The following is a 115,930-nucleotide window of genomic DNA, read 5'->3' on the forward strand; positions in this document are numbered from 1 at the left end:
AACCACCTAGGCCTAAGGACATAGAACACGCTTTCATTCTATGCCAATTGTCAGGTTCGAGGATTTCTACGAGGTGCAGGATGGTACAATGCTTTTCTTAGAAATATGCTATAGGGGTTTTCGAATGTGAATGCAGAAATGCATTTCAGTATAAAGCAATACATCTCAGTATACTGTCAAACAACGAATGATTTAAATTGCTTAGAAAATTGAACAGGCTCTCAAGGCGATATTTACTAAACAGTTAGCCTGAGCCAAACGAAAATGGTGTCCTTTTACCATACTTTATGCACACCGGCAAAAAGGTCATGCCATATTAGGGTGAGATGAATAACTCAGTGCGACTTCAATTTCATTTTCAATTTCGGGCAGTTTCAGCTCAGAAGGTTGTCCATTTAGAAAATATCCATTGTCCCTTACAGAATACGGAAGACATCGCTAGCGAGGCATATATGGGAACACATGGAGAACATTCGAGAAAAAAAATCATTATAATCCAGATGTTGTCATGTTTCCATGTTCCTGGAACTTCTAAAGGACACCTTTGAGATAACGTTTTTCTTTTCCAAGCGGTTGTGGGATATTTCTGTTTTACACTTATCTTGTTATATGGGTAGAGGGAAAAAGAGATGGTGTTTTACTTGTAAGGCTGCTGAACGCACATGAATCTGAGATCCTGGACTCCATTTTGGTTTATACTGTTTTTCACCTCAGGGGGAAATTGTCAAGTCAGCTCTGATGAGACTGGGCTCAGTCACCTGCTGGATCTCAACCCCCACTGAGCAAATGTGGCCTGCAGGCTCTTGAGCACCTTCTGCTCATAAATCCATATTTTCCTCTCACCCTTATCTCTTGGCCATATTTCTACTCGCTAAAATCACGCAAATTGCACACGGAAAGCTTATATGTGAGCAGGCACAGACTGGCCATCGGGAAGTTTCCCCAACCCCAGCATGATATAGCAGGGGGCCCAACCTGTCAGTCGATCTTGTGGGTGATTGCGATCAGCGTAATATACTGCCTAGCCCCCAGTCAGCAGCAAATTTCCAGCTTGCTTTTTGTTGCCAGACCACATCTTTACATGAGAAACATTGATTTACATGAACACAAATGGCGCACTTATGCGTATTGAGTCTTTTGAATGGTCTCAGGGGTAGAACAGTATCATTATAAAGATGTGGACTTTTTGGGAAATCTCACCCTGTTGGAAAGTTCTGCCCTCCTGTTGTACGAAGAAGAGGAACAACCACAACGTTAATATTCCTGCTGACCGTTATTCTTGGAATCTGTTCATTCCTCAAGGAAATAACACGTGCAGCATCTGGTCAGTAGTTGGTCTATTCAGTGGGAATACCAATCACCTGGACGGAGATTTTGGAAAAGGCCCACAAGTAAAATAATCATTACAAATTAGTATCAGGTATCTTGGTAAAAGATTCATATGATAAACCACGAACGGAGCAGGACCCTGATGCTAATTGTCAGGCTCTTATTGGGGCAGCGTGTGGCTCTATGTCCATGACCAGAATGTTGCAGGTGCAGATGCCAAGGTTCACACAGTTATTTCAGCGTCTGGCACTTGAGCAAAAACCCAAACCCCAGTTGCTCCAGAATGCTTTCTCAGTTGTACCTCACTTCAGATAAAAGCATTTGCTAAATGACAAAATAATAATAATAATAATAATAAAAATGATAGCTCACATGTACTGCTAAGTGGCATTCAGCATAATGTGACATTTTGTATTATCCATATATCTAATAGTGATTTAACTACTTAAACTCCATTCCATGCTGTGATTCCGTTATTATTTCTGCTTACTGTATGTACGTACGCTAGTGGTCAAAACTGTGGAAACACCTAGCCATTTTGTCATTACGGTTTAAAAATTACTACACGAACATTGGCAGTAGTGTTTCTAAACAATCAAAGAATGTTACAAATATCATACACTGGGGGGTTTTATAAGTAACTGGAGTAACAGGAATAAAGTTTTGCAGTCTCCAGAAATTGGAAGTGTTTCCACAATTTTGGCCACTGCTGTATATATTATTGCTAATAGCTTAAATGCTCAGATGTAAGAGGTCCAGCCCTGTGGCTGCTTGGGCCTGTAATCACGCTCTCGGCATCCTGCCCGGCCAAGCCGGTGCCAAAAATGTTAGCGACGAGGAAATGAAATGACCCGGTCGAGTCACCATGCTAGCAGACAGTGGCTGGGCCGTGTCACTTCCTGGCTATTCTACTGCCAGCCAATCAGAAATGCAGGCACAACAGGAAGAAAACAATGCACAGATAAGGGGACACCTGCCAACTATCCATCAGAAGAGCAGCCTAGCAAGCCGGCCCATAACCCCACATCACTGTTATCACCCGTCAGCACAATAACAATAGCATTTTGTTAATATAGAGAATCTTTTGATAAAATGCTGCAAAATATGATTTAATGTGATGCAGCACTGACATCATTCCAAACCCAAGGACAGCTGATCTGTAGCCTCCGATGTGCTTAGGTGGAATCAGAGAATTGGGATTCCATCAGAATCATGTCCAGGCTTACAGCTAAGTGTGTCATGGCCACGGCTGACTCATTCACTAACTGCAATATGGTGGCTGTCTAATTAAATGTGCCATCCTCACCTCCGGTCACTGCAACATCTGCTGTCCTCTCGATAGCATCACAGAATGCTAATACTTTAGTGATGGCACAGTGGCATTGTGGGTAACACCGAGGCTCACCTCTCGGTGGTTAGGGGTTTGAATCCCATCTCTAGTTCCACAGCACATGTGGAGGTTGCACGCCCCTCTTGTGTTTGCACGGTGTGTGTCCGTGTTCCAGCTTTTCTCTGCAATCCAAAGACGGCGCATCAGGGCATGATACATTTCCAATAGCGTGTACGTGATCTGCAACACACCACAAAGAAAACGGCATCCTTTCCAGAATGCTCCTGTAGCCTGTGATAGGCTCCATGCTTGGCACCACCCTGTAATGGATGACAGATTATGGAAGATTCATAGATAGTGACTGTGAAGTGTCCTGAGAAGGAGACTTCCAGGGTTTTACCCAAGGTACCAGAAGACAGAGCCAATAAAACACTCTGCACTATGGGCTATTGCACTCAGGCAGTACATTGCAGTACATTACAACAATGCATTTTCTTTTCTGTCAATATAGCTTATGCAGTGTAAAACATTTTAGATATTCAAACAAAGCTTCAAAGAGCTTCACAGAAAAGAGCTTCACAGGGTTATTAAGGTCGCTCAGAGGATAGTTGACTGTCCTCTCCCCTCACTTGAAGAACTTCACAGCTCCTGTTGTCTCAGGAACGCAAAGAAAATTCTTCAGGACCCATCACACCCAGGACATGTACTGTTTGAACGCCTGCCCTCAGGCAGACGTTTCAGATCCATAAAAACCAAAACAAACAGACTGAGAAACAGTTTTTACCCCTCAGTCATCACCATGCTGAACACTGCTAAGTGGTCAATTTGAGCCAGGGCACCGTTCATGTTTACATTACTACAGTGTTATTTTGTTTACATTACAGCCTTATGTTTCATGCCAAAACTGGCTAAGGAAACAAGTGCAATATGTAGTTTGTTTGTAACTGTTTGTTTGTAGGTACGAAAGAAAATAGTGTTCAGGCTCTTTCAGAGTGACTGTGTTTTTATTTTGCACTAAAGAATTGCACTTTAATTTCGTTGTACAATGTCTCATTGCTACAATGACAATAAAGATTCTATTCTATTCTATTCTATTCTATTCAAAGCTCTGTTCAACCTGACTGTTTGGATGCTACTCAGACATATCTAATGAGCGTAGCTCTGCAGAATCATATTTTCTTATCCTTTTTTTTAAATAGTGCTTTTATTTATTTTATATATGCTTTTTAATAGTGACAGAAGCAGGGTGATCTAGCTGCTTCACAAGAAGGGGCATTTTCAGCTAGTAATGCCCTGGGACTTGGAGTTCCACTTGAACCGAGAATCAGTTCATCTGACTCTCTTATGTAAACACACGTCAGCGTAATTAGATAAACAGTGTGAAATGGTAAGTCCGTCAACAACTTTGGGGATTAACGTTGCTGGACTGGCAAACATCTTTATCCAGAACAGCTGCGGTGTGTCATCAAAGGCTGTACTTCAGTAGTTCCCTGTAAATGTCGGTAATATTTACTCACAAATTTGCCAGCGCTTTCAGGACCCTGTAATTTGCGTTATGAGCGTATCAGTTAGAAATGGGGTTTTAACATGTTTTGTCTAAAACGTTTCATATATATATTTATAAACAGAATATCGTACTGGTGAAATAAAAGGGAGGGGCTGTGGGAGTATGCCTCTATTCGAAAATGGATAATTAATTAAAGGGGTGGGTTGTAATCATCCAAAAGGCAGTGAGTATAAATAGGATATTATTATAGTATTTAGAGTGCTGTTAAGGGAAGGTTCTCTAATTTAATTAACCACTATAGTTCACAGACTCCGGATACTTCTAAAGGATGCTAATTAGAAAGAAACAATCAGGTAAACTTAAATATTGTCAAGTGCCCTTTAAAGCCCAAATGGGGGAGCTGTGCGTAATGCTGTTAATTATTTCATATTCATTAGCAAAGGTGGACAGGAACGGCTGAATTTTAATGAGGCACAGACGTCTGATGTCACAAACTAGAGCGACCAGGGACAATGTCACAGCTGACTCATCAAACGGTAGAGAGAAAGCAAAATGACCACAGAAACAGCTTCCCTCCAGTGTATCAAATTATACACCTAACATAAAACAAGGAGTGGGTTAGCCTGTGTGACTGGATGCGTGGCAGGAAAATCCAGCCATTTACGTAAAAATAATTTGACAGATAATTTAATAATTAGATTATTTGCAGTTTGTTGACTTCCAAATGATAGAAATTAATGGAAAGATCCGGCATTTCAGATGTTATTGTCCTCAGAAGCAGGTAGAGGCATCACAACAGTGGGAACCATTTATCAAATGATTAATCAGAGTGACAGAATGTATTGCAGCACATCAGAGTATCTCAACAGGAACAGACAAACAAGAACCAATCAGCCGAGCGTCCATCCCCCACATCTTATCTATGAAGGCACACCTCTCTCTCCGAATTGTGAAGTCATCCCAAATTCTACACAAAATTAAACTAAGCAGCGAAATCAGAGTTCAAAGTATAACCAACCTACAGAAGAGGTGAGGAACCAGATCCCAGGCTTTATGAGAAAAGTCCAGCCGAGTAACCAGATTAGATTGTATCATTTCTAAAACACAAGAAAAAAAATGCATCTGCCCCCCATCGCATGTGACATAACTGGCAGGAATGCAATCTCTATTATTCTATCAAACAAGTCTCTCTGTTCAAGCTTTCAAAGCACAGGGTGGTAATTGACCCATTATTTCTGTCTTTTTGATGAGCCAAATTAACGTGTTGTTCACAGTCATTAGTGAACGTGCATAGCACAGTGCTTGATGTAAACACAGAGCTTATAGTTATATTTGAAATTTATATTGCAAATTTTGGTAACTGCATTTTGTAACTGATAAATGAATGAAAGTTACATGTATATAGAGCTTTTCTAGACACCCAAAGTGCTTTACAGAACCAATGAGGAGCCACTTTATCCACCATCACTGTGTAGCCCCCACCTGGATGATGCAGCGCCAGTATGCTCTTCACACAGTAGCTAAGGAGGTGAAGGGGCAGGAGAGAATTCACCAATTAGATACAGGCGATGATTAGGAGGCCAGATCTGATAGGCCTACAACAAAACTACAAATATCACTGAAATCCTAACATCAGGCAGCTGTGATCACCTGCTGTGGAATGTCAGTTATGTTTTATTGCAAATGTAATACTATACACATAATTTTATGCCCTCAGGGTGGAGGTCACCATCAGCTTTTCTCCAGCCAAATATTTTTTTATGTTCATCTCATTTCCAATCTCCTCTTTATGTCCATGATTCAGTCTTACTAGGTGTGTTTTTTTTTACCTTTTTGACCCTCTTCTCTTCCCTTACAGTGGCCCTCTGTTTTTGCAGGAGATACTATAGCTTAGTTCAGTCTCTTTGTTGGTTTTAATCATGCTCCCCTCCCCTTGTAGTTGTCATATTTAACTAGGGCACATGAGGATTCATCTAAACAAAAAGAAAAGTTTTTTCATTTCATGCTGGTTGTTTTTATTGATTTCCACGTCTGTGAACCATGCAGTAGTGACAATCTAAAGACTGTAATTTCAAATATGTAAAACGCTAGTTATGTTTCAGAGCTCTTTTGAATTACAAATGTTTTTCATGGATAGGAATTATTTCATGCCTGTTTTTGATTTAACATTTCTCTAACCTCCCTGTCTGTTGAGAATAAAACCCTTCCTCCAGGGGACTTCCAGTCATGTTGATTTATGTACAGGGTTCTGCACATATACTAGCCAAGACAACTGGCTATAATGCTTCCATAAATTCATATGAAAATTTCACATATCTAAATACTTAGTAAATATCTGTTCATCTATCTTTTAACCATTTATCCAAGAATACAGTAAATATTTAAGCAGAAATTAAGCTACAATTATATGTGCCAGTAAGATCTTGTCAACTAATTGCAAAATATCTGGGATTTTCTACTTAATCATTTATACATTATGTGGATCCATAAGAATATATGAATGAAAAATTATGCTGCTGGCAAGGTTAACATAGTAATGTGCTTTTTTTGTCAGACATAAACACTTTGGCAATTTCACTAAATAATAATAATAATAACAACAAATAACATATTTCAGGGTGACATGCAGACCATTGGGTAGCACTATGGACTTCCAGGGCAAGGAGTCTCGTTCCCACCCCTGCTGCTGGGGGTGGGGGTTTTCTTCAGGTACTCTGATTTCCTCCTGCAGTCCAAAGATAGGTGACTCTAATGGTGCATTTCCACTGGCATTCAGGAACCAGGCCATAACCGACCAGTATTGCAAAGAAACTCTAGTTAAGGCGCAATTTCAGCTTGTGGAAGTTTTCCGCTGCAGAAGGGTCTGTTAAAGGCGTCGCTGGATTTGGAAGGCGACAGTGACGTGAAACGGAAGAGATGCTCATTTACTGCTCACGCAGGGTTCATCATGATTTATTATGTGCTAATTTCAACTAGCATCTCTGTAAGAAGCACCGAGTTATGTTAGCTAGCCGAAATCGCTTACGTAAATGTGCATTACAAATCCATTCCATTCAGCTGTTCTATAGTACTTTCTAAAGTAGGACGTTGGAAATTTTCTGAGTTCTGAGTTATGGGGAATACATTAGTATATCGCGATGTGTGATACTAAATAATATATAGAATATGCCCTATTATCCTTCCGAATATCCAGACATATCAACGCAGATCACTGGTATCTCTGTGCATTTCAACCAGCTCGGTTTCCGGCCCTGCTAATAAGCAAAGCCATGTCACTGCGGGTATGGATCTGGTACAGCTGACATACTGTAATTTACAATGGAAACCATTTCTTCACAATATGGCTTGGGTACAGCTTGGTTCTTGGTGGCAGTGGAAAAGTGTCATGAGATATCTCTTCGTGTAAGAGCAGTCCCTCTAAAGATCCAATCCAGGGTATCTCCAGAATGCTAGCTGGGACGGACTCCAGGCTCTCTGAATCTCTGTACTGGATGTGTTTGTGGAAGGCGGATCGGTGGATACAGCGTCTCAGCTTTTTGACTTGAACTTATGACGGCGTGAACTAATCATGACAAAAAGTGTCTTTCAGAGAGGGGATTACATTGTATAAAACAAGCTTAATGTACGACACCTGAAAGCTTCACTCACTTCCTGGCCAGTCAGCTTAGATTGAGCAACAAGCTCCACTGTTCAAACATCAATATTCATTGAAACAATGAACTGTTGTGTAATGTGCAATGTAGCTTTGTTATGCACATTTAGCCGGCTGTTTGACCAGGTTACCGAATGTGGTCCCACTATGATGTTATGAAGAACGATTAGCTGTTAGGAGCCACAGGAGACCTGCAAGGCAGCCAATGAGGATCTCTGCCACAGAACACGAACAAAGCTAATTTTGCAACACTTTAATATCTCCCTTATGTAAAGTTGTTTTATAGGATATAAAGGAGCAGCGGGAACAACAATAATTTGCTTCCATTTTCATTCTTAGAATTTAAATTTCCAAGCACGTAGGACCAGCCCCTCAAATGCCTCGAGTGAGTTCAAATGAAGACGGCATTACAGACCCTGAAGAAAAGGCGAGAGATTTGAAAAGATGAAAGGACTGTGTGCTTTTCCGCACCTTCCCGGCACAGGAGAGTTTTCAGCAGCTTCTGAAGTCAAATTATGAGTAAACAGGAGGTCAGAACCAATTTAGGGCAGAAAGACAGAAAACCCAGCCAACTCAAATCCACAAACAGATGTTTGTAGAAGCCTTCCTTAGAGAAAACTTTCGAAAAGTATTCAAGAATTCCACCTAGATAAGAGAAATGTGCACAGATAAACAGTTAAAATCTGTTACATTAATTTTAATAAAGAATGTTCTGGAAAAGGAAAGACCTCATTTACAGAAAGAATGAAGTGAAAGGTAACCCTTTTCAGATGGCTGAAGAGGTTCAACAATCCAGCAAGTCTCAGGACGTACAATGAAGTGGTCAAAATGGGTTGAGTGGTCTTAGTACCGTGGCGCACAGAAGGCTCTCCCAGAGTGATTTGGTGAGCATCCCACTGGGCAGACACAAATGGCATACTCTGAAACTTCTGGGTGGATCAAATATTGACTAGCCTGCAAGTCTCTTGGCGTCTTTTAGAAAAAGCTGGAATACATCACTAAGGAAAAACAGAAAAATGGTATTTCCTTCTTAGCTGGTTCCCAGTGTGACCTTCAGCTGGATGAATCTAAATATGAATAAAATGTCAATAAGGACACAAACTAAAAACCAAAAAATTCTGGTCCTTTGGACTTATATTTTGAAACTTTTTTTTTTTTAATGTTTACTCTTTATCGTTGCTATTACCTCCTATATGATTTACAGGCCAGTATTTCTTTTGATATTTTACCTACTGTACACCTCTGTCAAGGAAATACATCACAACAAGTGACAACAAGTCAATTTAGAGACAACAAGTGCTGTCTCTAAATTGCCAATAGTTTATACGTGTATATGCCCTGTAATGGACTGGTATCCGTCCAGTGCACTCCAGCCTTGTGTCTTGCTCCGACTGGGATAGCCTTCTGTTGCACCAAACCCCCCCCAAGCAGTTGGAAGATGGATGGATCTAGTGAAAATAGTTATTCTGGTGGAGCCACGCACAAAATCCCATTATATATCGCACTGAACAGGTTACTGTAGCACCACAAATAAAATTATAGCAGTAGGAGTATAATAGGGCCGCAAAAGTGATTAAATAAAAGCCATGATACAAAACTGTTTCATGCAAAGCAGATTAGCCAACTATACATCCCCCACCCATGCAAGAGCTGGATAAAAGCCAGATAACTCAAAGAGCATGTACCACTTTGTCTAACTAATAATTACAAAAAGCACAACATTAAAGCAGGACTTTCCCAAGATTTTATTTCCAAAAAGTTATTTGATTGACTGCCTGCATGGCAGCGCCACGGTAAATTGACCTCATTGGTTTCGCTGGTGCTCCAGGCGGGTGTATGATTGCGACCCTGCTTTGCCGATATGTTCTGTATTTCTAAGGAGTGATCAAGCTACAAACCTGAATCTTCACTAAGCACTGAGATCCTCCATATCTGCGGCGCTTTTTACAGTATGGTTCAGCTGCCGCAGCCTCGTTATAAAAGCGGGCCGGCCCACTTACAGACTGGCTGTGATCGTGTTGCTAACGATTCACAGTGAGGGGGGGTCAAAGTTTGTTTACACGCGCATTTTAAAGTGCACAGCCTTCAGAAGTCCATCCAGTCTAAGACGTGAAATCCAGCCCAGCTAATTAATCATGGTACTACTGCAGATTACAATTTACTGAACAAATATGACTCTTTGTCTACAATTTTACACAAAAGGAGGATACTGCCTTAAAGGAAGTGCAAGACAGATGAAATTTATTTCTATTTGCTTTGGAGTTCTTATGAAGTCATTCATAGTCATAAACGCAAATTTACACTTCTGGGGAATATCAGACAGATGAACAATATTACTTCCAAAACTGTGATGAAGATATTGACTTTTTTCAAGATGATGTATTGTAAGTGTGACAGGATTTGAGCAATTTCATAAATATGCAAACAGAATTCTTCTCGCACCATGAGAAGGCGTTTATTAGCATGCGGATTTTGTCTGAAGATCGTCAGTTGCCGTGGATCTGGACACGTTGTTTGATTATGCCTCTCCGCTGACTCGCATGGATTCATTTACAATAGTCTAACTTCCACTGTTATTGCTGCAGATGACAGATTCACCCTGTACTACTGCACGTATGATCGTTTATTTCACAGGAGGACTTCCTTCATTTCTAGAGTATTAAAAACACCAGCCGTCCTTGGCTTCGCCCTGAGCCAAGCCTTTGCTGACCCACACGCAGAGACACAGACACAAGCTGTTTGCTTTGATGTTTTTACTGTTTGAGTGTTCACGGCTATTGCAATAATTTCATCTTGACAGTAATGAGCATATGCAAGGCATTTCGGCGGGTGGGACAGTGAATTCCAGCGTGGGAGCGCAGCTGGAGATTTATTAGCGGAAAATGGATTCCAACCACACATCCCAGACTGGACACGAGAGTCAGGGTTGCAGGTATCCAGAAAATTCTGCAAACTCGTGGGCCATCATAGATATGACAGTGGAAAGCAAAGAAATCAAATGAGAATAGGAACTGGCGTAATGTAAAACACAAACAAACAGGTCTGTAATTATATCTTTGTGGGGACTCTCCATTCATTTGTATGGGGAAAACTCTAATCCCATGATGACCTTAACCCCTACCCAGCCCTAACCTTAACTATAAGTAACCAAACAAGATATGAGCCTTTTGGCATTTTTAGGTTTTTGATTGCATGTACAGATTTTTATAAAATTGAAGTTATTCATGTGGGGGTTGAAAAAATGTTACAGGTTCTTAATTACATTGTGGGGAAATCAGGTCCTCACGCAGGCGCACACACACACACACACACACACACACACACACACACACACACAGGTTTGTAATTATATTTTGTGGGGATTCTCCATTCACTTTTATGGGGAAAACTCTAATTCCAACATGACGACCTTAACCATAAGTAACCAAACAAAATACGAGCCTTTTGCCATTTTACTTTTTTGATTGCATTCACAGATTTTTATGGGGACCCAAAAAAAACAGGTTTTTATCACATTGTGGGGGGCATTTGGTTCCTACCATGTAATATAAACCTAATATCCCCCCCCCCCCCCCCCCACACACACACACACACAGCTGGATACTAAATGCAGGGCATCAAGTAGGTTCACATAAAAGGGGGGGGGGGGGGGGGGATCCTTATTCCATAATTTGTTATATATCCTGCTTCACCCACTGTTTAACTACCAAGCCTGCTACTCATTCCTAAGCCATTATTTTAAATTTCAATCAAACCAAGGCCAGTTATTCCCACAGCAGTGAGTGTAATCGTAATGTGTTCTGTGGGGCCTTAAAACAGCCCATTACAGCTTGGGAACGAGTCCAGTACGGCCACCCATGCGATGGTTTGGAGGGGAGTCCAAGTGTGAGATGGTTTAGACACAGGAGCATTTCGAAGACCCCCATCCCCCAGTCAAGCTGGAACGTACACAGTGCAGTACAAAGTGTGCAGCAATGAGAAGAGGTCACATCACAAGCAAGGAAGTGAGACTGAAATGGTGACGGGTGATAAATGCAGCAAATCACACCCCTGACCAAGAGTTGTGTAAGGGGGGGGGGGGGCTTCAATTTTTGTTCCTCCTCACCCAGGTCTGTATTACGCCCCCCCCCCCCCCCCCAACCAACCCCATATCATGTGGCTGTCATGCCCAGAACAAGCCTTATGCCCTGATGGCAATGAGTCGACTTCCAGGAAGCGTTTCCTCATTTCCACATGGTACTCATTTATATGGTACTCATTTATACTCATGGTACCCATGGTACTCATTTATATGGTACTCATTTATACTCATGGTACCCATGGTACTCATTTATATGGTACTCATTTATACTCATGGTACCCATGGTACTCATTTATATTTCAGGTTAGTCGCTTTCTAGCCGAGAGGGTTGAACCAGGACAGATTCAGCACTGTGCTTCCCGTCAATGTCAGGCCAATAGAGCCTAGAAACTCTGGCCAAAACAAAGCCTCTGCACCGACACACGCAAAGACTCCAGATCTGTTCTGACATTTTGACAGTCTTGGGCACAGATGACAGGTGACTCAGCTTGGTCTGAGTTATAGAGTTGAGTTTTTTTTTATACTAACAAGTATACAAGAATATTGAATATTATACAAGAATATTGAATATTATTTTACAATATTTGTACCAGATTAGAATTACTATGTAAAACGTGTCCATTATAAAAGAAAAATGAATGTAAAATTATGCCTAAAATTGAAATATCAAAAAGGAATTGGTACAAACTACTTTATCAAGGCAAACTAATTCAATAATCTCAATCACAGCAGCACAATCAATTGAAGAGAATTCAATCTTCTCTTTCTGGGAGAAACTTACTGTTCTTATCAAACTGACCCAGTAAACCTTAATATTGTGACTAACATTATTATTATTATTATTATTACTATTATTATTATTGGGTTATTTTGAAAGCATCTTATGGATTTTTTTCTTTCCCAAATACACTTAAAGTTTTTTTAAATAGGTATGTGCTTGGAAAGTATAAAATACACACATAAAAAAATTTGTTCAGCTTTTCACAGAGAATGTTATACAGCCAGCACCATGAAATTAACTGAGAAATTACTTTTGTTTGTTTATTCCTACATAAATATTCAGAGCCCATTCACTTCATTAATACACACATCACTAGCCTGTTTGTAATGAAGGCATTAGATTCAATGCAGTCAACAGTGATTGTGGGAGACAGGACAGAGTCAGACTGTGCACATCCTCTACACCTGTAGTGTAAAACACTACATAAACAAAAACACAAAAAGTCCATTCATTGGCACAACTATAAAAAATTGGGATTTTAAAAATGACCAAAATTGATTTTTGAGAAGCAAACTAAAAACTATAATTTGGTAACACTTTACTTGAGGCAGTCATCTATAACAGAGTGGCATGGTGCTGCAGTGCTTAGCACTGTTGCCTCACACCTCTGGGACCTGGGTTCGAGTCTCCACCGTCACTCTATGTGTGGGGTTTCCGCTGGGTACTCCAGTTTCTTCCCACAATCCATAAACATGCAGAGGTTAATTGGGGTTGACAAATTCCCTACAGGTGTGCATGTGTGAGTGACTAGTGTGTGAATGTGCCCTACAATCAATCGGTACCCCATCCTGGGTTGTTCCCTGCCTTACACCCATAGGCTCCAGACCCCACATAATCCGGAATAGGACAAGTGGTTCCAGAAAATGGATGGATGGCCATCTATAATGCATTATAATGGCTGGAATAAGAACTAATAAAGCATTACAGGATTTTCTTCTGACAGTCATAAGGCATTATAGTGCTGGTTATAATGCTTCATAAGATCCTGAAGCTCTCATCTATGATGCACTATAGATACCTTCAAAATAGACAATTTAGCTTAACGTGTCCTTTATCACAAAGCTGTGCATCTATTGTCATCTATTGTGTCCCCTATGAAATCTGTATAAAAGCAACCCTCCAGAAACTAGTAGCAGCTCTGAATTCCCCCTCACTGGAAGCGGGATTTACCCTGGCTTCAGGCCCCCCCACAGCCCAGACTGTGCCCCTATCAGACCTGTGAGCTCTGGTCCCCTTGGCAGGTCACAGCAGGGAACTGTTAGCTGTAAAGATGCTGTCTTAACGTTATAATACCCTGATATGAGTCTAATTTCAGTCCTGGTAATTAGAAATACAGCAGTTAGGAACTGAATTTGTTTGCAGATTAATCTTTTTGGTTTGACAGCTAGAAGGCTATTAACCTGTAAAAACCATTAAAGCACAATAATCCGCTTCTGGCCTGCAAGTGATGGTCCAGAAAGCAAAGAAAAAAAAAAAAGACTAATACAGAATCCTATGCAAAGAGAGATGGCTGGTAACGGGAAATTATTGAAAATCCATTTTTAAAACTACTGGTGTATATGAACTGTGGACAAATTTCATCATCCAGAAACACATATTGAGTCAGGCCCAGGCTATGTAAAAATAAAAAGGTAAATGCAGCCAAACAAAACGTGCGGCAGTTGTGCCTTGGAACGAGCTGAAAGGCAGCGCTGAGGAATGTAAGCGCTTGATAAGCTGCTAGTCGGCCCGACAGCGAGACGACGTCCATATCGCTGCAAGCGAGCAGTAAAGGTTTATGTGTCAGAACCAGCCCTGTGATTGTCCAGCCCCTGTAAAACCATCACTTTTGCAAATGGCCTTTTCAAATTAGATTTTAGATTTGATTGTAGATCTGGAGATGGAGACAAAATATAATTGCATTTAATGGAGGTTTGTATTTAACATTAATTGAAAAACAAGAATCAATTTATATGGGCAATTACTTTTTCTCATTTCTCCCCTTATATCTCTTTTCCTAAATAATGATTATCAATATAACTTATGATTAATACAGTAAAATGACATATAATACATGCATTTTAACATGCTCCTCTGTCAAATGTTCCAGTTCCTCCCACACCAAGTCAATAACAGATACTAGCAATAACAGTTAATTAAAAAATGGAGAATCTATATCATGCATGACCAGTAAGGGGCGACGTGAAAGCTTGGCTGCTTCCAGCAGCTGCCAGGCTGCATTATGGTCTTTGCTCACCGCTTTGAGCTCACAGACAGCGAGGTATTCAGGCTTTATGCATATTTTTATGACGCATCACTTCAAAACCAGAAAGTCACTTAAGGACACGACTCGCGCAGCAGTTCAGGCATGATGAAGAACAGTAGACACGAGAAACAATATCTGGTAATAAACAAAGGATCAAACTCCAAAGAACACAGAAAATAATATGAATTTTCTTGAAGAAAGTCAGCTGTACAGACTTCATGTAGAGTGTGCCCACCTAAACTGAGAACCTCAGATTTAGATGTGCTGATCCGTATCCCGGTTGCTTTACATTTAGCTGCAAACCACTCCTGTGCATGCTGAATGTCAAAGCCTGGCGAAGAGGGCCACATCACCTGCAATAAGGAAAGATGTGATGCTGAGGTCACTGAACCAGAACCCTTCCTCCAATTGGTTGCGAAAAACAGGATCGGTGACAAACGGTGGCCCCGGTGGAGTCTGACCCCGCTGAGTGAATGAGTCTGACTTACTGCCAGAAATGCAAACCAAACTCTCACTCCAGTTAATGGCCTGTAACAATGCACTTTGGTACCCTTTTTTTTAAAGATTGGGACCACCACCTCAGTCTGCCACTCCAAAGGCACTGTCCCCAACGTCCACGCAATGTTGAAGAGGCGTGTCAGCCAAGGCAGCCAAACAACATCAAGAGTCATCAAGAACTTAGGGCGAATCTCATCCACCCTTGATGTTTTACCACCAAAGAGTTTTTGACTACTTCAGTGACCTCAGCCCTAGTGATGTTAAAATGAGTCTTTCAGCTCTACTTCCTCCAGGTAGGTTTGTCAGTGGGATTCAGGAGGTCCTTGAAATACTCCTTCCACTGCCCTAGTATATCCCCATTTGAGGTCAACAGCGCTCCATCCCTGCTGTAAACAGCATGGGTGAAGCCCTGTTTCCCTTGCCTAAGTTGCCAGAATATTTCTGAGGCCGACTGAAAGTAATTTTCCATGTCCTCACCAAACTTCTCCCACACCCGTGTTTTTTGTTTCTGCAACTGCCAAAGTCGTTTTCCGCTTAGCCTGCCAGTGTCTGTCAACTGCTTCAGGGGTCCCACAGGCTAACCAAGCTTGAAAGGTCTCCATCAATGCGACAGGCACCAACAACGTTAAAGCCACAGCTCTACACAGCCGCCTCATCAAAGGAGGCTCAGAACACTGCCCATTCAGGCTCAATGTCACCAGTCTCCCTGGGATGAAAGAGAAGTTCTGTTGGAGAAACGATTTAAAGATCTCTTGGACATTGTCAGGCACTCCCAGCACACCCTCAGGACACACTTACCATCAGGTGGTGATCAGTTGAAAGCCCACTTCCTCTCTTCACCCAAGTGTGCAAGACTTGAGGTCATAGATCCAACAATATAATTATAAAACGTATCACTGAGCTCTGGCCTAGGGTGCTCTGGTGCCAGGTGCACTTATGAGCAGCCTTATGCTCGACCAATCACACCCCTCAAGGTTTCACTATTTTTACCTACGAGAGTTGCCCAGCAGAACAATGGAGTCCCCAAAGGGAGTGCCTTCAAGCACCCCAGCCAAAGTCTCCAAGAAGGTCAGATACTCTAAACTAGTGCATATCAACAGACAACAGTCAGAGCCTGTCCCCCGACTCAAAGCCAAAGGGAGGCAACTCTCATTCACTGGGGTGAACTCCAACATACTGGCGCCTAACTGGGGGGCTATCAATAGACCCATGCCTGCCCAACGCGTCTCACCCAGGGCAACTCCAGAGTGGAACAGAGTCCAGTCCATCTCCAGGAGTTTGGTTCCAGAGCCTGAGCCATGCATTGAGGTGAGCCCGACACTGACTGGGCAGTATCTCTCTACTTCTCACACCAGCTACGGCTCCTTTCCCACAACAGAGGTTATGTTCCATGTTCTTAAAGCCAGTTTTGCTAGTCAATGATGGTTCCGTTGAGGTCCCCTTCTTGGACTGCCTATTGACCGCAGTAGGGCCTCCAGGTATATATGCACTTTTAAGAGGTAAGATATGGAATGAAGAAAGTATTACAAAATGAAAATGCACACAAATTAAAAAAAACTTAAAACATCTAAGCACCAACATATACTAGGACAACCATTCTCTCATTTTACTAGATGTTGTTTGTGCTTGTCAGATTGCATGTCATCAGGTTCTTGGCAGAGAGCTGCATTTATCTGGATTATATTTTCTGTATGAATGTGATAAATTTGGCAGCAGTACGGCGTCACACCGCACTGTAGGTGTAAATCCCACCCACTTGACATGCGTAGGGGATTGTAAGCTCTCCTGTGTCTCTATCTGTGTCCAGAGTGCAGAAACATGCGCTTTGGTGCAGTAACATCACTATACTGACCATTTCTATGAATGCCCCCTGTAATGGACTGGTGTCCCACCCAGGGTGTCATCCTGGGATATGCAACAAACTGACAATGACCCCATACTGGATACGCTGAATGGAAAAGTATGGATTTAAACTAACACGTCAGAATATTTCTATTTCACCTTTGTGAATCAGATGTGTGTGTGTGTCTCTGTCTATATATATATAGGTAAGAATGTATGTGTGTGTGTGTCTATATATATATATATGTGGAGGTGTAATGTATTTTTTGCCAGCCAGTCAAACAATGGAACGATAACAAGAAAACGCTAACAGGGGTGGATGATTATGATTTGCTGCATCTTTCATTCAGGAATGTGACAGCAGGACTGATTAGCACAGCAGCAGGTGGTCAGACACCAGGAAGACAGAGTCCATCGTGCTTAAAATATGATTACAGCTCAGGGAAAGTAACTGAGGGAAAAATTGTCAGGTTAAATGACAGTTGGGAAGCATGGGCACAGGTCACTAACGTCAGACTGGCTCTGTAATTAACTGGGAAGCTGGAGAAAGTGGCCAGTTAGCCATAGTAACGTCAAAGGGACAGAGAACCACAACAAAGCAAATACTCATGGGGCGGAAATTAGTCTTTTAGTTGCTGTTTTTTTCCCCATTGTATGCGGTGATCTGCATTAAGTTTGTGGAGAAAATCAGTAGTTTCGGTTTCAGGAAGAGCAGTTAGGATCTCGGTTCAGGTGAATTTTTGTTTTGCTGCTTATATTGAGGTCACATCCTCCGACTTTGTCTTGGTAATTGAATCTACTGCTTTGAGCACTTCGTGGTTAGGTATATTAGAGTCTCAAGCTCAGTCTTGAATAGGTGAACATTTGGACTGTCTTCATCTAAAAAGTTGAAAATTTAGCACGTTAATATTTTCTCTGTTTCAAATTCACATCGATAGCACATTCTCTTTTATCAGATAATTGCCCCAGCTGCAAAGCAACGGCATATAACTGCTCACTGCAAGTCTGCTCTTAGCGTTTCCGCATCCCAAATATCAGAACGCCGCTCGCATCAGTGGGTTCCCGCTGTCCTCGTCTTTCAGCCATCTGTCACTTCTAGTCAAAGAAAAGCACAGAAAAGAGCGGACAGAGAAATCTGAACGGAGTCCTGTCACATTTCTGCTGTAAAAACGGCCGACAGCCATATGACTCAGAACTGCACAAGAGGGCAGAGTGTGGCACTATAAATATTACACTTGGGAACCATGTGTTTGTACAGATTTAGTCTTTCCCTTTTCCTGTGTCTCAACTGAGTGTCTTCACAGACCACAGGGGCCTGTCACCCCAACACCTCCTGCCGAGTGCAGGGCATCCGGAACTATAAGCATCAGGTCCAGCTGAAAGAATAAGCCTGATCCTGGATCAGTGGATCATGACTGAACTACGTAAGGGGAACAATGTTTGAACTGATGGGGATTCCAGGACCCCCTATAAGAGCTCAGGGACCTCCCTCTCAAAAGAGAAAAAATACGTGCGGTGGGGGGGGGGGGGGGGCACCCTTAAAATGATCTTATAAGATGCAGTGTCATCTCCGGAAGGAGACCAAACATAAGCAAAGGCAAAAAGTGCCACAGAAGTGACAGATGGGACAGACCACTCTTTTCTGCTTGCCTGATTTGTTTAAGACCCAAACTGGATCCCCGTACCCTCCTGTCATCTGCGGTCGTGAATCTGTTCTCTCTTCCGACCCAAATCACATTATGAGTTATTTTAAACCACACAATAAAACAAAACGCTGCTCATGCGGAGAAAACCTGCTAGTGTGTTTTTTATTTCATTCTCTTATGTTTGCCCAGGTCTCTCAGGCAGCCCACGGACACTGTTTTTCTCTTCACATTGTACAGATGATTCCCATGTCATTTTCAATATTACAGGTGACGAGGGTACAGTATCGCAGGAGAGTGACATGAGCAGCTGGGGTACAGAGCATGTCACACGCCCCTCTGATATCACAAAGCCAAAGACACAGCTGCAGAAATTAATAACTAGACCACTAAATGCACCTGTTATGTTATTCTTGATCAAAATTAAAGCGTGGTTAGCATCCAGGGCCTGTCAGTATGATTACCTAATTAACAAGAAAACTGACCACAAATAAAACACAGTTATATATAGCCACTGTCAGCTACAGTCGACAGAGGGCAGTGCTGCGGTTGATGAGTGTGTCTATACTCAATTTGTACACAAACTCCAATTAGCTATACAGGAGCTGAGGCAGATTTGCCTGCATAAAAACAAGCAGACAAGGCAGAAGAAGGGAAACTTTAAAAAAAAAAAACCCACAAGATCCTATCTCCACCCAACGTCTCTCAACGCTAAAACAGTGTTGAATATATTACAGTCTTAATGGACAGCTGGCGGTTCCCACGAGGTGTAGATGGAAAGCAGAGGCCCTAAAGTCTCGAAACATACAGCATGCACGGTGGACGGGGTCCGGGGGCCCATGCCCAGGCTATCTTTTGGGCCTGTCGATGTCGTCGATGGCCGCCAGCAGCTTCTGTCTGGCCTTCTTGTTGATGTGAGACCCCAAGCAGACGTTCACCAAGTTGGTCAGCTGCTTCATGGAGTACTCCTGTCCAATAAAGACACGCGTGACGGCTCATCATCGAAGCCAGAGCGAGGAGCTAATTTCTGCCAGCCATGTGATCAACGGCATCCCTTTCTCCAACTTTCCCCACCAAATTTTCAGTATCTTTCCATTCAATGCAGGCGAGATGCAGGAATTTGTGAAATCTAAGACCTACAACCAGGATAATGTTTATAAAATTGCGGCCAATGGAAGAAACAGGCTTGTACGCAGCGTTTCCAGTAGGATTCCAGAAAAACTGAGAGAAGAAAAGGATTTAAATGCTGTACAGCCACCCAAGAGCCCAATTTATGGTGCTTTGACACACTGACTTTTTAAAGGATGCCTGTAATGTGCAAACACATGAGAAACACAATGGTGACAGTAATGGCTGGGCTGGCCAGTACAGCCATTGCATTAACTGATAAAACTTATAAATCAAAACAACATATTACATTACATGCAATTACTGTTACAGTGTGTGCAATGAGAGCAGTGTCAGAAACTCAAAGTGGGAGGGTGCTGGGAATTTTCTAGATTACCAAGTAAGAATTTTTTTGCACCCTTGAAATGATGAACACCACAGAAGCCTTGGTGTCAAACTCTCGATGTCCTGCTTCGCTCCATCACCCTCAGCACCACCCCCGAAATCTCGCAAGCGCTCTCCACATCGACAGCGAACCTGAACTGAAGCAACCCTCACCCTGTGGTTCTTGATGAACTGCTCCATGTCGTTCTCCGTCAGATAGTAGGCCTTGATGTAAGTCTCCACGAACTCCTTGTCGGGAATGGGCCGGATGTCGGTCAGCTTCTCCAGCTTCATGAGGAACTGCTGGAAGTCGAGCTGCATCAACGCCCGCCCTTCATTACTGCACTTCTTCACATTGGCGTAGCTGGCGGACACAAGAGCAGGGAACGCGGTCAGCAGAACCACAGGGCAACAGCACGGCGATAAATGGGTGGCATTGACATGACGGTCAAACACGCTCAGAACACGCATGACCGTGGGGGGCAGACATCGCAGGACGCTGAACCGAGCTCAGCATTCCAGTTCGGAGCAGATAAGTAGCGGCTTGATGATTCTGGTAAGAGATCTCTTACGATACCAAAAGGTGGATCTGCGGCGACCCTGGGGAGTTCCACAGATTGGGGGGCAAACCCTCTGAGGCCCACAGCCTACTGCACAAAAAGCTGAGGCTTGATAAGATGCAATCATCCAGGCGTACCGAGCACAGCGAACGCTATAGAGTGGAAATGGTGCTTCTCCGGAGAGGCGACTTCCGATAAATAGTATTTTTAACGCGTTGTCCATTTTCCCTCGATGCGATGACAGAATGCCTTTTCTCTCCTCCGCTGCCTTTTCATACACCATTAAAGACATCACCCCTCAACTAAACTATTCTACACTGCGTGCAAGATTATTAGACAAGTGCTATTCTTGATAATAATTTTCAGCATGACTTAAGCAGAGTGATAAGTTTTTTTTGCTCATTGCAAAATTCTTTAGAGAAAATGTTTAATTTTTGTTAGCTACAGACTAATTTAAGAAGACTTGATTATCAGTATAATTATTAGGCCTTCAGAAAACTAAGTGGATTTTTCTCACTTCAACAGAAATAATAATAAAAAACAATTTCAGTTATTCAATCTATACAAAGAATACCAAACTCTCGGCTGTTCTATACAGTCCACTTTACCAAGCTTAATGTCCTGCATAGCCACCTTTCTAGCCATTGACCATCATGAGCCTCTTATCCATTGCACCAGTCAAGGTTTTGATTCGATCCTGTCCTACATTAGCTGAGGCAGCTAGGACCTCCTCCCAGGCGCTCTGAGAAGGGTACTGCCTACTACTGCCTGCTAAATCTCACACTTCAGTAAGGCCCAGTAGTTCTCAATGGGGGTTAAGTTATGTGATGCGGTCAGGTCATCATTAGATCCCCGTTCAAGCCTTTCTTGGCTAATTTATGGAATGCTTTGATGCATGGAAAGGGGCATTGCCCTGCATGAATGAGTTAAATTTTACACCATCTGCAAGTCAGAAAGGTACTACAAGGTCATCACTCCTCCACAACCTTGTTGGTACTTGAAGGTGTCCATCCACATGCCCATCCATGTAGTCCATCAAGTCGCTCTCATCTCATATGTCCACAGAACCTTTGCAGAATCAGTTTCAGATGTGTCTGTGGCCATTCTTGACATTTGAGCTTGTATGTCTTGTTGAGTTGAGGTTGTGATTGAGTGTTTGGGATCTTGTGACATACTACATCCATTACTTCCAGACAATCCATTCACATTGCAGTTCTGAAAAATGATGGCACTTGATGCTAAAGTCTTCCCACTAAACACTTCTTTTGTCTTTTTGATTGTATGGTGATCACGTTTTAAAAGTTTTGCATCCCTCTGACAGGCACTTTACTGTTTTCATTTTTTTTTTGGCTCCTCCTAAGGTCCATTTTGATAGTAAAACTATTTTTCGTTGCATTAAATGAACAGGGTGGCCCTGTTGTTGCCTTACGCCCGTAGGACTAGGTGTTCGAAACCCACCTCTGCCGTGTGTGTGTGTGCGCCACTGAGTCTGTAAATTCACTCCATGTTGTGTGGGATTCTTCTGACTACTCTGGTTTCTGCCCACAGCCCAAAGACATGCAGCTGACATGGAAATTGCAGGGCAGTACTTGCACGATTGCTTGTACATGCACCTCGTGATGGAAAGGTGCCCCCTCCCCGCAACCCTGACCAAAATAAGCAAGAAGATGGATGGATGTAGTAAATTAAATAATGTCTCACCCCGACTGCCAGGGAAAATACACAAAGGCATGATGGGACAGTGGCAAAACAAACGGCGTGGTCATATGAAATGTCAGGATGTCCATCAGCGAGCAGGAGCCGCCGGCTGGACGCTCACACAGACGGCGGGAAGTCTGCCCGTGCGTACATTCGCCTCGCTCACGTTGTGGTGTTTATCATTCCGACGCGGCCAATGGCTTCGTCGAATACGATCTTCCGCCTCCAAATAAGCATGTATATTCCAGACTTTTTTCAGCAAGGTGTCGATGCGCGTGGCTCGCAGTCGTGGGTCTATCTGCAGACTAATCGCCGCTGGACCGAGAATCGTGGGCGGCAGTGGTGGCGGCGGTGGCGACCTCATAACAGTTAAGATCGCCGCGGCAAAGCAGCGGCCGGCTCACGTTTCAGTGCACACAAACATGTCACCAAGCCATCTGATGTCGTAACACACCCACACACCCCATTTCTGCATTAAAAACATTATTTATAATCCGACAAGATCCAAAGCTGCGCCACGGTTCTGACTGAAGGTGATTGATTTTCTCTTGGGGCCGCTGTGTAAATATTTGCCTCCCCGCTTGATGTTTCTCCAGAGACGGCCCCGCTCACCCCTCCACCAGGGTCCTGTTGGCCAGCCGGATGCACTGCTCCCACAGCACGTTGGACACGGGCAGGGGGATCCTCACCAGCCTGGAGACATCCCCCAGTCGCTTATGGAACTGCTCGAACTCCTGCAGGGGGGGGAGGGAGGAAAATCCACAGACTTTTTACAGCTGGTTGTGAATCGAACCTCGCAAGAACGTAGATTAACCCTTCACTCCCCCAGAGAGGTGTGGTGAAATATGACTGTTTAGACCTGAAATGAAGTTAAAGTCTGCCTCTGCCAGAGTGAGCTCCCAGCCCATCGTATTGCAGCAGCCTAAAATAAACCTGTAGGTCACGCATTTAGACGGCAACCATCCTGGCTCAAGCATGCGATCCAGCGGCCCAGTTGTGCTCTTGAACAGCCGCTGCTGTGTGTTGTTTCAGCTGCAACGGCACCGGTTCTATTTTCCTTTCGGCCATCGCATTCTATCTTGCGGATATTACGTCGCATTCTTCAGAATAAGCGTGGAGCCATTGTGCACGTTTTGACGGCCTCTGAGAGGCCCCGATGCTGTGCTTTGCACTAAGGTTACCCGAAATGGGGACAAAGTCACATGTCTCTGCGGTCACCAGTGGTCATTTAAACACACAAACGGGTAAGGAACGGAAAACAACAAACCAGCAAAAATGCAAAAATGAAAAACATGGTGCCTTTGGCTACGGCTAATCTATGGCTAATTACAATAACACGCACAGAATGTTCTTCAACAGCGGGAAGATACTAAAGTATCCGGGAAAAAAAACCAGGAAAATACAGGAAACATGCAAACTCCATACATAAATAATCCATCCATCTGTCTTCAAACCACATAATCTTCCCGGGGTTTATGGCTGGATGGCTAGCGTATCTATCGCAGGCAGCACAAGGCCGGGGAGCATGTCAGCAACGTAGCAACGCATATACTATACATAACAACATGCATTAGGATACAAATGAGAATCATCGATAATATCCATAATGAAGCAAGGAAACAGACATCAAAGGCGGTGATGGACCGAGAACGATCGCGATGGGAAGGAAAACGTAACAGCCATTGCGACTGGGCTGACAACAGAGTGATAAACCCTAAGCTGGAACAAAACTCAAGCTTCCCAAGTAGTTATTAAGAGTCTCTTACAGACATTATTCCCTTGGAAAGATGGCTATTATTATAATAATGCCAGCCATCATTACTGGAAGCCAGGGTTAGAAAGAATGTACTGCTTTAAGCAGTGAAATATGGAAGCGTATACAAAGAAATTACCATTCTTACTGGAGCATCAAAAATAATATTTCCATTTATGTTCTGTTATGAGATGAACACGTGATGATTTTCTCAGTTCGTTTCTGCCAGAAAAACAACCTGGTTGATAGATTTTTTTACACACACACACACACACACACACACACATATATATATATATATATATATAAATAAACAGATACAGACCATATAAACACAGAAAAAAAAAAAAATATCCGTATCTGCATAATAGTCCAAGTAAGTGCCTGAGATTAACAATGTAAATTACCACCATTATAATAATCATGTCATTAGGACAATCACTGTAACTGTTCATATTGTTATATAGCTATTTTTATATACATGCATTTATGTAATAGACACTCAATAATTATCTCAATTAATTTAGCAAAACTTACTATTCAAGGGAAAAGAGAGATCAATTAGGCATCATGAAGAAATTTTACTGGAAATATTACCTAATTTAATTTATTCAGAAGTGCCCAGGCAGAAGGCGAATGCGTACGTACCGACTGCCCGCAGTCACGCATCACTTAAGCGTGCTGAAATACCAGCATGCATTTCTGCTGGCCCCACGGTGCTGGCATGTGGCGATTTAATTTGCGGGGCAAAGGCAGGTACACGGATTTCTACCAAATTCCCAGGATAGGTGGGAAAACATTCCCTGTGAGACCAGGTGCGTACGAGCTGTCAAACGATAACCCATGTTTGGAATTGTTCTGACTTGCAGATCTGGCCTTTCCCATGCGTTCCTCAAACAAATGGCATGACAGACTAGGCTGAAGACACAAGTAGAGAAAACTCTGGTTACAATTCTGTGACACTAGCTGTTTTATCACAATACTTGGGAACATCATCATTTGATTCCTGTACCACTTATGAAATAACTGAGGGGGTGGGGGGGGGGGGACTGGAGTAGCTAGAGGAAACCCCAAGACAACACGGGCAGAACACGCAAATTCCACATACATGGTGCCATGGCCACCCAACCTCACACTCATAAAAAATAACTTTATACCATAATTAAAGCATATCAAACATTCAGTTTTAACTACACGCTCTGATTCTGATTCCTCTAACAGCATACGATCAGTGTTTATATTTGAGAAAAATACATTATTTAATATTGCTGTTAAAGTACCTATCATCCATATATGTCTGGTATATTATGGAATCATCATAGCCTGGTTTACGGCTGTAAACTCCACACATACAAGCCGTAACACGCAGCTGCTGATACTACTGAGTTTGAGCTACGGATCCTGTTCTACATTTGCTTTTGGAATTTGGCACCGACTCTAGGAAATATCTTGAAGAAAAAAATCATCAGGAAGGGCAGTAGAAAATGATGACTCAATCAAACCATGCAAGCATTTAGAGAAATCACCTTCAGATGGTGCCTGGGGGACTATCCCCAGAAAAAAGTCATTCCTGGATTTAATGCGCGGCGTATAGGACATGTAGCGAGACCTCGCTCACGGGACTATTCCCAGGAGTGGAGCTTCAGCTGGGAAAAGTATTTCTTGGGCCGCTTAAGTTCCAATCAGGACCACAGGTATGATCCGCCAGTGGGCAGTGAGGTCACGGCGGAGGCTTAGCGGTCACAGCGTGTGGTCAGAATGAGCTCTGCAAAAACCTCCTGAGAGACGGGGGATGCTGAAGTCGTCTCCTTCCCCAATTACAAACATCCTATTTGGCACATAGACACACACAAAGATATATATATATATACTTACACACACACACACACACAAACAATCCCTGACACACTCTTAAAGTGAGTTTTCCCTCTATATAGATATGCCATCAGCTCCGGCTGTAGTTAGTTAATGACTCACAGCCAGATCTCAAACACAAATCAAAGTTGAAAGATCAAGCAGCTTTTAGACTCTCTTAAAGCTGAATAAGATTAAATAAAAGTCCCTGTGGCTGTATCCCTCTGTTGACATCTTTGGTATATAGAATATATTTTGTCCGTACTGTTGTGTCCATTTGGGTTGTCAGTGTTCATATACCTTTCAAAACTGCAGATTCACTCAGGACTTCTCCAGCAAATGAAAAATGATTCATAGACTGTTTCATATTAATCTGACTCTAACAACATGTAGGAACGTCTAACGCTTACAGCACAACATGTTCATGTCTAGGGTTTTGGCTGAAAGTTTTACTCAAAGAGACTTGGTGTTTATTTTACAAGTACTTCAGCTTAAGCAGGGTGTATTGTGGGCCTGTAGAGAGAGGCCTGGGTCCTCACTGTGACAGCTTGCCATAACTCATGGTTACCTTAAGAAGGACGTCCACATAGACGTTGTGCTGGGACATGATCTCCTTGATGTCCCACTTGACGCCAGCCATGAGGAACAACATCTGCTCGTATTCGATCGCCTTGGCGGCTACAATCCAGTAGATGGGCTTGCGGAGCTCGCTGGCCGTAGACACCGTCTGCCGGAAGCAGGAAATAAACTGGTGGCCTTCAGGACACTAGGTTAGCTGGTGCTAATAGCACAAGCTAGCAGACACCTAATAGAGCCCCACACAAAGTAACACACTGTTCCCTGAAAATGGCTGCTGTCTTTTATTTATTTTTCGGTTATTTATGGCGAGGGTCAGACATGTTTTCACACGACAAAATTAATAGATAGCTCAGGTGGAGGGATAATGTTTGGGGGAGGGGTAGGTTGAAAAGTGAAGCAAAAAAAGGGGGCACTGACTGGCCGGCATATTGCAGGGTGGGGTTCATTTCAGTCAGCAAACCTTTTTATTAATAAATAACAACAAACTAAAAATAAAACAGTAATTTTGGAGACGAAATGAGGGTACAGGGGTCTAACCTGCGAGTAGAACTGCTGCAGGAAGGGCTTCTTTGCCGCAGGAATCACCGTGTCGAGGTGAGACTGCAGGAAGTCGAACTGCTCAGCCAGAAACACCCTGTGAGGCAGCGGGGAAGGAGAAGAGAGGAAAAGGGAGCAGGAGAGGAGGGGACAGGAGTACAAGAGGGGAGGTGAAGGAGGAGAGGGGAGAGGAGGGTGAGATGTCACACTTAGGCCTTAAAACTGGTTAATTTTTCTGCATAGAATCAACCCTGTCAGTATGCTGCAAGTACAGCATAGCCAGGTACCCTCCGCTGTGGCCTAGACCTTAGCCTGACTCACATCTCCTCTCTGTACATCGCGGCAACACGGACCACGCACACGTAGAAATGCTCAGGCTACTTGCGGAGGCTACAGAGGGAGCGCTGTGTAGGCCGGACACAGAAGTGTAAACCAGCCTTGAAGGGGGACGTCAGTGCAGCGCATGGGGGGGGGGGGGGGCGGGGGGGTATCACTGTCTTGGGGACGGCTATAGTCATACAGAGAAAATCTATCCATCCATTTTTTGTACGTGTTTGTCCTATGCAGGGTCGTAGGGGGCTGAAACCTATTCCAGAAGCTATGGGCACAAGGCAGGGAATAACCCAGGACGGGGCACCTACAGAGGCAATCTATGACATGTTTTTTAAAAAAAATAAATAAATGAAAACACCCGGCAGGTACATACATACGCACCCCCAAAAGACATTCGGTGCAATATAATATAATCATGGGAATATATAGTATTCCCAAAATTTGTATGCTTTATTTTCTTATACATTAAACATGTAGTACTGGGGGCTCTACTGCCATGGGGACGGCTGTAGACGGGTGGGTGGAATCAATGATGATGAAAAACTAAGGGCTGGGGAATTTTTATTCATTGTCACATTTCAGCTGTTTGATGTGTATAGATTACGTTTAACGCAGAAGCAGAGCCGTCGCTGCCGGTTTCGGGGGGAGCCAGTGGAGCGTCAAGCGGCCGCCAGCGCAATCTTAACGAGTAATTAGCTAGCAGTGCGTGTGCCTGAGAGCCGGGTGGTGACTCACGCTAACGGGCGTCTAAAGCGGGCTTGGGGGGGCGGAACACGGGGGCTTCTTAAAGGGCTAATCGGGGATACGTCCAAAAAGTTTACTGCCAAAATAATAAATGGATTCGCATGACTACTAATTAGACTCTGTTCCAAAATAACAAGACAAACGTGTGTGATGGTTAAAGTATCTTTTCCAAATATCGTACGGACAGTAATGTCATGCTGGTTCGAACAGTGCAAATTCTCTATAGATTACTGGGTGTAGCTTACGAGACGGGGCCGGTACCCGGGTCTCGTGTAAATCCACGTGATTCACGGCGACTCTGCAAATCGGATTATATGTCATTTGCGGGTGACGGCACACGTTTACGACGGGGACACGCTGCGGCAGGATTGAGCACGATGTACCGCTTATCCAGTTAGTGCTGTGTAAACAGACATCCAGCCAATAAAGGAAGACGGTTTTAGCAGCTCCCCTCCCCAGACCGTGATGTCGGTGTTTACACAAGCGCCGCTTCATTGATTATTCCATTAAAGCATACATAAATGAGGGTTACGCCAGGAGCAACCGTTAAAGATCCACTTAAACGCATAATGGCAGTGCTTAAAGCCAGGTGGATGCAGATCCACTGAGGTGTGGAGCTTGTCGCTGTCCTCACAGACCCTTCTGGACAATTAGACAATGAGCCAACTCCCTCCCCTCAGGGGTTTCCTTGTTGAGCTTTATTGAGAAAACTCTGTCCTGTTTTCCTAATCCGTCTCTATCCACCGACTTTCAATTATTAATTGAACCAGAAGTCACTGTATCGCCCCCTACAGGTTGGCCGGCAGAACATCCACAATGCAGCTCCAACGCTCCAAAGCAACGTGAGAGATACTAGTTTTGTCTCTCGTCTTGATTTGGTACAGGCAGTCCTGGTGGCCCCGCTTAATGAAAACATGGGGCAGCGGGTGACTCGGGGAAAGCTGCCACGCTGAGAGACGCAGGCAGGCAGGCAGGCAGGCAGTGTAACACGAGCTGGGTGATAAAAAGTATGATTTATGACAAGCTGCAGGTCTGAGACAGGAAACAGAGGCTGGGAAGGTGCTCACTGTTCCTGTGAGAAAAACTAAATGAAAACTGACAGTCCTGTTCATCTGACCCCCCCCCCCCCCCAGTTATTTGAGACCCTTTTGAAAATAAGGCAGCTCTTCGGAAGGTAAAACGGCAGCAGTGGTGAGGACGAGGGGGGAGATGCTTTACAGGGACTCTGTGGCCACCACACGCTCGGCGAGGCCGGGGGGGGGAGATGCCTTACAGGGACTCTGTGGCCACCACACGCTCGGCGAGGCCGGGGGGGGGGAGATGCCTTACAGGGACTCTGTGGCCACCACACGCTCGGCGAGGCCGGGGGGGGGGGAGATGCCTTACAGGGACTCTGTGGCCACCACGCGCTCTGCGAGGCCGGGGGGGGGAGATGCCTTACAGGGACTCTGTGGCCACCACGCGCTCTGCGAGGCCGGGGGGGGGAGATGCCTTACAGGGACTCTGTGGCCACCACGCGCTCTGCGAGGCCGTACAGCGTGCCGCCGTCCGTCAGCACCACCAGCTGGCTCAGGTGTGGACTGGGCACCTTCTCCTTGCGCTCCTCAGAGGCCCCGTGGCTGCTCCCCGTCTCCGCGGCGGCCTCCTGAAGGGGAGAGAAGCAAAGCCAGGCGCAGTCACTCCCCGCACCCGGTATCCTCCGAGGCCAGAGGGAGCAGCGGTGAGAGAGACAGACCACCCGCTACATACTTAATGTGCACATCTACAGACCACCCGCTACATACTTAATGTGCACATCTACATAAACACCACAGGTGAATGATTTTTATATGCCCCTCCCTGGAGCAACCCACCTATACAAGGACTTTTTAATCGCAGTTTTACTATTATTATTATTAATGGCAGGAGACATTACCTGCTGGTAGGCTAGTCCAGCGAAAATGTGCCATCATGCTTACTTTGGTAGAATTCTCTACACCACACTCCATCTAGACATAATTATAAACTATTTTTCTAATGAAAATTTCCAGCTGGCTGTGCTATGGCTTTTATGCAATGTAGAGCGTATAGAGGTGAAAAGATATAGCACATATGACAATTCATCCACCCACCCATCAATCCATCCATCCATCCACCCACTGCCTATAAGGGTCACAAGGCACATATATATATATATTTCCCACTTTATTTTTAGATACTCTAACTTCCAAGTCAATGGCAGGACTTCATCCCTGAACGTGTACAATAAATCTGTAATAACATTCAGACTTTCAGCCATCCTAAATAACCCATCACTGTGCATAGATTGGATTGCAGCAGGCATTTAATTTGTTTGGGAAAAACTGCCCTGAATGAACGACAATAAAGAAAATGATGGGTATTACTTCTCCGCCGTGACCGTCCGATGCCCCAACCCCATCCGGTGACCCAAACGCCTACCAAGGTCGCACTGAGGCCTGGGGCGTGGATATGCGTCTCCATTGCAATCCATCCAAGAACACAAGAAAGGAATGCAATCCTAAGGACACCTTCATTTTGCAAGTAATAAAGAAGAGGACACATCTACAGTAAAGGACAGGAGTATGCGTGCATTTTAACCATTATTCTAATTAGCATGCTCACCGCTACATAGATTATTACCTAGAATTTTTGTGCTGCCTGCGATAGGCTCCACCCCAAAGTATTTCCTCAGCAGGATAAGTGAAAATGGATCAAACTGTATAGTTTGTTATGTAACAGATTATATTATACAAGTTATGCAAAAGAAATCACAGAGAATAATTCAAATCGAAAAGCAGAACATGTCTCTTGGTATTCTATGGGAAAATGCATTAAGCGGGTTGATGAAGCGGATACCAGCACGGCATCTCTTGGCTTGTGCGTAAACACTGCAATATATCTGCATCAGCAGGCCCAGCGTCTACGGAGAAGACCTGAAAGCAAGACCCGTTCAAGGTCACCACCAGGTGGGCGTCAGTGTGAGGACAGTATGGATGTCACCCGGCTGCCTGCACAGAGAACTGCCATTGAAAAACAACACGCAGAGACAGTCCACTTCCTGTATGAATGTGGACAAATGTTCACGAACAATTCAGGGAATCAGACAAGTCACGGACTACATAGGCTGATTCTTCTTTATCTTTAAATAATTGAAATAACTTTTAAAAATGCACAATATTGTGGCAGACGTCGGAGCAAGTGTCAGAGCGGGTTGTAGCCTTCTGACCACACGCCGGAAGTCTGGACTGTGACTAGGACTTTCTCATATTTAAGACATAAATAATATATGTCCTGGTAACGTGCAGAATATAAAGCAGAGTGCCGTGACAGCTACCTACCGTCAATTGTGCGCAAGATGGTTTTGTAATTAGTCGAATGGCAAATTACATTTAAAAGCTGTTTTTTGCCCATGAAACAAATATTCAAGAAGAAATCTAATTACCCAGAAACCGAAATTACAAGTTTTAATATCTTTCTGAGAAAGATTAATTTCTCAATAACTATGTTTAAGCTTTTTACGGGTTGCACTGTAAAACAAAGAATGAATAGATCTATATAAATAACTGGCAACAAAAACAGCAAACTGCAAATTAAATTATGGTAACTATCGTACCGATCAACACAGCAGTACAGCGACTTAGCAGCAGAGCACAATCATATCTGAAAGCTTCATCCCATTACACAGCTTCTCTCTGAAGCTGATGTGCAATTCCAGATAAAAATCTGCACAGAAAGGACAAAACATTAAAATGCATGTATACCAATAGCTTTAAATTCAGAGGAAATACCAGCAGAAAGGGGCAAAGTTCGTGGCAGTTTTTATACAAACAGGAGCGTGTTGAAGTTTCGACAGCTTACTCTACCTACAGCGTGCTGTTGTGAACCGATTCTAAGTAACTTTCAAAAAGAATGGAGATGCACCAACAGAAACCAGAAGGCAAAATGCTAAACACCATGTGTACAGTTCACCAGCCCCCTTGGTGTGGTCTTCAATTTCAAGTCTATGTCGTAAATCATCAAACACCAAAAACTTCTGGAACTGGCACACAGTTTCCCAAGGAGTGATGCAATTATTCTTGAGCCTAATTACCCACCGCTACTCTCTCACCAATGATTGTCTGAAGACCACCATCTAAGCCAGAGCACTCTAAACATCATACAGTGTGAAGGAAACATTTCACCATGTTCTGCCGGTCAAGGTCAGTGGGCCACGACATTAATGGCTATCAAAACAGGGACTTCCGGAAGGTTCTCTAAGTGCCAGGCTGGTAAGGCAATTTTCCACATTTCATACCTTTCTGATCCAGATGCTTAGTGACAGACCTACTGTATTACATTCTGAGGTGTGTAGACTCATTCATCAGTTACAGCTGACCTCATGATGACATCAAAGGAGGTCAGTATGAACTGACAGGATTGGGGAATCCGGCTTTGACCTCCCGCCTCGACTCTACGTCCTTCCGAGTCAAATTTACTGTCACTCAGACTTAACTCCAAGGCTCAGAGTCCAAACTGTGATTCTTTGTCTGTCATTTGTCCAGGCAAACACTTCACTGATGTGTCAGGAAATAAATTGCTCTCTCTGTTATGGTCCAGAGGAGCGTAGACTGAGGAAAATTGATGGACATGAGAGCCGCCATTGTTTAGACTAAAGAAAAGAAGCGAATGACCCGAATGACATCAACTGCAATAAGCCTGATTACCTTAAAGCAAACAGACACATAACTTTCACCTCCATCTCTGGCCGAGGTCCAATAATCCCCCTTTTTTAAGATACCAGGAAATGCAGACAGGTAGCTCGAGGGGGCGGTATACGGCGCAGCAGGTTCGGCCTCTATTCCTGTGATTGGAAGGTCTCTGGTTCAAATTCCGTGCTTGGCAGAATAGCCACATTTCAACCGGGCCCTTGAGCAAGGTCCTCAACTCCCCAAAAATACTCCAGGGTGCTGGATGAATGCCTGACCTCATGCCCAGACCCCACGCTACACTTTCACCTCTATACGACTGTATGAAAAATTTAGCAAGAGGGAACACGTGAAAACTAACACATGCCACTTGTATAGATGACTTTTTTAAATGATATGATTCAATAATAACGACATGACCCTGCACACTGTCGCCCCCTGGAGAGCGTAACAGTCTAGCACATGTCCCCTCCCCAGTCCAAAGCTTGGAGCAGGTATGCAAACACATCTGAGGAAAAAGATCAGCACGCAGATCGCGTCCAATCGGTGACCCCACGGTTCCAAAGTCGCAAATCGACTTTAGGAGAAGAAAAGGGAATTAAACTAATGGTTTTCCGGGCTTGCGGGGGTGACTCATGCGAGCTGGGAAACGGAACAGTGCCAGAGTGGATGACAGGATGACTAATAATTAGTCACTTAACAGGAGAGAGTGTAACGCATTGGTGTGTCTACCGCGGCACCCCTTTGGCATAATGAGAATAAGAATGGCGTCGTAGGGTACAAAATGGCCTATCCAGAGCTACCGTCAAGTTCTACTCCATTTCGGTATATTACTGAAAACCAGTCAGGCGAAAAAGCTATACTGCCCCCCCAGAGACGGGGGCTCCAATCCGAATTCACTGGGCTACACCTCCCCTACCCAAAAAAGCGAAATCAACTCCAATCGCAAAGACCCACCCTAACCTTTTGAATTAAGTCATTATCCAAAATGTTGGAACATTTGACTTTTCCTATGCAAAAAACCAGCAGTAGCTACCTTTGTCATGAATTAACTAGGGTGAAGAGGACCTGTCGACGTTGCCCATGGCAACTGCTGACTTGTCGAGTAAATTCCAACCATCATTCCAGACTAGGGCAATGATGTATAAAGACGAGTGAATGAGGTATTAACCAAAGAGGCATAGATATGACTAAATTACAGTCAGCAGGCAAGTATCAGAGATTTATGCAATACCTATACATCTGGAGTAAAGGTACATAATTTTAGTAATAAGGGCAGAGCATGCAGACAAAACAATAAACTATGGTGCACAACTATGGCTGTTACTCCAGGTTTAAAAAGGAATAGTAGGGATAGTAATGGTACTTAATAATAGCCTACAAGAGTAACACAAATTCAGTATTAGGAGCCACTACAAACAGCAACAGGCTAACAGCCACGTTCCGTGATTTGTACTCAAGCAAAGGCAAGCACTCATAATATTTGGAAAGCTTTTGCCCCACAAATAAGACAAAATACATACAGACAATGAGATCTTTGTGTGCTCTCTTTGATGCGACGCGGCCAAGAATCGGCAACTGGACTCTTGGCCCGGGAGGAATCTGGCTGGGAAAGCAGCTTGTAAGTGGGACAGGGGGGGCCTGTGTGTGCTGGTGTGTTAACGGCGTGAAGTAAAGCCCCCCCCCCTCGGGGCTCCTCCAGTCAGAACCGGGCGCTGACGCAAAGTCGGGACCCCCGAAAAACACGCTTAGCAAAATGCCTTTAATTCAGAAAGAAATCCATCCATCGCTAATAAGCATTCTGTCTTAAGAAGAAAACGCAATGCATGCATTTACCACTGTTTACTTGGCCGATGCTCTCGTCCGAAGCGACGTCCTAGAGAGTCAAACCGTACATTACAAGCGTACAGCTGTCAAGCAGCCAACTGGATGGGAGTGCAGCAGGGCTGAGCTTCCAAAGGATGCCCAGTAATATGCGTCTCTATTCAAAGATATTGTTTGAATTTCAGCTGACATGTATTGAACGGGCCAGCTAGCTAAAAATAGCTGAAACACAGCAGAATGTTGAGAGAATGCTGCTGAATGTTATCATTACTAATGGTTCCGCTTCAAACAATGGCCAGAATTTTTATCATTAAACTTGTCTTATCGTAATTAGACAAGCAGCCCACCCCCCCCCCAGGCGAGTGGGGAGGGGGTACCTACAGTATATGCACTCTGGAGAGAAATATCCAAACCATTATATCCTTTGAGTAGGATTTAATTAGGCTTAATTAAGTATTTAATTAACTGAAGAATTATGTTCGTTCCAAAGCGTCAACATCAAGGATACAACAGTCATTGAGAAGTGAAGGATTAGTATTTAAGCTCAGGAGAGGAGTACAATAAAACTGAGCTGAAATGAACAGACATGAACAGCAAGAAATAGCACTTCATGAACAAAAAACACCGAAACTGACTTCTTAATATATTCCCAGACATCAAAGTTCTGAGAAACCCAGCAACTTATCCTAATTCTTATCTAAAACAATTTGAATAAGGGTAGTGAAAAGACAAACTACTGATAGATATATATATATATATAGATACACATATATTTTTATTTGCACTTTTCACCTGTTCCTTTTGCAAATGTTCCATTTTGAGAGCTTGTTTTGAATCACATGACCTTTTGAGATTAGAAGCGAGAGCAGTGGATTGCCATGTTCTACAGAGCAGTCCATTAAACCAGTGTTAACCCGGAGTCTCTATTCCTCAGTAATCTACTATCTATATATCTATGCATATTAATCTATTTATCTATATCTCTTTTGGCCTAAACAGAACCCTGTTTCTTGTGTTAAATCAATTCATTACATGTTTTACACCTACTAAAGCATATAATATACACAAATTCACAGATTTTTTTTTTCTCTAAATAAAGCATTTTAGTTCTATAATATCCAGCTGATCACTCCAAAACATCCAAGACAAATGTGCTAAACAATCAGATCATATCAAACGTTCAAATTTACTGTGTCCTGACGCATGTACTTGGACGTTCTGTAATCAGTGCCTGTTCCTTACCCTGACGCATCTGTCAATTTCAAAAGAGGCAGCTGTGCATCTTAAAATATAAAGGTTTTTAAGACGTCCATCCGTCCTTCCATCAATCAAATCAATCAATCAATCAATCAATGAGAGCAGGACAGCTGTGCCAAAAGGTAATTACTGCCAAGTGCACTACATCATCTGTTTTACCATCCATTCCCTAATACTGAAAATTCTTCCCATTAAAAAATGTCAAATGGAATTAGAAGCATAATCATTTTGGGCCTCTGATTTCTAGCATTTAATACAATTAGACAAATTAAGTGATGCTCATTGGAAAGGTTCTCTTCTTGGCTCGGCGACGGTTCCTCTCTGTTGAGCAGAGTCAGCAGAAATCGACTAACCGACCTTGAGAGCCATTAGGGAAGGAGGAGAACACAAGCCAATGGACAGGGAGTGAACAAAACAGCCAAGCAGTCTCCTTAAATGGGAGGGCAGGGAATACCATCAAACAGGTCCCAGAAACCACTCATACCTAAAGACCACGTTCTGATCTCTGAAAAGGTCGGTCTAAACTACCCACCTGACAAAGCTTAAATGCATGAACTCACCCTAGTAAAAAGCATCCTTTAATACCCCAAAATAATAAAAAAAAATCCTCAAACTGGCAAAGCCTAAGAAATTAATTGCTTTCCACTTCTACGGTGGACTGAAGTGCAGTGATTCGGCTCAGCACCTGATCTTCCCACTTAGAACGATTTCGCAGCCAACGCTGTCCCACAAGACCGGGGCGTCAAAACATAGCTGGAGAATGAAAGGCGGAGAGACATGAACGCGGCTTCAGCTGCCTTTTGTTTGGCCGTTTGAGAGGGATAGCCGGGGTTCCCACTGAAGGACGCGCCAGGCCTCTGTAGAGGAGTCTCATCGGTCAAGGCAGCCAGCCGATGACAGCTAGCCCAACCCGAAGGTGCCACTGGGGGGCCCCCAGGTGGCTGGTCGGCAGCACGCCAAACCGCGGCCCTTTTCTCATTCCGTGCTCCCCGGATCCCGCGAGAGAGCAGCGGCTACGATTATTCCACATGCATGTTACATGACGGACGGCAACAGTTACAAAAACTGTTAGGGATAAACCCCGTGAGGTTTCCTACCTGCATTCTGTGTGCCAGGGCGGCCTGCTGCCGGAATACTGCATGAAGATGCTCCCATTTTCCAAAACAGAAGGGAATATAAATGCAGCTAACTGCAGACCATTAGGAGATCACTGAGCACCCTTATCCGAAGGCGACCAGCCAATCACCTTTGCCTAGGTGCCCCTGGGCAACACATCCATACCTTTGAAGCTTAAATGTATCCAGATGACTATCCTAGATTGACCAAGAATCAGAAGTAACAAAAAAACCCTGCTTCTGCTTCGAGGTGCATTTTCCAGCTGTATTCCAGTTTCTCAAGAGTCCTGCAATGGTCCTTCACTATCCAGAAGAATCCTGCTTGTCGTCCGTGAGCGAACGCACGAGTGAGAATGCCCCGCGACACACTGGCATGCAGTCTACGACGCCCGCTCGTTATATTTTGCTGATGATCTGTGCCCGGTGACCACAAGGTCGACTGGATAATGAGAATGAAGGTGTATAGGTGCATTGTACACTTGCATCCTTTACGCATGTTTTAGCACAAACACACACGCACACCGTGACTTCACCTTTCACCCCAATTCATCTCTGCATCTGACTGCCAACAAATCTGGCAGATAACATTAGAGGAAGTGAATCATTTGCCTGCGGGACGATAGCAGGCCAGATAAATTGGATGCAAATGCTAATCGCCTCCCCGAAGTCAGGGTTTTGGCGAGCGGGACGCCCCTCGCTGCCGCCACGAGGTTGCTTGGGATTAAACAGGTCGCTGCTGCGTGCACATTTGCGGACGTGGGGTCCAATATCACCCCTCTGACAAACAGCAGCCTCGCTCGAGCCTCGCCTGTGGGCTACATTAGGCAAGAAAATGAAGATGAAGGCTGACATATTCTTTATTTCCCCAACAATGTTCCAGTTTCACATCCAAGTCAATGAACTAGCTTAAGACCAGAGCTGTGTCGCTGTCTCGCTGTCTCTTGCAACATAAAGATGTCAAACTTACAGCAGGTAAGGTTTTTCACTGAGGCGCTACGTCCCGAACGTCTCCACCTGCCCTGCCCATAACAGAAAATTCACAGGACAAATTTCCAGAGTGCAGCGGGACTGTCAAGTTCTGCCAGGGAAAAGACATCTGGGAAAATCATACTACATGATGGATAAATCATTTATCAAGCAGAATGAAATGGCTTATAGTATAAGGCGACTGTCGGAAAGCTTTTCTTATACTCTACGTTAATCGTGTTCTCAGAGTCATCGTAGGCTACTACTCAACGTTGCTTACAGTAGTTATTTTTAAAACATTTAAACCAGCTCTGGGATATCATATTCACAACACACTAAATACCCTGGTTATCCTTTGCTCAGTGGGTCCTATAAAATCATACTTCCATTCTGGCAAACCGTTTCCATTTTCATAACGTGAGTGCGTACGAGCAAGGCGGGAATTTGCTTACAAACCAGATACCGCTCAGAGTGTCAGTCAGTAGTCCTGCCTAAGCATGTATACGGGGACAGTCCATGCTTTAAAAAGATGCTGCAGAAGTAACTGCTTATAATGGCATTTCTTGGGTATATACGTCCCTCACAACACTGAGCAGCTTTGAGAAAAAGCAGTGACGAATTTTCCACTTAATGCAGGTCATAATTAACACTGGGTCATTAGGACTAGAGCGGTCAATTACTATTCAGCTTAATCACAGAGGAGGCGGGGAGGCATATGGGGAGCATAAAACACCCCCCCTCCCCCACCAGGCACCCAAAATGGGGGATCCAGTCACGCGGGGCACTAATGAATCCTGTGGGTGACACCACAGACCCCCTACCATTCCACAGACCCCCTACCATTCCACAGGCCCCTAATAGCTGCATTTAAGGGAGAGACATTATTTATCTAAACAGCACGGGCTGTGGTTGGAGCTGCAGGACAATTATGAGACCTTTAGGTGGCGCCGGGCACATTAAACAGTGACCCCAGAATGGGACGAGCGGAGTGGTCCTCCATTGATGGGTGGGGCGGAGGAGAGAGCATGATGAGTTTCTCACCATGTCAATGAGACTCTCCTGGATCCTGTTGAGTGTCGTCCGCAGTCGGCTGCTGATGAGGCCCAGTCCCGATGACTCGTACTGCGGGGAGAGACAGGAGCCGTGATAAACTTTCTTTTAATTATTTCTTTACCTTCAAATCTTTTAAAAGTGCAAATAGAAAAAAAAAAAACTTGCATACTTAGACCATCTGCCTGCCTGTATTGAAAATTGGGTACCGAAGTACAGTGACATTTCATTTTTTTTTTCCACTGTGAATCACTGGTTATGATTCACACATCAGGCATGGGACCTCCGGTCTGTACCCCTTCCCTCTCCGAGAGGCCACACGCGTACAATGGAAGCGGTTTGCGTGCATTGTGTTTTGTCACGTGGACGCTGCGTTAAATCATGCGAGTTCGGTAATTCCGGCTGCACCCTGCTACCGTGTCGCTCTCCGTGTCTCTCCGCCTGTGAAGAGTCTGATTTGGTGTGTCGTAATCATCTCTGTCCCTCTTTAAAAGCCAACTCCACTTACCAGCCAACAATGGAGTCTATTATGTACATAAATGGTTTCATACGGTCCTTTGGCGCTTTACTTATCTGTGTATTTTTTTTGGAAGCTGATGTATTTAAAGTGGGTCTTCAGGGTGCCTCGCGGCACCTTCAGGTTGTTGGTTTGAATCCTGCACAGGTTTCCTGCTGCAGCCAGATTGGGTGGATTTAGTTTGTTTTTAGTAAGTAATTCAGTTTTTGAGCACACCAGCATTCCCAAAAAGCTTCCTCACAGTCATACCACCTAACTTCCAAGCCTCAACAATGTCTGCCTGACAATCTGTTCTCATCGTTAACCAGTCGTCTGACTTTCTGGCCCTCTGCCAGAACCATCTGGCATCCACAGTGAGAGCCTGCCATCACCCATCATACTCCTCACCATCTTACCCCCCCAAAATCCTCAATCGGGGCTCCTGATTATAAAATCAATAACAAAATCAGATTGGTTCAGCCCTATCTGACAACTGTGATGTTTAGCCCACTACACATGAAGTGAGTTTAATAATCAAACCCACAAACAGAAGACTGGTAAGAATATATCAGGTGAGTCCTGAACAGCAGATTTCTAAAATACTGCCGATTTGCAGAACGCATAAATTTTACCCTTTGCTGAATTTCAATCAAAATCATGTCTTCTGGTGACAGTGAAATTTTTCATAAAAGCTGTCCGTACATCGATATTGAAGGTAGATTTCACAAAGCTGTCTTTCAAATGCTTACAGGCACAAAGCCTGTGTGTTTAATATTTTCCTGTTAACGTGTCTTCTTGTGCTTTCATAACAGGAATACGTCTCCATTTTCTGCCAAGGACACACAGCAACGTGGAGTTACACTGCCACTTTGTGCTTTTGTGATAAATACAGTCTGCATTCTACTGTAACTGCAAAGCAAAAGGCCACAATTCATTCTGATCATTTTAGATGTGCCTTCAAATTAGCAGCTAATAAAAGGTGATGAAAACATCCTAAATTCCTTGCAGAAGATAAAAGAGTCTGACACACCCCGGTGACGTGTAGCAGAGAAATCCGACAGCTGATTAGAGGTATATAGCTTACAAAACATCCAGTGAAGGAGAGAGCAAGGACTACGGGTTAGATTCCGGCAATTCGGATGTTAATTCTTCAGACCGCAATCTGTGGGCCTTGAAGTCAGCAGATGGGAACCAGCATGATGACAATGAACTCTTTGACTTGGATGGGCACAGGTGGACAGGGGACATGCTTAAGAACAAAGGAGGGAGACCGTGGAGTGAGCAGGCAGGCAGACAGAAGCCTATGGGAAGACCTGCACACTTACACACCCATAAAAGTCTTATGAGTGGTTCAGTCATAAAACCTTACAATCCCCCTACAGTTCTACGGCTCCCAAAACAAATGACAAGGTGACAGCGCCAATTAAACCTTAATTAGCTACTGCGGAGAAATACCTACGAGAAATACTGATCCAATTAGCATTGTCCTGCGCCTTATTTCTTGGGAAATTTGTGCCAGATTCAAGGATGTAATGTAGCTGGATTTCGAAGGGAAGTGTTTTTAATTCCCATGATGCAATGCACGACGTAAGTTTACCCCGTCTGAGACAGCCACTCGCTTCACGAATTGGAGGTCACGCGATGAAGTTCAGGAGATGAAGGGACGAGGCATACGCCAACGCCGGCAGCCAGGAAGCAATGAGACGCGGACCCGATAGGTCTCTAGGGGGCGTTGTTGTAAACTGTCACTTGGGGGCATATGCGACTTGTTTTCAGCCTAAGCGACCCACCTTCAAAGTTGCAGCTGTAAATGTCTCAACGACTTGAGAGCCCCAATTATTTTGTTTTATAGAACAGAAAAAAAAATGCTTTGCATATGGCATAAACTGTATCAGGCAATTTAAATGCAGCTAACAGATGTCTGCCCTGGGAACTATCAATTACGATTCTTTCGCAAATGTTAGCATTTTTGCTAAATTTCCAGCAGAGCCGTCCATTAATATAACATCTCAGGTCCTTTTTCTTCATGCAATGACCGCCGTAAAACACTCCGGAAAGTTCCGCCATGATAAACAGGTCTGTGATTTCCAAGAAAGTGTTAGCATGACGAGTCGGCTGGCGATTACCATTCCCTTTCAAGCGACAGATGACAGACGGAACCCTGATTTCAGCACATCTGACCAGCAATGAACACTGGCATTAGTGTGGCCATCACTGGATTTATTTGTCATAGCGCATCTATAAAAGTCTTAATAGCAGTCACTCATATAACAGATGCCTTCACTGTCCACAAATTTTAGCCCATATGCATCCAGTTAAAAAAAAAAAGTAAGGAAACACATAGATTTTATTTTCCCAAAAGTAAGGTAACATGCACATAATCCCCATCACAGCAAGAGGACAAAATCTCAAGGGAGTGCCTTGGGATTAATTTAATTAGCCCACTTATCGCAATAATGTGTGAATAGGGGAACTCGCCCTGCCTTGCGTCACACACACACACAACTCTCCACGTAAATTGACCTGCCAGCCTATTTCCCCATGAAGAACATATGTTGCTAAAAAAGTTCTGTTCGCTCGGTGCACAAACAAGCGTGACTCTTCGCTCAATGTGGCCGAGCGGCTTCCGCACCGGCGCTGAGTGATGGGGAGGGCGGCGGTTTTTCCAAAGGCTCCGCGGCATCTTTCAGGCCCCCGGGGATAATTAGGGAGAAAAGCGGCGATATTTCATCTCCTTTGTTATCGGAAGGAAAACGCCGCTCAGGTAATTACCAGATAACTCATTCTAAAGGGGAAATGGGGAGGGAGGGAGGGGGGGGCATTTCTATACACTATCTTAGAGAACTTCACCATGCAGTTACTGACATGCTAAACACCACTGGCAGGGAAAGGGGGCTGGGACATTAATCAAACCCACAAAGGAAGGCTGGTGTGTGCATCCCCACATCATCGGGCATCTTATCGCGCAGAATTTGAAGGCAGGTTCGGTAATCGTCTCGCAGGGAGAGGCCGTTCAACATACACCAGCACATAAAATAAATAATATGACAGGATATGACAATGGATAAGTCTCCAGAGTAACCCCCCCCCCCCCGAGCTTTACAGGCACAGTGCTCCGTCAGGCTTGAAAATTACACTGGTGTATCACACTGTTCAGTTAACGAGCCACAGTGAGATTACAGCTGAAGTAAGAATGGTAATTAACGGGCTGTGTTTATATTGCCGCCTGATATCGGCCTGCCCACCCACTCCCACCCCTCAAATTCGGGGGGGGGGTTTGCTGAGCTTTACTATCAGTTCCAAAAATGTTCTTTACAAGATAAAACATCCCCCCTCTGCCCACCGCCAACAACCAATGTCAGTCCCTTAGGCAGTCTAGTGTGTGACCTGAGCAGAACAGACCACATGTCTCCATGCGTCGAACCCCAAACGTGTGCAGGATGGGACTCACCATGTCATTCCGCCCAAAGAAGGTGTAAACGGCATACAAGTAATAGTCAAAGAGCTGGGACATGCAGTGGATGACGTCGAAGGCGATGGGCCGGAGGATGTTCATCATCTGCATGTACTTCCCTGCAAAGGAAGACACCCGTCATCAGTGTAGCCAGAGCTGGTACCTCAGCCACGTCCCGCAGTCCACAGGGATTATACACCTAATGAAGCCACAGAAGGGGTCTCACACCCAACAGGAACACAGCCAACAGCACTGCAGGGGCCTCCAGTGCTTTGACTGCACTGCACTGGAGCTACAGATGGTGAGAACTTCACACAAGAGACCATTAGAAGAATGAAAAACCAGCTGCATATGCTCATCTTTTACACTGATTAGTATGAAATCCATTATCGCTGTAAGGACACCGGAGAGAATTACCCCAAATCCAAAACATCCCTGCATGATGTAAATGTTTCAGAATAAAACTTAAATCAATAAAACAAAACTTGCCTAAAATAACAGAAGCACAGAGAATATCACATAGCGTACCAAATCTGCACCATAATGATACTAAAAATGTCAAAATCGCTCATCAGTGCGTGAAACTGTTTAGCAGGTGATTGCAACAATCATGGAGGGGGGCACAACTTAATAATTTATATACAAATATCCTCTTATAGAAGAGGATGAAAAAATCCAAATAAAATTTTGGGGGGCACATGTATCCTATCCCCTGCGTTTTTTTTGTAGTACCGTTAAAGACATTTATTCTTAAAGCCATTGTACCGAAGGATTTATTTTATTTTATACACTTTTCCATGTTATATTCGAGCCACGTAACAGCAAAAAAGTGTGAATGCGGTTGTCTAAGAAACGAACATCTAAATTACAGCTGGAGATGAGCGGTCATATGAACTAATGACCAGGAATAAAACGGTGTCACACATCATGTCATGAAAATAGACTCCCCCCCCCTTCCAATTTTAATCAACCATTAGTCCGCTAATTGTCAGAATCACAGTTCCAGCGCAAGGTCCAGTCCGTGACGGTTCCCTTGAAGTCAATGAGCGAATTACTCACCGACGAGTCTGATCACGTTCAGGGTGGTATTGGTCAGGATGGGCGCATTCAGTTTATTCAGGCTGTAGTCGGACTTCTTCCTGCTTCTCAAAGTGTCCCGAGACACGCTGGTTGAGAGAACAAAGCCACATCAACGGCCGCGTCGGGGTTCGAGAAGACGGGGACCTGAGCGGCCAAGCAGCTAAACCTTGGAACCCAGAAGATACGTGATTGAGGGCTATGTAGCCGAGCAGGACAAAACACGGTAAGCGGGATCAAAGTGAATAAAACATGGTACGCACTTATGCGAGTACGTATATAACAAAACAAGATGCTGCTGAATAAATAATGCAGCACGTTGCTCACACCCATAATTAAATGTCACAAGATCTAATTTACAGCTTCATGGAAAATATGCACTGCAATCACTTTTTTTTGCATTTTGCACAAAAAATACATTACTTTTTAATTATAATATCAAAACTACATTTTCCCACAGCGTGGTTGATGTGCATTAGAAGACATATGTAAAAATATAGGCAAGTTATTAAATTCATGATGAAGGCCAAGAACATAAACACTGAGTTCAGCACTAATTCAGTGCCTACTATTTTCACTTGATGAAAATAATTTTGTACCAAAAAAATAATAATTTCACCGACAAAGTTGCTTCTGTTCTGACATTTTAATGGTTGATGGTTGATTCTTTTACTCCTATAACTTATATTATTAATGTTATTCCATGTATGAAAACCTAAATGCAGTGCTGAATACAGGGTGCAGAATAAGGTCAAACTGAATGATCAGGCATAAAAACCGACTGATATTAAGGCTCCACAAATTTATTTGTAAACCTGCCGAAAAAGCACCAATAATGTCTGCTTAACCTATAAGTGTGCACAGAGTGAAACTATGCAAAAGAGGTTAGGACTGAAAGCAATTTTTTGTGCATAAACACAGTTCATTTGCAAGGTTTGTTAAGCAGAACAGACAATGTACAGTTGTACCTTGGTTTGCGAGCATAATTTGTTCCGGAAACGTGTTTGTAATCCAAAGCACTCGTATATCAAAGCAAATTTTCCCACTAGAAATAATGGAACCTCTGATGATTTGTTCCACAACCCAAAAATATTCATTAAAAAATGATTAATACAAAATATAAAGAAAAAATACATAAAACAAATTAACCTGCACTTTACCTTTGAAAGCAATCGTGGATGGTGTGAGTGAGACGAGAGAGAGGAGAAGAGGAGGGTTATTTTATAGGACGACTTTCACTGTAACTAAAGGAATCACTGCTATCTGTATCTGGAATCTTTTTCTTTTTGTGCGATTTTAACAAGGAATCTATCCAATGACAGCTGCTTTTGCCTACTTTTCGATTTCGTGGCAATGTGACATTGCATTGTCGTTAAACAGATTCATCGCTTGCACTGCTACACCCTTTTTCGGGTGGTGCTTTTCTACTAAATTTTGACTATATGAGTGAGGCTTAAAGGTTATATTTACGTTTAATGTTTTAAGACTAAGAGATTTAACTATGGGTATCTGTGTAATGTTTGACGAAATAAAATGATTTTGTCGAATATTATAATTTTTTTCCTTAAAATTTGTTTCGGAAACAGAACTTCCATATCAGTCGGCCCCTTCTACAGGGATCGGCTGGCACAGAGAAGGTGAGGCCCGTTCTTTAATGAGAGGCTTTCACAGCGCGATTAACCTTGCTGCACAAACAGAGCGTAATCCGTAGTGCCCTCTGACCTTTTCACTGGGATGTCGCCCGTCTGCTCGTCTACGTAGTCTCTCTTCAGCTCCTCTGGCACGTCGCTGTCGCTGTCGTAGTCCTGATAGACGCTCTTCTCCAGCTCGTCGGACTCATACTGCGGACACCAGGTGCCAGGCGTTAGGGAGCGGATCAAAGAGAGGTCCCCTAAATTTGGGGTTCTTAGCCTTTGATGACCGCGGACCGGTTTGGGGGTGCTAGACGTAACACTTGTCGACGAGGTTGGTCATAAAGAAAGAGGTGACTTAAAAGTATATATTGTTCCGTGGCCAAAAATACTCGCCCCGGACCAGCACTTGTGCCACAGCCACTGGACCTCTGTCTCATCTGTCCAGATTATTAGCACTGGCAGATTCCATGGTGTGCCCAAGCGTAAAAATGAAGTCGGACACCTCAGACATGCAGAAACTAAGGGAACAAATGCGGTTTCAGATCCAGAGCTTGCTGAGAATGGCGGCATTGTGGCGTTTAGCCTCACTAAGCCCAGCATGAGATGGAACGATACAAAAGGCCTTTTCCAAAAATCGCTTTCAGTATACAGCAGAGCTTTTGGTGGAACAAGGTGCTTCCTCAGGGTGAGTCAGACACGGATTACAGCGGCGGTACCCACACGGCGAGCTCAGACTGTTTCGTCACAGAGCACGATCTTATAAAAAGCTGGAAGAGCGAAAGGGAAAAGGGCCCAACAGAATTGAATCAGGTGTCGCTAACTGGAATGGGACATCCCTAGAGTAAGGTTGGCCTGTTAGCTGGTGGGTTCTCTAGACCACCAAGAGAAAATTTCACCTCATTGTGAATGTGCTGCTGCTGGGCATTCTGGGTGCAAAAAACCCCAACAAAAATCTGGGCGATCATCCCAGCAGCAGTGATATCGCAACAGTTAATGGTTTTAACCCAAGCACAGTAAACTGAGTGTCGACCTTTTGTTCCATCTATGAGGTGAATGTTCCCCCTTGATCTTTAAATGGAATCCTGTTAATTGGCACAATTAATACAGACCTATGTGGTCATTAATCTGCAAAGTATACGACTTTGACTTTTTTTTCCCGTTTTTAAAAGCCATCCAGTGAAGGGTGTTTCATCCTTGCACTGTGTGCGGGGTCTGGTAGCTGAAGTGAACACCTCACCCCAGTGGAAGGGATCAGTGCGTGATCACGGACGGAATCTCCACTAAAACGAACACCTCGCCCCGGGGGAAGGGATCTGCGAGGTCTCATGGACGGAATCTCTGCTAAAACGAACACCTCGCCCTGGGGGAAGGGATCTGCAAGTGCTCATGGACGGAATCTCTGCCAGATTTAAAATCAAATCTACCTGGAAGTTCACTGCTAATACTGTGCTGGACTGTGAGCGTTCCCATTTCATACCATTAGTCCTCCTGAGTAAAAATCTCTGAAGAAGGCAATGACGACAATGAGAGCCCCTGCTGTCTGAAGAATTCTGACGGTTGATGTGGAATTTTTGAAGAAACACACGAGTCACCCAGGAACCACAGAAATCCACGATGTGGCCGTGGTGTCACTCAATTTCTACGAATACGTCCTTCCTAAGCAAGATATTCCCCCTGACTGTATGACCACCCTTAGAAGTGGGCAAGTCAGGGATTTGACTGCTGGACAGCTTTCATACCAATTAAAAAAAAAATCTGACAGTTCATTAAAGCAGGCCAGGGCTCATAGAAATACTGTACTGAATCAGTTTTTCTAAACTTATTGAACAATGATAACTGACAAAAATTCAGAAATGTTTGCTTGTCAAAGAAGGCTATATATACACACACACATTTAAATGCATCCATGGGTCAACTGAGGCTATTTTTTCTATAGCCTATAATTAAACTATTCATTTGTAGAAAAAATTTCAAGCACATAAAACGCTTAGATAAAATTGATGAACAAGATTCAAACATTAAGGCCCTTAAACACCACACTGCAACAGTCAGTTGATGGTTATGTAGCTCATGAACCATTTAACGAGCGAGAAAGACCCTGCCTCACTTAATTAACGTGCATATTTGTTAATATCAAAAATAATTTACCCTGGCAGTAAATTAATGAATGGGAGGAATTATTGTCTGCTTAACTGTCCAGACTAAATAAAAAAAAACAAACGAAAAAAAAAAAAACATACTAATGAACAGGCTCTTTGCTTGCAGCAAGCGGCATATATAACGAGTTTATGTCCATCCATGAAAGTGATTTTTGACATGTCACATTTAATCTGACAGCTAATTTCGAGATGCTAATGAAGCAGTTAATTTACAACAAACATATTCCTGACTTGCGCATTATCCTTGACATATTTTACTAGATAAGCAGTCACCGCCCCGCTTCACCAAGAATAATTTCCCCACTGCTGTTTCAGAGCATGTCGCCATGTTTATACTGAAATATAAGGTGTCATTCATTAGGTTGGACATTCTGCTTAAATATTATCGGTTGTCGTTAAGTGGATGTCGATTCCTAGTTAATGTCAGCTGACAGGAAGGAAGGTATCTTCTAGGCTTCAGATGTCAGAGTGCTGGGCGTGCAGAAATGTTAGCCGCGGGTTTAGCATCACGCGCTAGCGGGCGGGATGGCCCGTACCCCGTTGGAGCCGAGCACGTCGTCCGTCTCGTCCTCCTTGCTGTCGATCTGCATCTCGAAGGGGTTCCCGCCCTGGAGGTACTGCTCAAAGAGGGTGGTGTCAGCCTGGACCAGGCTTGTCGCTTGTTTGCTGGGTGACACTGACGGCGAGCGTGACTGGCCCATGAATTTGAACTCCTGCAAGGCAGCAAATGGGGCAAATTCAGGCAGATTTGTGTGGGATCCCATGAACATTTAACCTCCTAAAACCAGATGGTGTGTGGCTCGGCGGGTGTGGAAGATGTGCTTGTGATCGGAAGGTCGCCGGTTCAAATCCTTGGGTTGACAGAGTGATTTCGCCATTTGGCCCTTGAGGAAGGCCCCTAACCTCCAATGGCCCCAGGCACTGGCTGACCCGGCATTCTCAATTCTCCATCACTTTAGACAAATGCATCAATTAAATTCGTAAAATATAAAAAAGAGGCATTACACCATTTGAGGCATCACATTGGTCCAGTTATTTGTTTATGCTGAAGTACCCATATCTGAGGTATGAAGAGGTCAGATGAAGATAAAACTGAAGTCACCCCCCCCCCCCCCCTTCACTGCAGCATACGATTCAGTGATCAAAAAGTTAGGATATGAGGGAGGGCTTAGCTCCTGTAAACACCTTCAGCTTGGAGATCACACTATGGGAGGTCCGGCTGGACCAGAAGCCCAGATGCCTTCAGCCTTTGAGAAATATGCACTTCGCTTTGAGCATAAAACATTTTTCAGATAATATCCGACTTCATCAGGGATCCGGCAACTGACCGAGAAACTGGACGAGAAAGAAGGAGATACCATGTGGAATATGGGGCCCATCAAACATTAAAGGGTATAATCGATTACGTCGGAGAGATAAGGTCCCACAGTGAGCCTACAGGCATATCTGGGCTCACAGCGCCTCGGGTCAGTTCCCCATACTATAGAACAATTATTCCGTACTGTGCGAGAACGCAGTACACTGTCAGGCAAATTTCAGGGCCTGTGATTTAGAAACCCTGGGCATCACTTTAAAAAACACCAGCCCACGGATCACTTTACTCTGTTAATAAAACGGATCCCACATTAACAAGGAAATGATTTCTCACGCATAAAAAAAACTTGCGATATACATGGAAATACCTTTACATACCTCTAGGGGCACACAGAGTATTTTCCTTAGCTTGTGTTCAAATTACAGGGCGCACCGGCACCCGATTGGCTGAGAGATCGCTGCGAAATCCTCCGGCTAAAGCTTCCAAATTGCAGACACCACTGTGGCGCTTCATTAAGATTGAACTTTACTTTGACATTTTGTCAAACAAACTTTTCATATAGTTTCCTGAACCTTTGGATCTCTTTATGAAAACAAAAAAAAACAGATGACCTGACCTGAGCCGGATTCACTAAAATGTGGAGCTCGACGGAAATCTACGACGTGAGTGGAGCTAAATCGACATGGTGGGGGGGCTTAAGGAGGCAGACACCCTCTGGTGTGCCGGTCAGGATCCTACTCACAATCCGTGGAATGACCTGGAACGTGCATGAAGCCAGGGTTTGAAGCTGGGAGAGACTTATCTGGAAACACATCATCGTTCTTACGCATAAATGCATCAGCCCGATTCGTCAGTATGCGTACTGACGCAACCAACCTTCCATTTTCATCTTTTATGTTTTAATAAATATCATCAAAGACTTTATCCCAACGTTAGAAATATTCAGCTGCATTATTCAGGCTCTGAGTATTACAATCGGTTCTGAAATAGCCTATCTGTATGGCTGGGCACGTCACATGGTACACGGCACCATCAATGAATAACACTGGCTTTGAGTCTCTGTCGTTTCCATAAAGAGTGTGGCAACAGAGACCCCGATCACCTGAAGACCTGCAGATCCCCTTCAGAATGCCGTGAATCCGGTCCATTCGGCATCGACAACATCCCAGGCCGCATCCCTGGGTCGTTTCCTACTTACATGAAGCTGAGCGATGCTGAAGTTAGATTTGACCGGACACAGCTCCCACGTCTCGTTCTCCAGGAACATCCTCAGCTCCTCCAGCCTGGTCCTGAAGTGAAACCGGCACAAATTAAACATTTCTGGCATATATTCGATGTACAATTACGATAACATGCTAGTTTAGGTCTGTCTTTTAGAGTCGGAATTGTTTTTCCCAAGACGTAAATAGAGAAACTAATTCAGCACAAACAAATCAGTTTAAAGTGATTTCCACATGTTGTTGTAATAGTTTTTGCTTAATAGCGAGACTATTACGATTTATTTCGGTACATTATTCAAGTTGTTTGCAAGCAGTCTCCAATAAGCGGCTGCATCCTTATTGCAGGTTGAACGTTGCCAGAGGCCCAACTGATAGCTACGTCTCATAAGGACTCGGCTTTTCATATTTCTTTTAATCCCGCCCACAGTACATCAGAGACATTTGCAGGGCCGATTACAAACAGCGCTCCAGCAATTTGTGCACCATATTAAATATTTATGTCTAATATCAAAACCGAAAATTAAAAGACTGCCCAATAAACTTAGTCCACATGGCAGAGGCTTGCCGATTGGAGATCCTCATTCGGGAAAATTCATTCTCTCCAAACACTTTTGGAAACACATTATCATTCAACAGGAGCCCCTGTCTGATATGCCTGGAATGATACTCGCAGGGGCTTGGAGGGAAAATTGACGGAAGCTTATCTGAGAGCGTATTTGTGTGACGTCTGACTGAAGCCATCTGTGGATGAGGCCGGATACCCGACCCAAGCACTACGGAAAACTCAGAAGGGTATCTAAACCTCTCCCACGCATTAAAACACAATCCCTTATGATGCAGCTAATCATCATTCATGACTGAAATTGAAAAACAATACATTTCATCCCTTAAGCGGGACAAACATAAAACGTCGAGATTCAGCCCAGTGATTTTAGCTTTAGGGCTAATGCTGAATTATTCTTAAAGCAAGTCGCCATAATCATGTCCTATTATCATCATTATAAAGAGAATAATAGCAACGTTAAAATCACAAGCCCTCAGAACCAGCATTTTGGGGCATGGTCTCGGTTTTGTATTAAGTGGCAGCCGCACCAAAGAACATAAAGAAGAACAGGATTTTTTTTTTTAAAATACGTTTTATCAGTTTGACTCCCCCATTATGAATGGCACACAAAATGAGATCTAAGCAGCCCTTCAGCACTGAATCATGACTCCATTCCTCCTTCAGTACTGCTGCTAATTTGCCGTGAATCCACCAAGCCTGATTTAATTCTCTGCCGCCCACGACATATACATGAAGATTTTTTCAGACGGTTGCTCATTTAAGTAAACAAAAGAGCCTTGGCATATGCTTAAGGATTGGGGTGAGGAGGGGTGGGGTTGTCCTTTGCATCTTAAGCAGGAGGGGTGTTCTGGGAGTCTGGAGGTCCACGCTCCCTCAGTCAGGCTTAGGTCTGCCTGGATGGAGGACATCTGTTAGTCTATTATCTCCGGAGAGAAAGCAATGGGTGAATCGCAATATGCGTAATTGACCTTACTTATGTTCTCGCATACTTCTTTTATGTCATCTTCCACTGTCGAAGGCTAGTTCCAATACTAAGATCACAAGTACAGAGGACGGGAAAGATTCCCAGATTTTGGTCTTGCTTCATCCCAAATATCAAGAACACATCAGTTGCATCATCGCTGAAGGAGACTAAACCTATGATTCATTGTGCCCGATTTTTGCGATCTTGGTATCGAGATTGACCCAATGACGTGGGAGTGGGTGTAAGAGTCCCTCTGGGGGGCCGTACAGACACAGTGTGACGGGGCAAGGGGTTATTCACCTGCTGGGGGTCTGGGAGTGGGCGGTGGGCGGACGGCGGACTGGGGGAGAAGGGGCTCACCTGTGGTAGTTCTTGAAGTAGTTGACGCTCTGCTTCTTGATGGACTCCTGAAGGACCTCGGAGCGGCTTCCACAGAACTCCTCTCCCACCTGCATTAACCTGGGGGGGAGGGGGGGGATGACATTAGGCTGCCATTCTAATCAACTCCTCAGAGTTATTTTTAAAAGGTACATTTAAAAAGAGCCCTGTGAGGGGGATTTTGCCGGTTCCACAGACATGGCAGACCTCCGAAGGAACGGCTGACGACAAACCGCTGAGCTTGGCATTCCTGCCACGGAAGTACCTGCTGATGATATCCAGCACGAAGATGAAGTCGTCGTATTTGAAGCTGGACATGTCGGTTCCCAGTAGGTAGGCCTTCACCTTCAGCTGGACATCCTGTTCAAAGCAGTAAAGGGGGAGGTAACGTCAATCAACAAGAATGCATAGCTCTGTCATGGGCAGGATCAGGCCAGTGGGGGGCGACGGTGGGGGCGATGGGGGGATGGGGGGGGGGTGTGCCCACCTGCCATATCCGCGTCAGCCCATGCTGCAACTTCTTCTTCACATAGCTGCGGTCGAAGATGGGCTCATCTGACCCCGACGTGCTGCTGCCGTCTGCAAAGGGACGAGCCTCGTTAACCGCGACACGAGCCGCCACGGAGAAAAATGTGAAGACACAGAGGCTGGGGAGAAGCAGCCGCTGAGATGGACACGGCCGCTCTGGGCTTCCCAGCCAGTGCAGGACGGAGGAAGTGGGCCCATCAGCCAACTGCCAGAAGAAGCCATTAAAAAAAAAAAAAACTATTACACTTGCTGTTGAAGGAAACTGCTTAGCCTCTGTAATCAGGACCCCAGCAGAAATTTAAAAGGTGCCCAAGATCTCCACGACCTTCAGATTGGCCAGGTTCCCCGGGATCTTGGTGGTAACAAGACAACGCCACAGCATTAAAGGGTGAACTCCATCCCTTCTCCGGTGACACACCTCAGAGTGCGGAAGGACGCCGGCTCAGGGCTAATGAGGGCTCTGGCCCGGCCTGGGCAATCCCCCAGCCTGCTGAAGCATGAAACCTTTCAGTACCACCTACTGTAGTGTGCTTATGACCATTCAATTTACAGAAAATCCTGAGACTCCTGCAAATTGCGTCAGACAGAAGCATTTCAGCGAATTTCAAAAGCGTGAACCATCAACCAGACAAATGCTGCTTCTTGCATAAAAAAAACGGGATTATTTCTCACACAACTCCTGGCTTTCGTATGTCATTACTGGCCTCAAAATGTGCTTTTACAGAGAAATCTTACTAAAAAGTTACACACACACATCAAGGAGACCCAATGAGCTCTTGCCAGGGTCTCAACAACATAAAATCGTCCCATAAAAAAATACCAGTACATAAAATACAGAGAAAAGAAACCGTGAAAATTGTTTAATGCTAAAATGCAGCTGGAAATGGCGCAAATCGTCCATTACAGTGATGACAGCATTGCACAGCTTTTAAAAGGACATAGATCATGCAGTGTTTGTAAAGACATCTACACACTGGCAAGACATGAGTTTCAAATTCCAGACTGGTCCATAAAAATGCTGTGGATTTATATTTTGGGTATACTGCAATATTTAAGGTACTGTATACCTCAGTATTTTGAAATCTTAGCGACAAAATTAGCCTTGTATATATATAAGGGCTGTCAAAATTAACAGTGTTTACGCGGATTAATCCATCATCGTGATTAATCCGATTAAAATTTTTAACGCAATTAACCCATCTGCAGCGCAGAATGATTCAAAATCCCTGAAATGTCTCTGTCAACGCATTTCGGGCAGTTTTAGTGCGTTCCATTTGCCCTCAGAATTCGTATTCCGAGTCGGATTACGGAGTTTTGAAGCCGGAAGTGACGACATGCGCTCTCGTTTCTCGGAGATTCGAGAAATATCTCGGAGCAGCACAGAGGATCCCGAGTTCTGAATCCTAGATGGCTGCGCCCATTATCAAAGGAAGGGAAAGTTTTAGTTTTATACTGTTTAAAGACTACTTCTCATTTGTGGCTCATTAAATCGGTCGCACACGCTATACCGTCCAACTTATTTGTGGATGTATTGCTACAGAGTTTTATACGTAAAGCACCGCACGTAATGTGTTATCAACTGATATTGCTAACAATGGCAATTAACCGGGCTAGAATTGGACTTCATGATTAGTTGGATTATTTGTCGGATTTACGGTAGTTCGTGCTAATTGTAAGCGAACGAAGATAAAGACCATTTAAACTGAGGTACCATAAATCCGACAAGTTGTCCGGCTAAGCAAAAAATCTTGCTTTTTGATATGGATCCATGGTATTGCACTTCTGTGGCAGATGGAATGCATCCAACTCGTGTTCAAGATGTTCAATAAACATGTTAAGTGCATATATATTCCCTTTTTTCTTGAGTCTGTTTGCTCATGCAAAATTAAATGTGATTAATATAGATTAAAAATTAATGATATTTAATCGTGATTAATCGAAATTAATCCACAGCAACCCTGTGATTAATCTGATTAAAAATTTTAATCGTTTGACAGCACTAATATTATATATATATATATATAATATAATATATATAATATATAATATATATTATATATAATATATTATATATATTATATATATATATTATATATATACATATATATATATTATATATATATATTATATATATACATATACATATATATACATATATATATATTATATATATATATATATATATATATATATATATATATATATATATATATATATATATATATATATATATATATATAAATACATACACACTACTTCTACATCCACGCTTTAAAAACATCAGCAATAATTCAACATAAACCTTGTCTCTACAGATGAACCCTGAGCAAAACATCATCTCTAATTTCACACTACAATGTTTCAGTTCCCTGGTTGTACATTGATAACATGTGTGGAGAACGTAAGAATCTTTCACTGTTCTCGCTAAACGTTTTTGTTTCTCTTTGCCAAATGAGGACTGAAATATTGGTCATCTCCAACGTGCAGCTGATTCGCACTTTTCACTTTAGCCAATCTGTGAAGGTCTCCTTCACGTGTAAATCACCAGGGCTAAAGGAACAGGCGTTCCTCCAGCTGCATCCCCCGAGAAGGCGGACAGAAAGCCTGAGAGACCATCAGCAGAGCTGGAGAAACCGGAGCCAGGTCAGGCTGACCGCGCACGATATCCTCAAAAGAAGAAAACAAACAAACCAACCAACCAGGAAAGGCCAGAAAATACGAGCAGTGACTTACAGCCAAAGGCTGAGTACACACCATTTTAAAACCCTAATCCATCCTAAACGAGGGAACTGATCTTCCGTGCCTGCATGGACAGGTTTAACCCCGGCACCCGCGTGCAAACAGACGCGAACCCCATACGCATCCGTCGTGCATTTCAGCGAACATTGAAAATCTTTCTGCCCCAGCAGTAGAATGAATCAAAAAGAACGGTACTGGAAAAAACACAAGTCTGCAGTATGATGGAGTTCCGCCACGCAGGGCTACATTATTCAACAAGCCCTCGAGCGCCATTCTCCACGGCTAAGAGCATCTGGCATTTTTAATATAAAATCATTTCGGGTGATTTCACTGCCGCACATGATAGCACGGCGTATCTGGCGAGGCGCGGCCCCAGGGCCCCGCAGAGCCGAGGGCCCTTGATTCGCCATCGTTCAGTGGCATGTGGCAACATGAGAGTCAAAGGACCACTTTATATTTCGATGCACCGCATCTGACGTGCATCCAAGAAAATGTACGGAAACATGCGACGCCACTCAACGGCCCAGTCTAAGGCTCCATGCGACAGATAATAAGGAACCAGCTTGGCCTCTGACCCCACCCCATGAAGAATGTGACCCTTCAGAAACGTATCGCCACCTCGGTCGTTGCCGGCAACCTCCCAGTGAAGCGATATCCTGAAATATTAATTACCTCCTGCAGCTGTGAGAAACTTTCAAAAGCTCTCCTGACAGGCAAGAGATTACCTCACAGAAACCATTCAGAGTTAACACACCAAACCATTTGATGCAGAAATGGCACACAATTTCAAAATATTATATATAACAACCTATAAAGCACTAAAAAATGAAATCTACAATAGAAGTGAGCACACCAAGCAATAAACAAACCTAAACTTCTACAATGAAGAGATTGGTTCTATCTAAGACTTCCTCAAATTGTATGTATTTATGTATCTTGACAAACTGTTCTTTCTGAGATCGTTCTCTTATTATGTCTATTTTCAGCATGTAAGTAGACTTGTTCTATAATTCCTTAAACAAAATCATAATAGGATAAGGCTTTAGAAGGGCTTTGATGTTAAACTACTGTACATACAAACTGTGGTAATACTTTCTGAATGCATACATACATACATACATACATACATCATATATACACATTCCTCATCATCATCTTCTCAGAGCACGGTGCAGGCCATGGTGTCTGGAACTCCCTTTGCGAGACCCTGGGCTCCAGCTTGAACACGATTCTAATTTTGCCTTTTCTAATGTGCATTCTCTTCATTTATGATTTGTTAGAAGGATATCGGGACACTGTTCAAGTGACCATTGCTAAACTATAGGTGATTAAATCCAGGGTAAGGAGGGGGCAGGGATGATATTTACTCCTCTAAAAAGTTAAATACTGTATATTAGTGGTAGTTTGTTGCATCATATGACTAGGCAACATGACCAGAGTAGAATTATTCGTACTTTTATACTTTTTTGGTCAGTCCATATAAGTTATTTCATATTTTAATGTCTTCATAATTATTGGAAAATGCAGAAAATAGTTCCAATAAACCTTTCTATGGGTAGGAGGTCCAGACTTTTTTTGACTGGTACTGTACATACAAGAATCTTTGCTGCCATTTTTGTTATCACCTCCAAAGTACTGGCAATTCGCAGAGCTAACAGGGCTATCTGAGCGAACTCACACGACCACAGGGTAAACGGAAAAACAAAGTCTTTCACAGCCTTCCGCCTCAAAGGCATACAGCTTTCATCCTGCTCACTCCTGGCCCTTCCCTTTGACAACAATCAACTGGAAATAAACAATTTCAGCAACGCAGTCATCAATCACATGACTGGAAAGACAAAGATGGTGGCCAGCATTCCTTCTGGACTTCCCGGCGCTTTGCTTTGCCCTCCTGTACCCTAGCAGCTGACGCGCTTTGAGGTATATCTCACACACGTACGTTTGGAGGGAGTCCGCCAACCCACATTCAAATAAACCTTGACAACATGGGCAAATCGGCAAGAAACAATATTCTAGTCCTTTCAAAAAGGGCCATTTAATTCTCAAGGGAAAAAAATGACAGTGAATCCGCAGTCTGGTTTCTAGTTAAAAGGATATTTATATATATATGGTGTTTTATTTATAGGGCTTTGCTCCGAGCACAATGTCAAACGGAACCACGTGGTATAGAGATATAGAGATGATGAAATAAGACATAGAGATGAAGTTATCAAAAGCCGCTGGAAAGACTGCAAGCAGAAGACAGTTCAAAGGGAGACGTTCAAGAACGCAAAGCAGGTATCGAGGCTACGCCCTGCTGTAGGGTTGAGCGTTGGGTCCGGGCGTTTACTGGGGCTGAGGGAACGCAGAACTTGCGCTTATATAACAGCTACAATCACAATCATCACCTGACTCATCCCTAAGGATTTTTTTAAGGTTCTTTTTCTGGCACAGCACGACCCGATTCTAGTATCTATTTCAGTTGCCATTACAGCACCACGAAATAAAACACCTTTCCTTTCTTCTACTGTGCAGAAGTCTACAGTTCGAGTTGAACAAAAAAAATTAACACAGAAGACACAAGGCGGGCCGGATACTCAACAAACAGTAATATGGATAATGAAGTAATTATCCTAACAGAATATGTGTGGTAATACGAAAAGACATTAACATTTACCAAAAGCCATCTCCAGTCTTAATGAAGAGCAGTTCAGTGGAAAATATATTAAGCTGGCACATGCACAGCAACACTTTCAAGTTCATAAAATTCCTCAAAATATTTCAAAATTGATAAAACATTTTTGCCATATATATTTTTTACACACTTTGGTTCATCCACAAATGCATGCGAGTTTTATATCCATGAGTGCCATGTAAATTAGGGGGAATTCATTTCCATAATTAATTCATCATAGTAATCATTAATTAGCTAGCTGGATTTTCCGTAGGCCCTGGATGAAGGCCTGAATGTTGTTTCGATATAAAACGGTTTGTATTATTTATGAGTAGCAATCAGAAAGACTCAATATCACAGACCACAGATAAAGTAGTAACTGAAATACACAGTAAATCAAGACACGTTTCCTCAGACTCAGAAACTCTCCCTCCTATTGCCTTATGCGTGCGTAACAATTTTAATCATAAAATATCACAGAGTTATACAAATAACCCAGTTCACAGAAAAGAAGATTCACCGATTCACAGGCAATTGTCAAATAAATAAGAAAAGAAAATCTATTTGCCATAAGACTAATAAAATTTACTGATATGTGACTCATAATAATTCATCTGCACGTGAAGGGTGAAGGGGCGGGGAGATTAAATAAAAATCAGCTCTGCATATCAATTACCATTTCTGATAAATGTTGGATCAACTTATTAAAAACCATCGACTTGCACTCCCTCAGTAAATCGAAATCCAAGTAATTAGTAATTAACTTCAATCAACCTTAAAACCTGTCTCATTAGCCAACAAAACACCAGTAAAAGAGCACAAGCACTACAAGGAAATAAACAAAAAGCAAAATTCACCATGAGGCCAACGCTAACCTCCGTGAGGCTAACGCTAACATGACAGGCGGCAGACACCGTTGCAAATCCTGCTAGGGGAGATAGAGTGAAATCTCTCCTCTAATATTCATTACAGCAACATCTCTCCACGAGCACTGACATCAATTACAGCTTCATCACCGCAAACCGGCGGGTTAACCGCACCGGCTTGCTAATAGTGACGGCTCGGAGCCGTCTCATTAAGCCCGTCGACAGCGACTTGGGACTCAGGAACGATCCCGAAAAACAGGACGAGGCTACAGCTCCTTACACAGCGCAAGCTACACTGGCAGCACAAGGGGGGTAATTTTGCCGGGCAGGAGCCGGTCTCCGAGGTGAAGGTGACCGCCGAGAGGCATAGAACCATTACAAGAGATGGGCATTCGTCTTCCAGTCACAGAGTTATTGCCTCCGGGGAGCGTAGAAGGGGCCAAGAGAAACACAACCACAGCACAAGAGGACAGATGCTGAAATATGACGGCGTCTTGTTTACATGGCAACATACGAAAGACAAGAAGGCGGCCATTTATAATCCTAAACTTCACATCGATTAAAAAACCAGACAAGGAAGAAATCACAAGAATCCCTTACATGAAGACAATCAAGCTTCTCTTGTTGGTCTTTCTTACACAGGTGCCGCTTTAGTTTTTGTTAGCAATGCACTTGAAAGTGGAAGCTAGGATTATAATTAGGGTGATTATGATCTCTGCTAAGAAACAGCATAAATATCAGAATGTATGGTTACTCGCTGGGTGCAGGGTAAATCCCACACAGAACACCGCGGGGAATACTCAGTCAGCCATGCAATCAAGTACAATTTAGACTCAGCAAATCAGTGAAACAGCATGACTAGACATACCCCGAGCGTTAGGACACAAAGGAAACACGATCTATGAGGGTCTGTCTATTTACTATCTGATCACAATACCGCACCAACAATTTCGACTTAATTACAGTGATAATAACGGGAATAATGCCATCTTATTAGGGCAGTAATTGGCAGCTCATCATTTATGGTAATACTGACACACTGAGGTTTGTTTTTCAATCATATAAGGAATTGATCCTTCAAAGGAATTGGCTATGAACATTGGATGGTGACTCATGTCCATATCACAGCTGATGTTGCGTGTATGAGAGGCGAGTCAAACTGAGCAGGTATCGCTGACCTGAACCCTAACACCAATCACAGCTGATGGTGAGTGTATGAGAGGCGAGTCAAACTGAGCAGGTATCGCTGACCCAAACGTTAACCTAGACAGGGTCAGATCAACACATTCGACACATGGCTAAGCCTGGACTCTAACATTGACCGGCTAGTCCAGGGACAGACTAACTGCTCTGCTGGCCGAAGGCTGGAGACAAGAGAAAATGAAAAACAATCGAACTTCAAAAATATGCTAAACAATATGTGGGGTGCCAGCATTACCAATCAGAAAGGGGGTGGGAGTGCTGTCAGTTAAATTGGCCAATCAGGGGGATGGGGTATTGCTCTGGAGGATCAACATCAAAGACACAGGAGATGTAATGTCAGTTTTGTATCTCTGCACCATTTTCTTCTTGTTAGGCTAGTATGCGCCAGTTTGCTTTGCAGTGAAACAACCACTAGCCTACCACTAGACTCCAGTGTGAAGCTGGGTAGCATGATGCCCCAAAGTGGGAATAGTCCATTACAGCTTGGACGGGGGCCACTTTGCCCATCCTGAAAACCGTTGCTAAAAAAAAATATATATATTAGACATGTTGCTATAATATAAATGATCATGTAATCTTATATCCATAAATGTAACTTTTAGAAATGGTCTCTTCACAGTGGCCTTTAGTTTTCAGGGGTCCCTGGCTGCTGCCTTCAATTGACTTACAGTAAGTCTGACCCTGGGCTGGACGCATAAAAATAGCTGAGACCAAACTAATCAGAGGATACCAACTTCATTTACATTTACTGTTGGGATGTAAATGCTACTACACACCATTACAGACTTTATTTTTACCCAAAGGAATATACTTTATTATTTTTTTTTCTTTAATGGACTTGAAGACATTTTGTTGGAGCAATATCCCTTCAATAACTGGTTAATGGGCACAAGATCTTCTGGGATCTGAAACACAACCACGACCTTAGCAGCAGACCCAGAGCACCGTGCTCAGGACACACCTACCCGTGTTTCTCTCTCTCCTTTGCACGCTGCCATTTTCTTCAGGTTATCCTACACGAGTTTTAATTTGAGAACTTCAACTGACTCGCGGAGATAAAGTGGGCGGAACTCAGTGGAGTTTCCATTCCGGCGCAGTAAGTTGAGGCCCAAAAGAAGGCCCCATCACACCGGGTCACAGTCACGGCCGTCCAAACGAGACACTAACACGGTGCTTATAAACTGACTGCAAGCTTCACGGTCAGCGCCGTGGTGAAACCAGAACCTCCCCCGGCCGTCCACAAATTATTTAGCACAGACGATGACGGGCTTGATGACGCGGGTCTCGCCTGCATCCCCTGAAGGAGAGAAAGTGCTGGGTCTGGACTTAAGGCATTAGATTAACATCCCTCACTCCCGTTACACTGGAAGCGGTCGATTTAATTGGTTTCCTGGTGACAGCCCTTTCTCGAACCCACCACATTAATCTGGGGAAGACTAAAAAGTGATGATCGTTTTTGGCTGGAACAGAAGTAACTCTCTGAAGATCTGCACCTCCACACAAACAGAACGATGGCAAACGATGTCCTCAAAACTGTCGCGCCATCTACTTAGAGCTACTACCTCTAGCATGTTCAAAGCGTGTCAGTCTTACCTCTAAAGTGTTGCAGGCATGCCAGTTTTACCCGTAGCATGTTTGAGGTATGTCGGTCTTACCTGTTGCAGGCTTAACTTCTTCTTTGTCATGCTCCTCGTGCCACTGCATAGTCCGGTGGTAGCTCAGCATAACCTCCCACAATGCCTTGCAGAGATCCGTCAGACATGGGATGTAGCTATCGGTGGTTATGTGCTGGGTTACAGGGACGAAACAAGCATTTTTCAGACTCAGAACTCAAAAGGCGCAAATCTTACAGTCCCAAAAGCTTCCAAAAAAAAAGATTTAATTCAGGGAAGGAATGCAGGAAACATTAATATGGGTATAAAATACGGTGATTTTCACAAGGAGAGATGTCAATTAATTATTTTTCATTCCAGTTCATATTTATTGCTCGTCTTCATTTGTTAATTCAACTTTTCCCGGTAGGTGCTCTGAGCCCCTAGGATAATCGGAGAAGCAGCCCCCATAATTTAAGTGTGACAGTGCAGCCTCAGTCCATCAGAACGCCAGACACAATACTACCTACAAGAAAAATAATGCAAGACCCAAGCTCCTGTAATTAAGCTGATAAGTCAAGCGCCACAAAAGTCATAGGACCATAACTGGATTCTGCAATGCATACGTGCCAATTTGGAGACCGCAGGGTTGCTAGCAGGCCGGGGGGGGGGGGGGGGGGGGGCGTGCTACAAAAATGTTGAGGACACAGACACCTTTTCAAGTGACTTTAGTTTCAGAAAGTCACCAGCCGGCAGGTGACGTGGGTCATCTCCCATCGCTCTGCGCCTCTCAAGCTGCTTGCGACTCCAGCAATTGACACTGACCCAAATCGCACACATTTGACGGTATTTTTGAAAAAACCCATCAACTCCATCCCATTCACAGCAAGTAGCACCTATTTCAGGCTGAAACAGGGGGAGGGAAAAAACCTGAGCTGGAACTCAGTAAATTACCAAAGTCCGTGGAGAATTCCACGCCTTTGGATTTTGGAGGGAAGACCGGCGCGCGGTAACGCGTCTGCCCCGATGGAAAAAGTGAATGATCTGTGAGCAATTTATGCATGGGGGCTCTCTCCCTCTCAGACCCGTGGGCTTCAGCCTCTCACAAGCTTGACACTCCCCTGTAAATCACCACTGCAGCTTGCAGACGGCGTCCTGGGATGCCAGACTTTAACTTCCCGCTGCTTTTTATCCAGTCCTAGTAAAACCCCCCAAAAATCAAGGATAAATTTTAATACAAGTTGTGGTATTATTTCTGTCATTCGCAGACATTAAAGAGACAGAAAAAGGTCACTATGGTAAAGCAGCTATGACTCCAGACACTTAACATGCTCCCAATTGACTGCTCCTTTAAAATAAAACATTTTAAACAGTTTAAGAGCAGTTTTACGATGATTACAGCCCATCCGCCGCACTCACACTCCTGCCGTTTACCGTTATAGGCGTTTCGCTACAATCGGGTGACGTCACATCATTTGGCATTAATTCACATCCCACCTCAGCTATACTGGGACATAAAATGAACGTCAAATCAGTTCACAAAGAAGGGGGGCCATCCACCGAGTTCGACGCAGCGTCCAAACACCGCGAAATTAATAGCACATCGGAGGATCGGCTGGCATTTTTACAGACATTTCTAGGCCTGCTAGACCAATTCCACTGCGGAACAGGCCCAAGACAGGAAGCCATCCAGCAGAAGGTACGTGAGAAAAATCCAGAAATGGGGGAACCGGCCGGGTGAGCGTACAATAATGAAACAGTGTTTCCTGTGAAACCGTCTGATTGAAGAAAAAAAGTTGGGGGGGGGGGGGGGGGGGGTCATCATTGCGAGATCCCAACAAAATGAGGTCACCGAAATCACTATTTTCGCACGTCATCTCACCTCTCCGATCCCTCAGATCTGTTTAGAGTTCTCCGTAAGGAGTGCTCACCTTCCTGTCCTTACAGATTCCAATCTGCCTATAAATTATTAAAAATTATTGAATGGCTTGTAATATTTCATAACCCGCTGTTTGGTCTGCTGATCAGTTGAATCGAAACTGTAATAATATTTTTGAATTTCTGCTCATAAAACGAACAGCGTTTCACCTTAAGGATATGAAAAATGTAAAAGTAAACTCAGGATTGTCTATCACACGTATTCCGTAACTACTTATGCAGTATAGGGACAGGATGTGCCAGGATTGGAAACCACGATCCTAAAGAAGTGAGGCATCGACAACCCCCCCCCCCCCCCCGCACCCCCCGCTGGGAAATGGTGCCATCCAGAGTTAGAACAATGGCTTTCTAATTTCAGCATTAGTACAATTTTCTATCCAGTGGATGTGCATTAGAACACTGCCTTAAGTAAAAAATAAACAAATAAAAACAAATTAGAAAAAGCTTTCTCTGAGACGTGTACCCTAGGATTTTATTAAAATAAAAAATCACTACTGAATTTTCTCATCGCCCATTTGGAGCTAATGTTCTTGACCACTTCAATTTGAGCAGCTGAAGAAATTAGGCGACGTCAACACCGGCAATTGTTCCGAATCTTAGCCACTCATACCCACAAAAAGCGTGATCATTGGAGGTTGCCAGGCAACGGAGACCGGCGGAAGGGCCCGAGAGGTGACCGGTCGTCGGAAAGCCAGATCACGGGCGCGCACTGCCATGGACGGACAGCGACGGAACAGGGAGTCCTATGAGAACCCCAGGTCGCACTTTGCAAAAGACAGGGTTAAGCAACATGTCTGAGCTTAAGCTGCTTGGCCTGGCTGAATCCCCGAATGCCCTTAGAATCATTCTTTTACTGCAGATCAGAATATTTGTCACTTGGATCTAACTGTTTGGATGCAGTTGTGTAGCTCTTGCTCCAGTTCTGCTTACACTTGTTCCTAGGCATTCATCGGAAGCTCAGCCTAGCTACAATTACGCCTAGCCGGCTCCTCGGACGCAAATGTTTGTAATATACTACCGCCCTGATTTGTAAGTTGGTTTGGACGTTTGCTTTTGATGCCACAAGAGGGAACTTTCTTCCACTAAGTCTCCAGGATAAAACTTGAGACATCATTTCATTTAAAAAAAAAAAGAACCCGCACTGTGACATAAACAATGAGCTAAAGTTAAAACTCGGCTGGGAAACTTTGGCAAACCTCGGAGACTGGTGGCTGACTCGAGCTGCTTCACTTCATCCCCTCAGCCGCGGACAAGAGCGCCCCCTAGGTCTGTAGTGCAGCCACGTTCTCGGCACCGGCATCTATTACATTTTCCCATCATGCCACAGTGAGTGGAAAAGTCCAATCATCTCTCCCCCTTGTCCGCAAACACCGGATGCTATAATCCTGACTTCCAAAACACTTGTAATGGGGACTTTCTGCTAGCGGATCTGAGCGCTCGCTTTGTGGTCTCTCGGGCACTTGTCTAGAATACTAACGATACAGACCGTCTTGGCCAGTATTTTATTTCTTATCAACAAATGCCAATATGGCGGGAGAGTGAGCAAATGGCAAGAATTAATCAAACTCCCCCATCCCTTTGAGGACCGCTATCCTCCGATGCGCCCAGCCGTGTAATCGACAGTCGGCGCTGGCTTCCAAACTCCGGATCAGACGTGGGCGGGTCCGCGGCTCCAGAATTCCGTTTTATTATAGTAGCGGCTCAAATGCTTTTATAGTAACATAGGGGGGAGGGCTCCTTCCGCGGCAGCTTTTAGCGGCGAGGAGCCGCTGGGAAGGTTCGACTCATCATTACGCAATCGCGCGGCTCTGAATATACCCTGGAATCACACCCAGAGAACCTCTGGCGTGCTGCAGACCCGCGCAGCTGATCGAGTTATCAGGTAAGCAGGCTCACCAGAACTGAGGCCTGTACTCACCGACTGCCGATGAGTCAAAAGGTGTGGGGAGACTTAACCCAGATTAAGCAGACTAACCCAGTACAAAGGAATGTTCAGATACGGTATGTGTCCAACACAGTGCTGGTTCAAAGCCCATGTAGAACCCCAGGCAAGCTCCTCCACTGGAGACCCCGCCCGCTAGCAACTTTCACTTTGTCTAATTTCCTCGGCTGACTTGACTTTGTCCCGGGCAGCGCGTATTTCGTGGGCGCGACATCCTCCGTGCACCAGGGGGCAGCGGCTGTTTGGTCTAGTGGAGCCGATTTAACTAACATGGTGACCAACACCGGTCCAGCAAGCAATCAGTACTTGTTAGCAGCAGCCTACACTAGAGTCAGAGCAGTCTGATTATCCGGATCATGGTTAGCCCCGGGCAGCGGGGGAAAACAAACACCAAAAATGCTGCTTATTAAGTCGCGGTCTGGGGCCGACACACTTCATGGCTCTACAGGGGACTGGAAGCAGCTCGCGACGTTAGCAAAGAGCACCGAGTCTGACATTTGGACCAGAACCAGGTGGTTCTCAGGACAATAATGAAGGAGAAGCGTTTTACAGAACTACGCAGAAAACCATAGGACAGGTGAATACCAGCTGCACCCTTTACTGTCAGCTCCTGAGGTAGCCAGAGGACACACAGAGGATCTGAGGCTCAAAGGATCCATGTCCCAAAAAGTACCAATGGCCCAAAAGATCAGAGGCTTAAAGGGATCTGTGGCCCACAGGGATCCATGGCTCAAAGGAGCGACCCAAAAAGAAACACAGCCCAAAGGATCTGCAACACAAAGGATCCACAGCCGCTCCAGCATGACCATTCAGACAGGCAGCCCGGCTCATTGATCGGGTCGATAGGTAGCTTTAACATTCACAGCAAGTAGCGTATTATTATATGACCTTTTGTTTCCTTGAATCTAAACTGCGTCACAGAGCGCAGGGCGCCATAGCAATGAGAATCTGTACACCAAACCATACGCTGACTAAGAGTTTAATTAAACCTACAGAAACTGACGGCACAATTAACCCAGGAATTAAGAAGCGAAAAAAGGAAAATGACTAGACAGCCCTCCTACAACTAGACTTCAGTCCAAAGATGCAAGGATCAAATTAAGTCAGAGTTAATGCACGACAAGCTGCGCATTACACACCAGTGAACAAACGGCAGCTTGTCATGCATTAACCGGCTTATGCTGTGGTTACTATACCTTTGACTTGCACATTTGCACATTATTTTCACATATGTGAGCTAAAAATGCATGTAACAGTAGACCTACTTTATTCCTCCAATGATTAAATATTTTCCATTGTGTTCTACATCTGGAATCTTAAGTAACATGTTAGAATTAAACACACGCATACATACGTACAGGCGCTTGCGCACACACACACACACACACACACACACACACATACAACCTATAGATTCTGCTGACTTTCTAGGCCCCAGAATTGGAGGACACCAGGAACAGCCCTGCCTGACATCTTGCACATCTCCCATGTGCCGAAACTCACGATCGCCTGTCACGCCGCTAAAAAACTAAATTAGCCGTCCGCTGACGGGTATAATCAGGGCCGAGCAGGAGGCTTCAGGGAACGACGCAAAATAACACATCTCAGAGATGCGCTGGAATTCAGGGCACGTCCGGCAGCATCTCCAAACACTGAACGCCCACATCTGCCTGATGATTCGCTCACTTTGTGTCACTCTGTACCAGGATTGAGTGATTGGGATTTTATTTAAATAGGATTCCTTTGTTTCTCTTCCTTTCATCCTGCCTAATCTACAATAATCCCCTGTTCCTAGTGCTACCGACTTCAGAATCGACAATTAGCTCTCGGAAAGGACCCCCTCGCAGTTCGATTGCTGTTTTCCGCTCAACCCGTCCTTGACCTCGCCTTACTGGCCGAAGCTCCACCTATTGGCAATTGCAGGTATGACACGTCCGACGCAGCAAATGGCACGGGGAGGCCGTTCAATTAAAAGAGCAGAAGGTTTTCGGGGCCACACGTGGACGCGCTGGACAGTAGTTAAGTGATTCCGGAAGATAGATGAGCACACTATTCTTATCCAAGAAGCACCATACGCCAGGCGTGTTCAGTGTGGCCGTCCGCTGGAACCGATTCCAATAGTTAAATCAACCTAACGACTGCTATAAATTACTCTCCGGACACTCGGCCTGATGTCCGCCCCTTCTCAGCCCTACTCAAGGCTTTTATATGAAAGCATATAAATAAATAATAAGATCAGAATTATAGATGAAAGGGACAATAGAGGAGGCCCTGGTTGGGTAACGACACTGCACAGCCGTCTGTAGGGGTGGCGAGGAGGCCGCAGGCGTGCTCCAGCCATGATGTGGCACAGACATATATAACAGAGGCCCCCTCACTAGATCCCTGGGAGAAAGGGGGGGGGGGGGTTACCGTGCAGAGGTCTTTGTACTGCATCTTCTGGAACTTAGTGTCGGCGTTGCCGGCGCAGAGCTCCACGTAGCCCAGCACCACCTGGAACACTGTGTTGTGGATGGCCTGTGTAAAGTGCATGTGCAGCTGGTCCATGGCCGTCTGGGGGGGGGGGGGGGGGAGAGGGAGAGAGGGAGAGAGAGGGCTTCTCAGAGACCATGGTGTCCACTGGGCGAGCACAGCCAGCGATTCCCAGTAAGAAGCACGTTGTGATCAGCTTTCTTTCTCCAGAACTAATGAATGAAGGGTGGGCCCTTTATGGGGAGGGGGGGGGTATTCAGGCTGTCTGACCCACATGACGCAGCCCCCCCACTTCACACATCTTATTTATTTATTTCCACCCAGGCTCTGTAGGGAGACTCTCCGTCCAGTGGAAGGGAGACGAGTGGGTTTTATCTCCCGGAGGCAGCAGGAAAGCGGCTGACTAGGGCCCGGCGGTGCGGCGAGTGGTGTTACCCAGACACGAGAACCACACCATAGGCAACGAGAGCGCTGCGCCTGAAGGGGCAGCCCCCACAGTCATAACTCCAGCCTCAAAATTTAAGAGAACAACCGCAACACCATAAAGAGGACCCCCGCACCCAAACCTGAGAAGGGAACGAGAGAAGCGGGGGACCGGCCCGTGAACGTCACCCAATGTGGCCGCATCGCGAGAAAAGCTGGCCTTCAGAGACGAACTCGCAAATAATGGCCCCATCGTTCTTGGGGAGGGGGGAGTGAAAGCAAATTTCCAAGTAATCGCAAAATGAGATCAAATCGTTAGCAGAGGCCGGCGAGGCCCTCGTTCGATGGGAGATGGGGGCTGTAATGCACGGCTTCGCTAATAGTCTATCATGGGCTTTAAAGACCAAGCTGAAAAACTGGATTTGTGAAGAATCTATTTTAAAAGACACAAACGACCGCGGGGGCAGCAGAGAGCACCGCTCTCTGTCGATAATGAAGCTGTCGATAATGAAGCAGACGTTTCCATGGAAGGAGACGCTGTTATGATACATGGATTAGACAGCGATGTATTACTATGCTTTTAGGTCTAGGCCACTTTATGCCTCTGGCTTTCTGCCGTGACTTCTGAGGCAGCGGACGACTTGAACAAACGACATGAACGGTATCCGCATCTCACAAGAGCAAGATAATTTCGGCAGGTGGTGAGACGTCCGAATGTTTTGGACGGGCCCGGACGGGCGATCAAGTCGCGCCTGATCCAAGATTCGTCACGATCGGGTGTCTCGTGCTCCGAGACAGTCGGAGATGCTACCCATCACCTCCTAACTACTCAATTAAAAACATCAATCAAAGGATAAGGCACCTACAAGGATTCCAAACCTCTACGCCCTGCAGTTAATAAACGCCGTGCTCCTCGTGAAGGAAGCCCTGGCTGCACGCAGCACATGTAATTAACCAGTAATTGAATCAATCAAGTCAGGACAAAAGAGCAAGATTGAAAACTACACGCACCACACACCCAACGCACCAGAGCCACACGCATGGGACGAGCGCAGCGAGAATGCCGCAAATGCAGGAGCGTCATCGGCGGGGAACGTGACGGACGGAGATCCCCATTAGACCGATACGGCACGTTCCGGGGCCCCCGCGAAACCGGCGCGGTGCCTCGCCGAGCCTTCTGAAAGCTGCTTATTAAAACCCGCGTCAATGATGCTGCCCGGAATCAGATTCCCAGAGGGAAAAAGAGGATTTTCACAGCTTGCGAAGAAGCTATTGTGGATATCTGAGGGATAAGAGTGAAAAAGGAGCCCTTTTCCCTTTCATCTCATACATAACAATGAACCCCCCCTCCCCTCCCCTCCCCTCCCCACCCACCCCCGCGTCTCCCCGACGGATGCAAACCAGCGTTGACTCACTCACTTGCGTCTTCCCTAGGAGAGCGTACGCCAGCTGAACTTTGTTGTAGTGAGTGACATCAAAGTGCTTGCAGGTCTTTGACAGGGCGACATCCAGCTGCTCCTGGATGGAAGAAAGTGTTCAATCGGTAAGAGGGTGATAGATGTGCAAGATTACCCCCCCCCCCACCCAAAAATATGGTCTCAATTCCCACCCTCAGCCTAGCTGTAGGCCCCTAAGAATGGATTTTGTCCGCTTTCCTCGGGTAAAATAAGCAGCTGTACAGATGGGTGAAATGACAATGTGATCCACATATGCTGTATCTCACAGGAGTCTCACATGGAAAAGTTACACGGATGAGTCATAACTGGCCTATGTGTGGATCAGCCTCCCATCGGACCCACAAGTCCCACAAAAACAAGATGCAGGCCTGGATCGGGCCCTCTGCAGTCCTCACTAACCCGAGGGGTGTTAGAACTCTACAGGTGATGCAATAGTGAGCGTGATTCGTAAATGAACGCAGAGAGGTTTGAATCCTGCCCTGGGTGGTGTGTGTGAAGCAGGCATGTCCTCCTCATGTCTGGTGGTTTGGGCTTAAAAGAAAGATCCGAATCACCGAGGAATGGAGCGGCGAGAGGGAAAGGAAGGTTACAGGCAGGAGAAGCCGTACCTCTATCTGCTCCAGGGTGTCCTGAAGCTTGGAGTTCAGTTCACTGTGGAAACAGAGAGAAATCAAACCCAGTAGTGGGAATACATGAAACTCACATCAAATGGAAAGCTGATACGTTTTCAGTGGGACCTCAGAAGATGGATTGGTCTTAAAGGGCCAGAAGGAGGGAGAGGAGGGGAGGAGGAGAAACAGGGAGAGGAGGGAAGAGAAGAGGAGGAGGGGAGAGGAGGAAAGTAGTGGGAAAGGGCAGGAGTGCACAGTAGAAGAGGAGTGAGAGGAAATGAGGAGATGAGGGAAGAGCAGGTGAGAAGGAGAGGGGGAAAGAGGAATGGAGAGGAGGAGGGGAAGGGAGGAGTAGAGAAAGGAAGAAGAGGGGAGGGGAGGATAGGAGGAGAGGATGGGAGAAGGAGAGTAGAGGTGGGGGAGAGGGGCAGAGGGGAGGAAAGTGGAATAGAAGAGAGGTAAGGAAAGAGGGAGTAGGAGAAAAGAAGAGAGGTGGAGAGAAGAGGGATGTGTCCGTGAATTGAAACGATCCAGTGAGCTGGGACTGGTTTCTGATGATGGGAGAACTGGGACCGCAGAAGCACCAGGGAAACCTGATGTTTCTGAGCAGCCTGGCCACTAACAGCGGGGGTGGGAATCGGCGCCTTGCTGGATTTACCCAAATCTCCTCCCATCTCGTGCCACCCGTCAAAAAGGCAGGCAAGCTCCATGCTACACACAGAACTCTCACCCCGTAACCCTTTAACAATCCCCAACACCCCCCCAAATGTCGTCTTCCCAAAAATCATCAAGAGGGGCAATGCACCAAGGCACGCCACAGGTGTTCATTACCCACAAGCCCCTGCTGCAAACGGCGGCAGGCCCTGCGGAGCACGACGGCATCTGGAAGAGTGCGATATTCTTTGTTCATTGTTTTTTTAAATACGCGTTAACAGGTTTGTGGTGCGTTTCCGGCTCTCAACTACAATTGGGTGCAGATCCCAGTCACTGTCTGGTGAGTTTTCCAGAGACCCTCCAGAAAGTGGAAATTTTCCCAAGGAATTCCCAGCATCCTTCAAAGAACCACCCCAGTGACTATAACAAGACTACATTTGTGATCACAGGTGCTAAACTGACCACCAAGCAAAAATACCACTCAGGAAAGTCACCAAAAATGTATCAAGACCATAAAGACCTAAAGTGTGCAGGATGCAGGGACCTCTGGCAGGTAATTTATGTCACATCTTTATCAGAGACAATGTCATGAGATATTCATTTCTCCCAGTGACAGCTGCCCACCTCTTACAAGAGCAGGGAGCGTTTTCCGCACCTTGCAAAAAACAGTCCCACGCAAAATCTCCCCACGTCTCGCTTGACCCACTTCAGATGCATTTAATCTCGTTTAACAGGCAGACACCAACATATAATCCCACAGGAAGCGACAGGCACCTGGACCAGCTATTGCTAACGCCTCCTGGGGCTTGTGCACTTTGTTCAATCTTTTGACAGCAGAAAGCCCTTCTTAATGCCGACTGTCAGAATGGGAGCAGTGACTCGAAGGGACACCAGCTAGTATCTGCTCTGTGGCTCCTCCCAGAGGCCAGCTGGAAGAAGACCAAGCTTTTTCACTGGTAACCAGTAAGCAGCAGACAGACAAGCGACAGCATGTGACCAGGACATGTCTGCACACAGTGGGCAGGTTTTACCCCAAATACATTCACGATCAAATACGTCTCCATCCAAAAGATGCTGAGCTGCCTTCCAAATGCAGAGGAGCCTAGAATTTCCAGCACAGACAGTCCGGCGGCCCACAATTCGAATGCGCAGAGGCGCTGGTCGCTGACAGTCGACACGGCGTGGAAACCGCAAGGAAGGCGAGCGGAGGTGTCTCGAGACGATCCCACGGCCGCCATTCAGCCCCGGCTCAGGGACCCGCACCGCAGGTCCAGGGAATAACGCAGGTCAATAGTTTGGAAGCTAAGGCCCTTGAAAGTGTCGTTTCCCCTCAATAAACCCCCCTGCCCCCCTGCAGCATTGACTAATAACTCCCAACTGTGAATCGATAGAGAGGGACAGGTCCTGCCCACACTCAGGGGGGGGCGGAGGCATCCGCGGAATTGAGGGAGCAGGGGCCACACCGTGTGTCAGGAGGCACCCACACACCCCGACACGAAAGCAGCGAGGAGCGGACAGCAAGCGGACTGACATGACAGTCTAATTTAAAAGCTCAGCGATTGTTCTGTGGCCCGTGACACTGAAGGCGGCATCACGCTTTTACTCTGCCATCCAGACACAAAACAAAATGCCCATTTCTTTCCCAGCATCTTCTCCACTTCAATCGAAGGCCTCTTATTTGCAAAAAAGGTAAATCCACCCCCCACCGAATTCTTGAATCCGCACACCATGTATGTGTGGATCGAAACACAAAACACACCCTCCACATACACATATGCACGTTGTGGCTGAGGGGAAATAATGCATTTTATACAGGTTCAGAGACAAGAATCCACGCCAAGTCTGTTTCCACAGGGCTGCAGCCAAATCCTACAGTCGAAGCGTTTAATGCGTGACGAAAAAGGGGGGCTGCACGTCTCCAATTCACGGAACTCCTCAAAGGATCGCGCCAGAAAAAGAAAGGAGGGGGTGGAGGACAAACAAGTCTTCTGCAGACACGGTCATGAGCGGCAGCAGATTTTTTTTTTTTTTTGGGGTGGGGAGGAGGGACTGGGTCAGAACAGATTCAGAGCCAGTGAATCTTCCGGGGCAAGGCACTTCAGAGGGTTTCCACTGACCCCACCCCCTGTCCTGATAGGATAAAGGCCGGCCAATAAGGGCCCTCCGTAATCAGGGAGCCCTAACAGGATAATGGAAAAGAATTGAGCAGATTTGGGCAAAAGCCTCAAGAGCATTTAAACCTGCATGGAAGCCAGGAGGATCCAAGGACCAGCAGGACGTCCTAAGAAGGGACCATTGGACATGGTGACATTGGAGCCCAGTCTGGGAACAAGCTGGGTACTGAAATTCACAGACAGCCAGAAGCAAGTCGCAATGGTGCTCAGCATCAGGATGCAGGCGGCCACGTCGTGGTTCTGTTCTGGTTCTGGAGGATGCCTTGGCCACCTTGCTGGTCCTTACCTGATGCAGCTGTAGTGTTTAAAGGTGCTGGCTGCTTTCTGGCACTCCAGGCACAGCTGGATGGCACCTGGGTAGTCTTCCTCCTGCAGGAAACATGTGAAGGGCACCGGCTCATTCTGCAATCCCACGGCACCATGAGCGAGGCTGCACCGCTTGCTGACACGACGAAACCCAACGCATGACCCCTCCCCTGATCCCCGAATACCTTCAAGCATAATGAACAGGATTAAGGCACCCAGCAGACTGCTCAATACAACACTGACTGTGTCCTTCTGCGTCACGTCAAAGCAGCTGCAAGATCATAAGCCACCTGATCACATTACTGTTAGTAACAAACTCTTATTCCCACCCCCACTGAGTTGAGATCAAGACCTGCCCCAGTCTGCCCTAAAGATAAGGAATCTTGTCATAGGGATGAAGAGGGCACCCCCCCCCCCGCCCCATCCAGCTTACCTCCAACATCTCACTCAGCCTCACGTCTGTTCTTTGCTGCAAGATAAACACAAAGTATGTATTCAGTTTGCAGGAGAGAGACCGCGTGATACCGGGGGATAAATCAACAGAGAAAGAGGGGGGAGCCTGCTTTTGTTAATGTTTTTTTTTTCCAGTTAGGGACTACATAGATGAGAGAACGCAATGTGGATAAGTACCAGGGTCTTTATGGTCCTCAGTGACTTCAACAGTCCTGTAAGTAGCTGCCGCCTCCTCTGATTGGCCAGCAGCCCCAGACTGGCCTCTGTGAAACCTTCCTTGGCAAAACTCAGCTGTCTGGGTAGCAGGAATGATGTACCGTGTTAAAGGGCCACATAACAGCAGGAAGCAGACAACCGCTTTCTAAAAAAGAGCATTTACGTAAAAGCCATCAGCTGAGAAACTCCAGCACAGAGACCGTAGTCATGCATGTCCCACAGACACACTTGTCAAGAAAAGGCCCCACGACGGGGAACGAAAGTGCCTCCGGCCATGGACAGCGACCCACCTCCTTGCATTGGTGCAGATCACGGCAGCCAACTGGAGGTTGGTCTGCAGGGAGGTCACCCTTTCCAGCTCCTGCAAGAAGCCCGAGAGCGGGAATGATGTCACGGTGTGTGGGTAATGGGTATGGTCGCTTTATACCCCAAAAGTCACACGAGGTCTACAAAACGCCAATCTGCTCCTGTGGTTGCTAAAATGGGAGGATAATATGAGTAAAACCTTAAATCATGCTGCCTTTTATGCCATTTCATCCATCCATTTATCTTCATGTTGTTACAGCGCACTCCTTTTTCAGGCAGCTTGGTTAGACAATCGGTTTTGTTTTGGAAGCACCACTTTTTTACAAAATCTACGCTGATACGAGTGAACAAATATAGAAGAAAGTGTCTAAGGCGTACAATTGTGAAATTTCAGGTGCAGAACTGAAAAGCAAAATTTAGCAAAATACTCTAGAGCAGGGGTCTCCAGCTCCGGTCCTGGAGAGCTACTATCCAGTAGGTTTTCTGTCCCACTTGGCTTCTGATGAGCCACACCTGCTCCTGGTATTTACCTGAGAACAGGTGTGGCTGATCAGAAACCGGGTATGACAGAAAACCTACTGGACGGTAGCTCTCCTGGACCGGAGTTGGAGACCCCTACTCCAAAGTCTAAAGATTCTAAAGAATACTCAAAAGATTTTGAATAGTCTTTAACCCTATTTGGTCCATAAGCCCGGTTAGTTTTACTGTGAGATTCTGCATGACGCGAGGAATGTGCTGGTCACCAGATTAGAAAACTATTATATATGCTGCAGGGCCCTGAAGACACCCCAGATAAAAGGGAAATTAATGTAAAATGAAATAAACCATATTTACATCATCGAACCAGCCAATGACAATGGGGGTACGGAATTTAGCACAGAAAGACAAACAAGGCATATAGAACATTTAAACTATCCAACGTAAAGGTGAACACTTCCACAAAGATACATTCCCAAGTCATCCTCATAAAAACTGGACAGAAAGTCGGTCGAAGTTGTTCCTGACACTGTTGTCCATTTTCTAGGCTTTGTTAGAAACCAGCTGTCACAGCCTGAGGTAACGACACACTCTAAAAGGCACAAACACATTATATAAATGCGTATAAAGGAGTAGCATTCATTGAGGTCCAATCACAACCCTGTCACATTAAGAAAATTATTTGGAGAAAAAATACCAGCCGGAGAAATTGGAACAAATTTCATAGACACTATCTGGCTGCTTACAAGGCGAGTCATTGAGAGGCAGGAACAGAGGTGACATTTGGAGGCCATTTCCACGGAGGGCAGGAACAGCACTGCTTATTATCTGAGGCACAGGGCCAGCCAGAAAGGCACTGCTATATCTCTCCTATAGAATTTCACACTCGCTTTCATGGGGGGCACATGGCCCCGCTTGATGAATATGATGAAAAACAGCACCTGCGTTTGGGCAAAATCAACCCGACATAAGGAGGACGTGAAGGTGTGAGATATGCGAGGAGTATCATCGTTTCAGACGGAGGGGGAACAGTCAAGCATCGTAGAGTAATATCTGTCCGTCTGCGATGGTGTGCATTCGCTCAGAGGTCAGCCTATCAAGCGGTGCCTCTCTTCCATCACACTTCACGAGAACTCCCACGGCTCATCAAAAACTGGATTCTTATGCTGGTCATCTTCATAACCACGAGTCATCCGGTATGGGTCAGTGGAAGGACAGGAAGCACCGGAAAGGACAGAGGCAAAGAAGCCTTCGGCACATTCCCACCAACCGTGAGCTTACTGGTCAAATTTATACGCAACTGCTGTCTTTTTGCAAAGGAGACACCCTCCTCATGATGCTACAATTCTTGCACAAATCCTACCACATCAACCCCTGCAGAAAAACCTGGACCCCAATACTTCATTTGAAATCTGTTTACGTCCCACTTACTCGTTATTCATCATCTGCTTGGATGCAAAGGTAGCCAAACAAACACACGCTTGCAAATCCTTTATTGAAGGTCTATTCGCAAAAAATGCTTTTAAAGCATGTTTGACTCATTCACCAATATATTACTCCTGAATTATCTGATCGGGTCGTTACCAGCACTACAAGCAGACGAACGGGTAACAGGTCTTTAGCTATATTTTTTCCCCATTTATTGCTAGCTCAATAATTATCCATCCATCCATATTCTAACCACTTATCCCAGGCAGTATAAGGGACACAGCTGGCGTACACTGAAGATGGGGAGGTAATCTAATAATAGTGCTTTTGCTTAAATCTATACTTGAGTCTTCTGTAACGATTGGTCATAAAAAAAAATCCTGTCAAAGTTTGTGCCACTAAACAATCTTAATGATGGTATGAGAAACCGCCAGATGAAGAAAACAACAGATCGTGAGCATTCCGATGTGATTTGATGTGTGCAGAACGCTATGCTGCGTTTTACCCCCATGTGCCTCAGAAGCCTTCCTGCTGGAGGACGGCCCCATTTCCAGGTGCCACAGCCACCATGGGGCAAGGAGCATGGGTGAAAAGTGGGCACTTAGTGCAGACAGCCAGGGCATTGGCTACCAAATGTCACTGCATGTAGTGGAGGGAGCAAAGGCGAAACCGGCAAAAGGCGTGAAACCAATTAAACTGGAAAGACTGGGAGGGAAATGAATCAGCTGGGGTGCCATTCAAGGCAACAGGCAACCAAGCAAATCGCAAGGGACCAGGATTTTAACACTGCTTGACTGGCATGCCCTCCCAGATGGCCTGAATCCTGATTTCCAGATCAAAGCTTCTCTCTTAAGACCACAAATTCTCAAAGTCACCCCACCAGAGGCAAAGGCTTTCCTTCAGGCTTCCATCCAGAAAGTTCCATCAGAATTCAGGGGAGATCAAGGGGGGGATGAGCTCCCGTCAATCAGCGGTGAACCAGCTACGATGACACATATCGGAAATCTGCCAGAAGCAGGTGCACAAGCCACACACAAACGAGTATGCTGAAGCCCTAACCCAGTCTGAAGTATAAAAAAAGGCAATTTGAACAAACACAGCCTGATTGGTGTGAAAGAGACAGTTAACGGGGACACATAAAATGAGCTGCGGGTCAATTTACCGCAACATCCATCATCATTCTCATACAGTTAGGAAATGGAACTGAGAAGGAGGCTTACCTTCACGTAGGAGGGCTGCTTTTCCAGGATGAGGTCAGCTACCTTTTTAGAGACCTGTAGAGAGAAGGTTATGGTTAGGCTCATATACACAAAGAACTAGAGTTGAGGAGAAGGGGGTAAAGGAAAAAAATAGAAGTTAATAAACATAGGTCCTCCAACTCACTGGGGGCACTATACAAGATGTCACTACCTCAGTTACGCACCGCTGAATAACCATCTAATAGCCATAATAAATGCAAGCTTGAAAGGCTTGCCAAGAATTGGTCACTGGTCGGGGCAGGTACTGTCAGAATTTAAGAGTTTAAAGGGGACTTTTACAGTTTGTCTTTCCAGTCCAACACCAAGAGAAGGGACGTTGATCGATGCGTAGGGGGAAATTTGGAGGCTCGCCAAATCACACACCACAGCTTTAACGTGGCAAGGCAGACACCCACTAGCAAGCATCCCCCACCGTGGGTGACGTGTTGGAGCAAGCTCCTCCGTGCCACTGCCGTGCTCCATTCCGGCCTCTCAAACAGCCACGGATTGTGTTTCCTGAATGGGCTCGTAGGCGTTCGTAGGAAATTTAAAAGCCACTCAGCAGGAAGGTTGAGACATGAGTGTCATGTTCTCCTGCGATGAAATAATTCACCAGTTAAGCTCTTGGGCTAAGAGAGGAACCACGAGGGACCAGTAGCCAGGCCCACTAACTGATGGACAGTTATACAGAATTGGGGAAAATTTGCTGCCGGAATGACGGGCAGGGTGTCCTGGGAATGGATGAAGCTCAATTCCATATCAGACGACGTAATTCACAGCAGCTGAGTATGAGAGGGCAGGGAAAGGTTGTGGTCATGTGACTGCTGACTGAATAACAGCCATCCAGAGGGAACCAAACATCAGCATTTTCCAAGCAAAACAGAAATGTAGCTGGGGTCCATTTCTTGACAACTCATCCAGAAACCCGAGTGACAGGTACCACAGAAAAATTTCTCCAGTAGCAACTACACCCTCCCACTATATATTGTTAAGAGAACAAGAATTAAATTAACAGAGTGAAAGTATGCCCTGGTTCCTGGTGGATAGGACAGGGCCCATGCAGTGAAAGTACATCTCCTGGTGATACCAAACGTTACAGTCGTCCAAACCATCGGCAACTTATCCCCATCACACGCCAGAACTGTATTGTCCTACGGGGTGCACAGCTTTGGGGAAATCATTGAGCCTCCGGACTCTGCGGAAGCATGAATCAAGGCAGAGGATAAACCCCATGTGGGCTGAGGCTGACTTGCAGGTGATGCATTATGTAAAAAGCCCAGATCACTGGATCAGATGACCACAATCTACTCGCCTTGGCTTTCACTATCACGTTCAGCAGTGATACTGCTGGGATCTCGGGACAGACACCTGAGGAACACCTCCACTGCCCAGCACTGCATAGCTACTCTCCCAAGCTGAATGCGGGTTACCCAGGAAACGGGAGACTGATACCTCCAGTTCCCTCTCCAGTCCTTCTCAAGAAACACTAACAACGCCCCCTGAAACAGTTAATCCTGAAGAGAATATCATGGGGGTAGGGAGAATGGGGGAGGCAAACATTTGTAATTCCCAACAAGCCTCCCTAAATGGAAAAACATCCAATATTCCTTGAATTGGAAAAGTACTCCACAGGATATACAGTAAAAACACCTGGAATAAAGCTAACACACATAAACAAACAGGAACATGAACAATGCAGCGTGGTAATTAGCCATGCATGGATATAGACTCGTTAGCGTGGCTTTCTGCAATTGAGTACGCCCCCCTTTCCTAATCCTGAAACAATAGGGCCGACTTCCAGTCCGTTTGCCCAGCTGCCTTACAGGCTGAGCGGAACTAACCGGCAGCACAGAACATGTCTATAGCATCCAAGAGCATGAGCCCTTAGTAGTGTCGGATGCCGACAGCAAAGTCACAGGGGCCTGCAGTGTTCAGGATGGCCCCCGAGGGCCCTCATAGGGTACCCTGACATCACAACACTGAGATAAGCTAACCTCGTCAAGCTCAGAGGCACCGCCCATAGCACAGGGAAGGCCTCTCACGGCCCAGATTTTTACAGTCGCCCCACCGTGGTCAAGCAATTAGCGCGATGCTGAGGGGGAGGGGGGGTGCAGGAGGGCACGGATTTGTCAAAGGTACAAATGAAGTCACCAGAGGTTGGGGGGAGAGGGAATTGCAAAGGCTGAACCCCCGGCAAACGGGGCGGCGTCATTTACAGATTCAAGCCTGAAGGGACAGAGGAGAAAGAGACTGAATATGAATCCAAACAGAGGCAGGATATGAAGCTACAGTAACAACCAGCCATTTACACCATTTCAGGGAAGCTAATAACGCTGCATCTCGTGAGTGAGGTACATTATATGTGGTATAGGTGCGCTACTTTATATACCATTTGTTTTTTAAAGTTAGAGCAAAGATGACATTGAAGAGTTAGACAGAAGGCTTAGCGTAAGACTTTAGAAGGGTGGGAGGGGTTTAAACAGACCCCACTCTCCCCAAGCAAAGCCACTTAGGATACACACCATGACAGGACTGGCAGGCAAGGCAGCAGGGCGGCGACTCCCACACATCTGCCGTGACACTCACTCTTTCGGACTCTCAAGCAAGACATCTTATGGCAAATCTATATTATTCCACTATAAACCTAAAATTAGCCACATGAAAAGCGTTGGGATAGTTTGCAAACCCTACAGACTATTTACAAGGTAATAAAACTGTTACATGCATGTAAATGAGCGTGCAGACTGGACTCCAATTTAAAATGTTACACCAGCCAGCTGACCACAGTAAGCAGCCCTAGCCGAAGAGGTGGCCGTGAGAGAGAGAGAGAGAGAGAGAAGTGAGAGAGAAAGAGGGAATGTGAGAGAGCAAGAGAGAGAGAGAGAGAATGCTCAGCAGGCAAGGTGGGCTGCTTGGGGCGCTCATACCATGTTCCAGCAATGATCCAACAGTGTTCTTCTGCAACAGACCTACCCATTCCAGCAAAAAAGCTGTGACTGCAATCGAAAAACTCAAAATGGCAGAAGTCTCATATTTTGTTTGGTTACTTATGGTTAAGGTTAAGGCTGGGTAGGGGTTAAGGTCGTCATGTTGGGATTAGGGTTTTTCCAAAGGATATGAATGGATGGTCGCCACAAAGATATGAATACAAGTATGTGTGTGTGTGTGTGTGTGTGTGTGTGTGTATGAGAGAGAGAGAGAGAGAGAGACGCCCTTTCACATAGGCCGCTGTTCTGTGCCCACTACATGCACCTCCCACGCTCCTGTTAGCCCATTAGCCTCCAGCTACTTACTGCTGCTTGTTGCTTTTTCAGTTTATCTCTGTATTCTTCTAGTTCTTGAAGGTCGAGCTCAGGTGGAAGTTTCTGGGGAAAAAAAAATGCCACAACGGCTAGGCACTATTCGATTACGGAGAGCGGGCCGGCAATTTCTGACAGGAATCACGCATGTGGGCGCTGGCTTTAATCCGCAGGATCGCGGCGCCCCCAAGGGGCTGTTGGCGCACAGTGCCAGGACCCCCTTTCGGGACACATCCCCGCCACAGGTGGGCCTTACCTCCAGTTCGTGCTGCACCATGTCGAATGAGTCACCAGAGAAGTAGATTTCCTCGATGCTGTTAATGATGTCCTGCTCCTCTTGGGGGTCCGCGGGCTGCTCCCTCATCTCCCTCAGCTCCTCCTGCGGGGGGTGAGGGGAAACTGCCATTAATCAGTATGATCTCCATCAGGAGCAGGGCCCCGGTGGAACACTCTTAAATAAAAGGGTGCTAGCTGTCTAGCCTTAACTCAACAGCCAAACAGCTCCGGTATTCAGGAACATGCAGGTAAAGTACGAGTTAAAGAAATGAAGGGAATGTAAGTGGCAAAGTTTGTGTGTGGGTGTGTGTGTGTGTGTGTGTGTGAGAGATGCCCCTGGCCTGCACACGTCAGCCACACACCCCTCACACTCCACTCACACATATGCACCACTCACACACCCTGCTCACACACACTGCTTGCTCACACTCACCTCTAAAATGTACATATTACCTACATGTGCCGCTGACACGCCATCTTACTCTCACACCTTGCTCACACTTGCCACACTAGTCACACTCACATACCACATACACACACACACACACCCCACTCACACTGGGGCTGGCCGATATCACACTGATATTATATCACGCATACACCACAATCACCAGGGCTCCGGAAGATGGGCAAAACATTTGGCCGGCTGCCAGCTTTTTTGGTATTTTGGTTTATTTACACCCACAAGCAGATTAGTAGTGCACCTAAAATATTAATCAGGTGTTTTATGATGCCCAAAAGTTAGTGATCAGTATCAGCATATCCATATGTTTAATGAACATGTCAGACTTTAAACTGCAAAAAGCACCACTACACCACACACACATTTTTACCTTGTTTATCCACAAGTTCTCTTTTAAAAGATGTTGTGGCTGCTGAGCTGTTCCTTTCTTCACTGCCACTTCAGTGCATATCGTATATCGCACTGAAGTATACCAAACCAGTATTATGTGGTGTGCTCCGCTAACCGAATTTGATAAAGAAAGACACACAAGTTTATACAGATTATTAACTTTTGGGACTCACAAAATATACCTTATTAATATTTTAGCTATACTACTAATCTTCTTATCAAATCGTGGACAAGTGTCTTGTAACGCACTGCTTACATGCTCTGTTCACACGCATGCCCCACTAACACACACACGCAGACATACACGCACCGCTCACAAGCCGTGCTAACACACTCACACGCACCACTCGCACACCCTGCTCACACACATGGACCAATCACTTACACGTCCTCCTCTCATGCAATGCTCTCTCACACACACCATTCACATGCACTGCTGGCTCACGTGCCCTGCTCGTTCACGCTGCTTACACGCCCTGTTAACACACCTCGCTCACACACATGCACCGTTTACACGCCCTGCTCGCACGCAAGTCCCACATACGAGCACGAGTATGAGGACTGTGAGGAAGGCTCTCGCTCAGGCTCCCTCTATTCCTGCCGTCTCGTGCCGGATTAGAAAGTAGCGTTGAGCATCGGGGGGCTGTGGGGGGGCTGTGGGGGGTGCAGGGAGGGAGACAGCGAGGGGTGCGGGCAGAAAGAGAACAGGCATGCGTGGGAGTGGATAGGAGGGGGACGGGTGAGTCATTGCTCGCTGGCAGGAGCCGCACGTAGGAAAAAGGCAGCAGACGAGAGCTGAACCTGACGAAGCTGCCCCCCCATTATAACCCAGCCCCCCCCACCCTTCCATTTCCACACCAGTCCAAGGGCGCAAAATGGAGGCAATCAAGCAAGCCGCGGGCACAGCCAGCGGGCACAGCCAGCGGGCACAGCCAGCGGGCACAGCCAGCAGGAAAACCGGGACAGAGAAAGGCCGCACTCACCATACAGAGGCACGGGTGCACTGAGCACCGCGTTCAGGGCTTGTACCAACACTGAGGACGGACACGCAATACACGTGTGCTTATAATCAGCTCGGGGCTGTGAGGCTGACTGCTCAGACACATCTGACTTCTGGGACTGTCTAGAAGGGGGACACAGGGATGGGGGCAGCCTCACACCTGTAGGGATGGTGATGGTGGGGGGGGGGGGGATGTTCCGTCCCCTGTGTGCCACGCTGCATGTTCTCCCCCTGGTTGTGCAGGTGCCCCCCCGCAGCCTGCCGACGGGGGTCTCCATAAGGCCTGTACTGTGCATGAGCATGTGTGCGCCCCCCAGTGGACAGACAGGTACACCCCTGCCGTATATCCTGAGGTAGACCCCAGGCAAACGCGACCCTGCGCCGGATTATGAACGGATGCAGGATCCGAACTGACTGACTATTACTCAGGCAGGCAGTTACCCACCTCCCACATTCCAAAGCCCTTTCACGGTGATTTGGATAAAGCTCAGGACACGTAACGCACCTTAAAACCTCCTGAAGGATTTCCGTCTCATTAGCAGCCGCATGGAGTCGTCATAAAACGGCAGAATGTATCGCTGCCGAACTGCCCCTCAAATGCGAGTTAGCAGATTTATTTTGATAAACTCAATTGACTGAATAAAACCCTTGGCTGCACTATTCCCCTTTACAGAACAGACCTAATGAAAATGACAGTAAAGATAAGAGGTATTTTTGAAATGATCTGAAAAGAAAATGGGATTTGCAAGTCTTGCGTACACATTCCTCCAAAATTACCACTTTCGCATCTATAGCTGCTGGTCAGGTGATGGTTAGGTCAGTGGGGAATTCAGTAATAAAAGTTGATCATCCGGACAATGGGGAACACTGCTGAAAAACTAATAGCATGGCACCACCGTGTGGTTTGGAGCGGTACTGCACCAGAAAAAAGCATCCAATAAGAACATGACATTAAGGTAACCCCTGAGCAGCCCCACTGTAAGGCATATCTTCTCAAACGCAAATGTCTGGCCAATCAGATTCAAAAAGATAAACCAACAGGTTTTAATACATAGCAGTTGTTCATTCAGTACTCTCCATCAAGCAGAAAGTATAACTCCTCCTTTTGAAGGCGGAAGAGGATGTTTATTTGCCATCTGTCTGAAGACCAGCTCTGAATAAGTCGCACCCAGCCAGCCTTTGATCCGCCGCTCTTTCCGAGAGCCGTTTCGACAGCGATCTGACATCCAGACCAGCGTCTGTCCTGGCGGTATCAACGCGGCGATCCAGCCAATGGGTGTGCAGCAAGCCGACATGGGAAGATATGCCGTCTACTGACCCACACAACTCACATGAATGTAAACCTCCATCAGAGAGCACGGACCCCACACGCATGTACGGGATGCCACCATGTCAGGTGCATACTGCCTGGCATAATAGAATGCAATTTTTTCATCTTTATATATTTATTTTTTACACAGACAAAAGAACATGAACAGTAAACATCCATCCCTCTTTTGGCACAGAGAAAGGCATCCCGCCAAAAAAATGTTATGGCGAGGGACCCCCTCAGCAAATTTTATCGTGAGGGGACCCCCACCCACCAACGAATTTTATCATGGGATCCCCCTCTCTCAACAAATTTTACCATAAGGAACCCCCTCTCAAAACAAATTTTAAAGCGAGGGACCCCTTCCCCCCCCCAGCAAATTTTATCGTGAGGGACTGCCACCCGTTTTACCATGTGCTCCCCCACCCGACTGGCTAATTCTATCTAAGATTTCAAAATACCGGAATAGCATTACTATTGAAAAAAACGCTGCATAATGTCTGACAGCACGACACTATCTAATTCTTCATATCTCCCAAGCCTCAGTGCCTCAGGACGTCACTTAATGTTCATTTCTACGGACTGAAACCATAAAGCCAGCTTCCTCCTAGTTCTGCGCCTTACGTCGTGAAGGATTCGCCCCGCGTCAAGCGTGAAGGGGGTAGGGAAATACGAGCCAATAAGATGCAGAGAGATAAGAGGGCAGGCCATGTCTGTACAGCGGGATCGTTACGCCTGCGGCGTTTCAGCGTGGAGCCGCGCACAGGGCCACAAAAAACTCACTGGAAACCGTTATCGTTTCGAAATCACAGACGTGGCACAAATCCTACATGAAGCCATAAGACGCAAGCCACTTTAATCTGGAAGATGAGGCAATGAGACAAGATTACACAGCCACGTCCAGAGGGTTGGCTATAACTACCCTGCCCCACCCCCCCCCACCCCCTGTCAGGGCTGTGTCCAAGAATGTGCCTCCTGACCCCCAAATCGCTGCACCAGCCATCCATCACACCCTGACATTTCGGCACGGGGACGGTGACTGCGTTCACCAGTCTGCCGTGGGGTCCAGGCCGTGGGGTTTATGCAGAGTCTGCGACAGACGCCGGGGTTTATTAGCCCCTGGGTATAATGCGCTGCCAAACTGTCCAGGCTGGGGGTGCGGGGGGTGTGGGGGGGGGGAGGATCAGGACTGGAGAGCAGAGCAGACCTGCCAGCATTTTCACGCAGGGTCACGACCTTGGTGGTCATCACCCTGCATGCGCAGCTCAGCCATGTAGCGACAGACTGAGCTTCATTCACATTACAGTTCAGGGATAAACTGAATTCAGCTCCACGACCAGAAAGTCCTGAGCGACAAGCCCAGACACACAGCAGACCCCCATGGAAGACGAAGAGCTTGGAGAGACACACACTAATACTATACTGGTTGTGTCAGAGCAGATGTGACCAGAGGGGGCACCATATGATCATTTCCCCTCCTCGCTGGGCTCCTAAGCCACACATGGTCGTGATTATGCCCAGAAGGAAATGTACTTACTGAGTACACAGCACTATACTGAGGCGGCAGGACTGAAGAGGAGACAAAGAAGCTAAACATTCTCTTGACTGAATGAGTTTTTCTAGGTCCCCTATATTTGTCCTTTCAGTAATCAATGAAGGTATAACCTACTTAAACATTTAAAACTGTTGTTGTTTAAAACTTTTTTTGAAAAGTCATGTGTGGAGTATATAAGGTCATCGATTCATTGAGTTTTTTTGCAATCGATGCTCAAACTGAAAAATCGACACGAGTGTTTGATTACCGATGGACTGGAACTCAGAACAGAATCAGACCGTTTATCAAGGTCAGGCCTCACGCAGATAGGGGGGGGTGGGGGTCCATTTTCCTCACCCTGAGACACACCACCCCTCTCACTCTGCACCTAAGGAAGCTGGTTCAGCTCTCTTTCCTTTTAGCTTGGGCTGTTAATTTTCAGAAATGCTCCCGATCCCTAAGGACCACAAAACATCTGCTGAAACTCCGGAAAAAGGGCAAACGGGCCCCCAGGGAAATACGGCCCCCCTCTCAGACAGCGGGGGGGACATGTGTGCTGTGCTGCTCTCACCACGGAGGGGCTCGTAGGGTGTCAAAGCACCTAACGGTGCTGCCACAGAAAGCGGGCCCCCGAAACGGGTCTGACAAGTCCGACGGGCCCCCTTGGCCTCCAGCCAAGTTTCAGGAGGAAGTTTCTGTGACCAAGAGAAGGAAGTGACACAGGAAACAACCTTGCCGCCATGGAAGGCACCAGCGGTGAACAGAGACGGCCCCCTATTCATGAGCCGAGGCCCCAGAAAGACGACACAAAGCCCAGGGGCGTGGAGGAAACATTCCTGCCTTTTTCTGCCAGTTTTGCATAAACACCAGGGGCCCCTTTGGATATACTTGGACACCCAGGAGATCAGCTCCATCTTTGTCACTCCTCAAATCAAATTATATAATCAAAACATGATTAGCGGTATAATGAAGGATTCACAAAATCTAGTAACATTTCTAGCAAACAAAATCTGCTGCTGATCTGAGTTGCGGTAATGTGGCCGTTATTCTGTGCAGGTTGCACAGTTAATCAGCACTAAACAGTGATGAATAAGGGAAACACATGAATAGGTAATATCCTGTCTGCAACCACTATTCTCATTTCTGCACCTCTGTGTGCACATCTCTGCACCTCTGTGTGCACATCTCTGCACCTCTGTGTGCACATCTCTGCACCTCTGTGTGCACATCTCCACAAACTCACCATCAGAGCATGCTTTACATCAGCCAGCTTTCACACATCACTGATCCCCCGACTACGATTATAAATGCACCGCTCTATCTCCAGTCCCATCAGCTATTCATTAATTTCATGCATTCTTAGTTGCCCTCACAAGCTGTTGTATTTTTCAGCATAGTGTCTGACAGCATTGTAGTGCGCCCCAAGTGGAAAAACCAAGAATTGCAGTATTTTTCTCAGGCAAAATCATAACGTGGGCCTTCAGTTTGATACATGGAAGATTTTAAACACCTGAGTAACTGAAGAGGGACACAGAAAACATTAACATTCTTGGTAGATCGCTTGTGTTTCTAAAACATGCTCACTCTCCCCATCATGCAGCGAACAAGGCTGTGTTCCTCTATAAAAGGAGTGCCAATCTTATCCGCAAAGGGCCGGTGTATATGCAGGTTTTTGGGATAACCTTTAGGTCAGCTGTTCAAACCCAAGTGTGAGGACTCTTCAGCCAATCAGTCCTTTAATTAGTAATCTAATTAGGGAGCTGCAGCAAAAACCCACATACCCACCGGCAATTTCTGGATAAGATTGCCCACCCCTGCTCCATAACCATCCTTTCCAGGTTAGCCAATAAAAAGCAGCATCACACATGCTATATTTTTTGAAAGAGAAACACTGTTGCATTACACCTACTTCAGCAATTAAAATGCACCACCTCATACAACAGCATTGCCCCAGAGAATCAGTCTGCCCCCTAACCCCAAATGATGTCCAGCCCGACACCTTGACACCTTTCACCTACATCCAAGAGTGGAAAGTCGCCTGTAACTGATTTAAAAATGCATGAGTATGAAGTATGCAAGCAAAGAAGATATATTTAAAAATCCATTTGTTTCAAAAGATCTACAGCACCAAAAATATCTCAAAAACAATGAGCGCCGGCATCAGAAGTAAAATCAGCAAGAAGGAACACCTACTAAAGTCAGCAGGCACAAATAAGTAAATGAATTAAGTGCAGATGACCCAACCACACCCATGCAAAGTCAGACAGAGCTGAGCTGTGGTCAGCTGATCAGGCCCATTATCGGTTACGCTGCCCTCTTCAGAACATCAGCTACAACTCACAGTGTCACTTACCTATAAAAATGATTTTACATTTCGTTTGTGAATCAACCAATCAAGTTTTATTTACTTTTACATATTTTATAAAACATTTTAAACGAACTATTCTATTTTTACAGTGTTTTAGACTTCAGTACAATTATTATCGTAATTGTCAATCCGGTTGTATTTCATTCCCCGGGAAGCAGGACGGTGGCAGCTTGTTTGTTATGTTCCCCAACAAATTAGTCCTGGCAAATGTATGTTATCAGGGTTTACTTCTAATTGTTTTGATGAATCTAAGGTATATGAATGGACAGCAGTAGGAGCAGTGAAATCGCAACAGCAGACAACATGACAGTACTGTACCTTGCTGGGGATCCTAGCACTCTCCACGGGGCTGAGGTCCGTCATGCTCTCCTGGGGACTCTTCAGACCCTCCGAAAAAGAAGCCAGCATCACGACATCGAACCAACAGATTTCAGTGTTGTTTAAAAGTGCAAATTAATTATGACTGCCAATCCACTCATTTTATATTTGTCGGAATCTGAAAGTCAGACACTGAAAATAAATTAGATTCTACGTAAAATAAACAATTAAACATAATGTCTCCTCAGTTACCAATACCGAATACAATCAGCATAGCGATAACAATGAATCTTTAAAAAAAATCACTGACATGCATTGCTCCGTGTATTCTTGAAGGCCACCAGACCACAGGTAACTCTCGTTAAGGCACCAGTGACAGCATGTAATCCAAAACGATGACTATGCCCGCGTATCACATTACAAACTGTCTAAATAATTAGTCATTTATAACAGAGACATTACGCTTGCCTTCCTTGCAGTCATGTTAGACACCTAAAAACTGAGATCGCATGGGGTTTACCCGCCGGCCACCTGCACAGAAGTAGACTGTATAGACTTCCCTATCCGCCCACACAGCCCAGTGAAAACAAGTGTCACACTGCTCATGCCAGCCAAACATTAATCCGGCACCCTGAATTACAACCATCAGTGATCACTTGGTTCATTTGCAAGTTTTCTGCGAACGATTACAGTGAAAATACCAGCTGTCAGCTAGCTAACTACCGCCATATAAAGTTAAACAGGAATGATCGACATACAAAAAAATGGGCTTACCTGTCGGGTCATCAAAGACTTTATCTTTTGCATTTTCGATTTTGGTAATTATGACAAGTGGAGAATTGAGGGGTGAAATTAATATTACATGTATATTTTTCTCTCTACACCCTGGCACAGAGCGAACTAGGCGATGAGGCCATGTTCGTTTGTAATCACGTGGTTTTCGTTTTGGTTGCAATGTATCTTGGGACATGTAGTTCACTATAAATGCACCTAGTGAAAAACTATGCGTGGATTACGATATAAAACTACAATACCCATTTTCAAATATGCAAAACATACAGGGTAAAAGGTGTTACACCTTAAAGGTTTTTTTTTACTTCGCTGATTGAATTAAGCATCTAGCAAATAAAATATTCCTTTAATATAACATTTCACCTAATATATGAATGAAGTTTGTGATTTTCACATTCTACGTTGCTTTGATTAAATAAAAAGTTCATGTTATCAAACTTAACTGTTAACCCGATTCAGTAAAATAAAAGCTGTTGTGTTTCCTTACTTAGCCATGGTCTTACTCTTTAGTGCTTGACATTTTCATCCAAAACTAGAAATTTAGGTTAAGTACCTCAAGAGCAGAACAGCAGAACACTCCACATACAGATTCGAAGTTCACTGTCCTTAATGCTGTGCTATCTTCTTTTTAAAATTAAATTGAATTTTGTGCATAGGACTAACTTAGGCTAAAAAAAAACAACATGACTAGTTTATGACGTTTAATTCCTTGGTTTATTGGTGAGTTTATATATGCTGGAGTTTGCAAGTTGATGATCCTGAAGATGGTGCTCTAATGGTTAGGGAAGTGCACTTGTGGTTGCTGGTTTGAATCCCCGACCAGCAGCGTACTTCTGAGGTACCCTGAGCAAGGTACCACCCCCAAGCACTGCTCGCTGGGTGCTGAATTAGCTGCTCCCTGCTTTGTTACATAGGAAAAACTCCCAAGTACAGAGAAAAAATACCTCTGGGGGTCAAAGGTCAACTGGCTGCCCAATCCCCCCTGGGCATGCTAACATTACTGAAAACAGAAAAGAGTGGACATGCTTGCTAAAGGCTAGGTGTAAGCTGTGATTAAGGATCAAGACAAAGACCATCAATGACTCCATTATCCACGTTGTCCTATGTAGGTCACACTGAAGGCTAAACCTTCGATGATAAGGTTCATAGGTCCCATTCGCAATGTCACCCCTCCATGGGACCGAACCCAGACTCCAGCTCAGATGGTGCTCAGATGGATATGTGAGAAGGCAGAGAGCATGGATGGTCAGAACATGTGTTGACACATACATGGACAAGCATAGTGGATAAAAATGTCATGTGCAGCAGCACCAACAGGTTGTGGGTAAGCTAAACTGAAGTAATACGTCTTCAATCGAGATTTAAAGACTGAGATCGAATCGGCATCCTGAACATAGACTGGCAATTCATTCCACAATATAGGGGCCCTGTAGCAGAATGATTTACCGCCCACTCTCACTTTATTTATATGTGGAATGACAAGGAAACCTGCATTCTGTGATCTGACTGGACGGTGCGACTTGGAAACTTGAAGTAATTCAAGTTAATTGCAGAGGACACGTTTCGATGTTATGCACTGTGGTGTGTCGACAGTTTTTCACTTCACTTAACCTTTCATGGATGTAACATCTAGTTCCCTCCACCTGTTTGTTTTGGAGAAGCTTGTGGCCAAAGCAGCATACAAGTGAGGATCAGAGAGCTGGATCAGTCAGTATCACTGGAGAAGCTGGGTTACAGTGCCTCGCTCTGGGGCCCAGTGGTGATGTGGTGACTGTGCTGGCCATGGGATTTGAAAGGACCACCATTACGCGATGGCACACATCCCAAGTCCTGTTTCTCCCCATTGGCCTTTTGAAAGCACTTCCAGTCTAACTCTGCTGCTAGTCTTGTGTTTTTCGCTGCGCTGGTCTGGACACACCTACTTCTCTGTTTGGTACATCACAATGATTCACTGACATCCCAAATCTTACTCATGATCCTTGTCAGAATGTGCCAGAACCCAAGTTCAATTCAGGAACCTTGTAACATTCAGCGGTGGAAAATTCAGGTCCAGAAAGTACAAATCCAGACCAAGGTTTTCTTTCAACCAACCAGTATAAAAAGTCACAGTCACAGAGTACTCATCCGGTTGGTTGAAACAAAATCCCGGTCTCTGGACCTGAATTACCCAACTCTGCCCACCTCACAGTCCAAAGACCACCTGCTTGGGTGGATGGGTGTCTCCAAATTGCCCATATGCTGTATTATCCTGTGTGAACACTAGATGGCAGTGCGGGTTCAGTGTTAGGTGTGCTCACTATTGTAAAATCCGGGTTGGGAAGGGCATATGGTGCTCAAAAAAAAAAAAAAAAGAAAAATGTGAAAATGCACGTTTTGCAGTTTGCCGTTCTCCTGTGTAACAACGCTGTGCAAGCTTCCTGTTTTGAGCTACGCTAAGTGCCAGATTCGCCAGGCCAAAATTTTTGGTTTCTTGGTGAGTTCACATATGCTGCAGTGTGCAAGTTGAAAGATGAACCTTTTATGGATGTAACAGAGGGAGGAGTCCTTGCAAGTATGACACCATATGTGTTATATAACACATTTTCCTTAAATTGTATAAGGCAGTACTTGATTGTGCACATATGTAATACATTTAATTGGTCGACTGTCGACTAATTTATTCCGCAGTTGCATTTTTTATCCATCTTCTAACCATCTATCCTGGTCAAGGTCATGGAGGGTTGGGGGCTAGCTGGAGTCTGTCCCAGGCAGCACAGGGCATGAGGCTGGGGTACACCATGGGTGGGGTGCCAGTCCGTCACAGGGCACGAGGCTTGGGTACACTCTGGATGAGATGGCAATTTGCAGACCACACGCTACAGGCAATTCACAGATGCCAAGTAGCCTGATCGCGTGTTTTCAGGCTGAAGGAGAAAGCACACGTGACAGAGGGAGAACAAGCAAAATCCACACCCACAGAGCACAGTCAGTGCTCCACTATCCGCGGAGGTGTGAGGTAACAGTGCCAGCCTCCTTGGTCTAATGATGTAACGAAACATATATTTCCACCTACTTAATGGATTTCATCAGTGATGAAAATTAAAGGAACATAGTTGATGTATAAATGTAAAGTAGCAAACAGAGAAGAGGAAGACTGTGCATGGTTCCATAGTGGGTGATTTCCCAGGCAAATGAAGGCTTGTTTTGGCTCTAGGGCGCCAGAGTTATTTGTTGTGCAAAGGCCGTCGCTCAGTCCCTCCCGTAAAGCATATAGAGAGGATGAACAGATGGTCTAATGACACGTCGATACGCGGCTGGCTCACGCAGGCCCGCCACGCCCGGGAAGCGAGCCCTCAGCTCCTCTCCCAGGCTGTCTCTCCGCTCATCTGTCAAGGTTGCCATAAAAACACTGGCAGGTAAACAGGCGAGTTTCGATGCGTCGACTCTCACGACTCGCCTGCTCGTTGTCTAAAGGCGCAGATAAAGACTGAGCGACTGTGCAAATAAATGGTGTGCAGTGAAGATGTCATTTTGATCCTTGTCTGGGGATTGTGGTCACACTTTGACCTTCTGCAAAAAGCCACAGATTTTTTTTTTACCGGCAAGTTTATTGTCCTGTTACCGTAAGCCTGCTTTCTCCCAGCATTAACAGGCCTCACAGACGTTTGATAGCTGGTCACCAGGGCTACATGCAGAACTTTATAGGCTTATATCTGTAAGTTACAAAGCAGGCTAGATATAGCAAAGTTACTTTAGCTGTGAAAGCAAAATATGTAAATGCTAAACATTGCATGTAACAATAAATTTAAAAAGGTGGAAATAAAATGTCAATGAGTAATTTAGTTCACTAATTAAGAAAGAAAATTGCCTATATGATAAAATGTAAAAATTATAACATACAATATCTCAAATTTAATTCTCCAGAAAAACACAGCAATCCTCGCGTCAGAAAATTCAACAATATTACAAAAAAAAAAAAAACTAGTTAAAAGCTTGGTTGGGGATTCCTTCACTTCATTGGTTGGATTCCTCTATGCGATTCTTCCAGAAAGTTCCCCACTATCCCTTGAAAGAGGTTCCTGGTGTAGACACGAGCTCCATAGCTCTCCATAAGTCACATGACAAATAAGTAACAAATAAGTCACATGACAATTCAGTAAAGACAGCATAACACAGGTTTGCAGGTTGCATTTTGCCCAGATTCATAATAAACTGTGAATAAATCTTTATTAAGATACAAAATGTACACATCTTAGATAGCCCATAAATTGTTCAATCATTCATAAAACTTTGAAAACCAGCTTCAAAATCATGTCCAGAGAAAATGTCATTACTATTTTTAGGATGAGATAAACACTCAAGATCTTATGTACCCTCTTGCAGTTGGCATGGAAAAAAATGAAGGGAACAGTAAAAGAGGACAGAGGAATACACTGACATTACTCAGCGTTAACACACTCCCAGTCTGGTATCTTGTCACACAAAACATACCATACAGAACAAGCTTTACACAATATTAGCAAAGCATTTAAATAAATAAACTTACCAGGAGTCCCTTTTGCAGTATGTGGTTACTGACACTAAAATAATATTACATATTACATAATGGGATTGGCAATAATGAGATGCTACATTGGGCAATGCCCAGCTGTGGAAAATAGGACCAGTGCAGGAGAGAGTCCGTACTTTCTCCTGGAAAGCACATGAAACTCATTGAGAACAGTCAGAGCTAGAAAGGGGCATTGGCACCCAAAGTTCTCAAGTTCAGGAAAAAGACTCCTAACGTGATCGTAGGACAAGCACTCCCAATGTCTACTTCAGCAGACCCTGCGTTGGCGTTTCAGGAATATGTCTGATGACATCATAGATGGTGGAATGCAAATCCTGGACAGAATTTAGGCCCGAGAGAGACTTGCTGGATGCCTGGACAAGCAAACCCAAAGATACAGGGAATTTTAGTCACCATAGGCTGCGTCCCATGCTCTCTGAATATCATGCAGGACAATTCACGATAGTGCATCAGGGAACATACCTGTGTGGAATCTGATCTACCCGGAATTGTGACAAACTCATAAATGCCAAAATCTTCGGTTGCATCCTCATGACCTTCCGGGGTAGTGAAAAAATAAACAAATAACAAAATAAAGCGCAACATGCACATGCGTGACCTCAAAGTAATGAAGAGAAAAGTAAACGTTTGGTTTTGAATAATCAGAATTAAATAGATTAAGTGTAGGGTGACCAGATAATCCATGTCAGGGAGGGGACTTTGAGCTGGGACAGGGTTTGTAAACTACCATTTCAATTATGAGGACCTGGATTTCACTTAAGCACTGAGTTCTTGCTGTGTGCTGATTGGTCAGTCTCCTATAATCATGCATGTTTCACTAATGTTAATGTGAAAGAGCTGGATGAGTCTTTCAATCAAGAAAACACACCAGTCAAAGCACAAGAACTGAACTATTTAGCCAAGCACAGGAGCCTATTGGTTTTAAAGTAGTTTGTAAAACCTGAAGTAGCTCAGTATCCTCCCTGACATGGATTTTCTGATCGCTGTAATTAATTGGCAGCACCTCTAAGTGCAGGGAAATGCCTATGCAGCGAGACTGATGAACGTATATTAACAGCATGTTTCGGAGAAGCAGAGTGTGCTCTCTCACCTGAGAGGTGTGCCCGCTTCTGGTCTGTCAGCGGCTTGTGGTTTCTGTGGAGAACCAAATCATTCTAGTTCATGATTTTCATTAGACTGTTCATCAAAGACATCAGAACCTTACTCAAGAGATCTCTGAACTACTGAAGGAATCACTGCATACCTGCTATACATGTCCATGATAACTAAAAAGAAGAAGAAAAAAAGAAAAGGTGAGTTATAAAAAAAAAAAAGTTTAAGACAGTATTTCCCAACCCGGTCCTCACCAACCCACAGACAGTCCGTGTTTTTGAGGTAGCAAGAATGTGGCCTGTCTGGCAGGGAGCTGGGAGGGAGCAAAAACGTGGACTGTGTGTGGGTCCCTGAGCACCGGATTAGGAAACACTGGTTTAAGGTCTGCAAAGAAACAGTGAGACAGAGGGCAGATGGCAGTATCTCCACTTAGATCCCATGTGTGTCTCCTGTCACAGTGACATCCCAAGTCCACTGGCCTAAGTGCAACAGAAAGTTTCATCTGCTGTGTGCTGGATTCGACTCCGATGAGACACATCACCCAGGTGTGAGCTGCTAATTGGACACTTTCCCACCTCGATGAGGCCGGCAGCTTCTCCTGAAGAGCACCAGCAGCATGCAGGCGATGATGATCAGGCACGAAACGGTGATGACTGCCAGCGGAGGCACAGAACTTTCTGTCTGCAAATGCTTCGCTTTTCCTAGAAAGGGAATCGCAGACAAATGTTATACATTGTATTATTAAGTATATATGTATATCTTAATCAGGGTCAGGCGTGTCCGACTTTTTACAGTGAGAGCTACTTTTTATGAATAAAACACTTTGACGAGCTATGGAATCGCAACGGTATATTTTGTTGCTGACTGGAGTGGGGCAGGGGGATTCCATTGGTACATTTTGCCGACCAGGACAGTGTTCCCGCTTGGGATATTTTGCCAATCGTGATCAACCTGTTGGCCACCAATGAAATGAAGCATTATCCATGAATCATCTCGTGATCATCCTGGAAACACGCCACGAACGACGGGTTGGGCACAACAGATTTAAATAATGGATAGAGCGGAGACTATAATTGGGTTTCGGTTCAATAGGATGGTGAAGAGAAACAAAAACTAAAGGAAGGACACAGGAAATGATGCCACCATAGATGTCGGCTCTTGGAAAGGAGGCTGAATGGGAAGGACCAAGTAGATTCGGGTGGAGGCTTGGGCCAAGGCACAGGTCAGTCTTATACTGTCAGTAATTACAGGTGAACAAATAGGCTCGCTGTCTGACTTCACTCCAACACGGGGCATCTGCAGCCCGGTCAGATCAGTCTTTTATTCCTTCCAGTAAGTGGCACAGCAGTTGACGAGCAGGACAGGAAGGTCGCAGGTAACCATGGCTGGCACTGCTCTGTTTATTTAGAGAAGTAACATCAGTGAACCCTGGACTCTGTGGGATGCATTATTTTGGTCTTTTCTAGTGCATCCCTGAGCACACCCTGTCACTTCTCTGGTTCCTCTAGTGCAGCGTTCCTCAACCCGGTCCTCAGGAACCCTCAGACGACCCACGACCCACATTTTGCTCCCTCCCAGCTCCTTGCCAGACATTCCACCTACACCGGTGTTTCGCAATCTGGTCTAGAGTAAAGACCGTGGACTGTCAGGAGGTCTCCGAGGACCGGATTGAGGAACACTGCCCTAGTGCACCGTGCCCCTGGTGTAAGTCCTGCTCACGCAAAGATCATAGGGACAGCTCTCTATCCCCATATTCCGCTGAGCTTTCCAGGGACTTCACTTCCCTGTAGGTCTTGCTCTTTTCTAAGACCACCACTGAAGCGTACTATCACTCATGCTGCAGTTCATCATTATCTGCCTCAAAGAACCCTTTGCCCACGTTCTTGCACCAAAAGTGATTTCAACTCACCAAAATGATCATTGCTCCTTTTGCAGCAGAGTTGTTGCAAACATGGCAGTTTTTTTCCCTATATGTAGAGCCAGAATGCAGTTGAAGACTGTAAACACTGAGCACCTGCTGTGTGCTATTTGCTTTCCAATACAGCCGTAAGACTTCGGTACAGGTGGCAATGACGTGTAGCCATAGCACAATATTGACTCTGCTCAAATGCGGCCGATGAATTAGATAAATTTCGTGTTTGCCTGATTCACTCGTTACCATGAGCTTTTGTAAATAATTACATTGCCAATCTACATTTGACATCAGTTTCAGCATTGTGTGTCATGTTTTATTAAATATCATGTTTTTATTAAATATGAAATGCATTTAATTTATAAAAAATGGTAATTCCGGAAGATTGACTGCATTGTGTTTTGTGTTTTAGAACAATGTTGCCTAACTTGGTCCTCGGGGATCCACAGACAATCTATGTTTTTGCTCCCTCCCAACTCCCTGCTAGACAGTCCACATTTTTGCTCCCAGTAGAGAGCTGGGTGGAAATAAAAACAAGGGCTGTCTGAGGGTCGCTGAGGACCGGGTTGGGAAACACTGCTTTAGAATAATGTGTCTGAAAATCTGAAAGGTTGTTTCCCATTACAAGTAACGTTTCCCACGTCCAAGAACTGGCAACGCTCCTGAAGAGGTACTTACCATGGCGTTTAAGAAAAGCCTTATGTCTTTTTTTTCATGAAGTATGATTATCAAAATTATGGATTTCGGAAGACGGATTGAATGTATCACATTTTGTGCTTTAGAATAACAAGTTTGATAATCTGACAGGTTACATTTACCACATCAAAGAAAAACTGGCACTACACCAGAAGTTTAACAAGGAGACACTCACCAGTGCCCAGACTTGCCACCACCAGGGTAAATTGGGTCTCATCTTGCTTTTGCGTGACGTTGTTGAAGGCACGGCATACATACTCCTCGGCTTGGGCCAGCCTTTCGGACATCACCTCCAAGCGGGGGCCCTTCATCACCACCTTAGTTGAGTTGCGGCTCTTGGAGATCCACACACAGGTGTTGGGTGGGTTGGAATCAGCGTGGCAGTCAAATAACACCAGCTCCCCGGGGTTGATGGTGAACACCTCGCCTGTCTTCAGGCCCTGCTGGGCACTCACCTCCAGGTTATATGGCCCATCTGCAAAGACGACCTTATATTTACAGATCATTTGAAAGAACGTTTGAATTTATCCAAAGGGTAGTACTAGAATCATCACCCTCATCACCATCATCACCCTCAACCACCCAACAATCACATCCATGGTAAAATGTTTTGATTGAGGGGAAAAAAAACAATGTAGGCTACATTTTGATCAAAATATGTATCAGAATTGGGCATAGCGTTAACCTCTGGGTGGCACTAAAATCCTCCTCTGCACTGTAAAACCTTTAAATACAAAAGTGTTTTATTTCGCGTACCATTAATTACTCTGTGGATCCTTTTAAAATGTGCATTTGCACGCATCAACCTTAAAGGCACCTTATAATTCTCCACCAGTTGAACGACATTTAATTACTATTCAATTACCATTACCTTATACACAAAGGATACATTTAAAGAAAAGCACAGTGGCCACGATTCAATATATATACTTGTTCTGGTTCAGCTCCTGTTGGGCATTGCTCACAGCAGGTGCCAAAGACTTATTCCCAGTCCTACACACACGCCTGAATCCCTGGCAAACGTTTTCTCATCAACATGACTGTATTTGCATCGCAGCTAAGGATCTCGCTCTGAAAGAGAAGGGGCCTGTCTCTATACATGAAAACACAACCTACCCAGAGGCGATCACGTTTGAAAAGTGCTTCCTACAAAAGTTCTCTCTTGATCGATCAGAAAGTACTATAATTCCACTATACTGTATATTCTATATTACTATTGTTACCACCTGTAATACGTTGTCTAAATTTAAAAATTAAAAAGCAACTTTAACTAACAAAACCACTTTCTGGTACAAGATATTAATCATAGCGTTGCAGGCAAGTTTGACTAAAAATGATATCATCTGTCATCTGTCATCATTCGGACAAAGGGACTACTGTTCAAATAAGCACAACTTCTGCTTATCCACATAGAACAGTTTGTGGACACTGAGAGCATGAATTAATTATTTCCTAGGTGTAGTTATTTTTATGTGAAATGGTGTTTTGTATCTGTCTGGAAAAGGATCTGTCTTGTATGGGAATATTTAAGAGCTGCAAGCAGCTGACGGTTTACTTACAGAATACACTTAGGGGGACTGGTCTGCTCCACTCCTCACTAACGTGGTTGCTGACTTGACAGACGTAGTCTCCAATGTCCTCTTTCCTAACGGGACTGATGGCAAACTTGCCGTTATCCCCTGAGAAGCTGTACCGGTCACCAGTACCGACAGGAACGCCGTCCCGGAACCAGCGGTACTGCACATGGGAGCCATTGTCCACTGAGCACGTCCACGTCACGTTGTCCTTGTCTTCAACGACCGGAGAGCCGGGGCTCATGTGGACGTTTGGCTTGGACACTGGCACTGGGGGACACAGATCGCGTCTGATCACAGCTTAATTCATTACCTGTTCATGTCCCAATTTTTAACTTTAACCGGTCAAGCGATTACTGTCAAAACATGAGGAAATGAACAAGGTGGCGATAAGGCCTCCCATGGATTTCTCATGGATTTCTCACATCTGCTCACCGTTGACTGTGACTCGGACCACTCTGCTCTCCTCGATGATATCAGGCTTGTCGGCGAACTTGAGCCGGATGTCCACCTTGTACGGTCCCTCCGCCTTCTCCTCCAACACGTTGATCAGCAGCGATGCGTTTGGGGGCAGGAAGGTATGCTGGTGCTCCATGCTCAGGTGGGAGATGACATTGCGGTTCCTGAAAGCCACCAGCATGGTGTCGTGGAGCTTCCAATCACCCTGGATTTCCACGTTTGCAGTAGTAAAGTTGTACTTCACTGGCAGGAGCAGGGGTCTGCCCCTGACCCCATGCAGGATGGAGGGCACGCTTATGAATGTGGAATGGATTCCTGGAGAGATCATGGGATTGGTCAGGAAGGAGATCCAATCAGTGGGAGCAACCACATGGAGACCTTGGTAGCCTTTGCTGAGTTTCATTGGTTTCCATAATGACATGCAGGTCAGCATGGAGGACTGCAATGTTTTTCATTATTGAAAGGAAATACCTTACTTTTAATTGCTTTGTGATCTTTTACTGATCTTCAGTTGTACAAACAAGTTTAAAATTTCATGACAAATTGAGTCGTACTGTCTAATTAACTCCACATGTGTCATCAATTTTGTAGTCATTTTTTTCATTGAGAATGTGAGAAAGATTGAGAAGTGACCACCTGGAAAATCCACTGTAAAATCTAAAATCTAAATGAGGAACTTCAATTACCATTTGTAGTGTGAATGTCTTATCGAAAGTTTTATTTGAATTTAATTTTTTTAAAAGTTTACAGTTTTGTCTTTCACTTGCTCAAGTCTTAATCTTTAACTTGGAATGAAGCCATTCTTTAATATTTGTCTAGCACCTGAAGGATTTAAACAATTAATGAGGCCAAACAGGTCTTAAAGCAAACACTCGCTTTGCAAACTGACTGTTGAGCACTGTGCTTAACCTGGGTTTTCCTTTAATCATGAGTTTGAACTCCTTCAAACTCGGGATGGGTGTGTCAGTCACCCAGCGGACATGTACGCAATGGTGAGAAAGATGGTGTTCGACACGTTGGAGAGTCATCAATTTCATTCCGGTGGCAGCAAGGACCCCCAGCCTTTGTTCTGCATGGAGTTCAGTGGTGATTTTGAGAAGGACTGCAAGGAGCCATTGTGTCATTGTCTGCTGTCAGACTGGGTGGGGGGGGGGGGCATGCGGGGTGGAGATCGTGACAGTCGGCGTCTGTGCTGCCAGGTGGACCGTGGATCATTCGGCAGCAGGTAGGCTGCCTTCACATAAACACCCCCGCTCCCCCCCCCCCCCCCCCCCCACACACACGCACACACACCCACACCCACCAGAGTTGCCCTGGAGACAGGCAGCTTCACCAGAGCTGCTGACTGGCAATATTATTCATCACAATAGATTACTGTGCGCCTGTTGTTATATCATAAATAATAAATACAGCCACCCCCATGACACGTGCCTCGACATCTTGGGTGGGGGAGATGAGGATGGGGAGATGGGAGTGTAGACACACTCAGAGAAGCGTGCCCACTGTTTACACGCGTGCAAGAATGTCATGAATAGGCTGGCGTGTGGCCTCACTGTTATTCCCAAACAACTTGGGGGGTGTTTGGGTATACTGATAGAGGGGATGGGGGTAGACTGACATGCTTTTACGAATTGGACCCCCCCCCACGACCAGCATCGGCCTCATGCCCGTTCTGTTTGGACCAAAAATACAGGCAGCCTGCAAAAATATACCTTTCACTCTTTTTCATAGTGTTTGTTACACAGAGCAACCGGTTATTTTCTGGAAGCCATCCAAGGGTCCCCATAAGGCTACAGGCATTGCTTTTAATGTGCAGAGTAAGATACACATCACATGCTCAGGACGGAAAATCTTCGAAAGTCATTAAAAGTCAGATAACAGAAATACATCCTTTGAGTCACAAAGCAAAAAATGGTAACAAGAGTGGAATCGTTAGGGGGGGGAATTACATGCAGCGAGACAGATACCAGATACTCAGATACCATTTGAAAGTGATCTGGTCTCCCTGGAAACTCCAGGAAAGTACAGTTCAGCAAAAGCAAAGTGCTGCTGTTAATATTTAAAAATTTAAAACGCTTGCTATTGTTATTGACAGATACTAACATACACTTGGGTAAAATACCAGCACATTGAAAGTAATGCATTATGGATGTTGCTAGCAATTTATGAACAATATTTCCTGCTTCGTTTTGAGTTCTGGCTCGTTCTGGCTTCTGTGGATCCCGCGTCCATCCACAGCACGGCTCACGGTGAGACCTTTAGGAGGTCTCCGTGGCTACGGCAAACGAGGGTTTGGGCGGCTTACCTGTGAGGAGTAGCAGCCCCCCGAGGGAGAATGGCAGAGCAGCTCTGCTGAGGGACTCCATCTGAGCATCCTAGTCTCCGAGGAGCAGCCGGACTGTGGCCAGGGTGAGGGCAACAGGGAACTGCTGACAGCATTTGCAAGGGAAATGAGAGTGTGCCTGGCCCCACCCCCACAGCCCCCCCGTCCACGTGATACACCAAAGGAGACCTACACCTGGCAGGGCTTCCGTGCTGACCAGCTTCTCCCCAGCTCCCCCTCTGTCCCTCTCCTCTCAAACCTTTATCACTTCTTGGGATACCTCCACTTCAGCCTCCTCATGTGAGGGGGGGCGGGGGTGGGGCGTAGCACTAGAGCATAACAGGGCCAGAACCCCTCATGTTGCCCCCATGCTGCCGTTTTTAAGCAGCCCCAACCATTTAGTAAAAGTTCCCATTGGGGGTAGCAGTTTCTTATAAACCCTCCAGTTTTTCCTGTCATCCAGTCTCCTCATTTTCTTTAGACATATTTTGATCTTGTATCTTGTGGTTCTACTTTGTCATCCTTGTATCACACTGTAACTCACCATCACGCTCTTATCACAAGGATCATGAATAAGCTCATTACTGTTGCAGTTCCCATTCTGCATTAAAGACATTAAGGGAATTTGTGCCTACTGCCTTCTCATCTAGGTGCTGGTTAATTTCTTTTTCCTTTTCTGCATCTCCCTCCCTATATGAAGGAAGTGACTGTCGTCTTCGATCTGTCCTCTTGGTGGCAGTATTGTGTTGGATATTCAGCTCTGTACAATCCACTTTGGCAGGGGGGGGGATCAGATAATTACAAACAGTTCTTATCTGACCAAACTGTGGGAAAAGGCCTTTTCAAATTTTTATGAAAAATGCTGGCCATATACAGATGTACAGCTGCATTATCCGCGCAACATTCCGATGCATTTTGGCCTGTTTGTTTTTAACACATGCTTATTTGTAGCCTTGTATTTTGACGGTGAAACGGAGCTTGAAAAAAACATGGGCCTTTTGACCTGTAGTTACCTCAGGCTGGTGGCCAATCGTGGCACTCTGGCGCCCCCTGGCTGTTCGGAGGTCACCAGCTGCCTTGTCCCACAGCCGGGCTTGGACTCGGTGACCCCACTGCCATGACGCGTCCTCGGCGGCTCTGGGGCGCCGACGTCGGCAGTCTGACATAGACCAGAGTGGAAACCGCGGGCAGGTGCCAAGAAGTGGTGGTGTGTGTGTGTGGGGGGGGGGTGTTTCGGAGTACTTGCGGCCTCACAGGAGCTGTGCTGTGTATGTTTTGCAAACCCCTTCCCCTCTCAGCCATGTCAGTGTGCGAGTGCAGGTGAGGCAGCCTATGCAGTGGCGTGTTTGAGCGTGTGTTAGCGTGTCAGTCTAGGTGTGAGTGTCCACGCGTGTGTGTGTGTGTGTGTTTGGCCTGGAAACAGCACGGGTGCACAGCAGCAGGAAGTGCATGGGTGCCAGGCATGGCGGGGCGATCCGGGCCGTCCCCCTGTGCCGGGCGTTACGTTTTCCACCTCTCAGTTCCCCCTGGCTGCGAGGTGGGGGGTGGCAGGGGGGACTTTTGGATCCCAGCCACCTATTCTCAGAGCGGCTCCTCACCCTGTTGCAGCCAACACCATCTTTGCTCACGTCCGCATGGCAAAGGGAGACCTTTCTCCCTCGGTGCTCCCTCCACCCAGATCAGGAGACATTACTGTGCACACAAGTGTTTCCTTCTATAGTCTACAGCACTGTGCAGATGGCACAACTCTGCAGACAGAACAGCTCTGCGGATGGCATAACTGCGCAGGTGACATACTACTAAAGACAGAATAACTCTGCCGACAGAACTACTGTACAGATGACATAACTGCGCAGGTGACATAACACTACAGACAGCATAATGCTGCAAAGACCATATCTGAGCAGATAGCATGAAGTTCTCAGACCAATAAGGCATTGGGATGTGTTGCATGCTGTAGTTCATAATTAAAGGAAAGGCAGCACTGAACTCTAAACGCATCTTTTCCTGAAACGTTTACGCATTTTCAAACCTATAAGAGCTTTCTGGCCTTGTCCCTATTGGCTCTTGGTGTTTTTCCCTGAAGCCTTTTCCACGTCTCTAGCATCACCGGCCTCGTGATATCGCTGAGGCCCACCGCTTCTGTGCGACGAGACAAAGACAGAGCCCTCCATGACGCACTTCGGGGGTGAAAGCCCCACATTTGCCAGCCGCTGAACAAAGGCAGTTTCCATAGATTCCTTACGATCTTCCCCAAAATGAGGCACGCGTTCAGTCGCGCTCCCCATCTCAGGTTTTGGGCCAATGCTTCGTCCGTAGAGCAAATGGAAGGTGTGAGTCATCGCACGCTCTTCCTGCCGAAAGGGGAAGTCGTTCACTCGTTCCTGCAGTCGTGGGGGTATGGCTTTTGGAGAAAAGGCCATGAAATGCAGAAGCGGAAGGCCGACTCTGGTGCAGAGCTTCTACACAGGGCTGCACTCAGAGGGCGCCGGGAGGAAGCGTCTGTTTCTATGCCAGACTGGCAGGGGGCGGAGTCAGGGGCCTCGTAGTGTGCTCATTGGTTGAGCTGTTTTCATTCATCCTGTGAATGATTTATAGTGTCGGGAGGCCATAAACAGGCAGGATACAGGGCAAGCTCCACTCACCTTTCACAAAACCCAGAATGTCGAAACATGGTGCCTGTCCCATTCTGGTTTTTCTGCCCTCGCCTCGCTACAGGAATGTCCAGGTGCCACACAAGAATAACCAAAACCATAATCAATATCCCATAATCCTCAACTTCCTCTCATTGCTTGGAATTTTTTAAATAATTGTTTACTCTATTCTTCCTTAGGAAAATGATCCCGCTTTTGCTGAAAAAAATCATAATTAAAATAGTTGTATAATAACAAATCTCTACTTGATGATGTTGTGTTGCAGAGTATTAAAAAGATATCTGCAAAAATGTTCTTAAAAAGACGTTTTATTGGCCATGTGTGTTGCAACGTTTACTCATTAAGCCACATCCAGTACAAAGAACAACTAATAGAGCACAAATTAATTAATAAGAAACAGATAATAGCCATAAAAAATATATCAGGGGTCCGTTTCAAATCTGACGTATGAACCGATCCAACTCACACATGTTAAACCTACAATGACTACAGAGCGATTGGTTTGTATTTTACATTAATGAGTCGAGATACTAAAGGACACAAGTAGCTACCTTTGATGCATCTTGATGAAATGATATTGCACCTTATTTATTGCCACTTACAGATGGTCACAAGTTGTCACCTAGGGGGACATAATGAAACCCGACACTGGACAGCATCATGGCGTAAACGCTGCACGTGAACCGTGAAATGCAGATCTCCACGCCTTTCCTTCCACAGACGGCCACCCTAGTATCCTCTGATGCTCTTACGGCTGACAGTTGTGCTTGATTTGCGAAAAAAAACGCTGTTCTAGTGAAACAGCCGACACAGCCGCTCGTCCGGCATGGCAGTTTCGGATGAGTAAGAACCTTCCAGGTGAGTCGGAGGACAGGATGTGATGCGGAGAGAGGGGGCGTGTTACATCACGGCGGCGAGCCTCACTGTACGATGAAGATCAGGCTACAGAACACTGGGCGATATCTGCTAGGAGAATCTCCACTGCGGGGCCAGAAATCAAATAACCAGGACATGACGCTATGCAAAGTTCAGGAACAGAGGAAAAATTATTAGAATTATTATTAGTATTATTATTGCTACTACTAGTAGTAATATATTATTATAATATTGGACAGGACATTATCTCCACCAGGATTATATCCTATCCTCCACTAGGATATCCATATATATAGTATATCCATCCACTATCTCCTGAGGCTCGGAATCACATGACACTAAATATGATCTTTAATCTGGCCTACTGAGTTCTCTTCAGTAGCGTCATGTCCAGGCCAGGAGGTTATGTGATTTCCAGCCCTACAGTGGACTCCTCCTAGAGGAGGTCGCCCAGTAGTCAGATCCTTCTCGACCTGTGTGTTAGGGTGACGTGAACGACAAGGCAACTTCCTGTACAACGACTTGGAGGGACACTGAGATGTCCCTTCCTGATTCAGCTCCCCATCAGAAGCCCAGCATGTGAGCCGATGACACAAACAGTACACAGAGCACCTCTAACAGACTTTGGGGGCGCCTTTTTAAAACTATACGAAATTGTCGCCGGCCACTGGCCGAGGAATGGATCTCATCCAAACCATCCAAAGATGTTTGGAAGGACGTTTTGCCGCGAGAGACAAACTGTTTATACTTATTCTGCTTAGTTATGCCGTCCGCTATAGAGCAGACATACACGCACACACACACACACACACACACACACACACTCTCATGGGATTTAGAAAGCATGCTTAGTAGACAGGGAGTCTCACTCTGGGTGGGGCTCTTCCCATTCCAGCCCCCCACCCTGGACGGGCTCACCAGCTCTAAGTTAATCCACTTTGGAAGTAGATCTTGAGTTTCAGAGCCACCTATGTTCCCCGGCTTGATGAGTCATTTTCCGCGCCGTCTGTCACCGCTTGTGAGCCCAGGTAGCGACGTTCCTACCCCTTGGCACGACAGCAGCTACCAGCTCAGGCTCCGGTGTCAATTCTGGCGTCATCCCGTCTGGGGACTAGACCAGCGTTTCAGTCGCTGGATGCATTTGATGAACAAGCGCAACGCTGCATAAAAATGAACTGGAATCCAAACTGTGACGCAATACTTCTGTCTCCTGACCTCAGTTAGGGAGGCAGTTGTACAGAGGAAGTCTGGTGTGACCAGGGTACCTGCGCAGATTCCTTCAGCCCTCCTTCTCCGACAGAAACGCTGGGTGATGTCACGCAAGCGAGGTGTGAAGCAAAACAGCCAAGTCATGTCTACTGGTAGTCCAGATGTTTAGAGGCACCCTCAAAAGGCCCCCCAGGGAGCCCCTCATTGAGATCCTCTCCTGGGAACACTGACCCCTACTGGCTTGCCAGCAGATGTTCGCTGGGGCCAGCGAAGCAGGTAGGACCAAATCGCCATCTGATTCTTATTACATAACCTGGAAGAACATTTTTCCAAAGAGGCAGGAGTAAGGCGGGAGTGAGCTCCAGGCAGAAATAGCCAGTCTGCCATGGCTCCCCATTCCCCCAGAACTCAGTCGATGGGTAAAATAGACACATGCAGAGATGCACACGTGTGCGTGTCCTGACAGCACTGAGTGACTCTCTACAGGCCTGAGTCTTACAGGCGGACTGCCCCATGTGACAGTCCTGTCATCACCGTGAGGTCTAACGTTTCACATTTCCACACCTCTCCTTCTCAAGCATGCTCTCGTTTTCTTCCTGAGCATGCCATATGTCTGCCAGGTCTTTGATTGGTGGCTGTGAAGGTGAGGGGCTACACATCTGCTGCAGTATAATGAAGGGTGTTGATGTTGTGCCATTGTGCCATTGTTCCAGAATACCCCATTGTCACCCACATACAATAAAACATCTGTGCGGAATACCAGCAAAGAAAAATTTACAGCCTATGATCTGGAGAAAAGAAAACCATGTACGTACATTGTTCCCTCTGAGCATTTATTGTCTGGTCTCTTGTTCCTGGCCACGTGTCAGTCGGCCAAGAAAGCACCATGAAAATAGGCGTGTGTTTCTGCGGGCAGAGCCGGGCGTGGGAATTTCAGACTGGGTCTATCTTACCTGTAACGAGCCATGGGTGAAAGGAAATCGCTGTTTTATGAACAAGCAAGCATACTAAGGGCGTGGTGGGGGGGCACCTTTGAAATTGCAATCGCAGCTACCTTCCGACAAAAGATAACCTAACCTTTATTATTTTTACAGCGAAAATAAAACAGCACGCCTACGTTCTTTATGACTTTTTAAAATTTCCTGATGCCCAGAGTTGAACAATGCGCTTATTGATTGAGAGATACCATTTATTGTATGTGGCCGGGATGTATAAAACCAGTGGCATGTCATACAGGTACTGTAAAACGAGGTGAGCAAATTCATCCAGGCACTGCGTTTCACTGCCTTTTTGCAGTTATTGTCACAATTTCATTTGATGCATAATTAAAATATGACTGGTTTGAGTTTTTTTGTCCATCCATCCACCCATCTGCCTTCTGCCCACTAACCCAGTACTGGGTTATTGTAACACCTGAAATGTATCCACATTTACGCTACATTTGCATTTATTTATTAAGCAGATAGTTTTATTCAGAGCCACATACAAGCAAGGCAGCTAATACATTATGGGTCAAATATTCATAAGTGCAGCTAAGCTGAGCTTCCAGTGGATTCCCATTGAGTAGCTGTGGAGCAGGAGCTGCACAATGCATACAAATATCACAAGAACCTGATAAGGCAGCTATTCAGATCAAGCACAAAGTGCAAAACCCAAGAGCTCAGCTGAGGGATCACGCAGCAGGTCAGTGGCTGGAGGGATAGTTGAGGTTTTCCCAGAATGTCTTGAGATGTTTCTTGAAGGTTTGGCTATTCCAGAAACCCCAGAGCATAGAACAGCCTTAATGACCAGTGATGCAGCCTTAAATATCAATCATGCAGTCTTAGTTATCGTCACAACATGGAAATGAGCGACTTGGGGGCAGGCATAAGGCCAACTAAATGAGGGCTTTTATTGAGCAAAAAGAACGGATACAAGAAAATAGAATTAGACCATGATGAGTCAAAATGGGACGAGTAGGACAGGGAGGGCACAGGCAACGGGAGGAATGACGTCAATGACCGGACAGGGCTGATGAGACACACAGGTACATTCATAGAAAGACTAATGAGTGATGGGCGTGACTCATTAGAGCCATGTCAGTGAGGAGACAGGAGGGTCAGGTAGATGTGTCAGGCAGCACATGACAGTTAGTGATGCAGCCTTAGATATCAGTGATGCTTCCTCAGTAGTCAATGATGCAATCAGTGATGCAGGCTTGATTGTCAAGGATGCAGCCTAATTATCAGTGATGCAGCCTTGATTTTCAGTGATGCAGCCTTAATTATCAGTAGTTTGAGTCAGTGGTGTGAGACAGGGCTGGATTTTGTGGGGCCAGCGGGTGGTGTTCTTTCTGAGACTAACATGCCGCGCATTTAGCATTTAAGCATCGCTGGAATGTGAGGACAGCTGTCAGCTTTACACATGAATGGAGGGACGTGCACATGGCCGGAGATGGACAGACTGGCCATCAAAGGCAGTAAATGTGGCAGCTGGATGGGACAATGGCACCCTGGTTAACCATTAATGTGGCATCTGAGAGCATTGTCTGAATGCCCCCTCTCTCCTCTTCCTATGAGTGACATGCTAACCACAAGCCAAACTTTCACTCAAGTGTGTTTTTGGGACTGTAAGAACGCCCACGATACATCTCTCAAGACGATAAATGCAGGCATCTGGCCGAAGGACGTCCTGCGTGTGTAGGGGGGGGTCCTAGCCAGCCCACCTCCCACAGACATCGAGTCTGCTGCCTGTTTTTGCAGTTCTCTGTAAACTGAAATCCATTTCCCTCCTGGTCTGGTCTCCCTGATGATGGGCCAGAGCCCTGATGTGTAATTATTGCACACATTATTTATATTAGAAAGTACAATATTAAAAAGTAAATCACGTGCAATAGCATATTAAGACCAAAATGATCCTTCGCAATACATAATGCAGGTTACAGCCCATGTAAACAGCATGAAATTCTTATTTTTATATTGCATGGTATCTTTAGATTTTTTTTTTAACAATACAAACATCCCACATGGCCTAAAAACTAATCTATCGAAGAATGACTCTCATATTTGAGGCTCTGTTTATACATGAATGTCTTTCACCTGCGAAAACAAGCCTTTATATTCTAACACCACGTGCCACGGGTATAATGTATAAATGTACTGTGTTTCCTGCCCCTATCAAGCGAGGTAGCAGGTGTCCCTCTCTTCAAAGAGCTGCCTTTCTGTCTTTTCGCAATTTAGTTGCTGGGTTTCCATGGAAATACACAACAGAAAGAGTCTTGTCTGGGGGCCTGTGCAGGGGAGTTCCCTTTTTCGCTCAGTGGGTAAAAATCAAGCCAAGACAGACACAACACTGCATTGTCAGGCCATTTAAAGTTAAGGCTGAACAGCGTGGTCCTTGCTGAGGTCCCGCCTCCCCAGAAGTCGTGGCTGGTTGGCTGGGGTCCACCTAGGGTGTCTTTTCCTAAGCGAAACCTCTGGTGGAGTGATGAGCTCCAGTGGCACTGACCACTGTCACCTCCTCCTCCCGCAGGATTCTCAGGGACGAACCACCAAGCGCGCACCGAGGCAGCGAACGGTTAACGAAACCCGGGGGATGTTCCAGCCGGCCGCACAGTCCCCGTCACTGTTCCTAGGTCACATGGTCACGGCAGCTGTCGTCGCCGCTCGGGCCGCTCAGTGGATGTCGCCCTCCCCCCGCCCCCCATCCGACGACCACATGCTTTAGGGTGGAGGATCCTGGTCCACAGGTGTTCGGAAAGGTGATCCGGGGACTCAGAGACACCTGCCCCGTGTCATCGCGGGACAGCCCCGGGACAGGAGCACCCCCCTAGGACCTGCCGCCTGCCATCTGCCGCACGTGCTTTCCATTAGGCGTCATGTAACATTCATAGACAGTGAGCTCACGCGCATGGCGCCGAACGGCGGGCAAAGTAAACACGTGGACGCGTGAAGCAGTGAGCTCTCCGAAACGGGGAACTCCTTTGAACGCTACTTCCATATGCAGGATCTCCAGCTTCACAAACGGCCCTGGGATCGCCGCCGCCTCACCTACTGGTCCCAGCGGGGTGATTTGTCGGGTCTTTGCTGGCCGTCCACAGAGCGATTTATGAAAAACTGCTTCCTGTTAAGAATTCAATTTAAAACACTCGAAACGAATAAGGAGATTTATGGCCAAAACATCAAGACCACGTGTTTCATATTGCTACATTAAGTTATAGGATGGATGAGTGCTTTAAAGTACATAAAATGTATATTTTTATCTATTGGTTTATGGATATACTTGTATAGTACTTTATCTGTTTATGGTAAAATAATAATGCTACATTTTAAAAAGCTACAATAGTACCTGATAATGACAACACATGTTGTATCTTTAAGCCATTAACCATTGAATTGCTGTATAATGGCTAGGTGTGTCTTATTTGCAAACGTTTCCGGTTAAACTTCAATTTTATCTTTAGGATAAAGTGACTTTTCCTTTAGGCTCCGGTTACAGCCAGCTAATAGGCAGGGCATGATGGCATCTCATAAGTGAACAGCAGCGCCCATTGATAAATGCTTTGGTGAGACTTATTGTAAAAACAAAAGAAAAACGCAGTCGACTATGACACTTAAAGGGACAAAAACAATTTAAATTAAACTAGGTTAAAAACATGTTGCATGTGGCACTCAGTTTCACTCTCTGTTCATTTTCAGCTTCCATTTTATGGCCAAACCAAGACTATGAATGGTAATATATTCAGTCCAGGCAATGGCTTTCAGTGCTCATTAAAACCGAACAATGATGATGCAGAAATGTAAAGGGATGCATGTACTGTTATACATGGAGGGTGAAGCACTTGCCAAGTGCATTGTAATGCAAAGATGCCATCGCGGTGGTGCTGTGGTTCGCCCTATATACTGCAACACCCATTATCACTGGTAGCCATATAAAGATCTTTCTGTGTGTGTGTGTGTGTGTGTGTGTGTGTGTGTGCGTGTGTGTGTGTGTGTGTGTGAGCGGGTTTACCTATCCTTATGGGGACACAATGTCCCCATAACGTGATAAATATCCATTTTTTTCCCCTTATGGGGACCGGTTTCGAAATGAATGGAGAGTCCCCACAAAGATATCATAACAAACCTGCGTGTGTGTGCGTGTGTGTGTTTTAAATTAAGAAAAAATCCATGTTCCTCCACAAAACCACCCAAATATGTAAATGAAAATGCACCCCCTCCCCCCCTGTCGCACCTGAAAGAGGTCAGAACACGGAAGCACATGCGAGACCCTCCCCATCCCCAGGTCTGCTGACCCTCGGAGCCCTCTCAGCCAGGGAACATACCTTACAAACACCTGGCAGCCCTGAAAGACTCCTCTCTAAATAGTCTTTACATTTTTCTAATCTGACTAGATCAGTGCTTCCCAATCTGCTCCTTGGGGACCCACAGTCAGTCCATGTATTTCCTCTCTTCCAGCTCCTTGGGAGCAAATATGTGGACTGTCTGGCAGGAAGCTTGGAGGGAGCAAAAATGAGGACTGCCTGGCAGGGAGCTTGGAGGGAGCAAAAATGTGGACTGCCGGGCAGGGAGCTTGGAGGGAGGAAAAATGTGGACTGCCTGGCAGGGAGCTTGGAGGGAGCAAATATGTGGACTGTATGGCACAGAGCTTGTAGGGAGCAAAAATGTGGACTGTCTGGCAGGAAGCTTTGAGGGAGCATTAATGTGGACTGTCTGGCAGGAAAATTTGAGGGAGCAAAAATGTGGACTGTCTGGCAGGAAGCTTGGAGGGAGCAAAAATGTGGACTGCCTGGCAGGGAGCTTGGAGGGAGCAAAAATGCGGACTGTCTGGCAGGAAGCTTGGAGGGAGCAAAAATGTGGACCAACTAGGGCTCCCTGAGGACTGGGTTGGGAAACACTGGATTAGATACATGCTGTATTTCTTTAGACTGGAAATTACAACCCTCCTGGGAACAAGCCCCCTTATATGGGGCGCCGTTTGTAAAGTTACGAAACATTTTTGTACTTGCCACTTTTTCAACATTTAGTGCAATTTTCTGACATTTAGCTAGAAGTCAATGGTGTTGTGGATCATCATATTTTTTGCTGTGTAGATTATTTGCACAATTGTTCATCATATGTAAATATAAATGGTATGTCTATATATAAATATTAAATGTAAACGTAAATATAAAAGTTAAATGTAAATATAAATGTTAAATATAAATGTTAAATGTTAACTTATATCTAAATGTTAAATGTAAAAGTTAAATGTAAATATAAATCTAAATGTTAAATGTAAAAGTTAAATGTAAATATAAATGTAAATGTTAAATGTAAATGTTAAATATAAATGTAAATGTTAAATATAAATGTTAACATATCTAAATGTTAAATGTAAATGTTAAATATAAATGTTAAATGTTAAATATAAATGTTAAACGTAGACTCTAAATGTTGAGAACGTATGCAAATTAGCCACGCCCATCTGCATAGAAATGGGCGGTAACGACGAATTAGCTCGCTAAGTGGTTCGCTTGCAAAACGGCAGGTCCAATCGCGAGGACCGTAATCCATTGAGATTATCGTCACTGCTACGCGTCGCTCGTTCGCATGTCGGTAAATACTGACGCGCGAACGTGCGATATGTTTCATGTGATGTGTTATCACTTTTAAGGAAAGTGAAACTGTAAGGTGTGTCCCCCCCTCGAATGACTTTTCCAGGGTGGGGGGTGCTTCTTCATTACATATGGTGTCCAGACAGGTATGCAGCTGGACACCCTAAATGAGGGATCATACTTAAAAGAAATCTGACCCTCACAAATGAATTTGAATTCTTGTCCAGCTCAGAGAGGAAGGGGGTCATGGTTACACATACAGCAGGCCAGATGGGGTAACACGTCTTTCACACATTTCTTATGGTCTGTATGAACCCACAGTGTATCATCACAGGCAACACTTGCAAGGTCTTCTAGCAAGAGCTAAAAATCACTGAGCAGCTCAGCAGAATGTGCCAAACCAGCCCCGTTATAGCTTGTTGGGTTATTAACTGAACGGGTAGAACAAAAAACAGTATATTTCCTTGCTGCTTACTTCCGTTTTCTGTTTGCCAGATGAACATCATTAAACACATCACATGAAACATATCGCACGTTAGCGCGTCAGTATTTACCGACATGCGAACGAGCGACGCGTAGCAGTGACGATAATCTCAATGGATTACGGTCCTCGCGATTGGACCTGCCGTTTTGCAAGCGATTTCTTGCCATTTCCGAACAAAATGTTCAGCAGCAGCATCTTACGAACTGCCGCCATCAGCTAAAGCATGGCGGGAAATATTTAAGGCCAATTTATACGATACTACTGATCCCCTTCTCGGCCCATTAAACATTCATAATTTATCGATGTTACAGTGGAAAGTGCAGATGATGTTGCTCCCGGCTGTGAAGCAACGCCATGTAATGCAGCGTTCTATAGCATCTAAGTGAGCCGAATTCGCCATATTGTCCTCAATCGCCCCTAACCTGCAACCACTTAGCGGGCTAATTTCGTCGTTACCGCCCATTTCTATGCAGATGGGCGTGGCTAATTTGCATATGTTCTCAACATTTAGAGTCTACATTTAACATTTACATTTAACATTTACATTTACATTTAACATTTAGATATGTTAACATTTATATTTAACATTTATATTTATATTTTACATTTAACATTTAGATTTATATTTGCATTGAACTTTTACATTTAACATTTAGATTTATATTTACATTTAACTTTTACATTTAACATTTAGATATAAGTTAACATTTAACATTTATATTTAACATTTATATTTACATTTAACTTTTATATTTACGTTTACATTTAACATTTATATTTGACATTTACATTTAATATTTATATATAGACATACCATTTATATTTACATATGATGAACAATCGTGCAAATAATCTACACAGCAAAAAATATGATGATCCACAACACCATTGACTTCTAGCTAAATGTCAGAAAATTGCACTAAATGTTGAAAAAGTGGCAAGTACAAAAATGTTTTGTAACTTTACAAAAGGCGCCCAATACCCTTAAGAGTCAAATCCTATAATTCTTCCCCAGCATGCTGTAGTAGCAAGTAGTTGCAATTGCGTAATTATTGTGTTCCAGATCACTGTATTTAGCATAATTTCTTTGCAATTCGCAGGTCCAATCTGAGTCAATAAACACAATTTGCCAAATCTTTAGTTACTGTACACAAGGAAGACTCTTGAATGAAAGTTAGCTAACTAACAAATTAACTAGATTTCCCTCATTAAGCAATTCCTTCATCACCAAAAACACCATCAGAGACTCTATAAATTCAACACTATTAACTTCAAGGTACACATACTTGTACATTTAACTGCCCAACAAATAACTGTCTCATGAATCAAAGGGTCTCATTTGAGCTCACCTGAGAATTGGAAAAAATGGAGGACAACAACAAGACAAGTTTGGACTAAAAGAAGATGAACAAGAAAGAAGTAATGAGAGCTAGATTTCTTTAACTTTGGTTCACCATGTCTTCTTCCATGGAATGTATATGAGGAAT

At 45.1% G+C, this 115,930-nt stretch overlaps 2 protein-coding genes across 9 annotated transcripts; both read right to left on the minus strand.

Annotated features, from left to right (window-relative positions):
• Window positions 1–19,046: 19,046 nt before the first annotated feature.
• vps50 (VPS50 EARP/GARPII complex subunit) lies at window positions 19,047–90,191 on the minus strand. 8 transcript variants are annotated; one of them, XM_072706126.1, is made up of 30 exons: window positions 90,024–90,191; window positions 89,250–89,309; window positions 83,704–83,843; window positions 82,701–82,830; window positions 81,848–81,970; window positions 81,586–81,657; window positions 78,275–78,328; window positions 75,134–75,204; window positions 74,805–74,922; window positions 74,608–74,643; window positions 74,155–74,237; window positions 71,038–71,080; window positions 70,392–70,490; window positions 68,490–68,630; window positions 62,261–62,393; window positions 53,104–53,195; window positions 52,882–52,976; window positions 52,599–52,697; window positions 50,688–50,778; window positions 48,711–48,887; window positions 46,104–46,222; window positions 44,364–44,470; window positions 43,302–43,423; window positions 39,346–39,426; window positions 29,954–30,102; window positions 27,381–27,477; window positions 26,833–26,991; window positions 23,270–23,391; window positions 20,574–20,763; window positions 19,047–19,876 (listed from the first exon to the last, which is right to left on the minus strand). In XM_072706126.1, exons 5-30 carry the CDS (start codon window positions 81,953–81,955, stop codon window positions 19,757–19,759), a joined length of 2,778 nt encoding a protein of 925 aa, XP_072562227.1. In that variant the 5' UTR covers window positions 81,956–81,970; window positions 82,701–82,830; window positions 83,704–83,843; window positions 89,250–89,309; window positions 90,024–90,191; the 3' UTR covers window positions 19,047–19,756. The 8 variants fall into 8 exon arrangements, with proteins under 8 accessions (XP_072562227.1, XP_072562226.1, XP_072562224.1 ...); XM_072706125.1 differs by lacking the exon at window positions 82,701–82,830; XM_072706123.1 differs by lacking the exons at window positions 82,701–82,830; window positions 83,704–83,843.
• Window positions 90,192–94,221: 4,030 nt separating this feature from the next.
• On the minus strand, window positions 94,222–102,823 carry hepacam2 (HEPACAM family member 2). The gene is made up of 9 exons (XM_023811773.2): window positions 102,629–102,823; window positions 100,300–100,638; window positions 99,850–100,134; window positions 98,466–98,765; window positions 96,258–96,383; window positions 95,834–95,855; window positions 95,681–95,724; window positions 95,053–95,126; window positions 94,222–94,943 (listed from the first exon to the last, which is right to left on the minus strand). The coding sequence occupies exons 1-9, from the start codon at window positions 102,687–102,689 to the stop codon at window positions 94,833–94,835; spliced, it is 1,362 nt and encodes a 453-aa protein (XP_023667541.1). The 5' UTR covers window positions 102,690–102,823; the 3' UTR covers window positions 94,222–94,832.
• Window positions 102,824–115,930: the final 13,107 nt, after the last annotated feature.

The sequence above is a fragment of the Paramormyrops kingsleyae genome, chromosome 23 (genome assembly GCF_048594095.1).
Source record: "Paramormyrops kingsleyae isolate MSU_618 chromosome 23, PKINGS_0.4, whole genome shotgun sequence".
NCBI classification, from domain to species: Eukaryota; Metazoa; Chordata; class Actinopteri; order Osteoglossiformes; family Mormyridae; genus Paramormyrops; species Paramormyrops kingsleyae.

What these genes read in the sequence shown, in the direction of transcription:
- vps50 (XM_072706122.1), bottom strand. Translation starts at nt 90,056, where the DNA reads ATGCAAAAGATAAAGTCTTTGATGACCCGACAG. An exon ending in AACAGGACCCTGGTGGAGGG is followed by an intron (nt 20,764 to 23,269) that starts GTGAGCGGGGCC and finishes TGTGTCCGCCAG; the next exon opens with CTACGCCAATGTGAAGAAGT. An exon ending in AGTTCATCAAGAACCACAGG is followed by an intron (nt 19,877 to 20,573) that starts GTGAGGGTTGCT and finishes TTTATTGGACAG; the next exon opens with GAGTACTCCATGAAGCAGCT.
- hepacam2 (XM_023811773.2), bottom strand. Translation starts at nt 102,689, where the DNA reads ATGGAGTCCCTCAGCAGAGCTGCTCTGCCATTCTCCCTCGGGGGGCTG. An exon ending in GGGGCTGCTACTCCTCACAG is followed by an intron (nt 100,639 to 102,628) that starts GTAAGCCGCCCA and finishes TGATCTCTCCAG; the next exon opens with GAATCCATTCCACATTCATA. An exon ending in GGTCCGAGTCACAGTCAACG is followed by an intron (nt 100,135 to 100,299) that starts GTGAGCAGATGT and finishes TGTGTCCCCCAG; the next exon opens with TGCCAGTGTCCAAGCCAAAC.